The sequence below is a fragment of the Schistocerca piceifrons genome, chromosome 11, assembly GCF_021461385.2.
Source record: "Schistocerca piceifrons isolate TAMUIC-IGC-003096 chromosome 11, iqSchPice1.1, whole genome shotgun sequence".
NCBI classification, from domain to species: Eukaryota; Metazoa; Arthropoda; class Insecta; order Orthoptera; family Acrididae; genus Schistocerca; species Schistocerca piceifrons.
This window is the reverse complement of record NC_060148.1, coordinates 135,125,319-135,247,160: the sequence shown is the minus strand read 5'-3', so window position 1 is coordinate 135,247,160 and position 121,842 is coordinate 135,125,319. Positions and strand designations below refer to the sequence as shown.

Genomic DNA, 121,842 nt, shown 5'->3' with positions numbered 1-121,842 from the left:
AAGCGGCTGCCGCGTCGATTTAAGGTCCGCGCACTTGTTTGTCAATCGTGAACCAACGAGTCTGTTAACTTAATCTCACTTTTGGAGCAGACGCTGTTTGTCTATGCTCCAAATGCAGGTAAAACATTTCTAACATACTCTGGCACTGTCTTTACAGAAGAAGAAAGCAAGATGCTGGTCCAGAGGTGACTTAGAATGAGAAATACACAAGCTGTAACCTGTTAAAGGGAAATGTTACACTCGGAACGTGACGGCTACGTCAGCTTTCTGCGAATGGACAGGGGAAGTTCTAATAACTTGTTTGGAGCACCTTCCCGCTCACATTGAAAAAGAAGACACAAGTATGAGAAAATTTATTCTCTTCTACTTGGTATTCTGTGACAGATTATTAAGGTACCACAGTGTGGGAACATGAAGCCTACATCGCCCTTGGAAGAATTTCGACTTTTTATTGTACTGTATCTTGTGCGCAGAATGCTGATTTTCTTCTTAGCCTTATCCTGCGTAAACTGTGGCTGGGAAAGATGCGACACGTCTACTATTTTGGTAACTGCCAGTGCTATTTTACTTTCTTGCTTGATCGTAGCTTGCACGGGTTTGTGGTGACTCACGATACACTCATATATAAATTCTAACAAAAGTAGTTCACTAAGAATGTGCGGCAAAACACCAGCACACAAGTCAGCTATGTTTTCAAATTTTCCATGAATCAAAATTTCGCTCAAACACGTCAAACACGCCCCGTGTCAAACAAAACTCTACACGTTCAAATATTTGGCACGCAGAGTAAAATTTGGTGCCACTATTTGATTGTGTAGCGGGCCTTTAGATCTTTTTAAGGATGAATTGCGTATCTGATAGTCTCAGTAGTTATACGTACGCCATACGAAAATGTGCAGCGTAACTGACAGGCAGAATTAGAGATTTCCCAAAAGTGTACAGATTTGGCCACGATTTGCTGTGTAAAAGTTTCGGGAAATATAACTTCAGCAGATTACCCGTGTTGCAAGTAAAACGGTTTTAAGATGGGTCCATTATTACGGGGAAAGCAGTTTTCAATTATCAAACTAGCAAACTTTCAAAAATATGGAGAGAAGCACTACCGCAGAAGAGGTGAAGGGAAGGCCAGAAGAGATAGAAAGGGGGGGGGGGGGAAGAGGGGGGGGACAAAATCCCCGGGCATCACGCCTCATGGGGGGCCCCACGTCTCTCAAGGCTTCGGCTGCCCTAGAATACAAAGCTGGCAAATGTGAGGCTGCTTTTGTAAAATAATTTCTTCATCCTGCACCTGCATAGCCAATCCAGCTCTTGCTTTTCACTTTTACCATTCTTACAGGTCAGCTGCAAGCAGTTCTATTTCTTGCTTAATCTTGAATGCACGACTTTGTCTTTAGACACTGTACATTGAAACCACGTTACTTGTGATGGAATCTGAAGTGTGCTTCCTTTAAATGCTGTCGGAAAAACTGCCAAAGCATTTGCGTAACAAATGTACACAGCAACAGCTGTAGAATGTCGCTATGATCTGTTACGATTGCCAACAACATTCAAATCTAAGGTAATCTGTTTGCATCACAAGGTGATTTTACACGAAACATGCAGAAGGTATTTTCATTCGAGAGTGGACACAAAATAAAATATAGTAAAATTTGATCAATTCAGAACGTGTATAAGTCGGAAATAGGCCCAAACCGTAGAAGTATTTCAGTCCCGACACATTCAATATACTTTTACAAGCTACATATATATATATATATATATACAGCGGAACGTGTCTAAAACGGATCGCTAATTCTACGTCTTTCTTCTTCTTCTTCTGCTTTTACGGCCTCATTGGACCACTTCAGTCAATCATTTCTGGTCCTCTTCTTTGGTATTTTCCCCTTCCGAGTGGCCCAGTATCTCTTCATTCGTTCCGATGCTTTTCGTCGTTCCTCATCTGTAAATACCCTTTTCATTGTATGTCGTTTGTCAATTTTTGGTTTAAATCTTATTTCTGTGTCCCTCAACTTCTTTAAATTTGGCGTTTTGTTCTGCAAATCATCCAGAGTTATTTCCAGTTCTTCCATATCCTCTCTTATTTCCTTAAGCCATCCTCCTTGTTGTTTCAAATTCCAGAGTTTCTCAATAATTTTCCTTGATAATCTGGTTTCTGGTGTCCTCAGAATGTGACCACAAAAAGAGATCCTTTTCTTTCGTATAGTATCAGTGATGGGCTCCAGTTCTCTGTATACCACTTCATTTGGAACTATCCGCCATTGCCCAGCTTTTTGATATATCTTATTTATGCATGTTCTAGCAATTCTTCTCTCTACTCTTAAAATTTTGTCAATTCTGTTTTTCTGGGTGACTTTAAAAAGAGTTTCACTTCCGTATGTAACCTCTGGTTGAACCACCGTCTTGTAATGTTTTAATTTTGTTTTAATTGATAGACATTTTTTATTGTACGTAGACCATGTTAGTTTTTGAGCTTTTATCATTTTATTAGTTCTTGCTCGCCATGCAGGTTTCTCGTCCAATTTATGTGTTATAATTTCACCCAGGTATTTAAATTGTTTCACTATTTTAATTTCCCTATTGTTCACTGTGATGTGATCTATTACAAGTGGATCCGTTACCATTATTTCAGTCTTTTGAAATGATATCTGGAGTCCTAATTTTTGTGCAATATTTTGTAAGCTTGTTATTTGTTTCGTGGCTTCCTGAATATTATTAGCTAGTAATGCTAGGTCATCAGCAAATCCCAAGCAATTTAGGTTTATTTTATCTTTCTTAGATCCAATTTTAATATTCATAGGATTTTCCTTGTACCATTCTCTCATTACATATTCAAGACCACCATTGAATAGCAATGGTGATAAACAATCTCCCTGTCTCAACCCTGTTTTAATCGTAAATGGTTCAGATATTTCTCCTCTAAATTTTACTTTGGATTTGGTGTTTGTTAAGGTTAACTGTATCATTTTTATTAATTTAGGATGAAGTCCAAAATTCCTTAATATTTTCATCATTGAAGATCTATGGATGCAATCATACGCCTTTTTGAAATCTACAAAGGTTATGACTAGTTGTTTTTGCCTTCTTTTGTAGACATCCATAACTAACTTCAAGGTGATTATCTGTTCTGGGCAGCTTCTCCAGGATCTAAATCCTCCTTGATATTCTCCCAGTTCCAGTTCTAATTGATCTTTACAGCGGTTGTATAGTATTCTTGACATGATCTTATACGTGCAGTCCAAAAGGGAAATTCCTCTATAGTTGTCTGGATTTGATTTTTCTCCTTTCTTATGTAATGGATGTATTATAGCAGTAGTCCAATTTTCTGGTAATTTCTCTTCATTCCAGATTTTTACTATGCATTGGTGTAATGCTATCTTTACTGGTTCTGCTGCATATTTCCAAAGTTCAGCAAACGTTTGATCTTCTCCACTTGCTTTGTAGTTTTTGAGTTCTTTCAAAGCTCTGTAGACCTCATTTATTGTAGGTGGATTTATATTTTCTGCTGGTGTTTTAATTGGGGTTTCTGTGTTTATCTGAAGAAGTTCTGGGGGGATCTTCACAATTTAGTATCTTGTTAAATGTTTCTGCTAGAATTTCTGTATTTTTACTATTGCTATGGGCTAGGTTATTACCTTTATCTTTTAACATTAATGTTGGAGGATCATATCTTTGTAATTGTCTGCCAAATATTTTGTAATAGTCTCTTGAGTTTGTTTTTTCACTATTTGTTTCTATCATTAGAAGTATATCTTTTTGGTACTGACGTTTAACTCTCCTTATTTTTTTTGTGTTGTCTTCCTTTGTTTTGTGAGTTCCAAATATGATTTTTCTGTTTTTTCATTTTGATGCCTTAACCAGGCTTGGTGTCGATCCAACACTGCTTCATCACATTCATCGTTCCACCACTGGTGTTTTTTCCTTGGATTTATAGGGGCAACTTGTTCAGCTATTTGTTTCAATTTGGGAATTATTTCTTCCAGATCATCTGTTATTTTTACATCCCTGGTTTGTGCTTCACAATCCTCAATTTGTATCAGTTTATGAGGGTCATAAGTTCTCTTCTTCTTCTGGTGGGATTTTTTCTTTGCTAATGGGTTTAATTTAATTTTAATTTTTATCATGTAATGATCTGATCCGGTATCTGTCCCTCTCAGTACTTTCACATTGTAAATTTCCTTGTGGTAATTCTTATCCATGCAGACATGGTCCAGTTGCCATTCTCCTTTTTTCCAGTCTGGATGTTTCCAAGTTTTTAGTTTACTTGGTCTTCTCTTAAAATACGTCGACTTTGAGATCATGTCATGGTTTCTGCAAAATTCCACTAGTCTTATGCCATTTTTGTTTGTTCTTCTTTGTGCTGTCCATTTCCCTATTATGTCTCTATATCTCTTTTCCCTTCCTAACTGGGCATTGAAGTCTCCAATTAAAATTTTGATGTGATTTTTATTAATGTTATTCGTCGTTTGATCTAAGAGCTCCCAAAATTTTTCTACCTCTTATCTGTGTTCTTTTTTATTATTTTTATCATTTGTCGGGGCATGGGCATTTATTATTGTGTACATTTTATTTGCAGCTTTTAGAGTTAATGTTGAGAGCCTGGGAGATTGTGCTTTAAATTCTATTATGGACTCTATTATTTTCAGATTCACCACGATTCCTGTTCCAAATTGTGGACACTGTTTCATGACTCTTTTCCCTGGTATTCCCTTTATTAAGAATTTACTGTGTAATGCCGAAAGTTAATTTTGACACAAAGACAATATATGCCTGACTATCTGCTCGGCGGCGCAAAACCGAGAAAAGAGCATATGTGCTGCGGGTGTGGGCATCAGACTGCACCGCTCTGTGCAACAACGAACAGGTTGACGAGTAGTGTCGGTGCATCAAAGGAAATGGTTCGTTCGTGAGCGCTCGGTTTGGCGGGGTCTCTGGTTTTCCATTATTATTGACGCATAAGGGTGGGAGGGGGGGGGAGGGGGAGGGGGGGGCGCACGCTGCAACACTGTAGCGCAACTGTGGACGCTGCTGCAATCGGTGCAGTGAAGGAGACGAGTGTTGTTCCGATGACGCACTAACAGCATTATTTTCTGTCCGTTTCATTTGACTAGTAGCGCCTTAAGTGATAAAATGATTCGAAGGAAAAGTACAAGTCGCAAACACTTACACTTAATGAAAACATTAAGATAATCGAGGCGAGTGAGAAAGACCAACTCTCTGTACACGAAATAATGCTCCGTTTCAAATGCGGTAAAAAACAAATTCACGATGCTTTAAGAAACAAGAAGAAGATACTGGATGAATGGATGATTGGGATGGGGCAAATGAAAAGAAAGGCGAAGAAGACGGGAGATGAAGAAACTAACCGAATAATGTGGGAATGGTTCGTAAGTGCGTGGGAAAATAACTTACCTTTTTCTGGACCCACGTTGCATAGTGAGCCAAAGAGCTTGGAAACACCGGGTTTATGCATACATGGGAAGGCTGTACAGTTTCAGAGCTAGGCACAACATCGTGTGGAATGAAGTGTGTGGGGAAGCTAAGGATGTGCAGCAAAGTGTAGCAACAGAACGGAAGACAATATTGTGCGACCTAACTGCGGATTATGATCCGAAAGACATGTTCGGAGCCGATAAAACGCGTCTGTTTCGTTGCGCACTGCCTTCAAAATCTCTAGCAATTCGTGGTGAAAAGTGCACCGATGGAAAAATGTCCCAGGAAAGACTCACTGTACTACTGTGTGGAAATATATTACGTGAAAAGGAGACGCCAGCTCTGACTGGAAAGGAAGCAAAACCGCGTTGTTTCGAAACTATAGGCCCAAGCAGCCTTCTAGTCACAGGGCAAAGCAATATAAAGGCATGGATAATGTGCGGTCTTACGGAAGAATGGCTGGGATCTTCAACGCCATAGTTAAAACATGAAATTGCCAAGTTTTCCTTTTCCCAGACAATGCAACCTGCCACCCGAAAATCAAGTAAGTTGTCAAACGTGAAACTGGCTCGTTTCCAGCCACGAACAATGGACCAGGGGGTTATTTGCATATACCAGTCCCATTACGTGCGATTGTAGATGCAATCTCGTATTCTTTGTGCTGAAGAAGCAGAAAGTGCATTTGCTCTGGCACGGTCAGTTTCTGTCCTGGATGTAAATTGGATTGGCTTGGCAGTAAGGGAAATGAAGTCCAAAACTGTTACCAAGTGCTTCAGAAAAGCGCAGTTTCGAGCTCAAGAACAAGACGCATTTATGGCCATCGAAACTCAAGGAAATGCTGCCTTAATTGGTTAATTTACTAAAATGCGAAACATTTCATGTATTGCAGATGACAACATTCAAAGTTATGACTTTCTGTCAACTCAGTCCACTTTGGGATGTCAGCAACAAATTTAACAGGTATCCGCAACACAGAAGATGATCTGCACGAAGAAAAGGAGCAAAATTATGCCCCTAGAAAAATTAATTTCCCGAAGAAGTTATTGCAGGCGTAAACGATGTTACGCAAGTTAAGTACACACAAATACTCCCCCGCTGTTGGAACTACAGTATAGTGCAAAACATTACGTAGAGTAAACGATTTTGAAAAGGAAATTCGCACAATTTCCCTCCTTGATATGTGACAAATAAGTGAACTGTAAAGGAAATAAACATAGGAATACTGTGTATTAAATACAACAATACACGAATTTAAAGTCGGAGTAAAAATACAAAAATGCCGTATAATTTATCAATTAGTGTAATAGTCTACTATTCTATTGTAGAATATACAGTAAACAAACGTCTATTGTGCAGGAGTGCACGTACTGCGTAAATACGTTCATAAATTTATACCTTTGTGCATGATACGTGACAAATTTTATTTAGCCTAGTGGGTTTTGTGTAATCTGGAAACTTGCCCAATTTGGAACAGTATTTTAGTCGCACGTGATTCCGTTTTGAGCGATTTTTACTGTATATCTGTTGTCCTGGAAGAACCCTAAAAGTGAAGAAATGAAATAAAACAGGTACAGTGACCAAGCTAATGGTGGGAAGTAAAGAGATAATGTTCTTCTTTTGTTCGTTTGCAGAAGAGCCATCTTACATGGGTTCAAATGGCTCTGAGCACTAGGGGACTTAACATCTATGGTCATCAGTCCCCTAGAACTTCTGAAACCTAACTAACCTAAGGACAGCATACAACACCCAGTCATCACAAGGCAGAGAAAATCCCTGACCCCGCCGGGACTCGAACCCGGGAACCCGGGCGTGGGAAAGGAGAACGCTACCGCACGACCACGAGCTGCGGACATCTTATATGGGAAGCTTTGCGTTACTTGATGTGAAATTATTTCTTGGTCAAAGAAGTTTGGCTTTCAGAGATTAATCTCAGAAAATTGGAGGTTCACATAATGGAAATTTCCTCGAATTATTAGTGTTCTAGAGTCACTACGATTCATTTATCGCAAATACACTCCTGGAAATGGAAAAAAGAACACATTGACACCGGTGTGTCAGACCCACCATATTTGCTCCGGACACTGCGAGAGGGCTGTACAAGCAATGATCACACGCACGGCACAGCGGACACACCAGGAACCGCGGTGTTGGCCGTCGAATGGCGCTAGCTGCGCAGCATTTGTGCACCGCCGCCGTCATTGTCAGCCAGTTTGCCGTGGCATACGAAGCTCGATCGCAGTCTTTAACACTGGTAGCATGCCGCGACAGCGTGGACGTGAACCGTATGTGCAGTTGACGGACTTTGAGCGAGGGCGTATAGTGGGCATGCGGGAGGCCGGGTGGACGTGCCGCCGAATTGCTCAACACGTGAGGCGTGAGGTCTCCACAGTACATCGATGTTGTCGCCAGTGGTCGGCGGAAGGTGCACGTGCCCGTCGACCTGGGACCGGAACGCAGCGACGCACGGATGCACGCCAAGACCGTAGGACCCTACGCAGTGCCGTAGGGGACCGCACCGCCACTTCCCAGCAAATTAGGGACACTGTTGCTCCTGGGGTATCGGCGAGGACCATTCGCAACCGTCTCCATGAAGCTGGGCTACGATCCCGCACACCGTTAGGCCGTCTTCCGCTCACGCCCCAACATCGTGCAGCCCGCCTCCAGTGGTGTCGCGACAGGCGTGAATGGAGGGACGAATGGAGATGTGTCGTCTTCAGCGATGAGAGTCGCTTCTGCCTTGGTGCCAATGATGGTCGTATGCGTGTTTGGCGCCGTGCAGGTGAGCGCCACAATCAGGACTGCATACAACCGAGGCACACAGGGCCAACACCCGGCATCATGGTGTGGGGAGCGATCTCCTACACTGGCCGTACACCACTGGTGATCGTCGAGGGGACACTGAATAGTGCACGGTACATCCAAACCGTCATCGAACCCATCGTTCTACCATTCCTAGACCGGCAAGGGAACTTGCTGTTCCAACAGGACAATGCACGTCCGCATGTATCCCGTGCCACCCAACGTGCTCTAGAAGGTGTAAGTCAACTACCCTGGCCAGCAAGATCTCCGGATCTGTCCCCCATTGAGCATGTTTGGGACTGGATGAAGCGTCGTCTCACGCGGTCTGCACGTCCAGCACGAACGCTGGTCCAACTGAGGCGCCAGGTGGAAATGGCATGGCTAGCCGTTCCACAGGACTACATCCAGCATCTCTACGATCGTCTCCATGGGAGAATAGCAGCCTGCATTGCTGCGAAAGGTGGATATACACTGTACTAGTGCCGACATTGTGCATGCTCTGTTGCCTGTGTCTATGTGCCTGTGGTTCTGTCAGTGTGATCATGTGATGCATCTGACCCCAGGAATGTGTCAATAAAATTTCCCCTTCCTGGGACAATGAATTCACGGTGTTCTTATTTCAATTTCCAGGATTGTACATTAGCAGGTCAGAGACGCACAAGAGCTGGAATGTGCTACAAGTGCGTTATCTGTCAAATGATAACCAAAATGAATTTGTTTCTAGTTGTGCCCATTGCGTCAGGACTGCTATCTTGAAACAGAGGGGAAATGTGAAGTATTACTCAATTACTGTCGATGCAGCTCCTGATTCAAATGATGGGGAACAGGCGACATTCATCCTGCGTTATATTTGTTTCAGTAAGGAAATGTACGAGTATATACAAGAAATAAATGAATGGCTTTGGCATTCGTAGACTGTAACCAGAAAACAGGAGTTGCTGTTGCAAGTGAGAGCTGTCACGAAGCAGATACGTTTCTCGGAGTGGTTCAGCTTCTATACGAGCTGTTCAGCTGCTGTCCACGACGATGGGATACTCCGAAACAGAGTGCTGGGACTTGTTCGTACTCCACGTCTGGCGTGCTCGGGTTGAAGCTGTGACGCCGGCTGCAGCTGACGTGGGTGAGGCTGCCGTTGCCGCTGGAACCCCGGAAAGTCGAGTTGTAAAATATCTGGGAGTATGCGTACGGAACGATTTGAAGTGGAATGATCATATAAAACTAATTGTTGGTAAGGCGGGTACCAGGTTGAGATTCATTGGGAGAGTGCTTAGAAAATGTAGTCCATCAACAAAGGAGGTGGCTTACAAAACACTCGTTCGACCTATACTTGAGTATTGCTCATCAGTGTGGGATCCGTACCAGGTCGGGTTGACGGAGGAGATAGAGAAGATCCAAAGAAGAGCGGCGCGTTTCGTCACTGGGTTATTTGGTAACCGTGATAGCGTTACGGAGATGTTTAATAAACTCAAGTGGCAGACTCTGCAAGAGAGGCGCTCTGCATCGCGGTGTAGCTTGCTCGCCAGGTTTCGAGAGGGTGCGTTTCTGGATGAGGTATCGAATATATTGCTTCCCCCTACTTATACTTCCCGAGGAGATCACGAATGTAAAATTAGAGAGATTAGAGCGCGCACGGAGGCTTTCAGACAGTCGTTCTTCCCGCGAACCATACGCGACTGGAACAGGAAAGGGAGGTAATGACAGTGGCACGTAAAGTGCCCTCCGCCACACACCGTTGGGTGGCTTGCGGAGTATCAATGTAGATGTAGATGTAGATGAATCTGTCAGCTGAAACACACTCTGTGGCAGAGGGTTCTTTAGGTTACGGAAGATCTTTCAAGTGATTAATCGTGACATCGAGTTGGCTACAGACTCGAATTACTACAAGCTCGACATACTACCACGGACATTGAGACACTACGCCTTGGCAGCTTATTGCATAACCTTTAATTGGGACACCATTCTTCCCGAATCTAAAGTTGTTGCCAGCGCAAATAATACCGGTCCTAAATTTTCGGAGGCACACACTAAGAACAGAAACTCATCTCGTGATGAAGCCAGGTACGAAGTGACAGGTGTAAATTCAGAAGATTTATTCACGATAAAAGGTTTTTATGTCAAAATTGACAGTCTAGTGTATAACTTGAAAACCCAATGTGAAACAGTGAAGATTGCAGATGAAGCATTTGGGTTTTTATAGAAATACACAAAGGTGGCTGATGATCAGTTCACCGAGGCATGCAAGTTATTTATCAATGAATACCATAACGATGTCAGGACAGATGTAGAGGAAGAAGTTAAATATTTGAAAACTATCAGAGTGCCAACTGCTTATACTTCCTTTGAAACAATTAGACCTCTCGAATAAGTTGCACGAGCTTAAAATTTCAAGTTCATTTCCGAATGTATGTGTAGCTATGCGCATCTCGTACCCTCTTCCATGGCTGTAGCTGAAGCATTAAGGTCTGTGAGCACTCTGGCTCGTGTTAAAGACTGTGTCAGACCCGCCATACATCAGCAACGTCTCTCAGATCTGGGGACCACGCCAACTGAACATACTTTGGCAAGGCCGCTGGACTTTGATAGGGTGATTCAATTATGTGCTGAACGAAGGGCTCGCAAAGCGCCACTGACAGTGTTACAGGCGAGTGCGCTACAGTGAGCTGCCTGCTGCACAACACACGGCGAGTGCGCTGATGTCCGTCTGTTTACTAAAATGTGTGGGCACGCCAGGGGACGAGCGGGCACATAGCACTCCACACGGCAGCCATACTGGCACCCCACATTTCCTCAATATGTAATACTCAGCCTTTTGTTGTAAAGTGAAGCCAAAGTAAATTATAGCAATCTAAGAAATAAAATTAAATGAGGCATACGTACGTATTACAGTAATTCGTTACTGTGTAGCTGCTCAAGTCAAAGTCGGAAGTTCATCAGCCGTATCAGCTTTTTCCGTTGCCGTGCAGGTTTTCGTCGAGCTGCCATCCAATTCCCTAGCTGTGGTGTTCTTTGATTCCTGATAATTGTCTTCATCACTACTTTTCAAATCAGTACCTATCACTACTGATTCAGTCTCCTTCTCCACGAAAGAGTCATGGCGCTGGTATTCTTTCTCGATATATTCGTATTTAACGTTGGCACACTCACTCGTGATTCGCCTGATTGGTGTGGATGAGTGGGATATTGGAGACGTGGATTACGACAAGTTTTGTTTCTCTACAGTCCACTTTATTTTATTTCTAACTAGCTGACCCGGCGAACTTCGTACCGCCTAACAGTCAATGAATGTCGTGTTACCTTTTAGCTGAACTAATTTAGGCTTTGATGAACGTAATACAATGATACAAAATAATATTAATATAGATAGAAATATAAAAGTATTTTATTTTGATGAATGATGATGAATACATACAGAATGAGAATAAAAATTAAAAAAATAATAATAATTAAGTATTTCAAACACATGTCAGAAAAAAATCATTGAAAACTATGTTGTGCAGGTTGGGATACACTCTGATTAATTCATTAACCGGATTTTCATTCAAGCACCTCGTGGTAAACGATATTCTTGGTTTTTTGGTCAGGCGCAAGAACAAATAATGCGGATGGTTTGCCGACACGTGAGCATGCCACGTACAATTGACCATGAGAAAAACACGCATTATCTAGATTGAGGCCACAAATAGTCAAGGATTGGCCCTGTGATTTGTTGATCGTCATGGCGAAGGCAAGACGAATCGGGAATTGAATTCGTTTAAACTCAAAGGGCATATCTGTTGGGATCATCGGAATCCTTGGAATAAGAACTTCCTCATCTTTAAACTTTCCTTTAAGTATCGACGCGTGAATCACATTGCTCATCAGTTTTCTTATCACCAAACGCGTTCCATTGCACAGTTTTGGTTGGTTTAAATTTCTAAGCATGATGACTACCGAGCCAACCTTCAGTTGTAAATTGTGCGGTGGTAAACCAGGCACATCCAAGGAGCTCAAAAATTCAGTTGGATAATTAGTGGCTTCTTCTTCGTTTGTTACACAGTCGATAGATTTGAATGAATACAGAGTACCTACGATTTGATTTTGAATTATAAAATTGAGGTCATCTACATCTTTATTTTTAGCCGCCAAAATTGCTCACTCACTTAACCATTTAGTATTTTTGTGGTTAGCAATGATATCCGGAAATACTTTGTTGATAAGCTCGTCTTTTGATGAGACGAAATTGTAAAAATTTGGAGGAAATGAAATCAAACCGCTCGATTCGTCAACAGGAACACGGCCATTACCGATAGTCAGCAATTGCTTCGAGAAATCATCAGCAGATAGATCGTTCAACAATGCAAGTCTCATATTTACAGACAGTTGAAGTTTGTTTACATATCGCCACAGATTTGATGCTTTGAGGCAAGCGTTTATTTCGTCGGCAGCAGTAGATCTTGGAATTACTGGTAGTGTTTGTCGGAAATCGCCAGATAATAAAATCATTGAAGCACCAAAACATCTCGAGTCATTGCGCAGATCTTTTAATGTTCGGTCTAGTGCTTCCAATGCGCGTTTGTGCGCCATTGTGCATTCGTCCCATATGATGATTTTTGATGCTACTAAAACTTTGGCCATTGCGGAGTGTTTCGAAATGTTACATGTCGGTTGTTCAGTAGTTTGAAGGTTTAATGGCAATTTTAACGCTGAGTGAGCCGTACGGCATCCGTCTAACAATGTGGCCGCTATTCCAGAAGAAGCAATTGCTACCGCAATTTCGGATCTCGCACGTACAGTGGCCAAAATCAATGACATGAGGAATGTCTTCCCAGTTCCACTGGGGGCATTCAAAAAAAATAAACCATCATCAATTGCATTAATCAGTGTATCATAGACTTCCTTCTGCTTAGGATTCAACAGTGGTACATTCGTTTGAACTGATTGGATTAGTTCGTGTAGGTCATATTCACGTTCACGTTCCAATTCACTATTAAAAGCGTCATTCATTCCGCGATCTGACGCTGGCATTCCTAACCTAACTAACAAACTGCCGCACATGAGGTAACACATATCTTCGATCAAGAGCAAAGCCTGGTTATGCATCTCCTCATTCGCCTCAAGATCGGGATTTCTTGAGCTGACACGAATTCGATATAAAATGTCTTCTGACATGTTATCTTTGTATTTGTTCCACAGGTCACGTGGGTTCGATGGGAAGCATGTCGAAATGATGATAGCAAATAATGTGCGTATCTGACTTGGAGATGCAGAAATAATTGCTTCAGCGATTGTCGTGTCCCAATGAGTATCGTTTTCAAGCAAATTCAGCTCTTGACATGCTGCACGAAATGTGGGGCACACTATACCATTAACAGTTCGTAGTGATTCAAATGATGTTGGCCCTCGAACATGTACCAGCAACAACCGCAAATAGAAACATTCATCATTCTTCGGATGAACTGTGTAAATACGACCAAGGGCATCAGCAGAACGCATATCTGGATGACCAGGAACTGCATCGCCTTGCTTCCGACGTTGAAATTTCTTCGATGTAGCGTTCCAAGTGTAATAACGTGGCATTTCCGAGTAAAGCAACGTTCGTGCGAACGGATCGTTTTGACAAATCGAAAGAAACTGGTCAGTGTTGTCGCTGGAGGTGTTTCGGCACGTTGAGCAGCATTCGACGCTGTGAAATATACTCTCCGACCGTTCTCTAGATGCACCCCCAAATGTACAACAGTGGGATAACGTTCGTGAATAGGGAATGAGAATATACGCCAAATTGCTTCATTGCAGTTCACAAATCTACCAACTTGATAGCGCATGATTTCATCGTTGATATTGGATGTTTGGATACCAAAAACCGCCATGTCGCTCCCTTTCGTGACCTATTTGCAAATGTATTTAATAGATTTGACCGAATTGCAATACTCAACATTACAATGTGCCTTGAATGTTTTGGAAAGAAGTGGCGAATATGGAACAATTCAACTGTTGTCAACTATGAAATCGTTTCCTTTCACTTTAGTTGTGATAGTTCTACCATTATCATCGGGCGATCGACGCCGATACAATGGATAACCATCGTTGCCTGTAATGGTCTCTGCCGTGAATTTTCGCGGATACCCTTTGGAACACTTGCCGTCGACCATGCACGGTGATTGGCGGTTGATAGTGCCACATGGTCCATGAATCATATTCGTGATTACAACATCACGTAGGTCTGGATCGGTTTCAGGAGCAGGAATCTCCGCACATATGATGTCATCTGTTTGATCTGGCCCAATTCTGTCTACTAACCAAATTAGAATGTGAGCATGCGGTAGGCCTCGTTTTTGCCATTCGACTGAATACATCCAGCATCGAGTAATCCCAGAGACGTGTTGCTTAACAATGTAATTTATTAGTGACCGAATTTTTTGCTTGAAAACCCGTGCGGTGATGTCGTGTCGATCACTTGATGTTTGTCCGGGAAGCAGCAATTGAATAATTTCCATCCATTTCGGATTACATGTAAATGTAATGAATAGATCTGGCCGACCATAATGACGAACATATGTAATTGCATCTTGCGCATATTCATGCATATGACGCGGGCTACCTGTGTATGTCGCTGGTAAAATAGTCAATCGACCAACATTTTCTGAATCTCCTTCTGTGCTTATTGCAGCGCGTAAATGAATATACTCTTCCGAACGCAATTTAGCTTGATTCAACCGGATGAAGTTCAGGCGCTCCGTTTCGATTTTAACGTACATGTCAACGCAGTATTGTTGAAGCAGTCGACGAAATCGCAACAAATAATTGTCGGAATTTTCACGAATCATCAAACGATATGAGTAATAATTCATCGAACTAACCTTCTTGGTAGTTTCCTCACCTGAAACAAATACAGTAAAAATTGTATTTTAGAACCCCTAATTGGTTAACGACTCTTACAGCTACTCTCTACTAAATTAGGAGTGACAACTTTTTTTGTGTACCAAAAGCAAACAGAATAAAATGTATATCAACTTAAAATGAAAACAATGATATTGATCTTACCATTCAATGGATTAATCATTTTGATATTAAAGTGATATCCATCGTCTCCTTGTGAAAACATCAGCGGGTATTGTAACGCGTCATATGAACGGTGTGTTTCATATATTCTTTGTAGTTGCCCAGTATTGCGTCGTGTAAGCACAATATCACGTGTTTCCAAGTTTTCACCAACAATCAGGATTGCCACTTCATCGATTGTTGGAGCATTAAATGTGTGTTCATGTGTTCCAGCTGGTCTTTTATCTGCTCTGATTACAACTTTATAGTCATCACTTGGCATGCGCCCTAAAGCAGTCTTGAACAGCCTGACCAATGCATGATGTTCATGAAGCATTTGCTGCAAATCTTGGAGAATTGCTCTTTTCGTAGCTGTGTTGATCCCTTGACGCCGGTCAAGTTGTTCTTCCATATTGCCCATAAAGTATATTTGCAAGAATTTGTGCTGTGCACCTTCAATAGGTTGCAATGATCCAATGCGATGGCAAATCTGGCCTTGAATCTGTAAATTCAAAGCCATAGTTATAGTTAGATTTACAAACACTTTTTTTTCGAATAATAACATACCATTTTTATTTTAGAGACAAATACAGAAATCTAACAAACTACATTCCAAATTTTTTTTACAATCATAGAAAATAAAGTTTTTAACGTAAATTACCTTAAATGTCGGATTATATCCGTGTTCTTCGATAATTTCCGCCGCAAATGAAGTCATTTGGAAACAGACATTGTATTTTTGAGTGTTCGCTAGAAAATGTCGTGATTCTAGTGTTTCGCCATAAAGCAGGGAACGCAATGGCTCTGGTGGCGGGACCACTAATGGCAATGTCAGTTTACCACTAAGGCAGCACAAACAATGCTGGCAAACAACGTCCATTGGACCAATGCAAACTAAACGATGCAAGCTGTAGTCGATGGTGCAATCATATCGAAACGCTGCTCGATTCAAATCAATACTTGAACCATTTCTTCTTGCACTTCGTAGATTATTCCTCTGTCACATCTGTACGATAAGCTCGACGATTTCTCGTTTCTAATCTAGCCGTTTCACGGGCTGCCTCTCTTTGCTCTTGTGTTTGAGAAGCACGAATTAAGGCCCTTCTTTGCTCCATCCTAACGCGGCGCTCTTCTAGGGCAATTTCTCGTTCTTCGTCAGATAATTGACTCGCGATATTCCGTTGCCTAATTGCATTACGGCTCCGCTGGGAAAGATTAGATCTTCTAGGACGCGGCATTTTTATTAATAGTAATACTGAATATGCACTCGCACAAAACCACATAAAACAATCGAGACATAGACAATAGCTTATCAAGAAAAATCATAGACAACCTATGAAAAGACATTTACACTTTTGTTGACCTGTAGAATAAATCTTTAATTAATTTAAAAAATAATTTACACAAATTAATGTCTAAAACAAACAAATGTAACAGTACCTACCTGAACTTTCGAGACATTTTACACAAAATAAATTTCTGAACGCACACATAAATAGTTGTTACAGTATTTGACAGGATTGGACAACAAATGTTTGACATGTAATAAACAAATGAGCATTTATTGAAATGATTAAGTATTCATTACACATTTCTGAATGCACGTGTAATATTTTTCAATCTTTTTTTAAAAAAAATACACATAATAGTTTATTCATCCATTTTAAATAGTTTATGAACGCATGCATAAATGTCAATCATTACTTACAGATTTTGACAAAAAAATTTGACAGCTCCGAAACTAAAGAACTTTTAGGGAAAATAACGCATTTTTCAAGTATTCGTCAATTTTTCATTATTTTTAAGATGTTCGAATGGCTCTGAGCACTATGGGACTCAACATCTTAGGTCATAAGTCCCCTTTTTAAGATGTATTCTGCTATTCAGGGCGGAGACAAATCCAACAAATCAAAAACCATGAAAAATTTTATTCGTCAATTTTTCATTATTTTTAAGATGTATTCTGCTATTCGGGGCGGAGACAAATCCAACAAATCAAAAACCATGAAAAATGGTCCAGCAGATCTCGAGTTATAAGCGTTGTAACAAACCCGACTTTGTTTTATATATGTAGATTTTTAAGATGTATTCTGCTATTCGGGGCGGAGACAAATCCAACAAATCAGAAACCATGAAAATTGGTCCAGCAGATCTCGAGTTATAAGTGTTGTAACAAACCCAGCTTTGTTTTATATATATAGATAGAACGTTAGGCAAGGTGTATAGTGACAGCTACTTATAGTTTTCTGAAATAATAGACGGCGCGGAATTAAACATTTTTCTTAATAAAGCAATGTCCAGTAATGCGTCGATTGGAACTTGTGCTGGTATCAATGAAACTGTACGTCGTAATAAAAGTGCTGGAAGGTCTTCTCCCGCAGAACAAGTGTGGAGTTCAGAGCGCGAACTTGGCGACGGCGAGTCACGCATGTGTGCTGCAAACTGCTTTCTTTCTGCGAAATTATTGTACACAGAAGGAAAAAGTCCCAACGCCGAGAAGGAGCTGTGCGACACAAAACCTAAGTTAGTGCGAGTGTTTCTACATTTGAAAGATGACGTCTGTTCAAATTCCACGCCAGTCACATAAGATGGGCGGTAGTAGCCCACTATCAGGATGTGACTCAGGTTTGGTTTAGTGTCGTCAATACAAGAGGTGGTGGGTCGATGTCAGAGAAGAATGTTTTTAAGGCGATAAAGGCGCCATTATCGACACCTCAGTGAGTTTGTACGAGGTCTCGTAAGAGGACGGTGAGAAGCTGCGATGCTGCAGAAAAGCGTGGCGGGGATGCAGCCGCTGTGCGTGGCTGACTGCTGGCAGCGGCGGCCACGGGAATGTGCGGCTGGAGGAAGACGGCGCTCCGGGCGGCCGTAGACTGACCGTTCGGCGTGCGGCTCTGCTGACTCGCACTGCAGCTACAGCAATAATCTGAGCAGCGGCTGGCACCGCGGTGACACCTCTAAGGAGAGACGCAGACCCGTGAGGTGAGGCAAGGGGGCTCACGCCAAATTCCTCACGGCAGCGTCAGTCACGGGGACAGTCATCGCAAGCTGGATCGCAGTTCCAATATGCAGTTTGTTGAGGAACTTTGGCTCTGGCAGAGATGGCGACTACTTCTGCTGTGTTAATAGATATAAGTTCAGAATCGGATTCCGGTGTGTTACATCGTATTGATGGAACAAAACGCAGAAAAAAGTGCGTACATGAAAAGAAGACTAGGTCATGGGGAATTCACTTTAACCAAGGAATTTGATAATGAAAAATTCACGAACTTTTTAGATTAAACCGTGATCAATTCCAAGAAGTGCATGGTCTCATCAAGAATGAAATTGACTGACAGGGATGCAACGCTGCAAGGCCCATTGCAACCAAGGAGAAACTAGATGGGTTTTTAAGGTAAGCTATTATGATGAACATGTATCTCTATATATAAAAATGTTTTGTCGGTTTGTGTATAGGCACTAACCTCCGAAAGCTATTGACCGATTGCTTTGAAATTTTGACACAACGTTGCATTCTAATACAGGATGCTTTTTAGGTACCTATTTCTGTAATATATTATATATAACCTATATACATGTAATTTTTGACGATTTTTCGTAACTACGTTTCCCCATTATAAAATTTGTATATATATATAGAAATGTTCTCGGACCACAGTTTCGATTCTATATTGATATCAAAGACGTGGTTATATCCATCTATTCCGTTTTCACTGGTAGATATGGAGGGCTACACGCTAGTAAGGAATGATATTGTAAGGAACCTAGGCATTTCTTTTTTTTTTTTTTTTTTGATAAACATTTAACCAGGACAGAGCACATCACGAAAATTTGCTACAGACTTTTAACAATGTCAATGTAGAATGTTAACAACGAATTACAATGCAACTTGCCATTTCGTGTGTCCGTTTCCTTGGCCACTTCCTCCCACTTCTCAGCTTTCTTTCAGCTTCGTTTTCAAGTACTCTTCATGGCTTGTATCATACAGAACTTTGCGAACACGTACGGCTTCAGTTAGCTTTTCCTCCATTTCGAACTACCAACAGCCAGAACCACGGTGAGCCTCGCAGTAAGCTGCGTGCAGGAGACTGCGGTCCGCAGGGTCACCGAGCGCAGCAACTGCGTCACGCTCTAACGTTCGGGGGCAGCACCATTCAGCTGTGCGGTTCGCAAAAACTCACCGTGAGTCACCCTGCGTCACTTCACGGGCCTGCGTCTCACCTTGCTGCCAGCCTAACTGCCAGACGTCGCCTACTTCGAGGACAGCTCCGAGCCAGATGCCCTGTAGGGCACGTTCCACAAACCACCGCCATTTGTGACTTCAGAGGCCTGGAGTGAGAGCAAGATGGAGGACTGTTCCGTTTCCCTATGACGGCTGGCTCTGCCTCTGCGCTGCTGACGGCTGGGTGCAGCTTAGGAGGCGGCCAGTCGAGGACCTCCGACCAGCTCGTCTGCGTGCTCAACACACCGGACCTACACCTGCAGGATCCGATGGTGGCGTTATCCACAGATAGCGTCAACCGTCCCCGTACTGACCGAGCAGGTGCAGCAGGCTTGCAACTCCAACTCACAAACTGGCGTCCCGCACCTGTACAGCGCAACGAATGCACGTTTTCACGCTTGCATTTAACATTCTGGCGGTTACACCGGTCATTGATGTATCAGCACTCCACATTCGCAATGGCTTATCTCGCACTTACATCAACCTGTGAGCTTGCAGGATTAATCACTTAAATATCTTACCCAGACAAACGTATTCCCGAAATTTCATTGCAGGCCAGAGTGGCCGAGCGGTTCTAGGCGCTTTAGTCCGGAACCGAGCGACTGCTATTGTCACAGGTTCGAATCCTGCCTCGGGCATGGACGTGTGTGATGCCATAGGTTAGTTAGGTTTAAGCAGTTCTAAGTTCTAGGGGACTGATGACCTCACAGAGACATTCGATTTCGAAATTTCATTACTCTACATTAATTATGTTCTGATTTTTTCCGCCATTATATTTAAATATAAAGAAAATTGCAAACGCATTTATAAATTAAAAGGAAGGTCAGTGTTGGCCGTAATATTGATGTTTTATTGATGGCAGAATCGATTTTCGATCACATAGTGATCATCTTCAGTGCTGGAAGTTAAAAATTTTTTAGATAGCGATCAGTGAGTAAAAATAAAAAACCACAAATACACCTGAGTATAAACCAACTGTTGGAAAGAACATACCTGATATGTACAAATTAAACTCAGACACTGGTATCAAGTTATCAGTAACCAAAACTGAGAAGCGATGACAATAACTGAAGCCGCTGTTTACTTTGACCTATACATTTATAAATGTTACTTACATTTGTAGCTACCTCAACCTAAACAGATTCTGATTGAAAATGTGCGAAATGTGTGTGGAAAGCAGGAATGTGAACGCAGAAAATGTGCTCGGAAAAAAATTGCATACTGGAGGCAGGAAATTTTACTTTCAGTGTCAGTTCAGTAATTAGGAAAGCTGTCTTCCCGCAATTTGGTAAAAAAACAATGTTATCAATTTTAACACTGGAAACTAAGTAATCAAATTTCATATTCTCTAACTTGCAGTAACAAACTTATCTCAGTAGTTTATTGTTTCCACGGTAAGAGTAGGCACAAAAAATCCAAATGACGAGCACTGGCTTTTGCACAACAAATGAAGCATTTGCAGACTCTGTATTACTGTAAGTAGTATTTATGTTCATGTCGTCTGCGTGGGGAGAATTCACGCTATCTGTGCAGTGACATGTCGCAGTGTGTATAATTTCCTCGAATGTTTACAGGCACCATAAAACAGGATAACACTGCACCCAAGACGCAGCCCAAGATAGTCCTCGGGGATAGACGTTTGTAGAGCACTGCGCGCTCTTATTCAACCTAATAAGCCGAGAACAACCGTTCACTCGAATTCCACCGATATTGTCTCGTACAACGTGTAGTGCGATTGTATACACAGCACTTACGAACATACGTTTAGTGTTTAATAAAAATTATACTCATCGTGTATTTGATGTCAGCGTGTATTGCTTGTATATCTCCGAATTCCTCGAGTTGTGCTGCGTCTCCAATGACAGCAGACTTGGGTTGGGGGCGGCGCCAGCGGCGGCCCTCAGTGGCGCAGCTCGGGGGAGCAGCGGCGCTCTGGCGGCCACAGCTGTCGCCTCGTTCCGGCAGGTGGCGACGACGCCCAACTCTGCAGGGCGTCACAGAATCGCGTGGCCAAACTTCCAGGAAGCTTTCCTCACACGTTGGCCCGGAAACGCTTCAAGTCAGAGCTTTGTTTATAGAGCTTTTCAACACATTAATTATTCGAAACGCCAGCAAAAAGAACACACTGCCACAGTATGAAGCACTCTCCTAAATTAAGTGTTCAAAAAGCCCACCGTTATCAGGGATACATCCATCAACCCGCTGTCGCGCGCAATCCCTGAAACGCTGACGTTGCCCCTGAGAATTGCAAATTGTTTCACAGCCGTGCACAGTACGTTCACGGAGACTCTGTACGTCTCGTACCGGGGTGCCGTACAGAAGAGCTTTCCAATGGCCCCACAGCTGAAAGACTTGTGGGGGTAGGTCTGGAGAGCGTGTAGGCCGAGGAACGGGCCCACCTCTATGTATCCGCCTGTCACGGAATATGTTGTTTAGAGGGTCGGAAGTTAGCATGTGGTGCGTCTTATTTGGCGCTGTCATTATTAAAAAGGGAACAATTGTGATATCCACCACCCTCGAGAGGATGCACGCTGATACGGAGGCACAAGGAGTGCCGAACGATAGTTTCTCTGGCTGTCGTACATACACTGATGAGGTGACGAATTTCTCATAAATACAGTTGCTACAGAAATTGTGAGACAATCCCTCCAAAATACACTGAAGCGCAAAAGAGACTGGTACACGGATGCGTATTCAAATACAGCGATATGCAAACAGGCAGAATACGGCGCAGCTGTCGGTGACGCCTATATAAGACAACAAATACCTGGTGCAGTTCTTAGATCGGTTGCTGCTGCCACAATGGCAGGTTATCAAGATTTAAGTGAGTTTGAACGTGCTGTTGTAGTCGGCGCACGATCGATGAGACACAGCATCTCCGAGGTAGCGATGAAGTGCAGATTTTCCCCTACGACCATTTCGCGAGTGTACCGTGAATATCAGGAATGCAGTAAAACATCAAATCTCTGACATGACTGCATCCGGCAAAAGATTGTGCAAGAACAGGACCGACGACGATTGAACAGAATCGTTCATCGTGACAGAAGTGCAACCACCCGGGAAATTGCGGCAGATTTCAAAACTAGGTCATCAACAAGTGTCACTGTGCGAACCATTCAACGGAACATCATGGATATGGGGTTTTGGGGCAGAACGACCACGCGTGTGCCCTTGATGACTGCACAACACAAAACTTTATGCCTCACCTGGGCCCGTCAACACCGACATTTGACTGTTGAAGGCTGGAAGAGACGTTTGTACATGTCGGCAGGAGACTGTGCAAGCTGATGGAGGTTCTGTAATGCCGTGGGGGGTGTGCTGTTGGAGTAATATGGGACCCCTGATACGTCTGGATACGACTCTGACAAGTGTGTAAGCACCCTGTCTGATCACCCGCACCCATTCGTGTCCATGGTGCATTCCGACGGACTTGGCCAATTCCATAAGGACAATGCGGCACCCCACACGTCCAGAATTGCTACAGAGTGACTCTTCTGAGTTTAAGCACTTCCGCTGGCCACCAAACTCCTCACACATGATCCTTATTGAACCTATCAGGGATGCCTTGTGACGTACAGTTCACCAGGGATCGCCACCTCCTCGTACTCTTCCGGATTTACGGACAGCCCTGCAGGATTCACGGCGTCAATTCCCTCCAGCACTACTTAGGACGTTAGTCGAGTCCACGGCACGTCGTGTTGCGGCACTTCTGCGTGCTCTGAGCCACCCTATACGATGTTAGGTAGGAATACAAGTTTCTTTGACTCTTCAGTGTTGGTGTGAGGACAAAATTAAAACTAGGATCTTGACACAGGATACTAGAACGCCAGCTTCGACTCGCAAATGGCTAGTCCTGCCGTAGCAACAAAACCGACACGAAACTTTGTAGCAGATTAAAACTGTCTACCGGACGGAGAGTCGAACTCGGGACCGTTGCCTTTTGTGGGCAAGTGGTCTATCAACTGAGCTACCCAAGCACGACTCTCGCCCCGTCCTCACAGCTTTACTTCTGCCAGTACCTCGTCTCCTACCTTCCAAACTTTACAGAAGCGCACACTCCGCTGCAGAGTGAAAATCTCATTCTGAAAACCGGCACTGTTCCCTCCAAAACCGAGAGGCGGCTCCGAACGTGGGCAGGCGTGGCTGGCCTCCAGCCGGTCTCGCCCTGTTCGAGTGGGTCAGCGGGTGCGCCTCCGGCGGGCGGTTTCTGCCAACTCTGGCACAAACAGCAGCGCAGCCCGGCGCTCTGCCCCACCGACACACACAGAGGCCGCCAGCAACGCGGGGAGAGGCCTGTGAAGCGGTCTGGCCGTCGCGGAGCGGGGGAAACTTAAGAGGCGGACCGTGTGCGACCGTGGGGCCCTCTGCCGCTTTCACTCACTGCCCTCGCTTCCTTCCGGGAAGGTCCCAGACTCGCCCTGTCTCGGACGAGTGCAGCCGCCGTTTAAAAGGCAGCGAAACGCAGACTGAGGAAAAAACATCCGTCCCCTCACAGATGAAATTCCCCACACCTGCAGGTAATCTGAGGTACGTCACCGATTCTTGCCTCGTATTCCGTAACGGAGCTAAAATAACAAATATAACACAGTGGTAATGTAGGAAGTGATCAGACGGATGTGTTAGCTGACACCAACTTTGTAAAATACTGCCAAAGATGCTTCTCACAAAGAGGTCTAAATAGTTGTTTCAAAAATATCCAATGACAATCTGTTGTCATTTATTGGGAAAGTACTTGCGCAACAACACTGGCTTACTTATGTCTCTACAAACCTTTGTTTCTTGTGAATGGTCCAAATGTGTGTGAAATCTTATGGGACTTAACTGCTAAGGTCATCAGTCCCTAAGCTTACACGCTACTTAACCTAAATTATCATAAGGAGAAACACACACACACACCCATGCCCGAAGGAGGACTCGAATCTCCGCCGGGACCAGCCGCACAGTCCATGAGTGCAGCGCCTTAGACTGCTCAGCTAATCCCGGGCATTGTGAATGGTCTGGGTGTGACCGAATGTTTATTACATTTCTATATCGAATATTGTTGTAATATACACTGAAAAGCCAAACTGGTAACACGCAGAAGAACCGCAGCATTGACTCGACTAATGTCTCAAGTAGTGCTGGAGGGAACTGAAATCATGAATACGGCAAAAAATGGTTCAAATGGCTCTGAGGACTATGGGACTTCTGACGTCATCAGTCACCTAGAACTTAGAACTACCTAAACCTGACTAACCTAAGGACACCACACACCACACACATTCATGCCCGAGGCAAGATTCGAACCTGCGACCGTAGCGGTCGCGCGGTTCCAGACTGTAGCGCCTAGAACCGCTCAGCCATTCCGGCCGGCTGAATCTTGCAGGGCTGTCCATAAATCCTTAACAGTACGAGCGGTTGAGATCTCTTCTGAACAGCACGTTGCAAGGCATCCAGCATATGCTCGGTAATCTTCGTGTCTGGTGAATCTGGTGGCCAGCGGAAGTGTTTAAACTCAGAAGAGTGCTCCTGGAGCAACTCTGTAGCAATTCCGGACGTGTGGGGTGCCGCATTGTGCTGCTGGAATTGACCTAGTCGGTGTTGACGGGCCCAGGTGAGGCGTAAAGCATTGTGTTATGCACTCAACAGGGGTACGCGAGTGGGCTGTCGACTCCGAAAGCTCACATCGATGCTGTTTCGTTCAATGGTTTGCACTGGTCCCGTTCTTGCAAAATCTATTTTCCGGACTCATCCATGTCGGAGATTTGATGCTTTACTGGATTCCTGATTATCACGGTAAACTCGTGAAATGGTCGTACGGGAAAAGCCCCACTTCGTCGCTACATGGGATATGCTGTGTCCCATCACTCGTGCGCCATCTATAACACCAAGTCCTAACTCACTTAAATCTTGATAACCTGCCGTTGTAGCGGCAGTAACCGATCTAACAACTCCGCCAGATACTTGTTTTCTTATACCGGCGTTGCCGACCGAAGCGCCGTATTGTACCCGTTTACAAATCTCTATATTTGAATACACGTGCCTATTCCAATTTCTTTGGCGCTTCAGTGTATTACTTTGGTCTGGGAAGTGGCGAAGTTGAGTCAAATAATGATGTATTTTTGTACATCTTTCAGCCAATCGAAGAGGGGACAATCGCGGAGCACTACGGGAGTCAAGTGGAGATCGGGACATTTCGAGTGAAGAGCTTAAGGGAGCGAGTTCTGGAAGGAGAGAGACCTGGATGTGGTAGCGAGCGGTATTCGACGATGCAGGTGTTTGATTCTGGGCCCTGTATGGCCCCTACCATACTTAAACTTCTCAACGGACTTTATGTGTCGAGAGGTCTGGACGTGCTCCAGAGTAGGACTGCTGCTTTTTCCACTTGTTTTACGTAACTGAGGATAGACAGAGTATGAATTACTATCCTTTGAATCGTGTGTGATAATCTGTAAATCATCATCTTGGACTCTGAACTGTTTTGAGCTGGTGAGTATTTCTTGTATTGCTTATCTTTGATTACAGTTTATTTCGTGGATGTGGCTATTTTGGTCTGTATTTCAAGTGCATATCGTTGGACCACTTCCCGTTTGCCTGAGGTGTTCTTTCTTGAATAAGAATTATTCAGTACAATTCTCTGTCGTCTACATCAATTACAGGCTTGAGAACAGAACCCATGTTATTATAATGGTCGTTTAACTTTTATAACCCAGACGTGAATGTGTGAGTTTCTTGAGTTATCGTCAAAACAGTGCGTCGCACATACAGCATGTGCGTCTTCCGTCGTATGTCAGCCAGGCCCAACCCCCACAAAAGAACGAGGCTTTGTAACCACCTCATACCGTAGGCGAAAGATTGTCTTTTGCATAAGAAACGACCAGACAGTAGCTGCAGTTTTTTCGCCATTATCGAGGGAACCGGATAAACTTGTGCCACGTAATGAGCTTTGCATAAAACGTATGTATCCAGTATTCGGACTTTCTGGAGCAGAGTAAGAGAACGCCTTTCATGCTCTACTATCGCACCCTGAATTTTTTCCGTATCAGACCTCAGGTTGAGCGTCGCCACTTTGAGTGGACAACGATCAATTATGATAACGAGAGACGTATGCTGATCCACCGCAGTAGCCCATGGAACAACTGCGTCATCAAAGCCTTGCAAAGTAAGAAGCCTGCATTTACCTTCATTAAGTAGTGCACCTGAACTCCGACAATAATCATCCCTTACAGCCTTCCGTCGAGGTATCTCTGCAGAATTGCGGAGTAGAACCATCACATCATCTACGTATGCACCAACACCTATAGTCCCTCCGGAAAGCGTCCAACCTTTCAACTGGGATGCTAAGCTCCGAAGTAGGGGCTCCAGAGACAACACAAAGTCATTGACAGCGGGCTTCCTTGGGGCACTTCCCGACGGATATTTATCGGGGGTGTCAGTTGGCCGTTAACAACCACCGAAGCTGAAATACCTGTAAACAAAGTTGAGAGCACTCGCCGTGTGTCAGCAGTAAAACCAACTGCCTCCAGAATCCGAAGCAAGAGGTCGTGATTAACACGACCAAATGCCTTATCAATGCCTAGGAAAGCAAGGGCACAAGGGACGAACGTTACAGCAGTAACCGAAACCACGTCACGACACTCGACTATAGGAGTATGAATGGTACGACCAGATACGCAGCTTGATGTTTGGCAACGAACATCTCCATCAGAACCGACATCCTCACTTCAGTCTTATAATCGAAGTTTAACAAAGTAATTGGACGAAAGCCATCAGGGGAAGCCAGTCCAGGGCGTTTCTGGATTAAAACAATTTTTCGCATTTTGAACGAGGTCTGCACTACTCTACCCTGTAACACTTCATTCAAAAGAGACTTAAAACTAGTACCCAATAGCGGCCAAAAGCGCACTTAAAAGTCCATCCAGACCTGGAAAAACACCGATCAGTGACATTTTAAGATACGTACAAAAGTGGCATTCTGAAATCGTGGACTGGGAACGATGACCTCACCAGTAAGCGCGGTTTCCCCGACACAGCAGGCTTAAAAGTCGGCTGCCGAAAGGTTCTGACGCGCTCGCAGCAACACCTCGACAGTTTGTGGACTTCTGATCCGCGATAAAGCACTCGAAATCTCCAAGGAGTTGCGTCTTAACGATTTTAAGGCATCTGTAGGGTGGTTTGACAAATTTAGGAGTAGACACATCATCTCTTTTCTAACCGTGTGTGGCGAGTCCAGTCCAGTGGACGAAAACACCGCGTCAGACTGGCAAAAAAGGATAACAGGAATTTGTGAGGGTTATGAAGAAAGAGGTGTTTTCAACTGTTACGAGATTGGTCTTTCCTTCAGAACTCTATAGAGTAAAACGTGGCCCCTAAAGGTGAAAACTGTTCAGGAAGTAAAATTTCAAATGAACGACTCACTGCTCTACTGCGTGTTAATGAAACGGGCGAATGTGACGAGCCTTTAATTACTGGCGACACCGCGAAGGGTACTGACTTGACTAAACTGAACATGCTCTCGGATGATTTGAGCAATAACTGACTGACTGGTTGCTGGCATTTGATGGGAGAATGGGCAGACAAAGAAGGTAAGCAATTTTTTGGATAATGCCACTTCCCACTGAAATGCTGCACTAAAAAATATGAAAACAATCTTCTTGCCGCCAAGTCCACGTAGCCAGCCACTGGACCAGGGGATTGTTCAGAACTTCAAAGCGTTTTGCAGGCAGAGAGTGCTGAGACACATTTCGCCTCGAATGCACGGCGTTGAACCTGGATATGAACTTGGAAAATCTATAACCGTACTGGATGCAATTCTGTGAATTTCTTCAACCTTACAAACCAGTAACATCCACCACACTCAGCAGCTGTTTCAAGAAGGTGGGGTTCGTTTTTAATGGCCGTGCTTCAGCGACTGATGACGGTGTCAGAGAAAGCAACCTCAGGTGACGCGAGCCTAAAGTTCACACTTTAGCAGAGGAATGTGGTGGACCAGAGGGACATGATGCACTGTTCACAGAAAGTACATCAACTAGCATAAATGAATTCGTGCAAGAGCTTCATCAGGAAGGGGGTGGTGACACTGTCGAGAACCGACAACAAAATCAGGATGAAGATGACGTAATGCAATCGCACTTTACTCCACAAACAAGTAAGCAATCGGTCGAAGATGTAAGACAATTGAAACACAACTTGTTAGTGAGAAGTGAAGAAGAGGACTCAGTTAACATTAATATTTGAAACACATATTGGTGATATTTATAAATAACTACCTGGTTCAGAAAAAAATACGCGATAGTTTCAAACCAACCTTCCAGAATGCATTTAAGAAATTTTAGTATGTCTGTGGCGATATGCTAATGTAGTACTGTACTTAAATAAAGGTAAGTTTCCACTACTTCACTTATTCAGCTGTAGAGCCCTTTTCTGTCTACAGAACATTGACTGTACTGTATTCTGTACTGTATTTTTATCCTTTTCTCAATAGCGGACACTCCTTAAAGCGGGAAGTTTCGCCATAGGTATCTGTTATTCAGACGTTTTACTGTATTTTAACCAGACACTTGAAAACGTTCTTGTAATGGCGTTACATCGTACGACAATTATTTGTTTTTCCAAGAACTTATTATAATTCAAAACAGTGAGCAATTTATAGATTGATTGCTATCAAATGAACAAATCATTGAGAAATTTATAGATTGATTTCTATCAGATGAACAATAACGTAGGCATCAAAAATGTGTAGACCATTTACGTACTGTATCACGCACATTGCTAGTAATTTATTACTTACCTGAACACATATCTTTCAAAAGCTTTGACTTCGTTAATAGTGACCGAGCGGTTCTAGGTGCTACAGTCTGGAACCGCGCGACCGCTACGGTCGCAGGTTCGAATCCTGCCTCTGGCAGGGATGTGTGTGATGTCCTTAGGTTAGTTAGGTTTAGGTAGTTCTAAGTTCTAAGGGACTGATGACCACAGCAGTTAAGTCCCATAGTGCTCAGAGCCATTTGAAACATTTTTTTGGTTAGTAGCAGACTGTATAACTCCTTGCAGATAAGGTCTTCATAATGACGTTTAACTATTACAATTGCTTCAATAGTTTCAGCGGAAAAACGGTTCCTCTCATTAATTCAAAGGGAACTCGCAACTGAAAATACTCTTTCCACAACAGCAGTTGTTACTGGTGCAGCAAGAGCAAAACTGACAAGCGTCTCTCTATTTTTACATGAAGTACCTGTACTTTAAAGGGGATGGAATACATCACACTACCTCTTAGCTGTTTCCAAATTAGCTGCTTCCCATTCCTCAAGTTTCTGCGACACAATGTTGTTCACACATCCTATCTGAAATGTTGCACATCAGTCTACTGTCTTCAGAATTATCAGAAAATTTAAAAATTCTGCCCAAGAAACAGAATTTTTTAGCGTTGTACAATGAAATGATTTCAGAGGTTCAAGTGGAGAACTCCATTTTTCCAAATAAGTCAGTTGAGTGTCTTAAAATAAATTGATAACAGGCTCGTATTTTGACTGAGTAAAAATAATTCCTTTCCCAAGTTAAATAAAAATGAAAAAATTATTGAAGTTTGAAATTTGCCAAACTTTCTGTTAATGGTTTTTTTCTTTAAGCACGCTGAAATCGTGGGTATTTCCAAGTTTTGGATTGAATTTAAAAACATTTTGGATTGACATTGTGTGAAATGAAGCAAAATAAGTGACTGTGGGTTTTCAAAAAATTGTTTCAGCAACGTAGGACACCTACACTGAGATAGAAAGGTTCATACATATCAACTCCTCTTAAAAACTCCTCTGAGCAATGTCAACAATCTAGTTTTAACATTACCTACAACCTTTTTGTATTCAGTATCAACGAAATCACAGAATGATTTCAGTTCACCCATGTCACAATACTGAAGAAATTAATTCACCGTTGTTTCTGTGTCAGTGGGAAGAACTTATTTCTGCACTTGATCTCCAGTGTGTACCACACGGACTGCACAACGGGTGCCTTCCATGCTCATCTCGAGAACACTGTTCAGTTAGGTGCCTTCCATGCTCATCTCGAGAACACTGTTCAGTTAGGAACAGACAATGTTTGTTCCACCCATCTTGTGGCCAGCAAAGGTGGTATCACAATTACCTGCACAAAACGTGACAATCGTGTCAACTATATTTTTAATTTTTAAAATATGAACGCTATATCCTAGCTGATAATCCTGCCGTTTCTCCACCGGTGTTCGGTAGGCAGATTACTTTGGACTGAACACCTTTCGCAGGAACGAAATATGTAGCTAGAATCAGTAATAACTTTAAGCTTTCGTGATTTCGTGCATCGACCATGACAGACACACACTGAGCGTTTTTAAAGCGTTCACTAAAATCGACTCCTACTTTGTCTCAGAACATTGAAATTTCTTCTCAAACTGCCCTCCGACGAGAACAGTGGTGATGTCCATTGAACGGAAAGAACAATTATGCTTTGTGGTATGGAAGCCAAACAGGACGTTTCTGTTCCTCCATTTGTAGTATGTGACATAAATTTCAGTTTGATACGCCAAACTGTCCCACAGCAGAAGACTCTACAAAGAACGAAATGAAATACGACTAACGGATAAAAGAAAAACCAGAGTACTTTTTCGGGTTATGTAATTACAAATTAAAAGCTCTCCGTTACTTTCCTTTCATCGCACCGCGAAGCTTTGTTTCTTTCCACGTCTCATGTTTTCATTGTTATGGGTCAACGCAAAGAACGCTACTTCTCTTGGCTGTGCGTCGTTTCGACTGTCAAAAAGTGTCACATAAGTGGCCGTAACTTTTCCCTGGCTTCACCTACAAGCACAAAACTTTTCCACCGCCAACAGGCCATAGACGCTAGTATGTGACATAATTTTCAACTTGATACGCCAAAGTCTTCCTCTGTTTGTAGTTCATCCGCACTTAAAAAGAAAGTTATGCTGCCAGAAATTCTCGCAGAAAATGCGAACAGTCGTTTCTTTTTCTTTGTGCGTTGCGTTTTGCCGACACGTCCCCCATGTTCAATAGAAAATACTGAACGACACAGAGTACATTTGTATAGTCGTGCTTTACTTTAAGAAAGGGAACTCTTCTTTCATGGTTTTAGAGGAAGAACACTTTCTTCTCCTCGTATTAACGGGCACGAGTTTGTCTCACATGCAGCAAACAACAGACAATGGAGCGTACTAAAGTGAGCCTGCCGAACCCTGTGTTGCAACTGACGGCTGCTTCTAACTGTTGTCCCTAACAGTCTGAAGACATTGCGTCGGTTGCATCTGCGCGCCTACCCCGTCGGAGGTTCGAGTCCTGCCACAGGCATGGGTGTGTGTGTCGTCCTTGGCGTAACTTAGTTTAAGTTGGATTAAGTAGTGTGTAAGCTTAGGGGCCGATGAGCTCAGCAGTTTGGTCCGATAGGAACTTAACGCCACCTCCTCGGTTGCATCTACTACAAATTTGTCACACGACAGTGAATAGCTTATCAGTAACTATGAATACAATTGAACATTGGTAGCACTTTAACGTTCTTTAACGACAACTTGTTACATCCGTCCTTTACTTCCGGGGTAGAAAATGATCGAGACGAATCGCGACGGAAAATCATCTGTACACACCCGTCCTCAACCCGTGACCAAAATACAGCGTCTTCTTTCCCTCTTTCCGTTCACCGGAAGTGGTATTTGGTAATCGGTTTACGAAATCCGGTTTTGAGAGGCCCATGTAGGAGGGGGTGTGTGTTACCAGCTGTATAGCGCGGGACGAGATGAACGGCCTGTGGCGTGGATGGGACGCAGGCTGCCCGGCCGTGCGGACACCGACGTCGACGCCTCTCCCGCCCTGCCGCAGCCGTTCCCTCGCCTGCCGCGGGCCGAGCTGGCAACGCCGCCCCGTGACGTCAGAGGCGGGTGGGGTCAGCCGCGCGCCCCGGCTGTCTGCGGCCCAGTTGTGAGGGAGCGGCTGAGAGGAGAAGAGCGTGCGACCTGCCTTCAGAGCTTCTGCAAATCTCTCTTCTCGGCGAGAACACAAGAGAAAGGTAAGGCGGCCTGCTCCTGGTTACTGGAATTTCTAGAAGCTGCCAATGTTCTGCACGCTTTAGGGTGGTTTGCCCCTAATATATTGTCTTACTTTTAAAAATCCCCACTGGCTGGCCACACTCGGACGTTCAGAGGTCCGGCGTGGGCCGTCAGCTGTCGTAGGGCCGCGAAGCTCGGTAGCCTATACTGATGCGTCAATGGGGAACGGATTTACACTGGAAAGAAATTATTTCCAATTTTGGAAATGTTTCTATAAGTAATGGATTGGGAACGGAACGTGGGCAGCAAGGGCGAAACAAGTTGAGAAAGGCGGAATGTTGATTTTATTATTAACCGCCACTTGCACAATTTACTTCAGTGTGAGCACCGGAGACTTCGGCGAGATGTTGCACAGCGGGAGCATACCTACCAAGTTTGGTTGTTACACGCCAATTACAGCCCACATTGGACCTCCATCACTAGATGGCTTTATTTATAAACACCCAGTACATTCATGCCTCTGTTGGCGAAAAGCGGTTCGTAAAAATTTTGCTGTCGCCTTTGTGGTCCATTTGGTCATAAATTATTTAGTATCTGGTCAGTTAAGAAAATAAACTGTTCTGATTTTCCTCGTGTGTTTCAGTTTTCTTAAAGCATCACCGTTCGTTACGTCAATAACGAGCATCAAAACCGATTCAGGTATTAGTGAATATTGTAATCCCCAAATCCTCGAAAAATAAGCGAAAAATATACCTATTCAAAAAAAGCAAATAAAAATTCACCTGACGCCTTCCTCAGAGGCAATCTCTACTCATTCCAAATTAATAACACAAGTGTAGACCAGATAGGCTTAAATTCCAAGAAATAGTATCGGCAGCAGTGGAGAGATTTATACCGAATAAATTAACAAACGACGGAGTTGATCCTCCTTGGTACACAAAACGGGGCCAGAACACTGTTGCAGAGACAACGAAACAAACTTGCTAAACTCAGACGCAAAATCCCCAAGACTGGCGATCATTTACACAAGCTCGAAGTTTAGCGTGGACTATGATGCGAGATGCTTGTAACAGTTTCCACAGCGAAACTGTCTCGAAATCTGGCAGAAAATCCAGAGAGAGTCTTGTCGTATGTCAAGTGTGTTAGCGGCAAGAAACAATCAATGCCTTCTCTGCACGATAACAGTGCAGATACTATCGAAGACAGAGCTGCCAAAGCAGAGTTACTAAACACAACCTTCCGAAATGCCTTCACAAAAGAATACGAATCGAGAACAGTTGCCAACATGAGTAACGTAGAAGTAAATATCCTCGGAGTAGTGAAGCAACTTAAATCACTTAATAAAAGCAAGTCTTCTGGTCCAGACTGTATACCAATTACGTTCCTTCCGGAGTATGCTGATGCATTAGCTCCAAATTTAACAATCATATACAACCGTTCACTCGACGAAAGATCACACCCAAAGACTGGAAAGTTGCGCAGTTCACACCAATATTCAAGAAAGGTAGGAGTAATCCACTAAATTACAGGCGCATATCGTTGACGTCGATATGCAGCAGGACTATGGAACATATATTGTGTTCGAACATCATGATTACCTCGAAGAAAACGGTCTGTTGACACACAGTCAACATGGGTGTAGAAAACATCGTTCCTGTGAAACACAACTAGCTCTTTATTCACATGAAGTGCTGAGTGCTATTGACAAGGGATTTCAACTCAATTCTGTATTTCTGGATTTCCAGAAGACTTGACACTGTACCACACAAGCGGCTCGTAGTAGAATTGCGTGCTTATGTAATATTGTCTCAGTTATGTGACTGGATAGGTGATTTCCTTTCAGGGAGGTCACACAGTTCGTAGGAATTGACGGAAAGTTATTTAGTAAAACAGAAGTGATTTCTGGCGTTCCCCAAGGTAGTGTTATAGGCCCTTTGCCGATTCGTATCTATATAAACGATTTGGGAGACAATCTGAGCAGCCGTCTTAGCTTGTTTCCACATGACGCTGTCGTTTATCGGCTAAGAAAGTCATCAGGAGATGAAAATAAACTGCAAAACGATTTAGAAAAGATATCTGAATGGTGCGAAAAGTGCCAGTTGACCCTAAATAACAAGAAGTGTGAGGTCATCCACATAAGTGCTAAAAGGAACTCGCTATGTTCTGTTACACAATAAATGAGTCTAATCTTAAAGCCGTAAATTCAACGAAGTACCTAGGTATTGGCCGCGTGGGATTAGCCGAGCGGTCTAGGACGCTGCAATCATGGACTGTGCGGCTGATCCCGGCGGAGGTTAGAGTCCTCCCTCGGGCATGGGTGTGCGTGTTTGTCCTTAGGATAATTTAGGTTAAATAGTGTGTAAGCTTAGGGACTGATGACCTTAGCAGTTAAGTCCCATAAGATTTCACACACATTTGAACATTTTTTGGACCTAGGTATTACAATTATAAACAGCTTCAATTGGAAGGAACACTTAGAAAATGTTGTGGGGAAGGCTAACCAAAGATTGCGTTTTATTGGCAGGACACTTGGAAAATGTAACAGACCTACTAAGGAGATTGCCTGCACTACGCTTGTCCGAACTCTTTTAGATTACCACTGTGGGATCCTTACCAGATAGGACTAACGGAGTACATCGAAAAAGTTCAAAGAAAGTCAGCATGTTTTCTGTTATCGCGAAATATGGGAGAGGGTGTCACAGAAATGATACAGGATTTGGGCTGTAAATCATTAAAAGAAAGGCGTTTTTCGTTGCGACGGAATCTTCTCACGAAATTCCAATCACCAACTTTCTGCTCCGAATGTGGAAATATTTTGTTGACACCGACCTACATAGGGAGAAACGATCATGACGATAACATAAGGGAAATCAGAGCTCGTACGGAAAGATATAGGTGTTCATTCTTTCCGCGCACTATACGAGATTGGAATAATAGAGAATTGTGAAGGTGGTTCGATGAACCCTCTGCCACGCACTTAAGTGTGATTTGCAGATTATCCGTGTAGATGTAGACACGTTGTGCACATGCCCGTATTTCCGGTACGGGCGGCTGTCCAAACTGGAGTAGGTCGCAGCCACCGATTCCAGGAGTAGACATTTCCCCGTGGCGTAATGATGTGCTGTGTGACGTCATAGACACTTACGGATTCAGCAGAACGCAGTGATGTTTGCATGGCTGCTAGATTATTTTTTGTAATGTAGGCTGTGGTGGAAGAGTGATGTGTTGCATAGCCCGAGGTCTACATCTACATCTACATCCATACTCCGCAAGCCACCTGACGGTGTGTGGCGGAGGGTACCTTCAGTACCTCTATCGGTTCTCCCTTCTATTCCAGTCTCGTATTGTTCGTGGAAAGGAGGATTGTCGGTATGCCTCTGTGTGGGCTCTAATCTCTCTGATTTTATCCTCATGGTCTCTTCGCGAGATATACGTAGGAGGGAGCAATATACTGTTTGACTCCTCGGTGAAGGTATGTTCTCGAAACTTTGACAAAAGCCCGTACCGAGCTACTGAGCGTCTCTCCTGCAGAGTCTTCCACTGGAGTTTATCTATCATCTCCGGAACGCTTTCGCGATTACTAAATGATCCTGTAACGAAGCCCGCTGCTCTCCGTTGGATCTTCTCTATATCTTCTATCAACCCTATCTGGTACGGATCCCACACTGCTGAGCAGTATTCATGCAGTGGGCGAACAAGTGTACTGTAACCTACTTCCTTTGTTTTCGGATTGCGTTTCCTTAGGATTCTTCCAATGAATCTGTCTGGCATCTGCTTTACCGACGATCAACATTATATGGTCATTCCATTTTAAATCACTAGGTCTAGGTTAGGTTAACAGGTGACAGTGTGGTGGTCAGTTAGCGGAGCCAAGGAAATGGTACATCGTAATAACAGTAATTCTTGCTATTCCGCTTATATGTTCGATCTGGAAGAGTGTCTTGTTGGTGATGTCCTGGATCTAAACAGTCGGAATCGGCAGGTTCAGTACTTTTGAGTATTGGGCACCGTTCGTCCCTAGTGTAGAGGCACGTTTCCACCTGTGTGTGCAGGACGCACGCAGCCTCTGCACGAAGAGGCGTCGGTGCAGCCAGCCAGCCCGGCGCGCCCCTGTCACGTGACCACGGCACACCGGGGCAGTCCCCACGTCCCAGGAGAGTACAGACCGGGCTGTTCCGCCCACGGTTTTGTTTCGTTTGCTCTGTTTTATTGCGTCTCACTGTTAAGTTACCCTTTTTCGTGTGCTTCCAAATTTTCGGTAGTCCATTGGCTGAGTGGTCCAAAAAGAAACAAAGTGGATCTGAAGAATAATATATTATTGTGCCTACTTTGAGACGCGAGCTACCGGTAACGTCCAGTATGGCTTCTGAATTGTGTAATGAATGCTCGAGTCTGACTTTCTGGTGCAAATATCATGAAGAAACGTGCCTTTTTTCAATGCAGTGGCAACGCATATCGATTAGTGATGGCGTTCTGAATAACAGTAAAGTTAATGTGGTGACGATAGCGCAGTGAACCCCTCCTTCTATCGCTAGGTTTTCGAAAATAAACATTAAAAGAAACTAGGCTGTAGTAGAATTATAAGCATTATAACTTAAGTACAGCAGCCAACCACAATTATGATACGTAAAGTTTAATTACACAAAACCATTACCGGTTTTAGTTTATCAAAAATCCATTAAGTGCTTTTACAAGCTGTGGAGACGTGAACTACTTCGGAACTTATCTCCAATCATCTCACACAGTAAAAACATAATCGACCCTTCAGAATTGTATTGAAATTCTGTTTTTACGGGTCACTTATCAAATTGCTCTTTTGAAGATCTAATTGTTTCACAAAACAGAGAATACTTGGCAAAGGGTAAGTTCAGCAGAATTTGTGATTCATGTTGACATTCTATGCTGTGAGGTGCGCTGATGAATCCACATCGCAGATAAAATTTGAGTGTCTGTAATGATAGTCTTGTAATCCATTTCTAAAGCATTATGACATTTGAAAACGGTGAGACAAGTTACTGAAAGTTATGGCTACACTCCATACAAATACTTGCAGAAACGACTTCCTGACATTTAAATCTATACTCGATGCTAACAAATTTCTCTTCTTCAGAAACGCTTTTCTGGATGATGAAATGATGAGGACAACACAAACACCCAGTCATCTCGAGGCAGGTGAAAATCCCTGACCCCGCCGGGAATCGAACCCGGGAACCCGTGCTCGGGAAGCGAGAACGCTACCGCGAGACCACGAGTGGCGGACAGATCTTAGATTGTGTGCAGATGATGGGGGGACGATGACCCGTTGGTGCGGATAGTGGGAATTGATAATGAAAAGAGTGAAGTCATCCACACAACCGACTAAATTACTTATACAGTACATCACCCGAATCTAAAGACAGTAAATTCTCATAAATAGTTGGGAATTGCAGTTAGGAATAACTTTAATAGTACCGAACACATGCAGAATGTTGTGGAGAAGGCGAACCAAGGACTGCATTTTATTGGCGGAACACTTAGTGGAACTAATAGGTCTAAAGAGCTAGACCGAAAGAGACTGCCTACACTACGCTTGTCCGCCCTCTCCTGGAGTTGTGGTGCGCTATAAGCGATGCTTACCGGATCTGATTAACTGAGGATATCGAAAAAACTGTATTAACCCAAACTGTGCGAGAGAGTCGCGCGTATGATACGCGAGTTGGGGTGGCAATCATTAAAAAGAATGCGTTTTCGTTGCGGCGAGATCTTTTCACGATATTTGAGTAACCAACTTCGCCCTGCGAATGCGAAAACGTTTTGCTAACTAGCACCTACATAGTGAGATTATTCATCGTGTTAAAAATCTTTCGACGGTAACTCTTCATTTCTCCTATTTTGTGTGTTCATTTTTGCAGCGTGTCACTGGGAAGTGGAACAGAAAAGAAACAGTCTGAATGTAATTAGGTGAACCCTCTGCCAGGCTTTTAAGAGTCAATTGCACCACTCATGTAGATGCAGGAAATGTGACCTGGCATAAATTATATGAATGTTACATCTGACGACTTTGCTGTATGTTACATGATGAAATACACGTAAGTTTTTGATACGAAATATCCTTACTGGTGACACAGTACACACACACTGATCACGCCAAAATAAGATAAGTGCATGCATGTATGTATGTTAGGTGTATCTTTGGTGGACATCATCGTTGGAACTAGTCGATAAGCTTATACTAGAAATTTCACCCATGTTCAGTGTACGGCAGCAGAGAAACGTCTCCAGTAGGACGTCCACAACGACTGAAAATAATCGAGCAGCGGTTTTAGTTATAGTGGGCAGTGTTCCGAACGTTTGATTGCATAATAAATACTTACAGCTGTGGAATCAGGACACACAACAGTTTTTCAGCGGAGCTTGATAACTGTTGTGTACCATTGTAAACAGCCATTGCAGAGGAGTCGAACGACATAACGCGACCAGTCAGTGACAGGGTAACCGCTCGCAAACCTCTTTCCCTGCGGCAGCGGGACAACTCCCACACCCGCCTGCCCTGTACGTGGGCACACAAGAGAGCCGGGTGCGGCCCGCGTGTCTGCCGCTGTGGCTGCCGCGTAGTCTTCAGGATGTCGACATGGAGCGCCGACACGGGCCATGAAAGGACTCCGGACGGACGGCACTGCAGACTCGTTGTTCTAATCTGCCCGTTGACCTTCGTTGGAAACGGCAGTGGCCAGAGTTTTCTCAGTCGCCTGGTGCCAGCGACCTGCGGTGAACGGCTGCTGCGACGGGAGCGAGTTCTGCCGCACAGCCCCTGTGGAACACTGCGGGTACCTCACGCGGTCCACATGCCTCTCCACCGGTGTGTGCGTTTCCAGATGAATCTGTATTCCGCAGCCACTTCACGCCTGCCATTTCGGCGTTGGTGCGAAGACTGAAAGGAGGAGCCATGTTACGATCCTCCACTGTCAAATAACTTGGAAAATACTCTAAACTGTTAATTCGTTTTCAGAGATCCATACTTAGCGAATTATCGCGTGTAGAAATACACTCCTGGAAATGGAAAAAAGAACACATTGACACCGGTGTGTCAGACCCACCATACTAGCTCCGGACACTGCGAGAGGGCTCTACAAGCAATGATCACATGCACGGCACAGCGGACACACCAGGAACCGCGGTGTTGGCCGTCGAATGGCGCTAGCCGCGCAGCATTTGTGCACCGCCGCCGTCAGTGTCAGCCAGTTTGCCGTGGCATGCGGAGCTCCATCGCAGTCTTTAACACTGGTAGCATGCCGCGACAGCGTGGACGTGAACCGTATGTGCAGTTGACGGACTTTGAGCGAGGGCGTATAGTGGGCATGCGGGAGGCCGGGTGGACGTACCGCCGAATTGCTCAACACGTGGGGCGTGAGGTCTCCACAGTACATCGATGTTGTCGCCAGTGGTCGGCGGAAGGTGCACGTGCCCGTCGACCTGGGACCGGACCGCAGCGACGCACGGACGCACGCCAAGACCGTAGGATCCTACGCAGTGCCGTAGGGGACCGCACCGCCACTTCCTAGCAAATTAGGGACACTGTTGCTCCTGGGGTATCGGCGAGGACCATTCGCAACCGTCTCCATGAAGCTGGGCTACGGTCCCGCACACCGTTAGGCCGTCTTCCGCTCACGCCCCAACATCGTGCAGCCCGCCTCCAGTGGTGTCGCGACAGGCGTGAATGGAGGGACGAATGGAGACGTGTCGTCTTCAGCGATGAGAGTCGCTTCTGCCTTGGTACCAATGATGGTCGTATGCGTGTTTGGCGCCGTGCAGGTGAGCGCCACAATCAGGACTGCATACGACCGAGGCACACAGGGCCAACACCCGGCATCATGGTGTGGGGAGCGATCTCCTACACTGGCCGTACACCACTGGTGATCGTCGAGGGGACACTGAATAGTGCACGGTACATCCAAACCGTCATCGAACCCATCGTTCTACCATTCCTAGACCGGCAAGGGAACTTGCTGTTCCAACAGGACAATGCACGTCCGCATGTATCCCGTGCCACCCAACGTGCTCTAGAAGGTGTAAGTCAACTACCCTGGCCAGCAAGATCTCCGGATCTGTCCCCCATTGAGCATGTTTGGGACTGGATGAAGCGTCGTCTCACGCGGTCTGCACGTCCAGCACGAACGCTGGTCCAACTGAGGCGCCAGGTGGAAATGGCATGGCAAGCCGTTCCACAGGACTACATCCAGCATCTCTACGATCGTCTCCATGGGAGAATAGCAGCCTGCATTGCTGCGAAAGGTGCAGCTGCCACAGTTGGTCAGATACCTCGCATCTCCCAACACGCGAAAAGTCTCCCGTTTCCTTGTCGGCATTTTGGCAAGGCGCTGAATTCTTAATGCCATCCAATCGTATTTGTACACGTAATACTTCGGAAAATTTAGAATTCGGGAAACGAGTCATTCATTTACGGTATCTCTGTATTCCGCCTTCTATCTGTCGTCCTTTGTTCCTACGCCGGTAACGTCACTGAGCGAACCAACTGGTGATTTCGATCCGCTTGCTGGTATTATGTGAGGCCAAGAATTATTTTGATTTTTACTCAGATCTCTTGACAAAATTGTATTTACGGATTCTTTCAATGATCTAGATAATTTCAGAACACACAATCTGCTTTCAAGGATACCCGTGACAATGTTTACAATCAAAGTACTTCTGTGTCTCTATAATTAATCACTGCAGTGCCTGATACTTAATTCACAGAATGTACTACCACTTCGGTAGTTCCTGACCACACTGCGCTTAACACTCAATGCACTACTTTAATATCAGTACATAGACTGTGTACGTTACTGTCGGGAATCTTCCCGTAGGCAATCAACGATTACGTACGTACACTGTGAGTATATGCTTACGTTTATCGGATCCATATTACTCCTTTGTGGTACACAATTTAATTATGTACGTTCATGCAACCTGCGCAGTTTCGCTTCTCACTGACGTGTCCATATACAAAGATCCAGGTAGCGTTAAGAGGTTGCGTGTAAGTCTTTGAATTCCAAAATTAGATTTAGAACTACATTCTGTGCAGACTCGAGTATGAAAAACCACTGCACCAATGGCTTCATTCTTCTTGCAAAATAATGCTGAGGGATTTATATACCAGTGTTTTGTAACACGAAAATACCTAGCGTATGGTGAGCTATCAGTGTTGGTATTCAATAACTTGTAATTGACGTCTTCCGACCAATAGTCCACTTACAGTATCATTCAAGTGTGGTTCCTTTCCTTGCGTAAAATTCCGATTAAAAGTTTCGAAATGCCACAGTTGGTGATGTGACGCTCTTTTAAGGGCAGTTGGACCGTCATTATAGCGGTGGCTTGTACAGATAATGTAACTCACGAATGATTCAGTCACTCGTTTGTTTACGGTTAGAAATGCTGAATAGTTAGTCAAATATCGTGATATCAAATATTGTTCTACTGACAGTTCAATAAAATATGCCCTCGACCTTGATGCCTTCTTTCTTTTGTCTTGTACATTTTTCCAACTCCAAGCCAACAAGTTGATTGCCAAGTCAGAGGTGCAATTTTAGTTTCCGTATTTATCAGTTTCAAACAGCTGTTTCTTTTTCTTTTCCTATTAAGAAATTTAGTATTGCATATTTCTTTATACCTGTTGGCTGTACAGATTATTTGCTCTTTCTTTTTATTTACATAAAAAATATGCAAGCGATCATTTCCACCTAGATAGACGTAAAACATGCAAGTTGTATTTGTGGACGGTTACTCTCTAACGCGGCTAAAAGAGAATTACTATCGTCTTTGTAATCTCTGTTTCCTAGGTGTCTTTAAAAATGTTAATTTAAGTTTTTTCTATTGGACTCGAGATTAATGAGGGAAAAATTGTGTTTACTTGAAATGAAGATGAGGCAGGTGATTTTTAATTTTTATTACTGAAATCTTCATTTGAGGTTTATTATCTTTGTAGCAGTTTATCGTCGGCCGAGAACGAGTGGCAGCAAAGCTAAATACTCGAACCAACAAAGATAGTGAATAATAATGAAGAATGCAAAAATATTCCTAGGTCCGTCCTGTGTGGCCGCGGTCCAGCAGATACCGCCACGTCCTGACACACCACGGCGGGGCGCGGATTTCTGAGCAGGAAAGCAACTGCTGGGAGAGAACCCACGACCCCTTACGTCGGTCTAGTAGTCAGGACTCAGTAGAGGACACGGCAGTCAAATACTGTCTCAACACGAGCAGAGGTCACTGAGGAGGTCTTGAAAAAAGTGTAGTAATTGGTGTGGTAGACTCTGTTCTCACAGTATCAGAGGCAATACCTAGTCTTTACATGACGAATAGTACAGTGTTTCCAGTTGATGCAAAAGTTTATAAACGTGGCTTTTCTGGAACGAAATTTTTCAGACAGGAGTGTACAAAACTTATACGACTTTAACACTTTCGTGTGGTGACCTACATTGTTGACCGTACTGCAGTTACACTGAAGTGGCAGAAATTAAACTTGGTGTTTGACGCTAGACTAAGACTCAGCTTGTGGAGATGGCGTTTTGGTATAACGATATTCTTGCGTTGTTGTTTTGTAAGAAATTGCGCAGGTATATTAAGTGTTTCGTGGATTTTTTTCTTTGGACCTAAGTTTCGATATAAAGGCAGTAAATGCGGCACCAAAGCGCCGATAGTGTAAAACCGGATACGGCAATTGCCAGGGCCAATGACGGCACAGGTAACGCCCTCTTATTACAAACTTTGATAAATAAGCTGTGCGAAAATGACGGTTACTGCAGATACTGCTGCCACAAAATATCCGTTGCGGCCGCCGTACTTGGCTCACCACAAGGGAGCAGACAGAAAAGTTTAAGCACTTGCATGGATACCAGAGCAGTACACAGTCAACTGAATGGCTAAAATGAATGCCCAGATCATACCAATTACGCTATGTGCTGCATTCTGTGCAACACTGTAATCAAAAGAACTGTGGGAAATGCAAGCGGCGACCATTTAGAGTTAAACGGACTTGTAATGCCGGAATTGCAACTAAAGTGTTTAAGGATACGCTCTGAATCTATGAATTGCTGCTGCCTTGACGATCGTATCCGATTTGCACATACGGCGTTGTGTAGCTAATTTCTGTATCGACCAAAAAGGAGGGTGGACTGTGTAGAGCACGGTTTGCATTAAATTGCAAAGTAGGGCCTCGAGGTATTAAAGTAGGCGCTTACGATCTCAGTCTCGTGAGTGAGCGAGGCTGAGCGGTTGTGGGGTCAAGCGGCGGACGGAATTTTTTATTCGGAATGCGGCGTTCTGCGGCAGGAAGCGTTGCGTGTGCTCGCTTCTAGGAAAAAAAGAAATAAAAAGCTGCACGAGGCGCGAAGGCCACGGGTGGCGGCGGCAGTGGTGGGGGGGAAGGGGGTCACGTGACGTCAGAGCCGCCGCCCCGCCAGTTCTGGAACAGTCGCTGGAGAAGCGGCGCTCGGCTGCTGGACGGCGGCCCAGTTCTGAAGGCGCAGCCGGTCTTCCAGCAGCTTGCCGTCCGTCTAGTCGTGCCGCCCTGCGACAACACCAGAGGAAGGTGAGGCGGGCAGCTGGGCAGCTGGGCTCTGCTGGATTACTCGGAAGCGGCGGGTGTCGTTCTGCACGCTTTTCTCTCGTCTGTCGCGTGACTCGCGACAGAGCAACGTCAAGAAACTCCTCCCGTGTCTTACCTTAAAAAATTAGGGTCGGTACGACTGGCGAATAGTGTGCTACATTAGCGTGTCGAGTGTTTACTATTTTATTACTCGTTACAGTCGTCTAATCGCTGATAACTTGAGCGAGAATAACGCGAAACGAACGGAAAACGGCCCCACAATCAGTTGGGCGGTGTTTCGATGTGCCCGTGTAGATTCCAACAGAATTCTCGTGCCACAGTTGTCGGACACGGAAACCACGCGTTCCTGATTACGTCACTGCAAAGAAACAACCAGTGTTCGTGGAACGCGAGTATGCGGAAACCATGGAAGTCAGCACTTGTGACAGAGTGAGTTTCAGTGCGACACGGCGCCCTACGCCTTTGCCTCTTGTCCAGCAGCCGTGGCTGTCTGGAACTCTGGAACTCCAGCCCCCCCGCAAGCCGAGGGCGATTGCAGGTTGCAATTTATTTTTCCGTATTTCGGTTACTTCGGCCGACTTTAAACATCTAAAATGTTGTAATGTACTGATTTCTAAGAGGTATAATCTGACACGCAGTAAGAAAAGTATCACATAATCATCTTGTGGTGCAGCTCTTCTTGTTGTCTCCGTGCTTGCTAAGAAAATGGGATGAGAAGTTCCGCCTTATGCAAGACACCTTTTTTCTTTGTTTCACACATACATGTTTCGGCACTTTTGTGCTATCGTCAGTGGGTTCTATTTCTATTTTTAACTGTAAATTTGTTCTTAACATATTAACATTTGTGTCGTTTACAGCATTATGTAAAAGTTGCATTTATAACTTAATTGGCGAAAAGTGGGTGTAATCATGAGTAACATACGTTACATGATATTATTGTCCACTTATTTTGGTAGCTGTTCTGCTTCACAATATACAACATGTCATCTCCAAACAGCAAAACGTAATTTATTTTCTGTTTGTTATGCATTTACGAACGGAAATAAGACTGTATCGCGTTTTCTTTCCGTAACTTAAAGTTTTCAAGTTGTGGTACGTTTTCCTGTATTGTTGGCGAAGTAAATAGGCTTACTTATGTGCCTGTGTTCGCGTGGAAATGCAGTTTTTCCGATTACTCAAAACATGGGCGGAGTTTTCGCTGCCATTACGTGTTTTTGTGGCTGTGTGGCGTTCATTTGTTTCGTAGCGTGTTCTGCTGGTTGAGGCGCGCGAGCTTGAATTGCATTTGGCGTTAGTGGTGTGTGGGTTTGCGTGTGTGTGTGATGAGTACTGGGGCAGAGAGAGAGAGAGAGAGAGAGGATTTTTTGTGTGTGTGTGTGTGTTACTTGTATAGTTCTTCTATTGTAGCGAAGAGGGTTTTGTTGTACAGTGATGTGTATTCATTGAGTACTTTCTTTCCTTGGGCTATTGATTTTTGGATGTGGTAGTTTTCTTCTATAGTTAATTTTTGGTATAGGCTGCTGCTAGTTTTTAGGATGTGAAGGTCAGTTGTTGGGTGGTGGTTGTGTGCTACCAGGTGGTCTGCAAATGTTGAGTGTGTGCTATTGCTTTTCAGTGCTCTGAGGTGTTCATTATATCTGGTTCTGAAGGTCCTACATGTTAGGCCCACTTATACAGATTGACAGCAGTTGCAAGTAAGTTGGTAGATGCCGGACTGGCTGTATTTGTCAGTGTTGGTGGTATTTCTTCCGAGTCTGCTCTGTATTGTGTTGTTGCTTCTGTATGCTATGTTGAGTCCTTGTTTCTTTAGTATATTACCCACCCTGTGTGTGACTTTGTTGTTGTAAGTCATTATGTGCCATTTGTTGCTTACTGTCTGCTGATTTGTTGTGTGATGAGTTGTCTTTTTATGCGTGTGTGTTTGATGGTTATGTGCTGTTTGTTTTTGTATTTTCTGGTTTATTTTGTCTACTCTCTTTGCGTCATATCCATTCACCTGTGCAATTTGCTGTATCGTGTTCAGTTCTTGTGTGTAGTCATGCTTGTTCGTGGGTATTTCGTTCAGCCTGTGAAGTAAATATTTGAAGCTGGATTCTTTGTGAGACATAGGGTGATAGGATTGGTTATGAATAATGGTGCTGGTGAGTGTGGGTCTTCTGTAGATTGTGAATTCATGTTTGTTGTTTCTCTTGTGTATAGTGAGATCTAAGAAATTAAGTTTTTCATCTGTTTGTGTTTCTATGGTGAATTGTATTTGAGCGTGGATGCCGTTTATGTTATGTTCTTTTATGCGAGACAGTGGTTCATCTATCAAGTAAATTATGTCATCTATGTATCTGTACCAATATATTATTTTGTACTGTTTTGATATTACTATTTTGTCAAAGCTTTGTTTTTCTATGTGACTGAGGTAAATGTCAGCTAGGAGGCCACTGATTGGGGATCCCATGGGTAGTCCATCTTGTTGAGAGTAAAATCTGTCATTGAATGTGAAGTAGTTTTGTTCTGTGATGAGCCTGAGTATGGCTAATATTTCTTGTATGTTTGTTGTGGGTATGTTTCCTTGCAGTTGGAGGTTTCTTTCTATTATGTTGATGGTTTCTTCTGTTGGGGTGTGTGTGTACATTGAAATTATATAAAATGAAACCAATGTTGCCATGTTTGGTATGTTTTTATTTCTAACTTTTTCTAAGACTTCTGTTGTCAGTGTATTTGTATATTGTCTGTAGCTGAGTGTGTGTGTGTGTTTGGCTAAGTGGTATTTTGGGGCTTTGGTGAAGTTTATTAATAGACATATGGGTATTCCGGGTTTTTGAACTTTAGGCAATGATTTTAGGGTGGGGGCCTTGGGATTTTTCTGTATCATTTTATTAATCTGTGTTTCTGTGAAAATTGTTTCTAGGTTTCTCACGGTTTTCTGTAACTTACTTTGGTATCGGTTTGTTGGGTCACTGGTTAATTCTGTGATGTTGTTGCTTTGGATGAATTCTAATCTTTTGTGAATGTATTCCTGTTTGTATGACTACTATTGAATTACCTTTGTCAGATTTTGTGATGATGGCATTTTCTTGTGTTAATTTATTCTGTGGTTTTCTGTAGGTTTTTTTCTTCAGGAGTCCTAGTTTTTTCTTTTATGGTGGTTTTGTTTTCTTTGATAATGTTTCTTATTTCCTCAGCAATTAGTTCTCTTGTTAGGTTTGCATTGAATACAGGTGTGTTTAGTCTTTCTTGTTGCTTTATGATGTTTTCAGTTTCTGTTATGATATTTTCTACTCTCCTGTGTGACACCACTGTGTTAATGTTATGTTTGGGACCCTTTTCAAGTAGGCCGCTTTCTTGTTCAGATAATTTTATGTCTGTTAGATTAATCACTCTTTTGTGAAAGGTGTGTTTGTTGTATTGGTGGTGGGAATGGTGGGTGTTTGTGTGATTTAACATTTTTGTGAGTTTCTTTTGTTGGATTGTCTGTTTCCTGCCTATTATGGTATCTGTGTATGCTGTAACCCTGTACATTAGTTCATTATGTGATTAGCTAGTTCTATATGCAATCTGTATAATTCAATATTCAGAGTCAGTTTTTTGGAATACAAAGACCGGATTTCCTACTTTATTCACATGATTTCTGCCTCACGTTTTGTCTGCTGTGCTGCTGGTGGCATGTTGTTTACAGTTATTGTTATATAGTTAGGTACAATTTTATAAGCCAAACATAGTTTATTGAACTTAATGTTGAGTATGGTTTTATGAAGTCTGGTGGTTGTTCTGATATTTGTTGAAGAGCTGCGTTGGAAATACCTGGCTTGCTGTAGAAATAATCACCTTGTGGTGCAGTTCTTCTTGTTGTCTCCGTGATTGCTAAGAAAATGGGATGTGTCACAGCTGGAAACTTGGCGTGTCTCGAGGTGACGTAACTCACAGTGCTGAAATACGTGGTCGTCATTCACCCAGTACTTCAGAATGATGGCAGTCAGCGACCCGGAACCAACTTCAGACAACATTTCAGACACTTGAGATTATTTCCCCTAATGTCACACCGCCCCACACACATACACACACCCACATAAACATGCGCGCGCACTGGGAGATTGGCATGTCGAACATTTAGTCGCGCGAGAGACTTCCTTTTGTTTAAAAAGGAGTGTCAACTAGCCACATTGTATTCACGCGTGTTTCAGAACGAGAGCACTTGCCCACCTCGAACACACGTTAAGAATAGTTTCAAACAGTTCCTAAACTCCTCTCATACGTGCGTAACGTAAGATACCACACGCGTTAACTCATTTATAAAGCAGCCAGTCGTCGGGCACTGTTTCGTGTGTCAGCATTGCGTGTCCTGTAATCGACTCGCGAACAGAACCCGTGACGTCATGCCGACATGGTTGTGGTGCTGCGTTCATTTCAGTTTGTTGTTGTTGTGGTCTTCAGTCCTGAGACTGGTTTCATGCAGCTCTCCATGCTACTCTGTGCAAGCTTCTTCATCTCCCAGTACCTACTGCAACCTACAACCTTCTGAATCTGCTTAGTGTATTCATCTCTTGGTCTCCCTCTACGATTTTTACCCTCCACGCTGCCCTCCAATACTAAATTGGTGATACCTCGATGCCTCAGAACATGTCCTACCAACCGATCCCTTCTTCTGGTCAAGTTGTGCCACAAACTCCTCTTCTCCCCAAATCTATTCAATACTTCCTCATTAGTTATGTGATCTACCCATCCAATCTTCAGCATTCTTCTGTAGCACCACATTTCGAAAGCTTCTATTCTCTTCTTGTCTAAACTATTTATCATCCATGTTTCACTTCCATACATGGCTACACTCCACACAAATACTTTGAGAAACGACTTCCTGACACTTCAAACTATACTCGATGTTAACAAATTTCTCTTCTTCAGAAACGCTCTCCTTGCCATTGCCAGTCTACATTTTATATCCTCTCTACTTCGACCATCATCAGTTATTTTGCTCCCCAGATAGAAAATCTCCTTTTCTACTTTAAGTGTGTCATTTCCTAATCTAATTCCCTCAGCATCACCCAACTTAATTCGACTATATTCCATTATCCTCGTTTTGCTTTTGTTGATGTTCATCTTTTATCCTCCTTTCAAGACACTGTCCATTCCATTCAACTGCTCTTCCAAGTCCTTTGCTGTCTCTGACAGATTTACTATGTCATTGGCGAACCTCAAAGATTTTGTTTATTCTCCATGGATTTTAATACCTACTCCGAATTTTCATTTTGTTTTCTTTACTGCTTGCCCAATATACAGACTGAATAACATCGGGGAGAGGCTACAACCCTGTCTCACTCCCTTCCCAACCACTGATTCCCTTCCATGCCCCTCGACTGCCATCTGATTTCTGTATAAATTGTAAATAGCCTTCCGCTCCCTGTATTTTACCTCTGCCACATTTAGAATTTGAAAGAGAGTATACCAGCCAACATTGTCAAAGTCTTTCTGTAAGTCTACAAATGCTAGAAACGTAGGTTTGCCTTTTCTTAATCTAGCTTCTAAAATAAGTCGTAAGGTCAGTATTGCCTCACATGTTCCAACATTTCTACGGAATCCAAACTGATCTTCCCCGAGGTCGGCTTCTACCAGTTTTTCCATTCGTCTGTAAAGAATTCGCGTTAGTATTTTGCAGCTGTCACTTATTAAACTGATAGTTCGGTAATTTTCACATCTGTCAACAGCTGCTTTCTTTGGAATTGGAATTATTATATTCTTCTTGAAGTCTGAGGGTATTTCGCCTGGCTCGTACATCTTGCTCACCAGATGGTAGAGTTTTGTCAGGACTGGCTCTCCCAAGGCCGTCAATAGTTCTAATGGAATGTTGTCTACTCCCGGGGCCTTGTTCCGACTCAGGTCTTTCAGTGCTCTGTCAAACTCTTCACGCAGTATCGTATCTCCCATTTCATCTTCATCTACATCCTCTTCCATTTCCATAATATTGTCCTCAAGTACGTATAGACCCTCTAATACTCCTACCTTTCGGCATCCCCTTCTTTGCTTAGAACTGGGTTTCCATCTGAACTCTTGATGTTCATACAAGCGGTTTTCTTTTCCCCAGAGGTCTCTTTAACTGTCCTGTAGGCAGTATCTATCTTACCCCTCGTGAGATAAGCCTCTAAATCCTTACATTTGTCCTCTAGCCATGCCTGCTTAGCCATTTTGCACTTCCTGTCGGTCTCAAAACGATCTCATTTTTGAGACATTTGTATTCCTTTTTGCCTGCTTCATTTACTGCATTTTATATTTTCTCCTTTCATCAATTAAATTCAATATTTCTTCTGTTACCCAAGGATTTCCACTAACCCTCGTCTTTTTACCTGCTTGGTCCTCTGCTGCCTTCACTACTTCATCCCTCAGAGCTACCCATTCTTCTTCTACTGTATATCTTTCCCCCATTCCTGTCAATTGTTCCCTTATGCTCTCCCTGGATCTCTGTACAACGTCTGGTTTAGTCAGTTTATCCAGGTCGCATCTCCTTGAATTCCCACCTTTTTGCAGTTTCTTCAGTTTTTAATCTACAGTTCATAACCAATAGCTTACGATCAGAGTCCACATCTGCTCCTGGAAGTGTCTTACAATTTAAAACCTGGTTTCTAAGTCTCTGTCTTACCATTATATAATCTATCTGATACCTTCTAGTATCTCCAGGATTCTTCTATGTATACAACCTTCTTCATTTCAGTATTTTCACAGTTTTATGGAACTAAGGCTGTGCTGAGTGAGAGACCTGCTGCGCTCCCCTGCACCTCGGTTAGACTGAGGCGAAGGCTGGATTAGCAGCAGGCGGATTCTCGAAGTGTTGTCGTGATGTTTTGCTTCGTGAAATAAAATGTTGCATACTTCTCTTTTCCTCTGTGACGTCACGTCTCCTGCTTTGAGATTGGGTGATGAAAGGGAAGCTCTCAGACACAACACTTTTTTTTGTACTATGAAACTCTGCGGTGCTTTGTTTTGGCTGTTCTTGTGTTAAAATTTGCGTGAGAAGTCCATGGCGTGCTGACAAAGCAAAGCACAAGGGATATCTCCGAAACGCCTCGAGTTCTGTGTGGCTTTTTGTGCAAAAAATTTGCTGCAATCTTGCTTCGGCGTTAATAGCATCCTTTGTTACGAAAGAATGGGCGACTGTGACGCTGTCACTTACAAACTTCTTTACTTGAGGTTCAAATGACACGATTAAAGAGCAGTGTAAATTTTCACGTCCAGCCTACAACGACGGTAGAATTGTCATTTCCAGTGCAATAACGGCAAGATTAGGCGTAGACTACTCTGTTATAAGTTTTCCTGAAGGGACTGAATGGCGTCAGAATTGAAATATTTGCGCACATATTTGCTACATATGTTAGAGAGAAATCTATAGCAAATTTCATTTTTTTTTTTTTTTTTTTTTTGCCCTCTAAGGCTTATCCGTTGATGGTCAGTCACTGTTTTGGAAACATGGGCAGCCGCTGACATTACATATCTTGGGACTTACGCAAGACAAAAAGTAATGAAAATGACCCGTTTTGAAGAGTTCAGAAATGTCGTGTATAAGTTAAACTGCATATCGTCGTAATACGCAAGTGAGAGTAACAGAAGTATTAAATACGTAATTATAGCTTCGCAAACAGGTAGATAAACCCAGCGGCTGCCCAGTCTGCTCCCCACATCCAGTCGTGGCAATATTCAGAACATGGTACCTCTACTTCAGCAGAAGCACCTTCCTCCGGGTTTTGTGCGTAAAACGTGCTTGGTGCTGCGTAGAGCTGGCCGCATCTTCGTCGTAAGTAGTTACAGAGTACACAGCAGGCAGGCGCCGCATTCTGCATATTTTCTGTATCGATTTTTAAAGGACTGGAATGTGGAAGAGAGAGTCGGAAACACGTTCTCCACAGTTCTTAGACAACGGGATTGGGGATGATAGCAAACCACCTTCTCAGAATTTAGTACCTTGAGACTATAGGGATCAATAAAATCGTGCCTTACGCAGAAGGCATCTCTCCTGCAAAAACATACGGCAGTTTGTGACCTATGACACAAGATTCACACGGTATTCTTAACTTACTTTTCTTCGGTTTGTTGCAAAATACTGTGTTTCGCACAACGCCACCATCAGGTATCCCGTCATTGGTTCCAAAGCCTCCATAGTGAACTCGTAATTTGCGCTCACTGTTGCAGGCAGCACCATGTTACAGTAGCCACTGTAGTTACCACTCTCCAGGAGCAGGGAGGATTAATGCGCACGTGTTCGCCGTCGATATGATCAAGACATTGGAACTCTTTAGCATTGTAAATCCACCCCTCTTGAGACCTTGGGAACTGTAACATAGGAAGGAAAAACACAGCTACATATAACGTCAACCTTTTTTTTAAATTTACAACCTACCTCCATGTGTTCATTTATCAAAGCATAGAAAATTGCGGCACAAGTATCTGGCATAATTTTCGAGAGACCCAGTTGTGAAATAGCAACACAGTGCTGCAGATGACGGTATGTAGGGCCAGTAGCCAAGTACCTTAATGTTGGTGCTGATTTCTCATGCGGTGCCGCAGCTCTCCCCATATGTGTCTCCTGTCTTTGTAGTAAAGGGCTCACGAAGGGGAACCAAGTGCTGGTAAGTTTCTCCATCCATTCTTAGGTAACTGTCGAAATCAGCACACTCTAAAACTGGCAACCTTCCTAGGTGAGAGACTCTCCTCTCTTCTTTGCAGCCATTTCTTCGTCGAAAATGTTGGTGTCCTTCTCCTCTTCTTGCTCAAGCAGCCGTATAGTTTCAGAACCGGAAGTGCGCACAGCGACAGCCAAACGACGTCATCGTCCACCCTGCCCCGCTCCACACAGCAGGCTGACAGTCGGTGCGCGAGCAGCCGCGGTCGAGCAGTTCTGCCACCGAAAAACCGCGCGTTTTCTCCCGGGAGAAAGTGTCCTGTGGGACAGCGCTTCGTATGAACGATTTACCCGCGGCGGGAAATGCGCGCGCTCCCGCCTACGCCCTGACAGCTTCCCCCCCCCCACCCCCCCCACCCGACAAACCGCGCATTTTCCCCCGCGGTAAAACGCCGTGTCGCATAGCGGCGACGGGGAAACTGCCCGGGACGCTGAGCGCAGAGACGTGCTGTGGGTGGGAGGGAGGGAGGGAGGGAGTGGGAGCCGCTCCACGCCCTCAGGAGTGGAGGGACGGCAGTCGGGCTGGCAGAGGCCGAACCACGCAGTGGGGTGGCGAGTGCCAGTTTGTTCAGCCCTTCCAGGCGAATTGCGCTGCTGAACTCACGGATAGTAATATTCCCGTGTCACGACAGGGTGGCGAGCGAGAATATCACCGGATCGTTGCTGAATGGCTGTTTCTGAGATACTCGCCATTGGCCAATCTCTATTCTCAGAGTGCGTGTGTCCGTGACGTCCACAAATGAGCCAGTACTTTGTCAGTTGATTTTGATTCATATATTCTGTTAGGAAAACATTATATCATCTCTTCTTCATTAGCGTTCATATACAAGCAACTTACTTTCTTGAGTTGAGGTTTAAGAGTGCCGTTGGCGGCTGCTCCACACGCGGTACACCTTCGGTCGTACAGGGCGGCGCGAGGCGCGCACAGACTGTTTCTGCAGCGTCGTGGCGTATCCCCAGTCCAGACCAAACGCTGCCGAAGCTGCCGACACAGGCTGCTTGTAACACTGCAACCGGTTATACGTAGCTTGTGCAGTCAGATACCAAATTTGGTACATTACGTACTATGCCCCAAAACGGCAAATAGTCCTGTCCCGGAAAAGCCACGTATAACACTTCTGTCAAATACAGCTACTGTTATGGTATAACCTCAAAACTGGAGGCAGTTCGTATAATGAAATTATTTTTATTCAAGCAATTATAGTACAAAGAAGCAGAGCAGTGTTACCCTCTGACAGGAATTTTGTTATGTTGACCGTGTTGTACCTTACGGAGGTGGTTTATCGGAAGTGAAACACAAAATTACGTAAATATTTAAACAGTAACAAACAATATCTTACCGATCTACACTGTTCAAAGAATAAAGAAAACGGTCGCCAGCCTAATTAGGCAAGAGAATGATTGACATTCTTGTTCAACAAAATAGGTGTGAGTAACTTCACCGGACAAACACAAACTATACTTTGCCACACTTGACTGCAATGAACTCTGGCACCTGAATACAGCATGTTCACGTTAAGGCTGGAGCTACCAAATCAGAACAAACTATTTGCATAAATATAACACACAACAAAACACACTATTACCTTGAAGACTTAGTGCTCTCAATATCGTTACTACTAATATTCACTGTAGAATCGTAAATTGGACACAGATTTAATATTACTTTTCAAACAAATTCCTATCTGACATGAAATATGGATATGGTCCACAGCAAATTTAGTTACTGTGCATAGATTAAGTCTTTCCTTACTAAGCACCTTTCTACTTAAAATGAAAATTAAATGGAATTAACTAACAGATTACTCCCACTGTCTTTTGAATAAAGAAATTATTGTTTTAATAGATAGTGGACTTTCTATGAATCGTTATCTAGCATGAGCACAATAGACAAACTGTCGCTCCTGTTACACCATTAATGGTCACTTTTAATACACAAGAGGAACCCAATATTGTACAGAATTTCACTTGAATAGCAAGAATAGTAGAAACTACTTTGAGTGGAGAGGGGCCCTTAATCATGACGACTGTAGCAGAGCATACTAAACGCAATTTCAATACACTAAAGAAACAAGGCCTTAACAAGTATGAACATGTAAACCTCCAATAGTATCAGTTCTCAACTCCTACTGCAGTAGAACACAACTCGATGTGGTTATAAGACAACAGCTCGCCTTTGGTTGATTTTCAACAGACTGCACTGTCATCATTTACTAAGCAAACTTCATAAGCCTCAGTTTTGAGGACTTTCACTTTAAAAGTTGGCAATAAAATTTTAATAAGCAGTTTTAATAGAGAAATTATTTTCAGCAAGCATTATTTACTATATTACTCAGTTCTGCTCAAACACTGAGCTTTAATGTTCTTTCAATAAAGACACTCGGTAATCACTTTAGCATGGGAAGGACCCTAAGAAGTTGTGTGACTAAGGATAAAAAAATCAAGGTAGGTATAAGAGTTCGAGTATGTTACCTTGTATTTGTCCATACTAAAACATCCAATGAGCTGATCCTTCACCATACACTTCTACTATTCCTTGGTTCCTTTTCAGTGGCTGCGCAATGTGGTGGCGATTTCATGTAGGTAAGTCGATTTGCAGGTAGAATTGCTGGACTCTGTCATTTCTTGGTGGCGATGATTGATATCAATTCAAGAATAGTTCCAGCTCTTTATCCATCCATCCATCCGAGGCATTGGAAAGCGCCACGGAAAGCCTCTCTCGGTACCAGCACAGTACACAACTTTTACACGAGCAGTTGACAGTTTGGTAGCTCGGCCCCGACTGACTCTTGGTTCCACCTTTCTGTCCATGCCCACCACGTTTAGCGCGTGCTACGAAGTTCCGTTCCCGAGGGGAACCACAACACCTTTTACATATGAAATAACTTAAGAACCCTAAGTGAAGGTCAGCAGTTTACATAACAGCAAAAATTAAAAAAAAACAGAACATTAGCATATATTGACATTTCTACAAAAAATTATTTAAACAAAATTAAAATTATGTACATTAAGTTTTGTCTCCCTCCGAATGAGACAAAGAATTTAAATGATAGATACACTACATTGCATAGAATCAAACCATGACATCAGAGTTTTTACAAAGAAAGGACAATACAATTTTGTCATCGATTCAATCAAACATCATTTACAGAAACTCAACGATGTGACATTAAATAAAACAAAAGGCAAAATGAATCAGTAGAGCATTAGAGCTATGGTGTTACATGCTGCATATCGGCGGGCACATTTCTCTGTACGACATGCAGCCCGTCTTGTTCTCTCTAGTGTGTTAACTTTATTCACAAAAACGTGATACCTCTTTTCGGTAGTTATATGCAGACATCAGTTTAAATACGTACAAGCAGAGACGAATTTCAAAATTATCGACATGTGCTGTGTTTTACCTATAAGGAAGACGCAGTTTTCACATCGTTTAAGTGATATCAGAAGACATCAATGTGTACGACACTGTCCTGCTAGCGTCATTCACGAGTGCAGTTTGCTACTGAGCTCGGAATGGAAATGAAAGAAAATTACAGGTTGCCTTAGAAACGTCCTTCTGTGCAAGAAATGAGAGTTGAAACTACCGCTCGCGAAGCAGACAGCGTAATTTCGAAGTAGAGGCAAATCGTTATCTAAGTATAAGTGGGCCACGTCACAGATGTATGCGCTTGTTCGCGCCCTGACAAGACTGCTGTGGGAAATCTTAACCCAATAGTCTCCGTCAATGCACGATAGTTCCAACTGCATATTTCAGTGTATTCAACTAGATCCTTAATCGAGCTAAAGTAACGCCTAGATATTCTGAAACAAATAGAACTCGATCGTTACAATGGCTGTGTCAATACCATCTCTGTATCACATTACACTGCCTCGGGAGATGCATACACTCTCGTCTCACGATTACAGCTGCGTAAATAAAGCGAAATGGATTCGCATTTCACGAATCTGGATTTACGTGAGCCGTTTGTGGCACATGGAAGTTTCTGCGGGATTCGGGTTCGAGTCCCGCTCCGGCAAAACGTTTCATGTTTCGCAAATAGCGGACATCAATTCGGATTCGCGAAATGGGAATAAATTTCACAATAAATGTAAAACTCTTTCCAAGCTAGATGAACCACAGGTCGGTGGTAACGTTTCTACTGAGGTTGTGTTTCTCACACGCAAACAGATTGTCTATCGGAAAAACATCACAAATTGCAATGTTGTAAGCATTTTTAGTGTGTCAGGTGTGACGCTTGCATATCTTCCGTATAAAGGAGGTAACAGAATGAACCGTGAACGCTGCAGGGTAGCGTATACTGTTGTAAAACTTGCTGACATTTTAATTTTGTGACACACGACAGATGAAGCTTGGGTATCTGGACATGTTTGAAGTTGTGTCGTAAAGGCGTGGGCGGCTAGCTCAGCTGGCAAGAGTGAAGCTTCCGCGCTGGAAGCCTCTTTCGGGGCACAAACGACACAACAGCCAGAATACTCGGGTGCGGCTGGCGTCCTGTTGTTGACAGACAGGCGCGGAAGTAAACACTGTGTCTGCAAGCCTGGACACTGGGGAGGCACACAGCACAGCCGCCGGGAGAGAGCGGTCTGCCGCCAGGGAGCGGCCGTCAGCCGGTGGAGACACCTGCGTCCGCTGCGGCCAGCCCGGGCTGCACAGAGGCCGGGACTTCCCCGAGCAGCTGACGCAATGCGGCCACACCCGCGGGAAACTACTGGCTGCAGTTGGTGGAGGGGGGGTTGGGAGCGGGGGAAGGGGAATGTGCGGCAGAGAAGGCGGCGCGCCGGCGGAACGGAGAAAGGCCCTGGTACTTTCAGCACCACACACCGTAAAGCGGCTGGAAGTAGGTTACTTTCTCCTTTTGGATCACACCCCAGCTGTGCCGTGGGATTAGAATTTTCTCAGGTACTTGGCAAAGTGAGTTATGACATGGAAGTTGTATGCTTTGGGTTTTCCGCACTTTTGTAATTAAACCGCCCTTAATTCACTCACTCGGGTCGTACTGCTTCAGAGCGCAATGTCCAATTATTTTACACCTTGTCCATAATTCCTTCACGTCCATCATATCGAAATTAAATGATGCCTATTCATTGTCTTGAGATACTAATACCTGCTTATCTACTATATCCATCATAGATATTCTCCTAGGCTTCGTGAAGCATGTGTTAGCTTCAGTAACCATCGTGCCTACGTTGAAATAGAGATAATTAATTCCTGTCCTTATAGTTACAATATCTATAAAGTCAGGTCGCTTTGTAGTTTCATCGTCTAAAACATTCCCGAAATAGCGTCTCAAGACAGTTCTCAGAAAAAGCGCAGTAGCACTTTCTCTTGCGATTCCACTCGGTTTTCTATCACATGGTCGCATCTTTCGATATCTGCTATTTTGACGTTTGTGCGATTATTAAAGGCGGAACTACGGACCAATATTCGTCAGTGAAACAGTTTTGGGAAAAGACGTTTAGTATTTGGGGCTTTTCTCTGTAATCCAAGTTTTTGAGGTTTTCTGAGGAATTGGAAGAGGAGTTAAACGTAATGGACAGTGTCGTGGAAGGAAGTACAAGATCAACAACAAAGGCAATACAATGTAGCCAGATTATATTAGGCGATTCTGACGAAATTAGGTGACCTTTGCTAGTTATGCTTAACTGACGGTAGCAAAGTAGAGAAGATATAAAATGCACACTGGTAAGGGCGAGAAAAGCGTTTCCGAAGAAGAGAAATGTTTAAAATTCGAATATAAATTTAAATACTAAGAAGTCTTTCCTGACAGTATTAGTGTGTAGCCTTTTCTGGAAGTGAAATGTCGACGATAAAAAGTTCAGACAGGAAAGGAACAAAGGTTTTAGATTGCAGTGCTACAGAAGAATGCACAAGAATTGATGTGTAGATCACGTAAGTAATGAGATACTGAATGGAATTGCCGCGCAAAGAAATTTGTGACACAACCTGACTAGGAGGCATCAGTTGACAGGACACATTCTCAGACAGCAAGGGATCCCCAATTGAGTAGTGGAGGGAAGTGTAAAAACGGGGGGGGGGGGGGGTTGGGGTGGACAGATGGTTTCGACCTATTTATTCACTTAAAGTGGGACTAAAACTTCCTGGTACCGATACATCCTGTGAAGTTGTTAGACAGGATTTGACTTCTAAATTCGTTGGATGCTGCACATAAGGCTCTCCTCACTCTAATTTAGTTCTGCTGTGGGGTTCTGGCCGCGTGTGGTTTTGCAGTGGAGCTGTGTTTGCCTCCTAATGCTGGTGCGGAACCACGGCGGGTGTCGGCCCTCCGTCACCACTCTGGCCGGCGCACCCGTGCCGGAAGCGTGTCGCACAGTACTGCTGAACTCTGCCCACTGGAGCTCAAGACAGCCGCTGGTGATATTTTCATGCTGAGCCCCCACATAACCTGCCGGCCTCTGTATGCGTATTTACAGCCGTACTGAGTGATGCTGAAAGATACAGTTACCAGTTTGATCTCTTGCTTCAGACGTTGTTGTGGAACATAACAGTGCAGTGATACTTTAGAGGTGATTAATCTTCTACTTGTTGAATATTCTACTTTGGTAAAGTAAATAGTCAGCATCAAGGCTCGTCTGGTGGACCCCGTACAACCACTCACACGAAGAAACATACGTAGCTAAAGACAGGAAAGTCGCACGGGTCACACCAATACTCAAGAAAGGAAATGGGAGTAATGCGATGAAAGACAGCCTCGTATCACTGGAATCAATCTGCAGAATAATTTCGGAATATATACCCTGTTCGAAAATGAGTTACCTCAAAGAAAGCGATTTGTTTATAAATAAATAAATCTTCTGCTACCAGTCACGGTTTTTCTTTATTTTACTATTCGCACGACGCGTTTCGAGAAATAATTCCCATTTTCAAGTGCGTTTTTTATGTGTGTTAAGCCATTTCTTTTGATGTTGTCAGTGTGTGTGAGTCTGCTTCATTTTGTTGACTTTTACTGTAATACATAAGAAACGCGATTTTTAGTTGGGTATCAATTCTTTCTGTGAGGTTAGTGGCTAAAGTTTGAGAACAATTTGTACTTACAGTTTTCTAATGGTCCATTTGTGTAGAGTCTCACACACACTTAACATCATACACAACTTGTGCACTTTACACATCAAAAATATCTTATATAAACAAAACAGTTACAAAGGTCTTCTTACAGGTAGTTCACAGAGATAACATTATAGGTCTTCCACAGATTATGATATGCTTTTGTACAGAGGTTATTTACAGTCGCAGGCTTTCAAAAACCATTTATAATGGATCAAATCAAAGAAAGCGATTTGTTCAGAAAAAATTTCTTGTAAAGCACGACTAGCTCTTTTTTCACACCAAATAATGAGCGTTGTGGACAGAGGATCTCAAATCTATTCCATATTTACGAATTTCGAGAAGGCTCATGACAGCGGTCCTCACATGCAACTTGTAATCGAACTGCGTGTCGCCGGCCTCTGTGGCCGATCGGTTCTAGGCACTTCAGTCCGGAACCGCGTTGCTGCTACGGTCGCAGGTTCGAATCCTGCATCGGGCACGGATGTGTGTGATGGCCTCAGGTTAGTTAGGTTTAAGTAGTTCTAAGTCTAGGGCACTGATGACCTCCGATGTTAAGTCCCATAGTGCTTAGAGGCATTTGAACCATTTGAAACGGCGTGTCCAGGGAGTGCCTTCCCAGTTGTGCGACTGGATTCGTCATTTCCTCGCAGAAAGGTCGCAGTTCGTAGCCATTCGAGGAAAGTCATCGAGTAAAACAGGAGGTGCATCTATGGTGCTCCGAGGAAGTGTTGAAGGTCCTCTGCCGTTCCTGACGTACGTAATTGCTTTACTAGATAATCTGAGCAGCAATTTTAGACTGTATAAAATTATGACATTTACCGTCTGGTAAGGTCAACACAACATCGAAACCAAATGCAAAATGATTTGGAGACGGTAACTTGTTTGTACGAATACTGGCAACTGATCCTACATAATGATGTGTTAAGCTATATGCAAAACCGACTGAAATTGCCATTACGGACAACTTAAATTTGAAAGAACACATAGAAAATCTTGTTGTGAAGGCGAACCAAAGAGCGCATTTTATTGGCAAAACACTTATTGGATACAATAGAGCTACTGGAGAGACGGCCGACACCACGCTACTAAATTGGTGATCCCTTGACGTCTCCTCGTTCGGAATGTTTGCTGTGGAGAAGGGATGCTTACCAGATGCGATTGACTGAGAACATCGAAAAAGTCCAAAGAAGGACAGATTGTTTTGTTTTATTACTAAGTAGGGGAGAAAGTGCCACGGATATGACACGCGAGTTGCGACGACAATAAGTGAAAGGCCATTTCGTCGGGGCGAGATCTTTTCACGAAATTTAGTCACCAGTTTTGTCCTGCCAACACCAGAATACTTCGCTGCATAGAGTGAAATGACCATCGCAATAAAACAAGAGAATTAAAGTTGTCGTGGAACGTCTTGAAGTGTGCATTTTTCTCGCGCGCTCTTGGGAAAGTATAACGGGAAAGAATTAGTCGCAGGGTAATTCGATGAAGCTTCTGCCAGGCTCTTAAGAGTGAATCGCGCCGTAATCATGTACACGGTGAAAATGTTGTGTGGCATAAATTATATGAATGATTCATCTGGAAAACTTTGTTGCATATTGCATGGTGAAATGTAAGTAAGTTCTTGATGCGAAATTGGACGAGAAGCGTATCTATATTTTAGGGGTATCTTCGATGTACATCAGCTTCGGAAGTACGCAGTCTTACCTGTCGTCTCAGAATTAATTGGGGTGAAAGTCTGTCTACTTGATATGAGAATAAGGAGCGGATTTTTTTTATCTTTTTATTAATCAAATTTTTATTTGTGGTTTATTATCTTTGTAGCAGTTCATCGTCGGCCGAGAACGAGTGGCAGCAAAGCTAAATACTCGAACGAACAACGATAGTGAATAATAATGAAAAATGCAAAAATAATTCCCAGGCCTGTCCTGTGTGGCCGCGGTCCAGCAGATACCGCCACGATCTTACACACCACGGCGGGGCGCGGATTTCTGAGTAGGAAAGCAACTGCTGGGAGAGAACCGACGACCCCTTACGTCCGTCCAGTAGTCAGGACTCAGTAGAGGACACGGCAGTCAAATACTGTCTCAACACGAGCAGAGGTCCCTGGGAAGGTCTTGAAAAAAGTGTAGTAATTGGTGTGGTCGGGTCTTTTCTCGCATTATGAGATGCAATACCCACTCTTTACATGACGAATAGTACAGTGCAACGAAATTTTTCAGACAGGAGTGTACAAAACTACTATGACGTCAACAGTTTTGTGCGGTGATCCACAGTGTTGGCCTTACACTGAAGCGGCGGAAATTAAACTTGGTATTTGACCCTAAAGTAACTGCAACTTACGGGGATGACGTTTTGGTATTCCGTTATTTTGCGCCGTTGTATTGTGAGAAATTGCGCAGGTACTTAGTGTTCGGTGGACTTTTTTGCTTTGGACGTATGTTTCAATACAAAGTGTGCAAATGTGGCACCAAAGCGCCGATAGTATAGAACCGAATACGGCGACTGCTCAGTCTGTTCTGCCTCAGCCAGTCACACCACAGATGACACCCTCTTATTACGAACTGTTAAAAATTACTACCGCTTACTGCAAAATAAACATTTCGACCGTCGTACTTTGCGCAGTACATAGAAGCAGACAGAAAATTTTAAGCTCTTGCATGGACACCAGGACAGCAGGCAGTCAACTGAATCGCTAAGATAAATGGCCAGATCATGCGAATTAATTACGTTATGTACTTGTGACCTATGAGCTTCTCGGTTACGAATGAAATCAAAATAACTACGGAAAATTGAGGCGATGACGTAGGGAGAAGCGAGCGACGGAGTTGTTTATTCGTTAGGCAGCGTTCTGTCGCAGTAAGCGTTGCGTGTGCTCGCTTCTCGGAGAAGGGAATGAAACGCTGCCACGAAGCGCCAAGGTCGTGGCTTGCGGCTTTCGTTGCTGGCGGCGGAGGGGGGTCACGTGACCTGAGAGCCGCTGCCCCCGCCCGCCCCGCCGGTTGTGTGGCAGCGAGGCTGCGCTCAGTCGCTTTCCCACGGCAGGGCGGGCGAGTGTCGTGTGGGCGCAGCAGCAGGTAGGGACGACGCGCAATCGCCCCGTGCTGTCTGAAGAGTGTAAGATTTGTTTACAAAAAATGTTGCAGCTATTGCCGGTACTAGTAGTTGAATTCAGTATAAAGAGCGGCAAAGTACAGACAGCTGTTACAATTGACAGTATGTACTCAGTTTAATCTCAAAACAAACAAATTTTCTCGTTATAGTGATCTGAAAAGGCAGGAACATGCATTTCACATCTCATTTAGGTACAATCAACTCAGCTTGCTACTAAGTGACAGAATAGAAATGAAAGAAAATTACTTGTTTCCTCAGACACGGCCTCTCGCGAAACAAATTTTATTGCACGCAACTTCCTGGCAGATTAAAACTGTGCCGGGCCGAGAGTCGAGAACTCGGGTCATTTGCCTTTCGCGGGCAAGTGCTCTGCTGCGGAAGTAGAGCTATGAGGAGGTGTCACGGTAGCTCAGCGTGTTCGGTCAGAGAGGTGTTTGGCCTCTGCAATAAAAAAGAGTCCAAGGATCAACAAACGAACCTGACGGAATTTCATGTGACGTAGTGACGTACACAACGTTCAACAACGAACAAAATGCAAAAAAAAAAAAAAAAAAAAAAAAAAAAAAAGTGGTAGAGCCTCGGTCGGGCACCCAGTTTTAATCTTCCAAGAAGTTCAATATCAGTGCACACTCCGCTGCAGAGCGAAAATTTCACTCTGGAAATTTTATTCGATGTTTAGAAGTGAAACTGTGACTGAAAGTACTCTGGTGAAGTAAGTAGGATACTTCGGACTCTGTCTTGACTAAATAAAATTCGTTTATATCGACAAGCCTACATCAAACTAGAAATGGCCCACGTCGTCTGTACAAGCCTCTTACAAATATCACGTAGGTGAACCTATGGCGTTAACTAAGGCGCCTCAAACGACTTCTGGAGGCAACAAAAATTTTATTCTCAGTATTTCGCGCTGTTATCGGGCGAATTTAAAAGTTATGTCGTAAACTGCTCGCTAAGAGGTACAAACTTGTGTTTAAAGCCCTCTTACAGCGAGACAAGTATTACGCTGAACGAGACAGATACGGAGATTGCCATCGCATGTCGTGGAGCCCAAATAACCCACGATACGTTCATCCATTGTCTGGGAATGACAGCACTTGGCAACTTGCAATAAAGTTTGAACATTATCTCAAACCTTCTCAAAAGTTTCTCTCGCTTCCATGCACAACGTCAAATATTCGAGACAGTGGCGCATTTGTAAAGTAATCGATTACACGTGTAGTATAAGAGCGAGTTGTAGTCTTGACAGAATTGGGCGTGGCGTGGGCTGGGGTTTATACTGGTTGTGACTTGTGAGACCTCTGCACTGTACCTCATGCCGCTGTAGGACTTTCAGCAAACTTGCAAGTCTAACACCTAAGTCTGTATGTACGTGCCGGCAAGCCGCGTGGCAGTGTGTGGCAGAGGGTACTCTGGTACCACTGACTGCTCCCATCCGCCTTGGCTGTGCCGCTCGCGAGTGGGACGTGGCTGGCGTCATCGTCGGTAAGCCCGTGTGTAGACTGCAGTTTCTCGAATTTTCTCGTCTCGCTCATTTCGCTGCAGGCCTGAAAGCGTCGAGGAGACACGCTTCCACTGCGGTTTTTTTTTTTTTTTTTTTTTTTTTTTTTTTAAAAAAAAAAAAAAAAAAAAAAATCTTTATTGACAACAATATTATTTATACATGTTTAGCCCACCTCCTAACATGATTAGTGGGCCATAATGATTATTACATAGTTTAATATTTTGCAGCTAATTTACAAATAGTGTTAGTGAGCTACTTTCTAAGTTCTTAGGTAATATTAAATTCCTACAGTTACAATAATACTTTAGTTTACCTATGCATTCTATTTATGAGATACTACTTTAGGTTCCTGAGTTAGTGTTAATTTCTTGCAAAAGCAATGAGCAGTTTAATTTACCTATGTCTAATCTAGAATGACTACTAACTGCAGCGTCACAGGTGTGCCAGTGAGTATAAACCTACTTGGAGTGGCCAGGCTCCCCGAGCTAACCCCGAGGAGCGTGCCCCTGGCACTGGGCCGGCCGAGGTTAGTAATCGCTGCAGCTTCCTATGTTTGTATTCTAATCTAATCCTACTCTACTAACTTAACCTACGTCTTATTGGTGCTTTGTCGTGATCGGTTTGTTGATCCCATCCCCCTAATCCCGCACGTGGCGGTTTCCAACTACCAGAAGTCGGCCATTCCACGCACAGGCGGTATGGGACTGAGATCAAGTCCTAATCGGTTGGTTGTTCGAGAATTAGGTATTTGATATTTACCCTAGATCCCTTAGGTACTCTATTAAAACCTTTCGTGATACCTCTTCTGCCAGAGCATTCAAGGTATGAAAAGTGTCTTCCTGCCTTAAAAGGTCGTATGTCTGGTTATGTGGAAGTCTGTCTCTGTAAGTTTCCGCCACGTCATTGAAGAGAGGGCACTCGAAAACCACATGTTCGGGAGTTCCTTCCGCTGCGCCACAGTCGCACTCGGGGGTTGCCCTTTTCCCAAACCGACATAAGTATGTCGGATAGGGTCCATGACCAGTGAGGAAGTGGATGAGTCCTCGTGTGGGTTCAAAATACTTCATTGTACCACGTTCTTTGACATCAGGTAAGAACTCAAATGTTCTTCTTCCCGTTTCATCCTCCTCCCAGCTCCTTTGCCACAGTTCCTCCCCTCTGTTTCTTATCTCCCTTTTATCCTCTACTCTCACACCCATGATATCTATTATTTTTTCCCCATCTCCTTTTTTCACCCAATACCATGCCGCTTGTTCTCTAATTTTGATGTCTAGCGGGCAGAGCCCCATTATAACTAACAGAGCTCCCCCCGGTGACGTCCTATAGGCCCCCACTGATCTTAGTATCATGTTTCTCTGGACTCTTCTCACTGTCATGGCGGGCACGACCCGCGTGAGCCTGTGCGCCCAGACTCCCGAGCCGTAACCCACTACTAATGTGAGGATGCTGTCGTGATAAAGTCTGATAAGATGAGGGGGGAGATGAAAACGTTTATGTCCAATGGAAATGAGATTGTTTAATATTTGTAGAGCTTTCTGTGTTACGGCTTCTATGTGCCTTCCGAAGTTCCATCTCTCGTCAATTATGACTCCCAGATATCGTGCCTCACGTCGCCGAAGAACTGGTGAGCCATCGATTCTCACTGTAGGATTTCTTATTAGCTGACCTTTTAGTAACAGATAAGTAGACTTGCTTGGGGAAATTTTCATTTTCGTTTTAAGACACCATTGGTGTAGTCTTTCAATGGCCCTTTCAATTTTTGGTTCTATATCCTCTCGGCTACGACCGCCGACCAGCAGGAGGAGGTCATCTGCGTAGGCTATCACCTCTAGCACTTCTTCACTTTGTTGTAGTTCGTCTAACAAAGGTTCCATATGCAAGTCCCAAAACAGGGGCCCCAGTACTGAGCCTTGGGGACATCCCTTACTAATTGTTTTTCCGATTCTTCCGCTAGGGGATGATAGCCAAACCTCCCTATCCTTACAATAGCTCCTCAGACACCCATATAGCGGCCCTGGACACTCCTTCTCCCGTAAGCAGGAGAAGAGCGAAGGCCACCACAGGTTGTCGAAGGCGCCACTGATGTCCACCATGATGCCAACGACATATTTGTGCGGGGTCGAGCCGCAGACCTCAGCCGCCAGAGCGATCGCATCAGATGCCGACCGTCCCGGCCTGAAGCCGAACTGCCTGTTGCTCATCCCGCACAGCATCCGATGAGCCGTCAATCTGTCAGCCAGCAGTTTCTCCAAGAGCTTTCCGAATAGGTCCAATAAACAGATTGGCCTATAGGATTTGGCGTCAGTTGGATCTTTCTCTGGTCCCTTCTTGATTATGATTACATTTGCAGTTTTCCAGATCTTGGGAAACTTCCTTTGTTGGAGACACTCATTGAAGAGGCGAGTTAACGGCGCCACCAACTGGGGTGCCAGAAATTGCACCACCTCAGCCACAATGCCGTCTGGTCCTGGAGCTTTCCCTCGTTTCAGGGACTTTATTTGTGCAGCCACCTCCTCTTCCGAGAATGGGTAGACTGCCGTGTTGTTATTGTATTCCGTTACATATGCGTCCCGCAGTTGCTTTTGGTTTTCAGTTTCCTCGTCCGCGTTGTCGTCAGGCAGCAGGGACTGGAGAAGGACCTCAGCAGTTTCCTGCCAAGACTCCGTCATCCCGTCCCCCCGCCTGACAGTTGATAGCTCCAGAGGAGAGCGGATTTTTTCCCTTACCAATTTATAAGGGAGGCCCCACGGATCCACAGCTAACTGGTTCAGCACATAGCTTTCCCAGCTCCGTAGTCTCACTTCACGTAGTGCCTTCTGAAAACCTTGCTTAGCCTCCCTGTATTGCAGCTGCCATCTTTGTCTTTCCAGCCAGACGACACTGCGCTGGTAGTTTCTCCTTAGCCTTCTGACAGACCGACGTAACTCCTCTAATTCGGGCGACCATGGTGCTGGTGAGGCCGCCACGGCCTTCCTCCTGGTTGGTACAGCGGCCCTCACCGCTCTATGTACTGCACCCACCAGTTCCTCAGCTTGTCTGTCTATGTCGAAGTCTTCGTGTACGTCACCTTCTGCGGTTTGTCAGCAGGAAGCGGGCGTCCGCGGTGGGTGCAGATAAGTGCGTGTCGCCAGTTCAGGGTCGGCAGCGGCGGGAGGTGACGTCACGCGGCCACGCTGGTGATGGTCGACGGGGGTGGGCGGGAAGCCAGCGAGGCGCAGAGTAGAATGGCCTCGGTGCACGAAATACCCTCCACCACACACCGTAAAGTGCAGGTGCTAACTCATTCCAGCTACATTATGCATCGCAATATTAGTTTTTAGTACTTCATGTTTAGATTTGATTGTTACGCGTAAGGAGCGATGTGACGAATTAAGTTATGCAGATGAGAGTATACCGGTACATTCGTAACAGGAAACACTGGGACCACTTAAAATTTACGGTTTACGGGTGGAACAACAGTTTCCTTCAGATGGTATAAATAATATAATTGTTCACATGCTGGCGTACTTTGACAACACAGATTGTACGGTTTTGTGGTGAATGTGGTTCGTCGATTGGCGGTCAGCGTCCTCTTTCCTGCTCCACGCTTCCGCAGTGCGTTCCTGCCGCCACTGAGTTCACGACACTCCCACCAGAGCCCCGCTGGTGCCAGCCCACGCGTTGCTGAGGAAGGGCCGTCTTACAGCCTGCGCGCGGACTGAGGCGCGTATAGCGCGTGTGGCGCGACGCAGCGCAGCGCGCGTTTTTGTAACATCGCAGGTTCAAACTGCGACGCGACGCGACTGGGACGCGACACGCGCCTGCGCCAGGTCGCGCGGCGTTGTGGTTGCGGCACAGTTTCTCGCGCCGCGCGTCGCGCTTGCCTCGCTAGCACCGTGGGAAATTTGAGGAGGGGAGCGGAAAAGTAGCCCGGACATATGCTCACATCGGAACGGCGCATATCAGCAGTGGTAGTGTTGCCTATACGATAAATTTTGCCTTACTGTGTACTGAATTTTATTGCCTTTGGGTAGTGTTTCGTTTTTCGCCATTTAAACGCTGCAGCTTTCTTCGTTAGCACGTTATACTTTTCTGTTATTTATATCTGCATAGTTTTGTTTTGTTTTTCTTCTGTCAAGAAAAATGTATACTTCAGTAACTGATGAACCATTGGCCGCTCGAATTGCACCATATGCCTCCGCGATGTTTTCAGATCGCAAGAAGGGACAGAGGGTAGTGAATAAGGAAGCAAGGAATATTATAAAATCATGTGATTAAGAATCAAGGCAGAAAAGTAAGGCAACGTTATATTCTCGCTGCCTAGTAAGCTAGCGTATCTGTACGATCTGTTACAAAAATTTAGAAAGGGATAATCTCCACAGGTGTGATCCCTTTGTTCTTGTGGTAAAAAGCGTTCAAGATCTGAAGTATAGAAGTTTCACAATGATTACTCTGATATGGATGTAATAATTTAATACGACCCACTGTACTACATGCATGTGAACAACATATTTCCACTGCAAACTAGAAACAGTCGAAGAGCAGTCACAAATAACAAAGTTTTAATTGGTTCGCCGTGATGAGAAAAAGCATTTCAATTGTTGCACGGACATTATCAGCATTAATAAACTAATTAAACAACAACAGGCTACACAAATGAAGAAAATGGTCGGTATTATTACAAAAGTAGGAATATCCTAAAAGAGTGTTATGATTAGATGTATTTAATTTGTTGAAATGTGCTGCTGACAAAGGCAGATCTACTGTCATGACAATGTTTTTCGAACTCCATCTCACAAGGCACACATGGCTAGCTTGTGCATTCCTGTCGCGCGCATTATCCTTTGCTGCTGACAATACACTGACCATTGTGTTGTGCGACAGATCAATTGTTTATTTTTCTCAATAACAACTATTTTATTCGCGATCACGAATTGTCAGTTTGGCAAGCCCTGGGTGAGTAAACAGGAACGCTCGCCATTATTTTAATACTGCTCAGATCAAGAGAAGGAATAAAATCCTTTGGTAAGTTTCCATTCCCGTCGCTCAGTGTTAAAAATACGATGGGTTACGGGGACTCCACCAAAATTCCAACAGAATTTCCAATCTGTTTTTGTGTGAGTTGTTAACCTTTTCTCATTCGAAGAAGCATCACCATTTATGAGTAAGGCCACATTTCTCTTGGTGACTGGTTTAATTGTACTTCCTTTGTCACAATGTAATTTGCCAAACTCATCTCACAGCAGCTACTGAGACAGAAATCCGAAACGTAGGGCCTCATTAAACAAGTAATCGGCAATCACAGAGCTCAATAGCTTACGAAAAACCTCATAGTATCGGTTTGCAGTAACATAAAAGAAGAAATTTCATGTTTATTTTCGTACTAGGAAGCTCTTGTTTCGCTAGCTGTCGATAACTCTTAAAAAATTACGGTCACTGGAGTGAAATAAAAAAAAGGGGAATACTGATATATCGCCATAGATAAGAAAGTTCCGTGTGTTTAATATTGGCAAAACACTCTCCTCCTTGTGTGCTATCATTCGCCAATCTTTCGTTTCGACGTCTCGAGTGGTTTAGGGGATACGAGAGATGTTGCGAGTATTGTCATTCTCGGGGGCGTGAGATCGGAAGTGAGCGCGCTACATGGGATCCATTTTCTCGAGATGGAGGCAGATAGAGATCTCCTCCCAAGTCTAAACAAAAATTCAGCATGTTAGCTAAATTTCATACGCAGCAACATACGGTGTAATACGCACCAACCGAAAAATCATAACGACCCCTAATTTTCGTTGCAAAATTTTTGAGTTTTGCGTAGTGTCTTACTAAAATGTGTACATCACAATAAGAATGGTCATTAGCGAGGTGAAGGGCACTTCGTCACGAAGCTGACATATAACGCTACAAGTAAGGCAGAAATCATATATTTTCAGAGAATAGTTTCTGTAAAATCGTTTGTGAAACATAACAGGTTGCGCGCGCTTCGGTTCAGTCAGCGCAGAGCGTCGCCAGCCGGCGCGTGCGTGCGAACTATGGTGTACGCGTCCCAATATGCGCTGGAGCCGCGCGACCCGGGCGGCACGTGCGTGTCGCGCTGTAGCGTCGTGTCACGTCACACGTGCTATACGCTTCTCAATTTGCGCCTAGCCTTAGGCCTAGGCGCAGACTGAGGCGCGACACGACGCCACAGCGCGACGCGCACGAATCACGCGTGGCGCGCGTGACCAACGCATGTCGAGACGCGTGCACGTGTTTTGCACGCGCCGGCTGACGGCGCTCTGCGCTGACAGAAACGAAGCGCGCGCGCACTTTCTCAAACGATTTTACAGAAACTACTCAGTAAAAATATTTCATTTTTTACTTGCTTGTAGCGTTATATGGCAGCTTCGTGGCCAAGTGCCCATCATCTCGCTAATGGTCATACTTATTGCGGTATACACATTATAGTAAGACGCTACGCAAAATTCGAAAAGCCTGCAATGAAAAATAAGGGTCGCTATGATTTTGCGTTTCGTTACACCGTATGTTGTTGCGTTTGAAATTTAGCCAACATGTTGAATTTTTGTTTAAACTTGGGAGGAGGTCTCTATCTGCCTCCGATATCGAGAAAACTGATCCTACGTGGCGCACTCACTTGCGATCTTACGCCCGCGAGAATGAAATACTCGCAACATCTCTCGTATCTCCTAAACCGCTCGAGACATCGAAACGAAAGATTGGCGAATGATAGCACACAAGGAGAGTATTTTGCTAATTCTTAAACACAGGGAACTTTATCTTTGGCGATATATCAGTACTTCTACTTCCCTTCTTATTCTTTTGACTCCATTGGTAGTAATTTCTTGAGTTATCGACAGCTAGCGAAACAAGATTTTCCTAGTTGTTGTTGTTGTTGTTGTTGTGGTCTTCGGTCCTGAGACTGGTTTGATGCAGCTCTCCATGCTACTCTACCCTGTGCAAGCTTCATCTCCCAGTACCTACTGCAGCCTACATCCTTCACAATCTGTTTAGTGTATTCATCTCTTGGTCTCTCTCTACGATTTTTACCCTCCACGCTGCCCTCCAATACTAAATTGGTGATCCCTCGATGTCTCAGAACATGTCCTACCAACCGATCCCTTCTTCTAGTCAAATTGTGCCACAAACCCCTCTTCTCCCCAATTCTATTCAATACCTCCTCATTAGTTACGTGATCTACCCATCTAATCTTCAGCATTCTTCTGTAGCACCACATTTCGAAAGCTTCTATTCTCTTCTTGTCTAAACTATTTATCGTCCACGTTTCACTTCCATACATGGCTGCGCTCCATACAAATACTTGCAGAAACGACTTCCTGACATTTAAATCTATACTCGATGTTAACAAATTTCTCTTCTTCAGAAACGCTCTCCATTGCCAGTCTACATTTTATATCCTCTCTACTTCGACCATCATCAGTTATTTTGCTCCCCAAATAGCAAAACTCCTTTAGTACTTTAAGTGTCTCATTTTCTAATCTAATTCCTTCAGCATCACCCGACTTAATTCGACTACATTCCATTATCCTCGTTTTGCTTTTGTTGATGTTCATCTTATATCCTGCCTTCAAGACACCATCCATTCCATTCAACTGCTCTTCCAAGTCCTTTGCTGTCTCTGACAGAATTACAATGTCATCGGCGAACCTCAAAGTTTTTATTTCTTCTCCATGGATTTTAATACCTACTCCGAACTTTTCTTTTGTTTCATTTATTGCTTACTCAATATACAGATTGAATAACTTCGGGGATAGGCTACAACCCTCTCTCATTTTATTTTCCTAGTATGAAAATAAAAATGAAATTTCTTCTCTTATGTTACTACAAACCGACACTGAGGTTTTCGTAAGCTATTGACCTCTGTGATTGCCATTTACTTGTTTTCTGAGTCACTCTGTTTCAGGATTCTGCCGCAGTAGCTGCTGTGAGATGAGTTTGCGCAAATTACACTGTGTTTTGACAAAGTACAATTAAAATTGTCAACAGAAGTGTGTCCGTTACTCATAAATGGTGACGCTTCTTCGAATGAGAAAAGGTTAACAACTCACGCAAAAATTAATTACCAATTATGTTGGAGTTTTGGTCGAATGCCCGTAACCCATTGGTGTCTAACACTGAGGGACTGGACTGGAAACTTACCAAAGGATTTTATTCCTTCTCTTGCCTGAGCAGTATTAAAATAATGACGACCGTTCCTTCAGGCGGAATAATACGCACCTGCCGGATGCTGGTTACTCACCTACGGCTGGCCAAACTGTGTGATAGCGAATGAAATAGTTGTTACTGAGAAAAGGAAAGAATTGATCTGTCGCACAACACACTGGTCAGTGGGTTGTCAGCAGCGGAGGATAATACGCGCGACAGGAATGCAGACGCTGGCCATGTGTGCCTTGTGAGCTGGAGTTACAAGAAAATTGTCATTAAAGTACATTTCAACAAATTAAATATATCTAAGCACCACACTCTTTTAGGATTTCCTACTTTCGTAATAATACCGACCATTTTTTTTTCATTTGTATAATTAGTTTATTAATGCTGAATAATGTGCATGCTGTTGAAATGCTGTTTCTCATCTTGGCGAGCCAATTGAAACATTGTTATTTCTGACTGCATTTAGAGTGTGTATAGCTTGCAGTGGACATGTAATGTCCACAGGTACATACTATAATGTCTCTTATTACACCTATATCCAAGTAACGACAGTGAAAGCTACGTACTTCATATCTTCGACGTTTTATCAGAAGCAGAAAGAGGTCATACCTGTGGAAATAACGCCTTTTCGACTTCTTGCAGCAGATCGTAGAGATACGTCAGCATTACAGGCAGCAAGTAGATACCCTTATTTTAATTTCCTGCCTCGTTTCTAAATCACTTGATTTTATAATTATTCCTTAGTTCCTTATTCACTACCCTCAGGATGAATCGTCTATCCCTTCTTACGATCTGAAAACATGGCGGAGGCAGAAGATGATAATGCCAGTGGCTAAGGGCTCACCAGTTACTGAACTGTCCATTGTTCTTGAGAAAAGAAGAAACAAACCACAAGAACTCCAGAGATATTTGCAACTGAAAACTATTATGTAGTAACGTAAATAGATGGAGCTCTTGAACGGCGAAAGACGAAACACTACTCAGTGTTAATAAAATTCAGTATACTATAAGGCTGTATTTTTCGGACGGGCAATACTTCCACTGCCCATACGCGCCATGCCGGGGTGAGCACACGGCAGGCACGGCAGGTCTGCCTTCCTCCCCCCCCCCCCCCTCACCGCCTCCCGCTGTGTTCGCGTGACGCGCGTCGCCAGAAACTGTGCCGCAACCACAACGCCGCGCGACCCGGCGCAGGCGCGCGTCGCGTCCCAGTCGCGTCGCGTCGCAGTTTGCGCGGCCCCATTTGAACCCGAAGTTAGGAAAACGCGCGCTGCGCTGCGTCGCGCCACACGCGCTATATGCGTCTCAATTTGCGCCTAGCCTGGAACCCTAAAAATGAAGTGAACTGACCGGGAGGTGATCCCGTCTGGGGTTGCTCGGCCGGTAGGAGAAAGACCTCCTGTTTCACTCGAATTTGTCGGTTTGCCCGGCGGTGAAACCGACTGGCAATGATGGTGGCTGAACAAACACCGAGACCCGTAGAGAGGGAAAACACCGACTCGACCGGGAATCGAACTTGGGACACTAACCACGAGACCATGGACTGCGGAAACTGCTGCACAAATCGTGAATGCGAGTCTCTGTAGGACACGCTGTGTCACATGCTGTGTGTTAAAGCGGTAACGGACGGCAGAATTTATAAATATTGACAACGTGTAGCAGATATGAGATGAACCACAATGTCGCATTTTGTGTCTCTCTCTCTCTCTCTCTCTCTCTCTCTCTCTCTCTCTGTGTGTGTGTGTGTGTGTGTGTGTGTGTGTGTGTGTGTGTGTGGGAGGAGGGGAGGGGAGTGAAGATGATGCAAAAAAAAAACAGTGCATCAAGTAACGCAGACAAGTAGGAACAGAACGCCCATTCTGCTGCCTTTACTTGTCTAATGTCGCACCCAACATGCGTATCTGGTTCGGGAGCTTTTCTGCGTAATAACAAATAATAAAATGAGAAATAAAATCTATGTAGCCAACGTCGAATTTTCTACCCAAATTGTAAGTTACTAAAAGTCCATGTCGAGGAAAATTCTTTTCGTGTCGTCTGTGACTGAAATAAATCCGACCCGATCCGTGAGCGGCACGTGATGCCTGACTCCTTTCGGCGAGCCAGCTGACCGGCGCTGCGCACACACTCCGCCCCCAGCACAGCCGGCTGCCCTGCCGCTCCCTCTGGGCTGACGCGATGCACACCGTCTGACACTACCGTAAAACCGTAACAGCAGTGCAGCGACATTTTAGAGATCGTTAATCCCTGAAAGTTCTCTTGAGAAATGCTTGAAAAACTTGTTCTCTGCTCCAGATGCCACACATAGTTCGGTTACGGTTCTTCACAGCGGTTGTATAGCTGTGTTAGGTCACCCGAAATATACGCAGAATGACTGAACATGTGTCGAGGTGCGGCTTGCGCTAAACTGTAACTACGCAAGTTATAACGCAGCTGGACTTCCGTTTAATTAGGAGGTATACATGAGGCGTGCACCTAATTTTCCCTGTTACTTTGGGAACGCATATGTTCCGAGGAATAATGAAAATACGAAAAAATCCAGATAGACTTGTAAACGAATTGTTACTGTGCGACTGCTTTTACACAGTAACGAAAGATAAAAGTATGGAATAAATGAACGGCATCAGCCATCAGCTTAGACGGAAAATAACTCGAGAACGGTCAGCAGGTCAATTCGTGAGCAAAAATTACTGTACGATTATTAATTAATAACCTCTCTGCATAAAAGGGAATGTCCTGCCCGTCTGACCCATCATCGCCCAAACCAAACCGAAACTGGAAATCTCCAGGAGGTGCGTGTAGGAAGATCGCGCGAAATTTCAACCCTAAGGGGGTGAAATTGGGATGAAGGATTTTTGAGAAATGTGTCTATTAAGGTAATTTTGGAGCTAAAACTACGAAAAATAGTGTTTGCTTTCTCTGTCAGAAAATAAAAAAAATACGTGTTTGAGTGTTTCTGGAAATTCAACCCCTAAGGGAGTGGAATAGGGGATTAAAATTTTTAAGAAAATATTTCGTCGCATTAAAAAAGTTTCAAAGCTGCATTTATGAAAGTTGCTGTTTCACCTCTGGGTTAGGTATAAAGAAATATTTGTCACGGTATAGAACTTGCTATGGAAATATCTGCAGAGCAACGCAGAAGGCACGATAAAGAAAACCTCTGGACTCCAGCTACCGGAATCGCATTTTGGTCAAAACTACATTCGGAAGAGACCATGCTTACACAGCCTTCGTATGAAAACCTGTAACGGTGTTGCAGTTTGTGCAAAATATAAAAATCTGATTAAGTTAGAACAAAAAGTTTTCTGCCGGCCGTACAGACCACGCGATCGAAGCGGCAGTCCTTTCTGGGCTGCAGTCACGAACCAATCAGGCGAGGACCGAACCAGGAGCTCAGACGTCGAAACACGATTAATACCACGAGAGAGAAAGTCGGTCGTCAGAAAACCAGGAGAACAGTTTGTGCCGAACAGGCGTGTAAAAGTCGACGGTTTGCGAAACTGTTAGCGCATTGGACAACTTTGCGTTACCCACTGTGATGATAGGTGCTAACGATGTCACAAATGAAAATGTTCAGAAGTACTCGTTTTCTGTTACAGTAAGTTATTTGTGGAAAGCTCGTAATGTTTCCTGTAGGAAGAATCAGTAATTTTACAGGATCGCACTCCCTTGACTCTAGTGCAGTCTACTGCTGCGCCTATTTTAAATAAGCTACCACAAGAATTCAAACATCTTAGCAGTAATCCAAGCGCTTTCCAATCGAAACTGAAGAGTTTTCTCGTGGGTGACTCATTCCATTCTGCCGCGGGGTTCGTTGAAAAAATTCAGCTGATTCGTGTGTTATGTTGTTGTTCGCGTTTGCATAATCTTGTGGCGTGCCTTTTTTGGGGTTCATAAACATTTTATTGTATCTGTTGGTCGGAAACCTTACACACATTCTCACAATAGGTCTGGACTGTAGAATGACTCACACTACAGAACAGTAGAAACGTAAGACCAAAATGATGAAAGTACTCACAGTCCGTCAGTTGACTCCCTTGCAAACCTTCCAGCGTTTCAGATACATATGCAGCTTGTCTTGGTGTAACCACAATCCTAGATTGAAGCTTCAATTGTACAAGTGTAGAATAAAAGGCAGCGTCGAACATAAACAAACACCTCAAATATCATGACTTTGGCTCTGTGAAGGCAGTCACACGAGCTGGAGTACAAAGTTATAAACAGATGTTGAAGAACGAGTGATCTGACACTGATGTAGAAAGAATTTGCTACGCGTATCATTTTTTTCTGTTAAGCAAATTAGCCATGTGGAAAACAAGGAGTAAAATTGTACAAAACGAAAGCAACATTCATTTAACGCTAAGTGTGTGTGTGTGTGTGTGTGTGTGTGTGTGTGTGTGTGTGTGTGTGTGCGCGTGTTTGTGGGTGTGTGGGTGGGTGGGAGGGGGGGGGGGGCAGCGTAAACGCCACCAGTCCTGCACATTTGTCTTTTTTTTCCTTTTTTTAGTCCAAAGTGAGTTTGTGAAAACGTGCCTTCACATTTTTGAGGAAATAAAATTACTATTTCCGCTGGATGGGCAACTAGTTTAAATTTTCAGTCATTTTCTATTACTTTCAAATATTACATTTTCATTAAAACTTAATCTCCCTTTGTACTGGTTACAGAAATCTACGCCAATTGGCATTTTTATACATAGATCAGGGATTATAAGGAGGTCATGGAGTACACCTTTTATTTTTACTCGCAACAGAACTCCCGGTTTAACAGGGTTTTAACTTTTCCTGTAGCTACAATTATCTGCAGCCCCGTTACTGGCATTATTACAACTTCATTTCTATTTGGCAACGATCCTAACAAACTTTTACCCACAGCACGTAAATCACTGCCAAACACTGCACTTCTTCGTTACACACTTGCAGTCTGATTACTGGCTGACTCAACACCTTCCCTTCATTGCTGGTGTCAGAACCCTGCTCCAAAAAATCGTTCACAACCTCTCTTCTATCGAAATCTTCCCTGTTTCCAGAAATTACACAGATTTTTGCAGAATTACCCACATCACTTTTCTCCCCCATACTATTTATTCTGTTCACTAATGACAGCTCAAAAATTTTTTCCGGCGTTTCGCCATTCTCCGTGTTCTCCTTCCCCACCCACCCCCCCAATCTCTCTCTCTCTCTCTCTCTCTCTCTCTCTCTCTCTCTCTCTCTTTCACGATTAGTTGGCTGACCGCCATTTTGGTCACCATTTTCCTGCCTCTCCCTTATAGCCTCACAAATGTCATTTATAGACAATAGTATTTCTTCTATACTGACATCACCAATCTCTTGTAATTCTGCAGCTTCTGTGCTTATTCCTACCCCAGAACATGACTAGACTTCAACTTGGTTGCTAAGGACATTCTCCGCTAATTCATCACCCGTCTCGTCTGCAATACAGTGCTTATTTTATGTCAGTCCAAAAAATCTTCTAGACCTCCGTTAAATGTACAGATGTGTGTATATAGCTCGTTTCGTCTGTTGTTACTACCTTCTTCTGCTCCTCACTCACAGTCCCAGCCTGTTTAGTTCTAACACGTACAAAGGGTTTTGCTAGCGGGTTCAAATTACTACTTCCCATCTTGTAAACGCTAGCCCTTTCACAGACGGCATTTAGTTTAACGGATTCTGTACCATTTCTTAAGTTTACCACCATTTGCTGTCACCTTGGCGCATCATCATCCTCTCGCACCGGAGAATACGGCCGATAATTGTGCACCTGCTCCCCATTATTTCGCCTTTCATTTGTTGGGTAGCGCCATCTCCCGCTGTTTCCGGGGTACACACCAATTCTGTTAACGTTTGCATTCTGCCGCGGTTCTGCATTATTTGGTGGTCTGATGTTACGACTTGCATGCTCCTCCTCATGGAACAACTTGTCAACTCTCTCCAAGTAGCAATGAATTTATAAACGTCATTCCTAGGAGCTGCAATAATTTTGTTTCGCCAGTTCATGGCCAATTTACCTTCCAGGCCCATAACAATTTCTTCTGTCTCGGCTTAAATATGAAAAGTTTGTCGTCCACTTTAACGCAAACTTTCTTAAGCTTTCCTTCCTGGGATTAAACGTTTCCCTAGCCCAGAAGCTATTTAGCAACTCCATTTGTTTTTGCTTGCCCCAATATTCTTTAAAAAACGCCTCTTTAAATTTATCTAGAGTATCGTACTGTTTAGTAGCGATAACCCCCCAAATTCTAGCCTCTTCCTAGAATTGAGAGGTAATGAACCTTATTTTTTGTCTGACCACAAACTAGGTAGAACTCCCTTGAAGTCATTCCAAAATTCTTCTGGATGTACATTTTCTGTTGAATCAAAACGTGAAAACTGCCTGTTAGCGACATATGATATTTCAGATGATGCTGCAACAAAACTACACCCACTACTGTTAGTTCCATATCTGAGGTTAGTTTCAACTTGGCATAATCTACTGCTGTGCTCACCCGACTTATTTTCAACCTCTTCTACCTGGTTAGTTAGCTGAAGAACATTTTCTTCTGTCACGCCCATTCAGTGGGACACTCTTTACTTCAGTCATACATTTGGCATATTCAGAACTGATTTTACTGCCTAACAGTTGGTGATCTTAACACACACACACACTCTACCGCCGTTATTTTGACCTAGTTTCTGCACTCTTTCTTTTCACATCTGCCCTTTCTTTGTTTCCAATAGCAACTTTTTTCAAGGCATCTGTTAATTCACTTTCTACAGTTCTAGTGGATTGTTGGCAGTTATTCTCAACTTCAGAAATTTTGCCATCCACTTTACTTTCTAATGACTTCAGATCATTTTCCCACGTATCTTTTAATACCGCAGTCTGCTTTTCAAGTTTTCCATTGATGTTCTGATCAGTTGTTTCAGCCAAATTAGTATGTCCATCTTTCATAGAATCCATTAATGCTGCAAACATATCTTCTTTGTTCTATTTTCTGCTTTACTGTTCCCTGTTTATCATTTTCCTTCGGTACTATTCCGAATTTGGTATCCACATTTGATTCAGTAACACTACCAATATTGTCATCACGCAATTGATTGTTACCGATTTCATGCGTAATGTGACTTTTTTTCAAATTGCTCTGAGCACTATGGGACTTAACTGCTGTGGTCATCAGTCCCCTAGAACTTAGAACTACTTAAACCTAACTAACCTAAGGACATCACACACGTCAATGACCGAGGCAGGATTCGAACCTGCGACCGTAGCGGTCGCGCGGATCCAGACTGTAGGGCCTAGAACCGCTCGGCCACTCTGGCCGGCTTAATGTGACTTTCAGGATCTTCATTGTCTCCACTAGTTACATCAACTGACGTACTTCAAGCAGTCTACTTCACCGTCCGTAAATAACAAAGAAACATCCTCAAAAACCTCCTCTTTTACTTTAACATCTACTCCTCCTCTCTGTTCAAGCGTGCTAGTTTGTGAAGCACTTCCACTGAATGAGAATCCTTTCTCTTTTTTCGTATTTACAAAATCTTTATCACTTACCATGTTACTCAGTCTGCAGCTCGCGCCTCCCCCCCCCCCCCTCACACACACACACAAAACAGTTCTAACAAACTTATCTTTCGTCGAATGCTGCAGCCTCGGCGTGCTGAAACTGAGTGTCAGACCTCCTCCGTCTGCCGCCGTCCCAGTTTCAGGGTCGTCGTAAGTTGTCGTGTAAGTTGGCAGCGCTGCCCTGCCGTATTGCTGCTCGTTGATACCGCTATGAATGAATTTATTTACCTTCACTGTAAAGCACTGTTGAGACATGTAGCACATGTAGACATGAAACTGGCAAACAATAACTTCCTTCGGAGCTCATACTACACACGATCGTACCATTGAAAGGCTGGGCTCTGACTACTTAGATTGGTGTAAGCATTTGCAAGAGAAGAGATGCGTGAAGAATACTCTGTTCTGATTGCTCAGTCTGCATTAAGGCCAATACAAAAATATTATTCTACTGTGTTAACGCGCTTTTTTCATGACTAACAAATCAATAAACAACACACTCGAATTGTACTTTTTTCCAAAATATTTAACATTCTGATACTTTATTTATACTTTACATTTATACTTTACATTTACTCCCCCCATGAACCATGGACCTTGCCGTTGGTGGGGAGGCTTGCGTGCCTCAGTGATACAGATGGCCGTATCGTAGGTACAACCACAACGGAGGGGTATCTGTTGAGAGGCCAGACAAACGTGTGGTTCCTGAAGAGGGGCAGCAGCCTTTTCAGTAGTTGCAAGGGCAACAATCTGGATGATTGACTGATCTGGCCTTGTAACAATAACCAAAATGGCATTGCTGTGCTGGTGTACTGCGAATGGCTGAAAGCAAGGGGAAACTACGGCCGTAATTTTTCCCGAGGGCATGCAGCTTTACTGTATGATTAAATGATGATGGCGTCCTCTTGGGTAAAATATTCCGGAGGTAAAATAGTCCCCCATTCGGATCTCCGGGCGGGGACTACTCAAGAGGATGTCGTTATCAGGAGAAAGAAAACTGGCGTCCTACGGATCGGAGCATGGAATGTCAGATCCCTTAATCGGGCAGGTAGGTCAGAAAATTTAAAAAGGGAAATGGATAGGTTAAAGTTAGATATAGTGGGAATTAGTGAAGTTCAGTGGCAGGAGGAACAAGACTTCTGGTCAGGTGACTACAGGGTTATAAACACAAAGTCAAATATGGGCAATGCAGGAGTAGGTTTAATAATGAATAGGAAAATAGGAAAGCGGGTAAGCTACTACAAACAGCATAGTGAACGCATTATTGTGGCCAAGATAGACACGAAGCCCACGCCTACTACAGTAGTACAAGTTTATATGCCAACTAGCTCTGCAGATGACGAAGAAATTGAAGAAATGTATGATGATATAAAAGAAATTATTCAGATAGTGAAGGGAGACGAAAATTTAATAGTCATGGGTGACTGGAATTCGAGTGTAGGAAAAGGGAGAGAAGGAAACGTAGTAGGTGAATATGGATTGGGGCTAAGAAATGAAAGAGGAAGCCGCCTGGTAGAATTTTGCACAGAGCACAACTTAATTATAGCTAACACTTGCTTTAAGAATCATGATAGAAGGTTGTATACATGGAAGAACCCTGGAGGTACTAAAAGGTATCAGATAGATTATATAATGGTAAGACAGAGATTTAGGAACCAGGTTTTAAATTGTAAGACATTTCCAGGGGCAGATGTGGACTCTGACCACAATCTATTGGTTATGACCTGTAGATTAAAACTGAAGAAATTGCAAAAAGGTGGGAATTTAAGGAGATGGGACCTGGATAAACTGAAAGAACCAGAGGTTGTACAGAGTTTTAGGGAGAGCATAAGGGAACAATTGACAGCAATGGGGGAAAGAAATACGGTACAAGACGAATGGGTAGCTCTGAGGGATGAAGTAGTGAAGGCAGCAGAGGATCAAGTAGGTAAAAAGACGAGGGCTAGTAGAACTCCCTGCGTAACAGAAGAAATATTGAATTTAATTGATGAAAGGAGAAAATATAAAAATGCAGTAAATGAAGCAGGCAAAAAGGAATACAAACGTCTCAAAAATGAGATCGACAGGAAGTGCAAAATGGCTAAGCAGGGATGGCTAGAGGACAAATGTAAGGATGTAGAGGCTTATTTCACTAGGGGTAAGATAGATACTGCCTACAGGAAAATTAAAGAGACCTTTGGAGATCAGAGAAACACTTGTATGAACATCAAGAGCTCAGATGGAAACCCAGTTTTAAGCAAAGAAGGGAAAGCAGAAAGGTGGAAGGAGTATATAGAGGGTCTATACAAGGGCGATGTACTTGAGGACAATATTATGGAAATGGAAGAGGATGTAGATGAAGATGAATTGGGAGATACGATACTGCGTGAAGAGTTTGACAGAGCACTGAAAGACCTGAGTCGAAACAAGGCCCCCGGAGTAGACAACATTCCATTGGAACTACTGACGGCCTTGGGAGAGCCAGTCCTGACAAAACTCTACCATCTGGTGAGCAAGATGTATGAGACAGGCGAAATATCCTCAGACTTCAAGAAGAATATAATAGTTCCAATCCCAAAGAAAGCAGGTGTTGACAGATGTGAAAATTACCGAACAATCAGTTTAATAAGTCACAGCTGCAAAATACTAACACGAATTCTTTACAGACGAATGGAAAAACTAGTAGAAACCGACCTCGGGGAAGATCAGTTTGGATTCCGTAGAAATACTGGAACACGTGAGGCAATACTGACCTTACGACTTATCTTAGAAGAAAGATTAAGGAAAGGCAAACCTACATTTCTAGCATTTGTAGACTTAGAGAAAGCTTTTGACAATGTTGACTGGAATACTCTCTTTCAAATTCTAAAGGTGGCAGGGGTAAAATACAGGGAGCGAAAGACTATTTACAATTTGTACAGAAACCAGATGGCAGTTATAAGAGTCAAGGGACATGAAAGGGAAGCAGTGGTTGGGAAGGGAGTAAGACAGGGTTGTAGCCTCTCCCCGATGTTATTCAATCTGTATATTGAGCAAGCAGTAAAGGAAACAAAAGAAAAATTCGGAGTAGGTATTAAAATCCATGGAGAAGAAATAAAAACCTTGAGGTTCGCCGATGACATTGTAATTCTGTCAGAGACAGCAAAGGACCTGGAAGTGCAGTTGAACGGAATGGAAAGTGTCTTGAAAGGAGGATATAAGATGAACATCAACAAAAGCAAAACGAGGATAATGGAATGTAGTCGAATTAAGTCGGGTGATGCTGAGGGAATTAGATTAGGAAATGAGACACTTAAAGTAGTAAAGGAGTTCTGCTATTTGGGGAGCAAAATAACTGATGATGGTCGAAGTAGAGAGGACATAAAATGTAGACTGGCAATGGCAAGGAAAACGTTTCTGAAGAAGAGAAATTTGTTAACATCGAGTATAGATTTAAGTGTCAGGAAGTCATTCCTGAAAGTATTTGTATGGAGTGTAGCCATGTATGGAAGTGAAACATGGACGGTAAATAGTTTGGACAAGAAGAGAATAGAAGCTTTCGAAATGTGGTGCTACAGAAGAATGCTGAAGATTAGATGGGTAGATCACATAACTAATGAGGAAGTATTGAATAGGATTGGGGAGAAGAGAAGTTTGCGGCACAACTTGACCAGAAGAAGAGATCGGTTAGTAGGACATGTTCTGAGGCATCAAGGGATCACCAATTTAGTATTGGAGGGCAGCATGGAGGGTAAAAATCGTAGGGGGAGACCAAGAGATGAATACACTAAGCAGATTCAGAAGGATGTAGGTTGCAGTAGGTACTGGGAGATGAAGAAGCTTGCACAGGATAGAGTAGCATGGAGAGCTGCATCAAACCTGTCTCAGGACTGAAGACCACAACAACAACAACATTATTAACTGTTTTCATTTACACTGAAATTAGCTTCCCTTTACCATAAACTTACTTGACACACTATAATACAAAATTCCCCGTCTTCATTCACAGTGTATTAAAAATTTCTCACGTTACTTCGTACGGCGTTTGTCACTGTAACAGTGATCTACATATTTACTTTAGACCACATTCACGCATCATCCACACTACTAAAAACATACACAAAACTGTACAACCATAAAAGAAAAATCCTTCAAGAAATAAACATTACAATTCACAAAAACATTCTCTTGACTGTTTCTTGAATGTGTCTGTCCGCTACTGTACTCTGGTGGATGACAATTTGAACTACGTACTCGGCTGAACCCACTTCACGATCTTTCACTGTGAACGCACGAGTCAGTCTCCCGACACACAGGCTTCATCCCCTGTGTGAAGCAACTCCTGCAAGGGTTCATGCATGACTGCTTGTTAAATGACGAATAATACAGATTCAGGTCATAAAACAGTGTTTTCTTGAATAACAGGAGAAGTGAAGAGAACATCTCGTTGAATAGAGTAATACTGTAATTCTGTACAGCCTATTTAGTATTTTGGTAGACGTCTATTTCAAACCATTTACATACCAAATAACATTGAACTGTAGAAAAAATGATGGAAATAATGTCCTTGTCGCTTCTGGAGCTTGTTCTCCAAATGAAATATGCTGAAAGAAAAGGTAAAGCTTGAAAATGGTATTATTAAAGATCTGCTGTTATTCACCAATGGCATCAGTCGGACAGAAAGGGTGTGATACTGCTGGAACCGACTAAGGGTGGACTGTACAGGGTGAGTCACCTAACGTTACCGCTGGATATATTTCGTAAACCACATCAAATACTGACGAACAGATTCCACACACCGAACGTGAGGAGAGGGGCTAGTGTAATTGTTTAATACAAACCATACAAAAATGCACGGAAGTATGTTTTTCAACACAAACCAACGTTTTTTAAATGGAACCACGTTAGTTTTGTTAGCACATCTGAACATATAAACAAATACGTAATCAGTGCCGTTTGTTACATTGTAAAATGTTAATTACATCCGGAGATATTGTAACCTAAAGTTGACGCTTGAAACATTGTCCCCACTTGATTGCAGGGGCCCAAACAGCTGCATCATACATCGCTTTTCTACAGAATGATCTGCCAACGTTCCTCGAAAATGTCGCACTGGAAACGCGTCGACGTATGTGGTATCAGCATGATGGTGCACCTGCACATTCTGCAATTGACACTAGGCTGACTGTTGACAGGATGTTCGACGGGCGTTTCATAGGACGTGGAGGACGCATAAGTTGGCCAGCCCGTTCTCCTGATCTTACATCTCTGGACTTCTTTCTGTAGGGTACGTTAAAGGAGAATGTGTACCGTGATGTGCCTACAACCCCAGAGGATACGAAACAACGTATTGTGGCAGCCTGCGGCGACATTACACCAGATGTACTGCGGCGTGTACGACATTCATTACGCCAGAGATTGGAATTGTGTGCAGCAAATGATGGCCACCACATTGAACATCTATTGGCCTGACATGTCGGGACACACTCTATTCCACTCCGTAATTGAAAACGGAAACCACGTGTGTGCGTGTACCTCACCCCTCATGGTAATGTACATGTGCGTCAGTGAAAAGACAAATAAAAAGGTGTTGGCATGTGGACGTAATGTGCTGTTCCAGTCTCTTCTGTACCTAAGGTCCATCACCGTTCCCATTGGATCCCTACGTAATTCGGTGCTCTCCGATACACACGATCGAACAGCGGAGGAGTGGTACTCAAGCGTCAAGTTTAGGTTACAATATCTCCAGATGTAATTAACATTTTAGAATGCAACAAACGGCACTGATTACGTATTTCTTTATATGTTCAGATGTGCTAACAAAACTAACGGGGTTCCATTAAAAAAATGTAGGTTTATGTTAAAAAACATACTTCCGTGCATTTTTTTTATGGTTTGTAGTAACCAATTACACTAGCCCCTCTCCTCACGTTCGGTCTGTGGAATCGATTCGTCAGTACTTGATGTGGTTTACGAAATATATCCAGCGGTAACGGTAGGTGACTCACCCTGTATTTATCAACTGTCGCTGGAGACAGGTGTGGCTGTCACTCGTAGAAGTATCATCAGTCACCTGTATGCTAAAAGGGCTGCTCCGTGTTGCCGTGTTTCAGAATCGTCCGCAATGGAAGCAGTTAAGGACATCACAGAGACGGTGGCTGTCAACGTGGGTGCACTCCTGGACGCCGGGGACGACGCCATGGTGATACTCGAGGCAGGTGACACACGGCTGGTGGTGCACAGGGCCGTCCTGGCGGACAGGAGCCCCGTGTTCGCGGCCATGTTCGCCCACGACACCCTCGAGGCCTGCACTGGTGTGGTGAGGATTGCCGACATCGGGGGCTCGGTGCTGAGGGAGCTGGTCTCCTACCTGTACACCCTGCGGGCCCCCCAGCTGCCCGGCACGGCCCCCCAGCTGCTGGTCGCAGCGGATAAGTACGGGGTGTCGGGGCTGAAGGCGGAGTGCGAGCGGCAGGTGGCTGCTCAGCTGACCGTGGAGACCGCGGCGGCCGCAGCCACCCTCGCAGTCCGCCACTCCTGCAGTGACCTCAGGCGAGCCGCCATCGAATTTATTAAGACCTGTCCCTTCGAGGTGATGGCCACTCAGGGGTGGGCAGATGCCATGCGGAAGCAGCCGGAAGACTTGATCGAAGTGAGCCGGTTGCTGTACGATCCACCACCACAAACCAGGTAAGTGTGAGATAACCCACCGATTCGTGTCTCTCAGTTCTAGGTGTGTGTATTTCCAACTGTATAATTTTTCCCACTGAATTTTCGTAGATGTGTGTCTTCTGTAAAATACACCATCATAGACAGTCATTTCACGATAGCTCACAATGCTATCATTACCCTCGTGTAGCAGTTTCAGTGAACCCCTAAACTGAACAGTGTTCATTACCAGGTATGTTAGCTAACAAAAATCATCAAAGATCCAGTATGTAGGCATTATATTAAACTACATGTATACAGAAAGTGGTTGTTTAGGTTTTAGCATAAACTGTCATGTCAGAGGGTACACTCACTGTGTGAATAGAGCATGAGCCAGACTGCTGTGGACACAAAGCTCTATTGCCCAGCACAGGCTCACACGCAGTGATGGGTGTAGTTTGCAACCGGCAGCCTGTACTGGTTGCTGTAGGCCTGTTCCCATAAAGTAGTCGCTAAAGTTGTCCATTGCCTCTGTGGCTGATGACAATGAGACACCTTTGAATAGTGCCACACTGCATAAAGATGATGACCGAGTAAGTCACTTACAGCCTACACCTCGAGAAAGGTAGTGTACTACAGAATGATTAGAGGAGGGCGGCAACTTATCTACAATTTTATGTTGCTGATGTTGACCTGTGGAATTTTCTTCGTGTAGTAAAGGAGACTATCGGAGTAATCACTATTCACACCTTAGTATTACAGCTTTGGCTCTTACGTAGTTGTCTCTCACTTTCTTTCCACGTGCAAGCCATGTGCCAGTAACTATCCCAAGATAATTCTTAGTTCTCTCCAAATCCAGACAGTACACGGAAGATGTTAATTGCTCTAAATATAAAAGAATGCTCTGCTGTGAGGGCTTGTATGGAAGATGTTCAGAAAACCAGGTGAAGTAAGCATCGGTGCCCCAGTGGCTGACTGCTCACACCTCTTGCAGCCGGAGACCACCTCGCAGGATCACAGGGCAGACCTACCAGCAGTTCTAGCTGGTCCATTAAAATTGAGTCTTCCCACCTCATTTTGTTCGTCTCTGTACTCAGCATTACATAAAGCTCACGCAGCGCTTGGATACGTTCCGTTCTGTGACACACAGAATACCGTGCCTTACTGTGTATTCGACGAACAGGTGTCCACCCCTGTGTGTGTGTGTGTGTGTGTGTGTGTGTGTGTGTGTGTGTGTGTTTCAGTGGATCTATGGCTTTACTATAGCCACCCAGTGAACACTACAGGCTTCCATTCTCCTGTGGCACACCTTATGACATTATCTATCCCATCCATTGTTGTTGCTGTTCCAATTCTGATAGTCTGTGACCCTTAAAGTGTCTCTGCGACCAGAGTTACCATTTTTCTGCACCATCTTACAGTTACATATGTTCATACAAGTCTAATAGCTACTAACACTGATAAATGATCATTTATTTTTCGTTTAGATTTTAATACTTACGTAGTATTTTATGTGCTATTTGACATATTGGAAGTCTTGTGTTCGAGATGACAGTGTGCATTGCGGGAACCAATTGTAATGAACATAGAGCCAGTGTTGTAAATCATTCAGTGTCTTTCTCTTTTATTCTATAAAGATTAACATCAAAATTCATTGTTCAAGCAATAAACATATTACAATTGTTATTTACATTCTTGAAAAAAATTTAAAACATTACATTATTCCAAACTCGTTATGCACGCTGTGGGAAATGACTCAAGCTCTTATGTTTGAAAAAATTTTTGTTAACGGGAATCTTTTTACTAACAGTAATCTTTGTGTACATTTTAAAAATTCTCTTGATGATGTATAATAGATTCTTGTCGTGATCTTCACCTAGTTCACTGCCTCATACTTCCCACACTATTGGGTGTCAGTTACAGACACACATACAATGTTTGGTTCTGGAACTGCCTCTGTCTCTCACTGATTCCACTTGACACCCCCCCCCCCCCCCACTCCCCCAGCCTCTCAAAATTATACATAGTATCACACTCAAATTTTATACACCACAGGTGCCTATGATTTTAATAATGAAAATAAGATGTATAAAACCACATGTAAGCAGAATTATTTTTTACTTCATACAGTGTCCACTTCACACAGTGAAGTGATACAGTGTTTTCCCATTTTCTTGGGAGGATGTCTCACTATCCCATGTTCATCCTACTCCCCCTTGTATCCATGCCAGCCCTTCTAGATAGACATCAGATTCTCACAGAATTTACCATTAATACCTACTGTATGTGGAGGACAAACTTAATTTTATTTCAGTAGCAAGTTCACAGCACAACTTACATCATCAATCACAAACATTGTTCATCACCCCCACCACACACACACACACACACACACACACACACACACACACACACACACACACACACACACAATTAGTGTGTGTTTTTCCATCACTGGGGAATGACATGGCTTACTTTAACTACCCCATGGTTTCATGTGTGCTTACAAAGTGAGGATGCTCACTTGAAAAATGCGTAAATTCCTGTCAACCGTATTTAATGAATGAAATTTAGATGAATGTGGTAATACTGTTATGACACGTAACTGTTGCACAACCACAGCCTCTTTCTATTGTCAAATCATGAGTTTCACTGTGCCTTACTGCCCGCTGTACTGAATTCCTTCTCCAGCTCAATTTGAAACACGCTGTCAACCATTTTGTTAGTTGTACCTTTCAAAGACCAGTTTTAAGACAGGCTTTGAATGATGTCTGATGATCAAAGTATCACATTAATTACAATACGAAATGTTTGACAATCAGACGAGTGTCGTGCCTGTCAAATTTATATGCGTGTGTCAACGTGCTCAGAAGCAGCCAAATTTCCTGAACTGCGTTCCACCTGGTTTGTATGCAGGCACATAACTTTCTTGCACTTTGTCTATTATCGTCCATATGAAAACCAATACCACAGTAATGTAAATATCAGAAAACCCTTTACCAGAGATGGCGGTCCTCAGCGCTTGTAAACTCAAGTTAATTACAATAAATGACATTTCAAAAAGCAAGAGTCAGCTTCAAACTACATGCTTCTGTATTTCGACTGGGATCCAGGACTCCAATCCGGTCACTACAGATCTTAACTATCATTTTAACCACATGTAACATCATATGCACTTTTTCAAACTTGATATGATGGGGCATGAAGTTTTGTTTTGGGCAGGGATTGTGAATGAAGCACAATAAAATGTTACAATTTTATGTATCGAAATTTTTCACCGCTAGAGGGATGATGAAACTGAAATGGTTATACAACAAAGTATGCCCCTGCTGCGTTTCAAACCCAGCGTATATCATGTTGCTTTCTAGCCACATATAGATACACAATGTCAGTTTATTTCACCACCAGCGAGATATGCTCATGTCTGAACTAGAAATAATGCGAGGAAAAGTTCTGTGCTGACAGGGACTCTCAACCCTGTATATGCCATCACCACTGACTACACACCTGTCAAATACTTTTCCACCAGCCACTAGGAGTGGAATTTATAAATCTGAAATGATAGGATAAAAAGTTCTCTGCCTGTTTCAGAGTCAAAATTGGCACCAATTGTTATTGTTGACATTGCATGCACAAATGCTAAAAATCATAATTGCTTTTCACATATTACTTGCAGTGCGAATGCTACAACTTGAAATCACACAATGAAAATTTTTGTACCCAACCAGTATTTAAAACCAGACCTTCCCCTTTCATTGAAACCTGGATAACTATGGAATCTTGGGGACCCAACAAAACGATGGAACTGTATTGTCCGAAAAGTGTTCAAAATGGCAGAAAGAGATATCTGAGTTAGATTCCCAGTTCAGCACCAACATTTTCAACATTGCAAGTTCAAATAAGTTTGCCGTGACTTTACATGACAATTGTTTCAGGGGTGAAGTAAAATTTCTGGTGCAAGAAAGTTTAATGGTGAGCTTCCACTAGCCGGACGTCTGCCTCTGTCATGGTCCAACATACACAGACTCCTCCAGCAGGTAGTGAAGGAATGTCGGCTTTATTGTAGATTAGGAAGGAAAGTGGAACCTTATGTTGGTCAACAGAAGTCACCGGAGGCAAAGAGGGTCTGTTAATACTTGTTAAGTGTTTGACTGATCAGTGACTCGAACACAGAGCTTAAGCAAATGAAGCTAGAGCAATTTTAACAGACCACCAAACTACTTTCAATGCAGTGCCACTGTTTTGCCGTTAACGAAGGATGCTCCTCACTGGATGAGTGTTCAGTTTCCCTGGAGGTTCATTACAGCATTTATAAAACATTCTTTTCCTTGTTAATCCATATCAATGGCCACTAATTGCCTCAGCTACCTAATGTGTACTTTAGAGTTGTTTTTGTAATCACTGAAATTAATTCACATAATTGTCAGCTGCACTACTGGCATTATTGTAGGCTAGAGAAATTTCTGCAGGAAGTGTTTTCTCCCACCTGAGCTGCTGTGATCTTGTAAGAGTTTAGGTCACACCAAAACTAGATCGTACAAAATAAACTCAGTGACAGGTATCAATCAAACTTCCAGAATGTTCTCCAGGGATCATTGTCACATTTATAACTGCAGTAGTGAGCCATTGTGTTAAGGAACGTTAGTTATTTTCTAGTTCTTTATTATTGTGATAGAGGCTTATAATTTTACTAAAAGAAGAGATGCATTTGATATATAAGGAAGTCAATCATAGGCAGTGACTGTTGTTTGAGAATGCATCCATTGTTATTGTTGAAGTGGCTTCCCTTTATTATAATTTCAGAAGGAATTTATTTTTTACTTTGAAGTGGTATTAAGCTACTAAGCAGCCTTGTTTATCCAATATAATAGTTTTTTGAAGAGATCATCCATTATTATAATTTCTTCTGTTATTATTAACACCATCAATCTTGGCAAAGACGAGGCTTGTCTTCAGTAAATGTAGCACAGATAATCCCTCCATATATATTCCATGTGGAAAAAGGAGGCCTAAAAATGTACCGTGCAAGTGCGTAAGAAAGTCCATCATTTTTCCTCATGTAGCATACTACATTGATGCATGTAGCCTAAAAGGACCACCCATAATTTAACTGAAACAAGTAGATTCATGCATAATATCATAGACTTTTGTCTGACGTGTTGTCATACAGGTTGGAATAAGTATATTTATCAATCATAATTTTTTATTTGTAGCTATAAAGTATTCTTGGAGTGACTTATTGAATATTGTACACTTGAAGGATTGTTTAAACCTTCGATAATGGTGCATGAAGTATTTTGTGCGTCACAGTATATTGATAATTTTTACTTATGGACCATCTGACAGCAACTGAATAAAACACAATTTTAGTGCCATGCGCGTTTAGAGTTTATTTTCTGCAAGGCGTTATCAGTGGCCTGGAATATGTACATATGTTAGCTTTTTAATTTACATTTTTGTCACTGTGCCTGTAGGTTATAAACAGTTCTGGTGGTTGGTATTTCCTATTAAGTAGTAATGTTTTGAACTGTACTTACAGGTTGTGTGGACAATTTCTTACGTATTACACTCCCATTGCATTTTTGGTGTTGTTCTTCTTATGATTGCCAATTTGCAGTTTTTTCCAACATTCCACAGCACTATGAACTGAAAGATTGTTTCGATGCAATGTTTTGGTTTCTGTTGCCGACTGTCAAATGTTTTTACCAAAGATCGAATGTTATTGCCAAACTTTTGAGTGTTATTTTTGAAGTATCTGTGATCTGTTTGTGTACGCATTGGTGTGCGCGTGCGTTTATGTTTGTGTGTGTGTGTGTTATGGTGTGGTATTTTTTTATTTTGGCTCTGCTTATGTGTGTTAGTTTGTGTGTGTGTGTAGGTTATGGTGTACCATCTGGTTCTTTTCTGTGTGGTGTTGCCATTGTGTGTGTTTGTTGAGTGTGTTTGTAAGTTTTCGGCTTGTGAGTCCTTTTGTATTCTGGAAATGTGTTTGTTTTGTTGTATTATTGTGCGTGTATGTGGAAAGTGTGTCAAAGAAATTATGTCAGGAAATAATTTTCTCATTTTGAGTTGGTTTGTTTTGATGTGGTGGTTCACCAGTATGGCCCAATCGACTGCTTCCAAATGTCGTGAAATGTGACCAATTAGCCATCATACAGCACTTTAATTCAATAGGAAATGTTGAGCAAGAAAGAAAGAAGTAATTAAGTGTCAAACATCCCATCGACTGCAAGACCATTAGAGACAAAGTAGAATCTACAGCTCTCAAATGTTAGAACGGAAATAGATAGTGCCATTTCAAAGGAAAGGTCACAGTATTTGCATTGCTTAGTTTAAGAAAGTAAAGGAACACTTAAAACAGGATGGTTGGGTGGACATTTGAACTATTTGGCTTTACCTTCATAAAACAAAAATGTTTGGTCCTGACAAAAAACATAAAATCCAAGGCTAATGTGAGTCCTCAGAATGTAACAGTACACATCTGGTGTGATGAAGCTCTTTTGTGTTAAGAAATTCTTCCCATGGATATGTCCATAGTTATTAGCATCCATTGTATTCATGGTTGTCCACAAAGATTTTCATTGTGTCATGCACATAAAACCAGAGGAGAAAAGATATTTTGATTTCTATCGCCTCTGCATGTCTTGTCAACTATGACAGCTGGTGTCTATTTCAAGTCTGTCTCACAAAACTTTAAATGATTGCTTGAAACGTTAAAACATGTACCTCGTAGCAAGTGGCGAAAAAGAATTCGATAATCAACATCATCTTGTGTGCAGCCAACAGCGATGGTGCATGCAGCATGCAGGGATAGATTCCCACCCCACACAGAATGTTCCGTTAGGTTATTTCCAGTTCATGTATGGGCACATTCTGCTACAGCTAAACTAAGCAGATGTTTGACATGTATTTGTGGTTAGAAAACAATGAGAGGTGGTGGATTCAGATCCCAGTAAAGGAACAAAATACTTTTTCTCGACAGTTCAGATTCTCATTTTGCTATATTTGGATATGTAATGTATTATTGCACTTAGTTAACAATCCTATTAGTTGCTAGGTTTGAATCATCGAACACAATGCCAAGTCATTTCAACATTTCAACATGCACCCACACACACATGCTTACCTGTGGCTGAAATGATATTTAAGATCTTTCGTACTTAGTTAACAGAGACAATAGGTGCTCAATTGGAATCCTGGATGGTAGTCTTAATAGAAATGTTTTCGTCACTTAATTTCAAGTTAAAACTTAGTTTCCAAAAAGTCATTTATTGCAATAAACTTGAGTTTACAAGCTGCCATCTAATTATAACAGGTTTCGATATTCACATTATCGTGATATTAGTCTGATTGTGGACTCAGTGTTACAAATCAGTTGCTTCAAATGGGGTCTTGTAGTAATCATTTTGTAGAGTGAAATGTCCATATCGAAAAGAGATCAGAGGAACTGCAAGACAGTAACATTATGTGGGTGCATGCGTCGTTCCCCTACACTCTGTCAAAGAACATGGGACTTCATCATCATCATACAATTTAGATGGAGTGGAATTCAGGCCGTTTGGATAGTTTTGATGGCGATAGCACCTGAGCTAACATGTCCAGTAATTCTGTAATTATGTTTTGTATTGGGCGTTGTATGTACCTTCTGGCTGCACTTAGATTTGAACTACCTGTTGTACGGGGTTGAGCGACTGCCGTGGAAAGCTCGGATGGTAAGACTGATTGTTATTAGCTTACTGGTAATTCATTTGTATTGACTGGAGCCCTATCCCCTGTGTGGATGGTCCCTCAGCAGTGCTGGCCATAGTGAGCCACCTCCACATCCCCACGAGGACACGCCCAGCCAGCTCACACCCTGCCTCTCTGTATGTGCAGTGCACCAGTCGTTACAGAGCTGAGGACCACTAGCACCACAACCACCACCAGCACCACAACCACAACCAGAACCACCACCACAACCACCACCACCACCACCCCCACCGCCGCCGCCACCACCACCTCTGCCAGAGCACCTCGCCAGACACCTGCTGCTGCGCGGCCCACGACTCCTCAACCTGATGAGGCCACTGTCTCTCAAATGCGGTGAGTTCCCTCAGAGCGCGCGACGCACACACACACACACACACACACACACACACACACACACACACACACAACATTATATGGTAGATAAGATAGAAACACTGATAAGCAAAGTGTAAATGCTCAGTCTAGATTTAATGAGGGTCAGCAAAGTGAACTGGGAATAAAATCAAAATATACAATCAGAGGTGGTATCCCCACGACTAGATCATAGTATCATGGGAGAGAGGTTAGTTAAGAATAGGTTGGTAGGAAAAATAGTTATTGTCAACAGTTCAGTGTCTTATTCATCAAGACCAGCAAACCAATGCCAACAATAATTCAGACTGAGATTTTCACTCTGCAGCGGAGTGTGCGCTGATATGAAACTTCCTGGCAGATTAAAACTGTCTGCTGGACCGAGACTCGAACTCGAGACCTTTGCCTTTAGTGGGCAAGTGCTCTACCAACTGAGCTACCCGAGCACGAGTCAAGCCCCGTCCTCACAGCTTTACTTTTGCCAGTACCTCGGCTCCTACCCTCCAAACTTTACAGAAGCTCTCCTGCAAACCTTGCGGAACTAGCATTCCTGAAAGAAAGGATATTGCGGAGACATGGCTTAGCCACAGCCTGGAGGATGTTTCCAGAATGAGAGTCATGCTTGGGTAGCTCAGTTGGTAGAGCACTTGCCCGCGAAAGGCGAAGGTCCCGAGTTCGAGTCTCGGTCCGGCACACAGTTTTAATCTGCCAGGAAGTTTCAATAATTCAGACAATGTCATGCCCAGAAAATTTTGTGGTGGGGAGAGTATGAGTGCACTGAATGTGTAACACTGTCAGATGAGACAAATATCAATTACTTTAGATGTATTGTAATGGTCTAGTAGAGGTCAGACTCATACACAGACATTTATGAGACCATTTTTGGTGCTTGTCAGGAATGAGAGAGGAGAAAGAATCCAATAATTTGATATAAAGTTTCTGTTGGTAACAAGAAGTATACTCGGCAATCACCAAACTGAAGCAAACGCCAGCAGAGCCTCAGCTTGCCATGGTGTGGACCACATTGGTTGCCCCACTGAAGTCTGCTGTAACAGCCAGTCTCGGTAACCACAGACATGCAAAGGGGAAACTGTGCCTTCTGTTGACAATGTGTCTGTCTGTCTGAGCAGCAGATTTGCAGTGCCATGAGCTCCCAGAGTCCACAATTACATGCATTCCTATCTCTGTCTTTCCCTACAGTTTTTAACCTCAGCAACAACCTCTAGTTCCACAGCAGTTATTCCCTGATGCCTTCAAATATAACTTACTCTGCTGACCCTTGTACTTGTCACAGTTTTCCACATATCACACTATCCTCACCTATTCTGTAGAGATGTTCCATAGTTCTTCTGTTATGAGTTCACCTAGTTTAAACACCCTTCAATAGCACCGCATTTAGAATGCTCCAATTCCCCTCTTGTTTTTTCCATAATCCATGATTAATTTTTATGCAGTACTGTGCTCCAAGCATACATTCAGGTATGTCTAACACAAATTAAGGCCTATCTTGGATATTAGTAACTTTGTTTTGCGAGGAATCTCCTGTTTTTCCATGCTACATTACTCCTTATAACAACTATGCTTTGAACCTCAGTGTAAATTAGCATCACATGTACCAGAGTCCTAAAAGTGGTCTACTGTGTGGTCCTCAATTCTGTAAACTTTGCCACCAATGTTATTTCTGCCACACCCCAATACTTTCCCCTTTCTTACATTCATTAATCCTGATTTGGCACTCATTCAACTGTTCATTACATTCACCAACTCTGGTGATTGCCTGACTTTCAGTGAACACAGAAATATCACCAGTGAATTTTATCAATGAAATCCTTTTCACCTTCAGTTTTAATTAAATTGCTATAAGTTTCTTCAGTTCCACCAATGATTCTTCAGTGTTCATCTGAACATTTGTGGAGATTTCCTGCATCCTTATCTTTAACCATCTTTAATTCAGAATACCAATTCTTGTTGATTATTGTACATGTTCTATGTTACCTGCTGTTCCATATATCTTATATGTACCTTTTAAAAAAAATTTCATGCACTTTCACTGTTTCATGCTGTCAAATGTCATGTAAAGATCTGCAAATCCAATAAAGATCTCTTGATTTTTCTTGAACATCCCTTCCACTGTCCCTCGATCCTTTACTCCAAATTCAGTTTTCTCAAACAGATTGTCACCTTTGTCTTCCATTCTTCTGCATGTTGTTGTTATTTTTTCAATAAGTTCTATTCATGAGCTGTTTAGTTATGCACTTATAGGCGCTTGGTTGCTTCTGTAGTGCCTGGATGGTGTTTCTCTGGCAGTCTGTTGTTATGACTCCTGTCTTGTGGATTGCACAGACAAATGTGAATACTCACGTGATTGCCATTTATTATTGCATTGTCTAGAGCCTCAAAGAAGTTAAATTCCCATTCCATTCCTGTGTACTTCAGTATCCTATAATTTACACACTGAATTCTCATAACAATTCTCTTAAAATTTAGTTTACGAACTGGTCCGAGCACGGGGGTCACAACCCGGACCACACACCACTGTTAAGCACTTATGAAGGACTGGATCCCTTACTTCGATTGCACATAATTCATTAAGGTCAATCCAACACATTTATTTCAAATACATAAATGAAGTTACATTTGAATCTGTCTGACATTAAACAGGAATAGAAAAAAAACAATTTCAAAATCAGCTGATTCAGTGCGTGAAGTGCGAGTTAAGCCAATAACCAGGTAAACTAAATTTGAATCTGTCTGGCATTAAACAGAAATAAAATACAATTTTTTTATATGTTTAAACTACATCATTAAGGAATTCCAAATCTTTCCCCTTTCTAGGCGGAGGCTGAGCCAGAAACACAGAATGCCCCAAAATCACAGTTTTGCTGTGAAATCTTACGGGACACCTGAAAGCAGTAACAGACAATGGGTCGGCGCCCACAAATAACATAGGCCAAGAGTCAGGCTGGGAGCACATCCCACGAGAACTTGTTAACACTATGCTCACCACAAACTGTACACATTCCGACCGAACATCTGCTTGTGGTGGCTCCCAGAAGGACGAAGCAACCAACAGCCCCACGCCGTGCTTCTCACACAGGCACCTCAATTTGTACAAACATATAGGCCAACACCAACTCCGCACTCCCCTCTCACTGTGAGGCTTGGCACAATTTATACGAAATGCCTTCCAGGCAACCAGTAATCGCCGCAGGAGTTTCACTATTCACAAACAGCCCCAGTGTAACAGACATCACACATGTGCTTACGCCCGAGCCACAACTCCGCCAGTCTCACCGGCCGCCCCAAACTGACTGCCTTTCGCCGTCCCGCGCGCCCCAGCCGAAAACGCAAAGATGCTCATGCCCGGGGCACACCAGAGATAAGCAGATTGCTGATGATCGACCAGCGATCTGGCTCAGTCATTATCATAACTGAATTGTGATCTGAGTGCACATCTGTTTCTGGATACACCTTACAATTCAATACCTGATTCCAGAGTGTGTGTCTGGTTGTGATGTACTCCAGCTGGAAATGTCTTTACCAGCTAAAGCTCTGCCTCCCTCCTTAAGAGCTGAAAATGCTGAGATACCGAAGCAACCGCACAAATGTCACAGAACACAGGGCATAGCCTTGCAGCAAGTCAGCCATCCACATGTGGTGGAATGGTGCAGGAGGGCTCCTCCAAAGGGAGTGCTTGTAACGGTAACACCGACCACCATAAATGGCAGTCAGTGATTACATTAAACCTCTCAGAGGAATTTTTGAGAAAGTTGTGACTGTGAGATAACCTAATGGGAACAGAACAAACAGACTGGGATTCATTTCCGAAACACCCCAGCCAGAGAAACACCATCCAGGCACTACAGAAGCAACCAAGCACCTATAAGTGCAATAGCTAAACAGCTCATGAATAGAACTTATTGAAAAAATAACAACACTAAAAATTTGAGTGAGGAACAGATGTTCTCCAGCTCAAAAGCAAGTCTTATTAATTAAATATTAGTTATGTATTAAAATTAGTCACCAGCCTAATTAGGAATTCTTGTCAAACAATGTAATAATGCAGAAGGCAGTGCTAAGGCTAACCTAACTTTCCTTGACACACACACAAAACTCTCTTTATATCTGTTCACATTACAACAGAGTAACGTAGCCTTGCAGATAAATGTAGTACTAATTTGGAAGTCAAACAAATGGCCAGTGAGATAGCAAACAGTAGCATATGCCTCACAACAACACGTACCTTGAATCAGGGCTTAATTTCGGTCAGAACACGTTCTGGCACCTCCCAGAAACTCCCTTTCTTCTAATTCTCTCTTTTTTCACTTTTTTACAGTACAGCACTGGAGATTTGAAATAGTATTAAATCAAAACGTAACTATATTTTTCCGCTGCACCAGAACAAGTGAACGTGACAATGGGTTGCCAATGTGATGTGATGGGCAGGAGGTACTGTGTTTGTGTGTGTGTGTGTGTGTGTGTAAGATAAGTGGAGTATCATTCCAAAGTTGTGTTGGTACATATCGCCTTTTGTTTACAACTGCCAACAACCTCAGCGATGTAGTAGCAAGGCAACGTCTCGTGTGTGTCAATGAGAAATAAATAATGTAAGCCATGTTTGAATGTGAATGTCTTTATAATTTGCTTTCATGAAATCATTTCATTCCATGTTGCAATTTATGTCACAGCTAAAAATCAAATGTGCGTATGGAACAAAAATGACTAAAAGTTGGCAGTCTTTCAAGCCGATATGTCCCTTTGTCCACGGCACTCTTGACCTTTGTATTTATCTGCCCCCACCCTTGTTATGACGTGGTTGACACTATACAGTAGAGAGGAGCTCCCACAGGGGGCAAATTTGAACTCCCAATGCAGAACGGTCATGTATATGTTTGACCCATAAGTCTGTCTGTCTGTCTGCCCCAACATAGTTCTCAAACGAAAGTTCCAATTTTAAAGCCGTTTTTTTACTTGACAGCTGGTTTAATCAGGACGGTTCTTAGATATATTTCTGAAAGTCTGTTCAGCCATTTAAATGTCATGAGCTATATGAAGTAAAAATGTTTTCCGCCATCATGCTCTCTTGAAATACATTACGTAGTCCATAAGAATTACATCACGTTATGTAGTGCCAAACTGTAGAGCTCAAAAAGATGTACCTAAATAAAAGATTAAGGTTGAAGAATAATGACGATTTTTGTCTTCTGAAATTACCTGTTTCAGCACCCACAAAGCAGAAAAAGTGTGTGTGACTTAACTGTGGAAGACAAACATATGCTCTTGCTGACTTTTCGTGGTTCTTTTTGAGGTCTAAAATCATTAAAAAATCAAATGATTTTGCTCTAATAGTTTATGTAGCGTACTGTAAGAGAGTACGAAGGCGGCCCACTTTTTTGCGACTTGGTTTACAACTATAGCCACAGCTTATTTCTTGTGCTACCTAAAGTAGCGAAATATATACTAATAGATAGTAAATGAATATGTCTAAGTTAATGAAAGAAACATGTAAATCCCATAAGTGGTTCTCACGTTACAATCGCCTATCTGTATGTCTGTTTGTGAATTCAGTCTTTGTAGTCCACGATTCAGACAGGTCGTGTCTACGGCTTTTTCAATTTGAATCAGTTTACCTTGTTAGCCATCGCTGCCTGACAGAGAAGCCAACAGACAATCCAACAGGCACTTTAGGAATTAAAGTTCAACGATATTACTCAGTCACTCTATGTAGGTCAATCGCTTGCAGTTCAGTTGTTCTGCTCAGAACCGACAGCATTGTTTCGGTTTGTTCGTAGTGTTTATTTACACAGCGAGACTGTGATTGGACACAAGAGTTTAATAGTTACGTATTTCTCTACAAAAATTAGTGACTTCTTTAAATCTAAAAGACAAAAAGTTAGTGAGAGCAATGAAAACCACAGTTTAGATGTAGAATCCATGAAGTCAGCTGTGGCTGGAGAAGAAGATGCAAACAAAAAATCAGATAATCCTTCTCCTACGTCATTGTAGCAAAATGAAAATTTCTATAAGTTGGTGGAAATGGATACAGACAAAACATCTATAGACAGTATTGATAATTGTAATGATGATGAAAAGCCAGATTGTCGGTCTGTCGAACAATGTACAGATTATAAAGCTAAAAACCCATGGTTAATTATGAAAAAAAGGCCAAGTTTGTAGAAGTGTATCTACACTAGGTAAAGGAACAAGAAGTTGTTACTGAGCGTGTTTTTGGACACCTTATAAGCAAGCAAAGTTAAATAGACCGTTTTATGAGTTTGAGACAGAAATTGATCTCCAAATTAAAAATGGTTTGGATATGGGCCGAATACTATGTTCAAATGTTGCTTGATCTAATATAGTGATTCATATTTCTGACCAGATGACAACAGATCTAATAAATAATTTAATAAAAGGCGACTCCAAATTTTCACTTCTTTCACACAAAAAAGCTTTGACTGTATAGTTCAGAACATTGTTAAAAGGAATGGAAAACGCCATGACAATTTCTTTGACACTTTGGCATTTCTGCAATGAACTTAATTATGACACCACTGAGATCTTCACTCTACATCAGCACTGTTTGTAGTTCATTACGCATCAGACTTCTGGGACCACCTGTAGCTAGATATGAAAATGGGTGTCTTGGATGGCGAAGGGATATCATTCTGCACTTGCTACACAGTCAAAAGCACGAAGTGATAGTGTGTAATGAGGATAATCCTGTATTATGGAAATGTTTTTCTTAATCCGTCTCCATTGATTGTGTTTGAAATAATTTCACAGTGCTTACTTTTTCTTCCTTTATTTGAGCCACTGAGTATGAACTTAGTTAAAACTATAAGTTCAGTTAATAATATGTCCTAAAAAGGTACTTTTTAACAATAAATACACAATGTATATTCTGTATAAACTGACTGGTCATATGCCACTGACTTTTGTCAGGATAACAGATGTTTGTCATTTTAAGTTAATACGCTATGTTGAAAGTGTAATAAAATTTAAAGGGAAATATTTAAACAAAGTTGTATACCCTTAGGTCAAAGATATATACCGCATGTTGACAGGACTTGTTATTTCGTGAGTGAAGGGAAATTAAATTCATATTTAAAACTACATAACTGTAATCTCAAAATTAATGCTCAGTACAATTTATTATTAATGTGATATTCTTGATTTGGAATCATTTGTAATTTTATCATAAATGAGTTAACAGATCAATACTCAATCCGACCGATTCAGTTTATTGGTCATTAGCGGTTTAATTGTTGAATGGCAAATCGAGCTAAAAATCTACTGAGATGTGGGATTCTTGAAGTTATGAACTGCTGCTTGAAACAGTATAACATCTTCGTGCAGCCCGCTGCAGTAAAATTGTTTAAATAATGGTTTAATGTACAAACCAATTTTTTTATATACACAGTATGTTCTTGGAAATGAAAAAGTAATTTTAACAGAGCTATAATGGAACTCTTGACATTTTTGTAAAATATTCACCAAAGATGGATGATTGTTATAAGTGCGACTTTGACTGGAATGGTAGACTTCACTGTGAAGCTGATTTTAATATAAGTGCATGTTTATTTTTGTAATAATTCTCTCTCAATGCCAAATGCGTTGATTGCTTTTCCTACAAGATGTATTCTACATGTCAAACGTTTTTTGGTCAGACTGCAGCATATGTGTTAACATTTATAATAACAGGTCCGTTTTGATTGTTTGTGGTTAAATAAATAAATATTCAGTTTGCAGCGGCTACTCATGAAATATGTTTCTCAGTTAAGACACTATGGGCTTATGGAAAAGAACAAATCTGTAATCTCTATGACGAGTTTATCATTTCCTGATTATTATAACATAAAGAACACTTGCCCACGAAAGGCAAAGGTCCCGAGTTTGAGTCTCAGTCCGGCACACAGCTTTAATCTGCCAGGAAGTTTCATATCAGCGCACACTCTGCTGCAGAGTGGCAATCTCATTCTGGGAACAATAGTGGTTTTTCAGTTCAATTTTTACATGTTGAGTGTCATGTTAATTAAATGGTAAAGACCTTTCTCTTTGGCTAGTAACATAGGAACTACTTAATTATTTTACAAGTGCAAAAGTTAAGTCATAGATATTTTTTAATCTATTAGCTACATTTTACATTCAGAAGGGAATTTATTTATTACCTGTATAAATAAAACTTGTGATTTCTTTTTCACTCACTATCATGAAAGTTTCAAATGACAAAATCAGACTGAAGAACATTACATATAGTCTTTCCCCATGGCAGTGTAACATGATGTGGGGAGGAGAGGAGGAAGATTACGGCAGCCTCAGGGTGAGGAAGGGGGAGGGGGGAATGTTTTAACTTTATCTTGCATTGTTACCAACTTGGGCATGACGCAACGATCAGCTGCTATGGTACAAAATGCTCACAGAATTAACGTTGCGTGAAGATGTGGGAAATCAAAATTGTACTAGACCCGATGGAGCAGGAATTTCTTAGTCATTAACTGCTAAATGCCTTGTTGATAAATACTGAACACACGTTCATAGAGCAGCTACAAAAAAACTGTTTGAATGTTGTGGCTGGCAGCATTTGAAAACGTGATGTCGTATGACTTGGTGCCAATACGTGTGAAGCAGAACTATGGAGCAAAGTGACACTGGTACGGCAGATGGTGGAACCTTGTGGTGTTATGTTTTTGATTATAAGATATTATGGTTTAAAAACCTGAATTTCAGAACTGTATTTAAGAAAGAATTTCTCATTGTAAGTCGTATCACAAGTCTCTCTCCGTGGCCAGTGGGGGGAGTGGTAGAAGGGGGTGCCTTATGGCACCTAAAAATTTAAAAATTAAGCCCTGCCTTGAATGAACTAGATGCAGCAGTTAATAGAACCCGTCACCAACACATGATACTAATAGCAATACTGAACAGGGCAGAGCATGAAGTGATTGATTTAAATCAGGAGGTCTATTATTATCATATCATATAACGTCATTGCTAGTACACGGTCTCTATACCTTTACGTTACCCAGCTTGCATTAAAGTAGCTAATGCAGTAAATATTTCTTTATTGAGCCCAGTTTGAAGCAATTAAACAGAATGCAAATCTAACTACATTGGCTGTGGAGGGACCTTTGCTTTGCTTCATTAACTAACTAGTTTAGTACATGAGGGCCACAAAGTTTCATGGTTTGAACAGCCATGCTCATTAACAAATCTTCACAAGTGTATATGGAAAATGGTGAGTATTCTCATCAATAATTATTCATTAAGTGAAGCACAACAAACTATAACTCTTCAAATAACAAATGTGCTTTGAAAACTAGTCTTTTAACCTTCTCAAAATATAGTTGGCTGGGCAAATGCCAACACCATTAAATTCAAGTTCAAACACCTTCTCATGGAATGAACAGTAATAAAACTTTGTAATTCTGATCAAAGCGCATAAATGCAACAATTAATAATCTGTTTCACTTCTAATCAGTATTATTATTCTTTTAACTAACAACTTTACTATTTTTGGACAGCTTTTAAGTAAGACAAAGAATTTAAGAAAAGTAATGCAGATCGATTTAAAAATGCACTGGAAGTGGTGTATTTCTCAAATTATTAAACTGAACTTGAAACACAATAACTACACACATTGGAAAGCAATCACAACTATTTTTACGGCTGCTTAATAGTCTTTTCATAATAAATTAGCACACTCGGAATTAAATTCACTAGGATAGGATTCTCAAGGTTTGTGATTTGGGATAATCACAGGTGTAATATAGAGCTTTTAGCAACAGCACGATTGTTATTAAAATCAACCAAATTTCACAAATACCTAGTTCATTTACAGTGCCAAATATAAACAATTTGGTGGAAGACTGGTGGCACTGGTGGCGTGATTCGCAGTGGCTGTTAACATGGCAGCGATGTAGTCATGGCAGTACTGTTGGCCTTGCCCTGCTATAGATCTTCTGAATTACATTTTTGCAGGGCCGAAAACCATGCCATGATAATGGTATCACCAAATGCAGCATCTGAGGTCCGTAAATAACGCTTTTGGCTCCTCTGCCTCAAAACTGCAAGAACATGAGCCACAATGTTCCGCTACTGCTAGCGAGATATTAACCACAGCAGTGTTCAGGCGAGACTCCTTAGCCGTCGCAAGGGACGAGTTGCCGCTTGCGTGAACGACACCTTTTCCATTCCGCCAGGCTACTTCTGTAGCTGCATGGATTCCCCACATTTTTTACATTCAACCCTGTATTCCCTGACTATGGACCAAGTAATTTACAGTACATTATATAATAATCATTCCAGTAGTTATTTACATTAACAAGCTTAATTTAAACTTTGTTCCAAAAGTTCACATAACTGAAATATGTATATATTATCAAAGTATTTCCACGACAGATAAAACACTCTACATATGTCAGATACAGCACTCTACATAAGCAACTCTACAAATAGAAATATCAATACAAAGTAGGTCAAAAATGGATGTTACATATGCCCCATGGTTCACTGAAGATTCTTGCTAGGCAAACATCAATAACACCTTAAAGGTACCAAGCAGTCCCACCTTAAAGGTACCAAGCAGTCGAAAATAGTAAACACTTCATCCAGAGTTGAGCATGAAAAGAATACATTACAAAACACATTAAAACACTATACGCTCATACACTTCATTACCAAAACAAGACATAAGCAACATTATTCAATTATGTACACCTGTCATAACTGACTCATTTTGTGAAACAGTAAGTTGAGTAGTAAGCAAACTTTATATGTATTGCCAAGAATATTGAGTAGCATTTTGTAAGCATTCAAGAAATGTAGGTATACACATAAAAGTATACCCCCTACAAATATCGCAAGCAATTTGACATTGTACATGCAACACATCCTATAGCATGATTTTGAATTTACAAGGGAGGAAACTATCAATGCTGATTCTAATAATAGTAGTTCATTCTTTGATATTTACATAAACAAACATATTTAAACTGAACCTACTGTTCTTTTCTTACTGCCTTTATTTGAAACACAGTCCCTCTTTGAAAACTGTAGCAAAACACATACAACACTAACAGATATGAAAATAAAATAATTTTGCTACCTGCAACAGCATCTTGCACTGCATTTGACAACATTAACAAATTACATATCACATTAATCAATTGGCTGCCCATTTTGGGTTTTGGCAGTCTATTACAGACAGTTTTTATCCCCACTTTGGAAAGTCTTCTATGCTGCCCATTCTGTATTTAAGGCATTCCACATTTCTTTTCAATTTAACATCATTTGCTTGTAGCCCTTTCAGTACAGGGTTTCACATATTTTACAACAGGTTTTAGAATCAGAAACTTCTAAGATAGTAACAGCAATTTTGCATAGGTAACAACATTTTTATAAGAACATAAATTACAGTTAAATACAGTATGGTAGCTTCATAAGATAGATACATTATTTTATCTACAGCATAATATACATTTTTAGTCTGATATGATTTCTTCATTTATTCATTCCTAGGTACATACAGTTTGAGATCCACTACATTATGGACATCAAGGAACTTCTTCGACTCTGGGTAGATTAAATAGTTGGCATTGTTGTGAGGTGTGTCTTGTACTGTGAATGGCCCATTATATATACATAAATTTAGAAATTTCGTGGTTAAGGGGCTCCGGAAAGGCTCAAAATCATGAAAAGTTCAATTTTTACTTTTTTCGTTTTCTGAATCTGCAGACTATTACCTTTTAATAGATATATAATTTATTCAATTCCGAAGACTACAACTATTTTTAAATTTTTTTTGAAATGTGTTCTACGTGGGCGTGACCCACTGTGGCGCTGTTAAACTGCTGTCAAATGGTGTTATTATTAACGTCCGTGTTCATCAGGTACATTTTAGTGATGTGAGATAAAGTATGTGTTGTGGCTAACCTGTGATGGTTCAATATATATCGCTGGTGTGATTGTCGATTGTTTCATGTTTATTTACTCTGTCGTTATCTCGAAAATATTCGTAATTAATTCTGTTTCTTGAGTCTTTTTTTTGTTGAAGAATAGTAATGAGTAAAAGTAAAGTTATTAGAAATCCTCTGAAGGCTTTTAAGAGAAGGAGAAATGTTGGAAAGCCAAAGGTATGTGTTATTACTGTAAACAATAAAGACGATAACCAAGTGAGTGAACCTAACCTCTCAAGTACACCTGCCCATAGCAGTCAAAGTGGGAAAGAAAATACTTCACAGAAGAAGCTTGGTTCAAAGAGTGAAAACTATGAATGTTTTATGGGCGAATCGGATGTGAATGAAATATTTGATATGTCGGTTCTCAAAGGAATTTTTTCAAACTGTGTAAGATGTATTCATTGTAGTGAAGTTGGTCTGGACTCCATAATAAAGCACATAGGACTTGCTAGTGAAATACAACTGAAATGTGATAGGTGTTCATACATGACCACCTTTTGGAACAGTGTTGCAGTAACTGCAACTCAAGAAAATGGTAGCAAAATCTACGAACACATTAGATTTGTTTATTCCTTGTGTTCAGTTGGTAAGGGTGCTACTGCAGGTGCAATTTTCTGTGGCATCATGAATCTTCCAAATCCCCCAACCAAGTTTACAACCTATAATAAATTAATAGGGTCTAAAGTAGAAGATGTCTATATAGAATCTATGAAGAACGCTGTGGAAGAGGCAGTAATGGAAAATAATGGTAACAGAGATTTGACTGCAGCGTTCGATGGTACCTGGCATAAACGGGGACACACATCTCTTCATGGTGTAGTATCTGCCACCAGTATGTATACAGGGAAAGTTTTAGATGTAGCAGTAATATCAAAGTATTGTAGATGTCCACAAAAATATAAAGGTACACATGAAAATAATTGCAAAGCTAACTATAGTGGCAGTAGTGGAGGAATGGAAGTGGCTGGTGTTGCCAGTATATTCCAGCGTTCTGAGGCGTGTGATAAAGTGTGATATGTTAATTACCTTGGTGACGGTGATTCTAAAAGTTTCAAACATGTTCAAGGACTGAAGCCCTATGGTGATGAAGTTGTAGTGCAGAAATTTGAGTGTATTGGACACGTACAGAAGTGAATGGGAACAAGACTTCGGCGACTGAAAGCTTCGTACAAAAAACAAAAACTCAGTGATGGTAAAGGGTTGGATGGGAAGGGAAGGTTAACTGACAGTGTAATTGACAAAATTCAGAACTATTATGGAATGGCTATTAGGCAAAATACAGTGTCGATGAAATGAAGAAGGCTGTTTGGGCTCTTTTTTTTTCATACTTCTTCAACTGATGAAAATCCCCAACATAGCTTGTGTCCCAAAGAAGAAGACAGTTGGTGTAAATACTGTATAACAAAGGATTGCTAACTGGTGAAGTGTACACTTGTAAGCATAGTCTGCCTCATGCTATAATGGAGGTGATAAAACCTATTTTCAGAGACTTAGCAGCACCTGAACTGTTGAAAAAGTGTATTCACGGAAAAACTCAAAACCCCAATGAAAGTGTAAATAGTGTTATATGGTCGAGAATCCCCAAGACTGTATTTGTTGGAATAGAAACACTTCACTTTGGTGTGTATGATGCTGTTGCAATTTTCAATGATGGCAACATTGTAAGGTGCAAGGTATTTAGAAATATGGGAATGAAGATAGGTTCTAACATGGTATGAGCGATGCTTGCTTTAGACAAGGAACGCCTTCGGGCTGCAGAGAGGGCTGTAAAGAGTCTAGAAATACAAGCAAGAGTAAACAGGAGGAGGAACAAGAGGAAGCTGGAGGAGGAGTTTGCAGAGGATGAAGATAATCCATCCTATGGACCTGGAATGCACTAAAAAGTTAATCCAATCTTTGTGGCTCGATTCCCAAAACTTTTATTTTCTCATACTAATTACATGTTTTCTAAGGATCTTCCAAACATATTTGTTTCAAACTTTCAGTAAATGTTACACAGTACCTTCTGCATAATTTAACACAGCCTTTTTCCAAAAAAACTGTATATTTTTGAATATACAAATAAAAAATTGCAAAAAAAATGTTGTGAATTTTCATTACAATTGAAGAAAAATCATCTTTAATAACTGAACTAAAATTTTGTAAAATCCCTGTGTTAAGTTGTAGCCCATATTCCAATAAATAATCTGTAAAAAGTTCAACTTCCTACCTCAAATACTTTGTGACGAAAGATGTAATTTATAAGTGTTATTTTAACATTGCAAGTATAGGGCGTTACGGAGCCCCTTAAGTTCACTTGATTATTCATGGGTCTTCAGAAGAACATAGTCTCCAATTTTGAACATGGCAAACTTCAGGTTGCTATTGTGCATTTTAGATCTTGTTTTGGCTTTGTTTTTTCTTTTATCAATTCTTTCTTCTGGGCTAATCCCAAATCTGTAAACGGTGGGAACTCTAGTTTTTCCTCATTTAAACATTTGCTCTTGGTACTGAGCAGAATTTCCCCAAGTGTGAACTCAGTAAACCCATGAGGCAAGGTCTTCATTAATGTATTTAGTTTCTACACCATTCTGCTCCATTCCATCTTTCCAGGTTTTGAAATTAAATTGGGGCCATTATTGGGCAGTACTGCACTGGGTTTTCCAATGGTTCTCAAATACTGAATCATCCTATCAAATGCTGACATTGCTGTCACCTTTTTCAGGAGATACAATTTTATAAATTTAGAAAATACTTCCGAAATCACTTAAATACATTTACAATTACCAGAAGTTGTGGGGAGGGGTCCATACAGGTCCACAGACAGTATATCCATGGTATCTTTAGGTAACGTGTTCTGCATTGGGCCTTGATTAGTTCTATTGGTTACCTTAGCTATCTGGCAGATGTCACAAGACCTAATACGTTCAGTTACCTTTCGACTCGTACTGTTGGCAATCACTATAACACTAGCCAATTTATCTAGACAGTCCTTTGGCCCAATGCTAGTGAAAATAATCTGACATCTGTATCAAATTGGGTAGGCCAACACACCATCCATTCTTCAGTAATGAAGCCTTTCCTCTTATACAAGATACTTTTAAAAATCAAAATTTACTTATACAGATTTCCAATTTGGTTGCTCATTTTGATGATATCGCATGGTTTTGCAAATCTGTTCAAATTCATTTTTTCCTGATCTTCTTCATGTAATTAATTTGGAAAGTTCCATCACCATTGCATTCCTTGGGTACTTCATCAGTACCATTGGGACAATTCATTGCCACATAATTTTTTGTACCCTTTACATAGCAGATTTCATAATTAAATTGTCGCAGGTATAAAGCCCATTGGGTGAGCCTGCCATTTAGAAGGCAACAACCTTTAAGGAATGTTTGAGCTTTGTGGTCAATGTGTGATGATCGTAAAACCCCACCAATCTATAAATTTCTTTAGGTCCCATAATATGGCCAAGGCTACCTCCTCTGATATGGTATGGTTCCTTTTGTTTCCTGTCAATGCCCTGCTGGCAAAAGCTATAGTTCTATGTGCTAAATTTCCTGTACTATTTATCTCCTGGAAAATTTCAATACCAATCCCATAGGTGCTACTGTCAGTATTCATATTGAAAGTCTCTGACAGTACTGGGTGATGTAAAACATTATAATGTCAAAGTTTAATCTTTAAAGATTCACAATCCTGCCGACTCTCATCTGTCCAAACAAAAGCACTAAATCTTTTTATAGATTGTTCAAGTGTGGATTGTTGAAGGGTTTCCCCTTAACAAATATTGTGTAAAATCCACACCAACCTAAAAAGGCTTACAACTGTTTCCTATTTTTTGGTGGGGGAAATTTTTCTAAGGCACGTAGCTTTCTCCAGGTCCTTATTAATGCCGGTAGTAGTAATTATATGGCTCAAGAATTTAATTTCTAATTTTACAAGTTCACATTTCAATAATTTTAAAGTGATGCCTCCTGCTTGAAGAGCAACAGTTTGGAGCTTTTTTTGCCAGTTTTCATTGGAGATAAATAAATCATCTACATAAATAGTTAACCTGAAACTCAACTCCGCTCCTAACACAAAGTCCAGAGCTCTAATAAACACGGCCAGAGAGGTATTCAGTCCAAATGGAACTACTTTGTATTGATAACATTTCCCGGTAAACAGGATTGCTTTATATTCATTCGATTCTAGACTTAATGGGATTTGCCAGTACCCAGTAGTCATGTTGAAGCTGGTTAAACACCTCATTATGAAATTTTTGCAACATTTTGTCCACATTTTCAGGCCTGTCCTCCTCCTCTTTTTACTTTGTTCAGAGTTTGTGCATCAATGGCAACATGTACTCCTCCACCCTTGTTTACAATGATAAGTGGACTGATATATTCGCTGTTACTGTGTTCCATCACTCCTCATTCCATAATCTTATCTGTTTCATTCTGTACGGCCTGTTTTTTTAGAAAAAGGTACCGAATACGGTTCCACAAAGAAAGGACCATGATCCAGAGTAGCAATACAGTATCCAAAATTGTGAGCCAGTCCGGGTTAGCCGAAAATGATCGACTGTTGCTTTCTAAGATAGTAATAAATTCCGCTTTCTCAGGGCCGGCCAGAAATTCTACACGCGTGCGGTGCTCCTGCACATGTGCAACTTCCGGGTCACAGCGTGCATGCCGCAGCCACCAGCGTTCATGTACTGCATGTTTCTATGCACAGATGTCGCTTTGTGCACTTGCTGGGGTACTCTGTACCAGCACATTCTAGTGCTCTTTCCACAGCTTGCAAGCCAACCATGGGAAGGTATTTTGCGTATTAAAACATTTAAAATACTGTCACAGTCTACTCATTGAGACGTCTACTTTTACGTTACCAGTTTAACCTAGTAAGACAAGTAATACAGTTAACAACCGTGCGTTTTTATTAAGGCAGCTTGACTGACGGCACGCAAATACGCGTAATGTTTTTGATCTAGTACTTAAGAAAGAGAGCAATTAGCGACTTACAGCGAACCTTATTCATGATTTCAAATAACATTAAACTAATGCAAGGTTTCCTATAACTAATTCTTGGTGCCCTCTGTTACACCCACATAATTTCTGTCTCATTGACCTCTGAACAGAATGATAACTGCAGACCTCTTGATAACCTGCTATTTCAATACTATCAGTTCCGTCTAAAATCTGCATAATAACAGACAATTAGATGAAGGTTATTGTTTATCGACGTCAGCTGAGCGTAGCCCTTCACACATTAAAAAAAACCCTAAATGTAAGTATACATTGGAACAATCGGTTTAATGAGCAATTTTCCTGATAATAATGTACCATGGAGCAGAATGATGCAATAATGCACAGTTAGTAAACAATAATTTTTAATTATGAAAGGAATAAATCCAAACACGTTTATCACTGGTTATGAGGAATGATATAGTTAATATTGGGCATAAAATATCAGCTCATTGACGAACGCAAGCAGTTGTGTAGATTTTCATCACTTATGCTTGACAGAAGCCTTGATTTATTCATTTTCATCACCCAGAAAAACCTTTCACAAACATATGTCAACCCAAACATGGACATAAGTATCACAGCATCTTTGTGGAGGCGTGGAAATTCTTGTTGTGAAAAATTTTTGTAGAATTCTTTTGAACTTCCCACTGCAAAGAACTTGTCCTTCAGTCTTGTATTGCACTGTAGGTCGATCAGTTCGATCTGTAGAACATTCGAAGCATCTTCAACTGACGACGAGAACGGTTGAGCAAAGAGGCGAATGGCAGGAGACAAACTCGTATCATCTGCAAATTGTGCTCGAAATTGTTCCTTAATTTTTACAATTATTGATACGTATTCTTGAAATCTAGCACTTTCATGGACCAGTCCAAGAGTCGGGAAATGTGCAGTGTTTTCTGTCATTAGCTGGCCCTCCCAAAGCGCAAGCTTCCTTTCAAAGGCATTTGCTTTTTCCAACATGTCAGAAATTAAATTATCTTCACCTTGCAAACTGACGTTCAGGCTGTTCATGTGAGACGTAATGTCCACAAGAAATGCAAGGTCTGATATCCAACAAGGGTCTTCCAACATAGGTTCACTTTTTCCCTTCTCATGTAAGAATGTTACTATGACCAAACGTAAATCAAAAAATATTTTCAGCATTTTACCTCAACTGATCCAGCGTACTTCAGTATAGTAAGCTATGTCGCCGTACTCCGCTCCTAATTCCTCCAAGAACCGCCGAAACTGGCGATGCTTATGCCCATGTGTCTTCAGGTAGTTTATAGTATGCTCAGTAATTTGCATGACGTTTGCTAAGGTTACTGATTTTGCACAAAGCGCCTCTCGATGCAGAATGCAGTGAATTCCATACGTCCCATTTGTGCGCCCTAGCTTTTGGCACATCCGTGCTATGAGTCCTCTCCGATGGCCTTGCATTGATGGTGCTCCATCTGTAGTCACTGAGACTAACAGATTCCAATCCATACCGACACCATCAATCACTTGCTCGACAGCTTGAAGTAAGTCCGCACCTGTAGTAGTCCCTTTCAAAGGTACTGAGTCCAAAACGTCCTCTGTTACACAAAGTGCGTTATCGACAGCTAGTATGTATATCAAAACTTGGGCTGTATCTGTAAGATCTGTTGCTTCATCGAGTATAACAGAGAAAGCAACAGATTCTTTGGCTTATTTATTAGCTGCCTGTGCACATTTCCAGCCATAGCACTGATACGTCTTTGTCACTGTTCGTTTGGATAGACTGATTTCTTGAACCCTGCTGACGTTCGTGGGACACACAAGTTCTGCTGCATCATTGAGACACCCTTTCACAAACTCCCCTTCGTAAAAGGGTTTCCCAGATTGTGCAATTCTTCATGCGATTTTAAAACTTGCTTGCAGTGAAGATTTAGTGTGGTTGTCATTCTGGAAAATTGAAAACAGTACATTGTACAGCATACAGTAAAATAGACATAAATGTAACACAAGAAACTAAGAAGTATCAGTTACTCTGACGTACTGTAAATTCGAGTTTGTGTCTCATCCATTTTCTTAAGGACATTTAATTTTGCTTGCCGTACTTCACTGTTGAGTACACTACACTCGTCTTTGTGATATGTATTGTAGTGTCTTTCAATTGAAAACTTACGTTGGCTGCCTATTATTCGGTGACACAGCAAACACTGAGTTTTCACCAGTGGCTACAAAAAAGAATTGCAGTACCCAGTCATTTTTAAACAACTGACAACATAGATCTACATCTACATACATACTCCGCCATCCACCATACGGTGCGTGGCGGAGGGTATCTCGTACCACAACTAGCATCTTCTCTCCCTGTTCCACTCCCAAACAGAACGAGGGAAAAATGACTGCCTATATGCCTCTGTACGATCCCTAATCACTCTTATCTTATCTTTGTGGTCTTTCCTCGAAATATAAGTTGGCGGCAGTAAAATTGTACTGTAGTCAGCCTCAAATGCTGGTTCTCTAAATTTCCTCAGTAGCGATTCACGAAAAGAATGCCCCCTTTCCTCTAGAGACGCCCTGAGACTCCCACCCGAGTTCCTGAAACATTTCAGTAACACTCGCGTGATGATCAAACCTATCAGTAACAAATCTAGCAGTGTGCCTCTGAATTGCTTCTATGTCCTCCCTCAATCCGACCTGATAGGGATCCCAAATGCTCGAGCAGTACTCAAGAATAGGTCGCACCAGCGTTCTATAAGTGGTCTCCTTTACAGATGAACCACATCTTCCCAAATTTCTACCAATCAACCAAAGATGACCATCCGCGGACCTACCACATTTCCCTGGGGCACTCCAGATGATACCCTCACCTCCAATGAACACTCACCATCGAGGGCAATGTACTGGGTTCTATTATTTAAGAAGTCTTCGAGCTACTCACATACTTGGGAACCAATCCCATATCATCATACCTTAGTTAGGAGTCTGCAGTGGGGCACCGAGACAAACGCTTTCCCAAAGTCAAGGAATATGGCATCCGTCTGATACCCTTCATCCATGGTTCGCAAGATTTCATGTGAAAAAAGCGCAAGTTGCGTTTTTCAGGAGCAGTGCTGATTCATGGACAGCAACTTCTCTGTCTCTAGGAAATTCATTATATTCGAACTGAGAATATACTCAAGAATCTTGCAATAAACCGACGTTAAGGATATTGGTCTGCAATTTTGAGGATCTGTCCTTCTACCCTTCTTATATACAGGCGACACCTGCGCGTTTTTTGCAATCGCTCGGCACTTTACGTTGAGCAAGAGATTTGCGATAAATGCAAACTAAGTAAGGAGCCAGTGCAGTAGAGTACTCTCTGTAAAACCTAATTGGAATCCCATCAGGACCTGGCAATTTATTTATTTTCAACCCATTCAGCTGCTTCACAACCCCAGGGATGTCTATCACTATGTCCTCCATACGGGAATCTGTACGAGATTCAAACGGCGGTATGTTTGTACGATCCTCTTGCGTGAAAGATTTCTCAAATGCTAAATTTAAAATTTCAGCTTTCGTTTTGCTGTCTTCGGTTGTCAGGCCAGACTGATCAGTGAGTAACTGGATGGAAGCCTTCGACACGCTTACCGATTTTACGTAAGACCAGAATTTCCTTGGGTTTTTAGCTAGATCTTTTGCTAAGGTATGACGGTGGTAGTGGTTGAATGCTTCGCGCACCAACCTTTTTACAGCAGCACGAATCTCTACTAACTTTTTCCTGTCCTCATTCTCCCGATCTTTCTTGTACCGCGAGTGTAACTGCCTTTGCTTCCTGAGCATTCTCCAAATTGCGCTGTTAAACCTCGGTGGGTCTTTTCCGTCCGTAACCAACATTTTCGGCACATACTTGTCCAATGCGTGATTTACAATGTGTTTAAAATTTGCCCGTAATACTTCCACATCCATCGTACCGGAAGTCAATGAAGTCAGTTCATTTACGAAGTGGGATGCTAACAACTGCTTATCTGCTCTTTCTAGTAAGAATACTGTGCTAGCCTTCTTGACCGACTTTTTAACTTTCGTAACCATAGTCGTAATGACAACATCATGATCACTAATCCCTGTCTCAACAATGACACCGTCGATGAGGTCTGGTCTGTTCGTGGCTACCAGATCTAAAATATTTCCATTACGCGTTGGCTGTCGATTTAGCTGCTGAACACAGTTTTCGGATAATGTGTTCAAAAGTAATTCACACGACGGCTTGTCTGTACCACCTGTAATGAATCCATAGAGATCCCAGTCTATACTAGGTAGGTTGAAGTCGTCTCGACTAATATAGCATGATCCGGGTACTTCTGCAATACAGAATGTAGACTCCCTTTGAATGATTCTAGAACTGTCACGGTGGAACCTGGTGGCCGGTAATAACACCCCACAATTATTTCCCATAGCCCTGTTAAACGTGTCCAGATAACTTCACAATTACACTCTACTTCGACCTCAGTAGACACAACTGTCAACTGCAATGAAGACACCACCTCCTACGGTGTCTAATCTGTCTTTCCGATACACGTTCCAACCCTCACTAAATATTATGACATGTCCACATTTCGCTGCTCAACGTCTATGCGTGACTAGAAGTCAGTGTGGATAGGTGTTGGTTTCGAATGCCAATTACACAAAACACTTTTGTCTCCTGGTTTCAGTTTGTCATCTCATTGCTGGTTAAAAATGACGATTTCTGACGTTTCATTGTGCTTAGTTAACCATCCGATCAAGTGCTGCGTTCGAATATCCGGGAAACACAAAACTTTATGGCAAATCATTTCGAGTTTGAACTTGCATACTCTTCGTTACTTGTGACTGAAACCATACTTGACATATTTCTTCTTTACTTGTTAGATTGCATTCCCGGATAATAGTGCAGTGAGAAAACTTTCGTCGTGTCATTTAAAGGAGGATGCTGCTTTCTGAGGTTTCATTTATTACAATAAGTTTGAATATGCAAGCGTAATGGCTGTGTAATGTCCAATAACATGTTTTCTGGTATTTGCATTATCGAAGTGTCAGTTTGCATGTAAACTGATGGTCGCACAGAGCAGTTGTCTCTTGTGGCCTCATGCAGTGAACATTTTGTACAGGCAAAGACTGTACCGAAAACAGAGCAGAGGAACAATGTTACGAGGACTGATTACAAATCAGGCGAAACACAATTCAGATCGTTCCGTAAAGTTGGTCCGTTCTTTTAAACCCGAGGACCGAACCACTGAATTTATGCGGCTGCACGCCATAAACTTTATGGAACAGTCCTTACGCCGCAAAAACATTAAGATGGACGACAACTGAGATCGTTCAGATGATTTTGAGCATGATAGTACTTGTTAAATACATGTGCGTATGCTATGAGGCCATAAAATGTCACACACACACACAGTTTTTTTATGGGGGTGGTGTTGCCAAGTTGGTGTTTATCTCTCACATGTTTTGAATAAATTGTTGTCTATGTGTCAGAAAGTTTCAGTGTTTGGTGAGGCTGAATGAAGAAAACTGCCGGTAACTGCAGTGAAATTTTTTTGCCTGCATAGCAGGAAAGTGTCTGTTTGAAAACCAGGAGATGGGATTCTTCTTGTGTGTGACCTCTGGCAGTGAAGCTGCAGACAGAGACCAGTATTAGCTGCAAGAAGCCTGTTTTGTAGTGGAGGTGAGCGACTGGTTAGGTGTTGCGTGCCGAGAGCAAAGGAGCTGACTTGCAGGAATGAGTGTGACAAAATGTGACAATGTAATTCTTTCAGAGGTTGTATAATGCTATTTGTAATGGACGATGAATGAAGATTTTCTTATGAGGGGGATAGAACAGATGTACTGCAATTTAATACATACACACAATTGTGCACTGTTTTGTACTTTGGGAGGGGGAATACGGTAGGTTTGTTTCAGGACAGATTTGTATTCGCAACAGTTGTTTCCTCGTGTGGGTGTTTTCCTCATTCTGTGTGCTGTGTGTTTGCAGCAGAGAGTGGCAGTTTGTGTGTTTTGTGCAGGAGCCCCTCTGCAGAGGAGAGGGGCAGGAGGCTGGTCCAGGCAGCTCAGCAGGGGGCAGTGGGGGAGCTGAGGGTGCTGATCGCCGCAGGGGCCCACGTGGCGGCGAGGGGCGGGGGTGGGCAGACCGCCCTGCACTGGGCAGCGCGCAGGGGAGGCGTCGAGGCGGCGAGGCTGCTGGTGGGGGCGGGGGCGGCGGTGGACGCCAGGGATGATGACGGGTGGACGCCGCTGCATTACGCGGCACTCAGTGGCCACGCAGAAGTGGCGGCTGCGCTGCTCGACGCGGGGGCCGGCAGGGGGGCCACAACTCGTGGTGGGGAGACAGCGCTGGACATCGCCAGGCGGTGCAACCGGAGGCGGCTGGTGGAGATGCTGTCATGAGGCAGCCCGTCCAGCGAACTCTGTGCAAAAAAAACAGGAACTGAAACAATTTGTACGAGAGCAATATTCATAATTTTTAAATAAAGATCGAAAAAACTCAATCCAATTGTGACTCACTAATTTCAGCCCTCCTCGAGTAACATACAGCACACAAATACTCTAAGCAATGCTGTAGCAAAACTGAGACAACGCCAGATAAAAGTAAAATAATTCATATAACAATGGACAATCCTTCTCTCAAGAAAAATCTCACGAGTACACTTCCAGACTAAACTTGGCAAAAGTTAACAGTTCATTGTGAACAAACACAACTGCTCTATAATATCTGATCACTGAAAAGTATTTCACAGCAGTCTGCAAGGTGCTGCATCAGACTATTCTAATCTGCAACATACCGAGATTAATGCTACATCAGTTCTATCACCAGAATTTTCGCTCCTGATATCAGACTCAATTTACTTCTCCATATTCAGCAAACATTCTACTCTACCGTACCTGTTGTGTTTAATAACAATGAGATATTAGTAGCAGTATTCACACTACATAATGCGACTATCATCTGGAACCATACAGTCAGTCCACATTTAACTAAACACAATCAGACCACAACATGACACACATACAAAATGTGAAGGAAATCCTCCTGGTACTGTTGTCTGTACTTGACGTAAAAGATTGCAACGAGCAAAGTAATTCTAGTTGTATTCGAGACAGAACACTGAGCCCGAGTTTCAGCACACGAAAGCAATTTCGCAACGACGCACACGAGTCTCGACACTCATCGGTCACAACGGCAAAGCTGAGACGGTAACGCAAGTCGTGGAGCTACAGGTAATAAAATTACTCTTACTTTGACTCGTACATCGAGTAAATAAGTGCAGTGGAGAGTGTACGCCTGTCAACTCAGCTGCTGTCGCCTCACTCCACTCCCTGCGGCCGCAGCTGACGCAGCTCGCCGCTCCCCGCCAGTCCGTGGCTCCTGCCACAACTGTCAGCCGCCTCTCTGCTTGTGAGGCGCCAGCAGGCAAACGGCAGAACAGTCCGTGAGGACGTCAGTCAAAACTTCACTCACAAAGAGTACTGACAAGGCGCAGAAGAAATGCCCAGACACAACATTGCCTTCACGAATCTTTTCAACAGTAAAACTTCTTCTCCGAGACCGTCGTTGTTAACGTCTACACTGTAGGAAGATTCGTCGTTTCCCACAAGCTCTTGGACCGGAGAATCGTTTTCGCTTACGTAGTTCCACAGGAAACTGAATGTCTCCGTGTTGTGTGTGGCTGCACGCGGTACAGTCAAGTTCCCTACAGCTGTGTAATAACGTCGCAAACATTTAGCTGAAAACTGTTCCTCGAGCTATGGTTTAAATCGTCCCCTGCTGCTTCATCAACAAAGCGTTTTCTTCTGCCTTGCCGTTTCTCTCCGTTATCATCAATCATTACATTCAGTTCAGGTGACATTCCAATATTTTCTGCTACTTCGCAACTTCCTGCGTAAATAGTATCCCATCATTTCTCAGCTGATTTAATTCTTCTGCGAGACTCTTATTACTACTACTTGAAACATACGTTTCTCCGGTTTGAAGTACAACTTTACGTATGTTTATTGTAGCCAATAATTTCAAATACTTCTGAATGCTCCTTAGTTCAATATGTTGCTCCCGCAGTCCAGGTTATTAGCAAGTTCAACCGCCCATTGTAATCCTGGGAATTTCTCGGCAAATGGATGCGTGGCACCTACCCACACAGACCCTCTCGTTGCCGATATTTTGTTTTTAAAACTTTCCGTAGCAGCCACTTCCATTTTAAATGAGTTTCTTAGAAACAGCAGTTGTACTGGAGACAGAGGAGAAACGTCATCGGGAAGTATCGCAGTTAACTCGAGTGCTTCTTTTTGTCACGTCTTCCCCACATGTGGCACATGTACGCTGAAGTTTCGTTGCTCTGTGTGCGACTATGACTTCCATATCAGGCACAATCTTACACGCCTCCGCCGTGATATTAAACGCTCTTTATGGAGGTAACAGAGAGTCATGTTATGCATCTCGCCGTAAGTTCGGCACGCGCTTGACGCCCTCCACCTGGTGTTGCCTGCTACTGCGGCTCACTGGAACGGCACAGCACGCCACAGCAGAGGGGAAACAGCCCAGAACTCCGTCCCCTTTCCTCGCATCGTCAAACACGCTGCAATTCACTGCTCATATCGCTCAACAACCGGACGCCAAATAGTCTGAAACGTGTTCCTGTTTAAACTCGTGTATGTAAATGTCTGGTTGGTATCTGAGAAGTTTATTTTGGTATGTAAATAGGTTAATCTCAGAGCAGGGCTGCAGAACTGTTTTAAAATTAAATTTTGAGCGGAAGTATGTGAAGCACATGCTACACGATGCGAAATCCAGTCTGACCACCACATCCGACAACTCGCCTGCGAGAGAGCATGGCGTTTTCAATGAAACTTATAAGTGCTATGTGATTGCAAAGCAAATGACTCAGGTTAAAATGTTGCCACTGAATGTTGTTAATGTTTATCTTTAGCCGTGCAAAAATCACTGAACTAGCAGTTTTACGGTAATTACAGAGCAAATGAACACAAAATTTTACGCATCCAACTTTGTGTTGAAACCGTTTCAAAACTCACTAGGTAACACCTGTCGCAAATCATCTACCGATTTGAAACCTCTGAAATGATGTACTTTCACAGATATATCCCGACAATTACACTATCTGACAGTGGGCAATGGTAATTAAATATGTTGGCCTACCTCTGCAAACGAAAGGGTCGTTTGTTCTGCAGCCTATTCACTATTAACATAATGACAGAGCTGTCAGAAACCAAATTTCACTTGCCCTACCTGTGACCGATATGCAATGCATTCAGTATCATATCACGTTTCATATTTGTGTTTCTGCAGCACACAACTCGTGATGTGCAACGCAAGTAAGCAAACACATTCATAAAGCTAAGGAATCAAAAAAGAGAAACTGAAGTTAACGACTGACAAATGAGAAAAAAGGATTCCAAGTATAAGTATGCTTCATTAAGCCACATCAACAATACACCCTTTCATGAATTTCTCACAACTACACATGTCAACACACTCACTGGTGCGACGCGCTCACATACTAAGAGTAAAATACTTAAAACGACTCACCACGCAGGAACTGGAGAATTTATTGTCATTTCGCGCGCTGCGTTGACAGCTACAGTGCTGTGCTATAATGCAAAACACATTGTCCACCTTGCCACCATGATTGTTTACATCGTTTCATATTTGAAATATTTTGTCACCTTGGCACCATGATTGTTTACATCGTTTCATATTTTAAATATTTTGCGTTATGTTATTAGTTTCGGGGTAATTTCTACATTTAGTGTTTTTACTGATACGTCTGTGGTTGACAGCCTCCAGCTGTTCCAGCACAATATGTCTCCAGAACTGAGTCTGAATGCAGTGCTGCACGACCCACACCCTACATGAGAAAATAATTACGAAATATTATCAGCCCAGTATATGTTTACTTACAGCTGCACAGTAAAGGCTGATACTAGGAAAAATATTTTGTTTTTATCGCATATCCAGTTATAGAACAGTTCTTACAGGTGGCGACAATCTCTAAAAGACTACAGAACAATCAGGTGAAGAAAGGTTCAACCGTAATTTCGAAAATGTAATTCAAATGACGCAACGGATATCTAATTGTGCAAAAAATGTCTTAGAGGTGAAGTGGAAAAATAATTAACATAATAATCGGTGTTGAGCGAACTGCCGTAC

General features: G+C 42.6%; 1 protein-coding gene across 1 annotated transcript; it reads left to right on the top strand.

Moving 5' to 3' along the window:
* The first annotated feature begins 62,817 nt into the window (after window positions 1–62,817).
* Window positions 62,818–118,171, top strand: LOC124720068 (BTB/POZ and MATH domain-containing protein 3-like). The gene is made up of 4 exons (XM_047245335.1): window positions 62,818–62,848; window positions 86,134–86,710; window positions 94,544–94,750; window positions 117,689–118,171. The coding sequence occupies exons 2-4, from the start codon at window positions 86,145–86,147 to the stop codon at window positions 118,068–118,070; spliced, it is 1,155 nt and encodes a 384-aa protein (XP_047101291.1). The 5' UTR covers window positions 62,818–62,848; window positions 86,134–86,144; the 3' UTR covers window positions 118,071–118,171.
* Window positions 118,172–121,842: the final 3,671 nt, after the last annotated feature.

Excerpts from the sequence above, each read along its gene's own strand:
- LOC124720068 (XM_047245335.1), top strand. The coding sequence starts at position 86,145 with ATGGAAGCAGTTAAGGACATCACAGAGACGGTGGCTGTCAACGTGGGT. Across the intron at positions 86,711-94,543 it reads GATCCACCACCACAAACCAG|TGCACCAGTCGTTACAGAGC; the intron begins GTAAGTGTGAGA and ends CTGTATGTGCAG. Across the intron at positions 94,751-117,688 it reads GCCACTGTCTCTCAAATGCG|GAGCCCCTCTGCAGAGGAGA; the intron begins GTGAGTTCCCTC and ends TGTTTTGTGCAG.